The sequence below is a fragment of the Caenorhabditis remanei genome, chromosome IV, assembly GCF_010183535.1.
Source record: "Caenorhabditis remanei strain PX506 chromosome IV, whole genome shotgun sequence".
Lineage (NCBI taxonomy): Eukaryota > Metazoa > Nematoda > Chromadorea > Rhabditida > Rhabditidae > Caenorhabditis > Caenorhabditis remanei.
The window spans coordinates 8,672,828-8,783,793 of NC_071331.1; the positions used below are offsets into that span (position 1 = coordinate 8,672,828).

Consider the following 110,966-nt stretch of genomic DNA (forward strand, 5'->3'; position numbering starts at 1 on the left):
TCCGTCCGATCAACAAGCCAGCCCCAAGGTGATAAAGAACAACTGACATCGAGAGAGCCAGATGGTCATCAGGATGAGTTTTTGTGAAATTTCTTAAAGATTTCTACGCCTTCGGATCCTTCCAGATGACTCAGGAAGTTTTGCTCAAAAGTATTACAAAATCGAGGAAAGTGCAATAGAGAGTTGGGGGAGGGAGGGTGAAATGAATAAGAATAGAAAGTCTATTCCAAAAGACTGGTTCGATTTGAGCTTCTCTCCCCCCTTTTCCTCCAGAGAAAAGATATATTCGAGAGAGCACACAAATCAGAGAGACGCAGACAAAAATACTTCGAGATCAGAGCAGTCGGACGGGACGGCATAGAGGGAGGCTTTACACATTGCACACACACACACTGAACACATTTCTTCCCGACGGGAAAAGAGGGATAGATCCACCCCCGAGTAGAAGATGAAGAGAGATACAATGAGGGAGGGGGAGTTGAAAGGCTCAGAGCTCACGGGGGCACACGGTTGGGGAATGGCAAACAGCAATTATTCGCGCGCAAGATTTGAGAAATTTAGTGATTTTATTGTTAGAATTTTTGTGAGACATTTGCGGAAATAAATTTTTCTGATTCTGATTGAAGATAATTCTTGTCTACAGAAGGATGGCCTGTTTGTGACTGTGTCTCGGATATCTTTGAGTCAAATTTCAATGATTCAAAATACACTCTGTCTAATTGAGAAGTCAAAATGTCCTGATAGCAAAAATCAGATTCATTTCGAATTTCTGAATTATTTCCAGCTTCGTTGAAAATTTAAATATATTTCGTCTACGTACAAAAGAATTTGGTTTGCACAGTTGTTTCTTATTAAAACTAAAAAAGAAGGTTCTGTGAATGAATTGTATGCAAGTAGGCTCAAAGATCTTCATTACTTATCTGATAAGCGTAAAAACTCTCACTTAAATTTTTTTGATTTGAGAATGATGACGAACCAACGTTATTGTCAGTTTCAGAGTCTTGATATTTAGATTACGAATGTTTGAATGCAATCGTCTCGTTCAATTCGTTTAAAAAATTAAAACATCTCAAATCATGACACTTTCCAAAGGGTACAGTTAAAAATAAAGTTTGGCTGAGGATTTTCAAAAAAATATTTGCAGGCTGAAAAAAAATCAAACAATCTCTTAAAAATAAATATTTGGTTGCTATGGAAGAAGGAACAATTTTGCCAATTTCAGAATCTTGATATTAAGATTTCGAAACACAATTATATACTTAGATTAGCGCTGTCTTCGTTTAGTCTTATAAGATTCTTTTTGAAAACGAACAATTCAGAAAAGCCGACATGTTACTGGCTACGCTGGGCCGGGCTAAAATCAAAATTATTCCATCTATATTTTCGCTAAGCGTTTTTGAGCAATTTTACAGTGAAACTTCAAAAAAATCAATAAATTTTGTCGAAAAATAGGTATCCATTTTTGAATCCGACCGTCTTAAATGAATTAGTTCATTATCATTTCAATAAACAAAAAAGCTCTATTTGAAACTTTGTATTTTTTCAGCGAATAATCAGGAATTCAAAAAAAATGGGAGAGGGAAACTTTCTTAAGTAACCTCAAAAGGATTTGGAGGTCGTGTGCTCAAAAATATTAATCAGAATTTTGGGACAAGTATTCCAAAATTTGATGTTTCAAAATCAACTTATTTTTGATGTCAAATTGAGACTTTTCAATTAGCACGTAATGAAAAAATCATGAGAAGCAGAAATTACAAAGTATACATCAGACTCTTTCAGAAATTTCATTTTGAGTACATGAAACAGAAATCTTCCTGGTGATTCCATAAACAGTAACCACTGCAATAAAAATAAATTTTGAAAAACTAAAGTAAATTTAAACCGGACTATTATGATTTCAAAGCACAAAGCACTTATAGTCATTGTGAAACAAAAATAGTTTTATTTTCCTATAAATCTAGCCAGACAATTCAAAATCTGATTCCTTCATGTTTCCAAAACAACAAAAAACGCTAGATACGACAATTACGTTCTTACTACAAACTGAGATTCATTAAAAAAAAAAGAAACAATTTGTTACTGGAACAGAAATGTTTGTTTTTTTTTTTTGAAAAATCGTGATCGAAATGATATTGTTCAAACTGAAATTTGAAAACATTTTATACAAGATATGAAGTAAAATAATTCGGTTCCAGATGTATAATAAAAACCCAATTGATAAAACAGGCAATAGTTCAGAAAACTTCAATGGAAAAAGGGAAACAATATGAAACCATTAATTATGAAATCTTCTGTAACTATTTAAGCAAAATTAGTCTTGCTAATAATTATTCAACTCTGATGTTTGGTTTAAAAGTCTGAAATTTTAGAAATTGGAAAATACTAAACCTTTGAAAACACTTTTTTTCAGTTTCATAAATTTTCTAAATGGAAATCAATGCTTGGTTTTTCCGTTTACAAAAATACTCATGCCAGAAAAATGAGACTCCAAAAATGATTCATTTCCTTTTAGATACTCCCTACCAACCAAAACCAGTTTCCCCTCGTTACAAAGTGTCGTTGAAAAGAGCCGAGAAAAAGAAAAAGGTGGGAGTGAGTAAGATATTTGAACACACAAGTCAACAAATCAGTTTTTACACTTTTAAATTGTTACGAAGAGACCAAGAGGCCATATCTCTCTATGCCAATGGGAACGGATTGGAATAAAACGGAGAGAGAGAGGGGTCTGGCCTCTCTCCGCAGGCAGGCCATCAAGTGTAATATATCATGGCGATTCGTTCGGCCGTTCCTTATTTTTTTCTTAGGAGATGGAAAAAAAGTGATCGGCAGATATGATGGATGCTCGAGTGGGGGTGGATAGGTTTGTTGATCAAGTGGTGAGAAGTGGAAGAAGAAATCGAACACGTCATGGAATTGGGAGAGATAGATGGAATGCCGTGTCACTGAAATTATATAGCATCCACAGTTATTTGAAAGTGAGGAAACGGTAAATTTTATAAGTTTTAAAGAAATTTGAAAATTACTTATGGGGGTATTCAAGTCTTGCAAAAGTGTATTTTAATACATTTTTTCTTATTCACGAGGGTCAAAAAAATGTTGTTTACGAATTCTTAGCGTTGGCCTAACAGTTTTTTTCCTTCTTTTGGTTTTTCGACATGAAATACTATTCTGCTTTTTTCAGTTGAAAGTGACCAACTTTGAGAGGTTATTACGGTATAATTGATTGTTTCACAAAGTTAATTATGTATAAACCATACAGATCAAAGGCAGTGCTTCATTTTTATTGTTGACAACTTTTTTGTTCGAGAGCACTCCCAAGAGAGTTATGAAAATGATCATAACTCTCTTGGGAGTGCTCTCGAACAAAAAAGTTGTCAACAATAAAAATGAAGCACTGCCTTTGATCTGTATGGTTTATACATAATTAACTTTGTGAAACAATCAATTATACCGTAATAACCTCTCAAAGTTGGTCACTTTCAACTGAAAAAAGCAGAATAGTATTTCATGTCGAAAAACCAAAAGAAGGAAAAAAACTGTTAGGCCAACGCTAAGAATTCGTAAACAACATTTTTTTGACCCTCGTGAATAAGAAAAAATGTATTAAAATACACTTTTGCAAGACTTGAATACCCCCATAAGTAATTTTCAAATTTCTTTAAAACTTATAAAATTTACCGTTTCCTCACTTTCAAATAACTGTGGATGCTATATAATTTCAGTGACACGGCATTCCATCTATCTCTCCCAATTCCATGACGTGTTCGATTTCTTCTTCCACTTCTCACCACTTGATCAACAAACCTATCCACCCCCACTCGAGCATCCATCATATCTGCCGATCACTTTTTTTCCATCTCCTAAGAAAAAAATAAGGAACGGCCGAACGAATCGCCATGATATATTACACTTGATGGCCTGCCTGCGGAGAGAGGCCAGACCCCTCTCTCTCTCCGTTTTATTCCAATCCGTTCCCATTGGCATAGAGAGATATGGCCTCTTGGTCTCTTCGTAACAATTTAAAAGTGTAAAAACTGATTTGTTGACTTGTGTGTTCAAATATCTTACTCACTCCCACCTTTTTCTTTTTCTCGGCTCTTTTCAACGACACTTTGTAACGAGGGGAAACTGGTTTTGGTTGGTAGGGAGTATCTAAAAGGAAATGAATCATTTTTGGAGTCTCATTTTTCTGGCATGAGTATTTTTGTAAACGGAAAAACCAAGCATTGATTTCCATTTAGAAAATTTATGAAACTGAAAAAAAGTGTTTTCAAAGGTTTAGTATTTTCCAATTTCTAAAATTTCAGACTTTTAAACCAAACATCAGAGTTGAATAATTATTAGCAAGACTAATTTTGCTTAAATAGTTACAGAAGATTTCATAATTAATGGTTTCATATTGTTTCCCTTTTTCCATTGAAGTTTTCTGAACTATTGCCTGTTTTATCAATTGGGTTTTTATTATACATCTGGAACCGAATTATTTTACTTCATATCTTGTATAAAATGTTTTCAAATTTCAGTTTGAACAATATCATTTCGATCACGATTTTTCAAAAAAAAAAACAAACATTTCTGTTCCAGTAACAAATTGTTTCTTTTTTTTTTAATGAATCTCAGTTTGTAGTAAGAACGTAATTGTCGTATCTAGCGTTTTTTGTTGTTTTGGAAACATGAAGGAATCAGATTTTGAATTGTCTGGCTAGATTTATAGGAAAATAAAACTATTTTTGTTTCACAATGACTATAAGTGCTTTGTGCTTTGAAATCATAATAGTCCGGTTTAAATTTACTTTAGTTTTTCAAAATTTATTTTTATTGCAGTGGTTACTGTTTATGGAATCACCAGGAAGATTTCTGTTTCATGTACTCAAAATGAAATTTCTGAAAGAGTCTGATGTATACTTTGTAATTTCTGCTTCTCATGATTTTTTCATTACGTGCTAATTGAAAAGTCTCAATTTGACATCAAAAATAAGTTGATTTTGAAACATCAAATTTTGGAATACTTGTCCCAAAATTCTGATTAATATTTTTGAGCACACGACCTCCAAATCCTTTTGAGGTTACTTAAGAAAGTTTCCCTCTCCCATTTTTTTTGAATTCCTGATTATTCGCTGAAAAAATACAAAGTTTCAAATAGAGCTTTTTTGTTTATTGAAATGATAATGAACTAATTCATTTAAGACGGTCGGATTCAAAAATGGATACCTATTTTTCGACAAAATTTATTGATTTTTTTGAAGTTTCACTGTAAAATTGCTCAAAAACGCTTAGCGAAAATATAGATGGAATAATTTTGATTTTAGCCCGGCCCAGCGTAGCCAGTAACATGTCGGCTTTTCTGAATTGTTCGTTTTCAAAAAGAATCTTATAAGACTAAACGAAGACAGCGCTAATCTAAGTATATAATTGTGTTTCGAAATCTTAATATCAAGATTCTGAAATTGGCAAAATTGTTCCTTCTTCCATAGCAACCAAATATTTATTTTTAAGAGATTGTTTGATTTTTTTTCAGCCTGCAAATATTTTTTTGAAAATCCTCAGCCAAACTTTATTTTTAACTGTACCCTTTGGAAAGTGTCATGATTTGAGATGTTTTAATTTTTTAAACGAATTGAACGAGACGATTGCATTCAAACATTCGTAATCTAAATATCAAGACTCTGAAACTGACAATAACGTTGGTTCGTCATCATTCTCAAATCAAAAAAATTTAAGTGAGAGTTTTTACGCTTATCAGATAAGTAATGAAGATCTTTGAGCCTACTTGCATACAATTCATTCACAGAACCTTCTTTTTTAGTTTTAATAAGAAACAACTGTGCAAACCAAATTCTTTTGTACGTAGACGAAATATATTTAAATTTTCAACGAAGCTGGAAATAATTCAGAAATTCGAAATGAATCTGATTTTTGCTATCAGGACATTTTGACTTCTCAATTAGACAGAGTGTATTTTGAATCATTGAAATTTGACTCAAAGATATCCGAGACACAGTCACAAACAGGCCATCCTTCTGTAGACAAGAATTATCTTCAATCAGAATCAGAAAAATTTATTTCCGCAAATGTCTCACAAAAATTCTAACAATAAAATCACTAAATTTCTCAAATCTTGCGCGCGAATAATTGCTGTTTGCCATTCCCCAACCGTGTGCCCCCGTGAGCTCTGAGCCTTTCAACTCCCCCTCCCTCATTGTATCTCTCTTCATCTTCTACTCGGGGGTGGATCTATCCCTCTTTTCCCGTCGGGAAGAAATGTGTTCAGTGTGTGTGTGTGCAATGTGTAAAGCCTCCCTCTATGCCGTCCCGTCCGACTGCTCTGATCTCGAAGTATTTTTGTCTGCGTCTCTCTGATTTGTGTGCTCTCTCGAATATATCTTTTCTCTGGAGGAAAAGGGGGGAGAGAAGCTCAAATCGAACCAGTCTTTTGGAATAGACTTTCTATTCTTATTCATTTCACCCTCCCTCCCCCAACTCTCTATTGCACTTTCCTCGATTTTGTAATACTTTTGAGCAAAACTTCCTGAGTCATCTGGAAGGATCCGAAGGCGTAGAAATCTTTAAGAAATTTCACAAAAACTCATCCTGATGACCATCTGGCTCTCTCGATGTCAGTTGTTCTTTATCACCTTGGGGCTGGCTTGTTGATCGGACGGAAAACTCGTCACTATTTCGAAAATCTTCCGGTTTTATTTTGTTGTGAAATTGGGAAGATTCTTGGCTTTTCAGTCAGTACACCAATAGTTGCGAGAAAATGTTCTATTGTTAATTTTGATTAATTCTTTCATGGTGTTCACCAACATTGATTTTTTTAATTGCGGTTTCGTTTTGTTCTGAAATTTTTTTAAACCATGAGATTCTGATACTGTTGGTATCCTTGCGGTAGACACTTATTATTTCAAAACTAATAAGTTGAGTAACGAAACGGACTATAAAGTTGCCCTCGTCACAGAATATAAGTTCTGTTTCGATTCATTAAGAAATTTCGAGAGTTTTGATTCCGTCAATCGTTTAAATTTTCGTATATTCAAATTTCAAAACACCTAATTATTTTAAAGGGTTCAGGAATAGTTCGCTAGAGGTCATGTTTTCAAAAAAAGAAAGAGTGAAAACCAGTATACCGACTTTATTTTGGGGGATGGAAACTAAATATAGAAACATTTTGAGAACGGGATGATCGAGTTCGTTTCCAAAAGTTTATAATATTTTTTTACTGTTTCAATGTCCCATAAATTCTCGAAGCTAATTAGATCTTCAATATTCGATGCAAAAAGACAATGAACAAACATTTTATCATATCCGTTCTCAATCAGGTAATTTAGTTCTCACTTTTTGAGCTCAGAAATTATCCATGACTGGTCTGAGAATCAGATTAATCTGTTTCGTCATTCCATGAAAACTTCCACTAAGAAACCTGTAATTGTTCATCTGCGATGTTATTTTTACATCTGACGATTCCCGTGTCCCTCCAATAAAACTTGAACAAACTTTATCCTTTTCATGTATATGAGAAGATATTTTTTTAACATGACGGGTCAATAATCTTCAATAATCTCAAGGGAATGGTATTCTTGACTACAGTAAAAATCCTTGGAGAAGTTTCCAGCCCCTATCTTACTGTATTGCTTTCAGATCATTAATTTAAAATTTACGAAGACATGAGACCATTATATTTTCTAGAATTGGATTGGTATACTAACTTTTTGAAACCGTTTCATTTTGAAGATTTAAAAAAAAATAGTGGCAAATCCTGTTCAAAACTAAAGAATTTGTCGATTTTTTGGGATTTTCATTACATGTTCGGTCGTTGCCCAAATGTTCTCAATCAGCAAAACCCATAAAAATCGAAGTTTTGAAACATGAAATTTTACTTTGCAAATCTCATCTTGGACAATTTTTTTTCTGTTTTTCTATTTTAATTTTAGCTTAACTTTATTCTCATTGTGATAATAATTCAGTCCAGTTATTTTCCAGTCTCTCAAAACTTCCCCAACTCACTAATCATGACAGAGGAGGAGGATCCATACGCACTTTCTTCTTCTGAATCTGAAGACGAGGGACCAAAGAAACCGATCAAGATCGAAGGAAGAAGTGGCGATTTGAAGCAGTTGGTGAGTGTTCTAGTAACTAAAGGTAAAAAGGAACTTAGGTGTCTCCAATTCAATTTGTTTCATGACTGTTGTGAAACGGTCAAATTGTTTTTCTTGAAAGATTAGAGTTTCAAAGTGAAAAGTGGGAAAAACAACACTTGAATGGGTTTTTTTTCCTCAAAAAACCGCTCTTCTCGCTCAGGTGATCGAGAATGCAAATAAACAAAAAGTGGATGGGATAGGGGTTCAAACGTACTTGAAATGTACCGAGAATGGGGATATTTACGAAAAAAGGACGCTTCGGCAAAGTAAAGTATCAAAATGCGAGTACAGTATATGAAAAAGCAGAAGCAGTTGAAAATTTTCAGTGTGATGATTTTATGACAACTCAACTAGCAATAGTAGAAAGTTGAGTTGGCAATATCAATTTAATCTCGAACGGAATCCTTTTTTTTTTACTAAAATTAGTACTTATCAAAACCTGTTCATATTGTCAGTGACAGTTTTGTGCATCCGTTGATTTTTGAGTTAGAGCAAGCAGTGTACTGGTGAAATAAATAATTATCAAACATAACATAGTTACGAAACTGAAATGTCATGAAATGAAAGCAGGAAGAATTACGTTCCCATTGTTCAAATTTTCTGTCTGCTCAAGTTAAACAAGTTTTGAAACTGTTCAGTTTTGACAGCAAAAATAGTCAAGTTTTTGAATCGTATTGTAATAATGCTCCAACCAACAGTAATAATCTTTGAAATTAAAAATATAAACATTTTGAAACAGCAGATAAAAATTATAATTGCTACGAACTAAATTTTTGGGAAAATTTGGAAAAAATCTGTCAAATTTGTAACTGGTTCGGCTACCTTAGGTTTTTTGATTACTCGAAACTATCCCAGTTTCAGTATGCGATTATTATGTTAAGTCAATAACATTTTTTACTACGAGCACGCTAATTGAAATGTATCGGAGTGAGGATGATACGGAGAAAGCGTACAGTATATGAAAAACTAAAAGCAGTTTAACATTTTTAGAATGTTGATAAAATTTTCAAATAGAAATTTTTCGTCATAGTTGTACGGAATGAGATTTTTCAATTTCCGGAATTCCGTAATCTGGATTCCGAACAACTGTGATTATGTATGAACTGAAAATATTCAATCATGGAAGAAAGTAAGCATTAAAATTTTGGAAATTGTAATACAAAAATCTGTACTCAGCATTTTGACCGGAATAGTGATTAATAACCATTCAGAAAAACATAAAACTTAATATGAAACCGAGAGAATTCAAATCACGCATTATAAACACTAGGACTCAATTTTATGTATGTTAAACCTGAAACCGTAGTATTTTTTTTCAATTAACTTTCTGTTTCTAAGATATGATATTTACAACAAGAAAGTCAATTGACGATACCTTTAACGAAAACTTTTTTTAGCGCGAAGCCCTCAGTGATCAAACTGTAAGTCATTGTCTTGACGCTTGGCATCATGTTTATTTTCCACCCACTTCTATTACCTCCACATCGAAACCGAAACAATCTTAAAATTTCTGTCTGAACCTCTTCTCTTCTTATACATCGCACACCAACCAACTTCTCTACGCTTTTCTTCCATTTCCGCTTCCTTATCACCTACCTACGCAACCAATTCCCATCTATCAATTAACATCAGCTTCAACCAATTCAAATATAATGTTCCTATTTTTCCAGAAATCCGCTTTGTTCGAAAACAAGGGGACCGTGAAGAATGAGGCGAGAGAAGAGGAATTGGCTGCTTTGAAGCAAGGGAACAATGAGTTGAAGAAAATGAAAAAGGTGGGATTTGAAATTTAGAATAAGATTAATGATGAGAATGAAAGTTCTAGGTTTTTAAAGCTTTAAAAAACTGGAAAATTTTTGAGGGATTTTCGGGACGATGCTGAAATTGAAAAGTGTAGTATTTTGGGACAAACAAAGAATTGACGTCTATTGAAGCTGCTAATCTTATCAGTCACATAAAACTGAGAAAGTTTTGCATCTAGATTTAAAAACAGTCTTGCAACGAGCCGGGATGAAATAAAAATTTCTACGGCTCCGCATCAAATTTTTTTCGAATTTTGAGAAAAATTATTATTAAGAACGATTTTTGTAGGTTTCCAAGGTTTTTGAGGAATATATTCTACAATTCAAATCCGAGTCGACCCGAAATTTTGCAAGTCTGTTTAAAATCACTGATCTAATAAAAACGGTTATACACTTATTATATACAATGTAAATAGAGTGAACAAAATAATGATAAACGGATCTCTTTACCAATTATTATCTTCGAATCCCTCGTTTACAGGGTTATTGAAACAGATAATTTTGAAAAAACTTTTAGATAATAGTGAGATTAAAACCAATGAATTATAAAATGAGCATCATTTTCAAATTCGGCGGAATTTCTAACTATGTATTATGAAATAGTATTTATGTACTATGATATGCAACTCAAAATCAAATCTGTTTCACAACCTTATCAAAATTCAGATGAAAAATGTTGAATATTCTCAGCCACATTTTCAAATTTTCAGGACTTCGAGACCGGTGCCGTTCACAATATTGAAAATGAAGACGAGGACGCAAAAATCGCTCGTCTTGAAGAACGACAGAAGTTGACTGAAATTGGACAAGAGAAATTCTCAAAGTTCAAGACAAAGTTTGAAAATATCGACTCGACAATGGAAGAAGACTTGGAGCAGAAGTTGAAAAGAATGCAGAAGGAACAGATTGGAGGACTCGGAAAGGATACATTGGCTTCTGCCAAGGAGAGGTTCGTAATGCAATTTTATGTTCAGAGTACGGGATATTTATCCTTATGAAATTACAAATTACAAGGGTAATTGCATATGCAAGTCTGATGTTTTTCAGATGGTAATCAGAGCTTGACTAATTCTTCGTCTCATATCTTACATCAGAAACAGTCAATACTACAAAAAAAAATTACCATAAAAATTCATCTTACAGATAGGTCAGGTATTGGAGGGGGCGCAGTTTGATATGGTTTTTTTCATTTTAGAAATGCTTGAAAATCTATGATACGAAAAACCCTGTTTTATTTCAATTTAATATTGGGGGTCATCACATAATAGATGTTGCTAAACCCGTTGTATTTGAACGCAAAATGTTATATAGTAGTAAGAAATCTACTGATATTATTTTCCACAATTTGTTGTGATAATTATGGTTCTAATGAAATGGTATATTTCAAGGTAGTTCATTGAAAATCGATTTACTCAAGGAATATCAACATTTTTGGAAACGTTTTTATCCCACAACTACCACAATCCAGTCGTGTAACTTACACACATCATTACAATGAAACAGTAAAATTTTTGTCTGTTTCTAGTTTTTTAGTTCATCTATTTCCATCATTCAGCCCTACTCCACGCACTTCTCGAAAAACAATTATTGCAGAAATTCATGTTTTGAAATTCTTATGATTCACTCCCATAAAACTGAAAGTTTTTCAAATTTTCCCAAAGACAAACATAATTCACCGCCAATCACAACATTTCCTCACTTTTTATTTTCAGATTCGAAAAGGGAGAAAGTGATATCATTGTTGAGAAGACGGCAGTCGATATCGAGAGAAGCGCAGATCTTTCGAAAATGAAGGCGGCATTCCAAGAAGTGAAACAAGAAGAGAAAAAGAACTGTTGTATCTGTGATAAGGTGGTTTATCCAGTGGAGAAGGTGGTTGCCAACAAGAATTTGTATCATGTTCAATGCTTCAAGTGCTGCAAGTGTGCCAAGAAATTGACGTGAGTTTAAAAAAATTATGGCACGGGAAACATCTGGTCTATCAATACTAACTTTTAGTTATGTTATGTAATATTATTATTTGCTGAAACATTTATAATTTTATTAATTTGAATTCAGTTTCATACTTTCATTTTTAGTCAATGTGAAACTTAAAACTTATCAATTGTACGATCCACAATAGCAGTTGTCTTATATTAAGCCCGAGATTAATTTAAATAACTTGTGAGAACTAATATTGATGAGAGTACTCCGAAATAAAAAAAAACGTCCAAAATTTCCAAATCAAATCACATTTCCGATATAGTAACGGGATATGGTAACACTGTGAAATATAACTTGATTTTTTAAGTTAGTCATTTAAATCTTGACCCACCGAAGTCTGTGTGACCACGTTTCCAGTTGACAGGATTTTGAAACAGTTCCGATTTTATTTGAGCAGCTCTTTTTGAAATTCTAACTGTTTCTGACTCGTTATTTCATGATCTCAATTATCGAGAGCTGTTTGAGTCTTGTCAAATCTGTCAAATTTCGGCCCGAATTCGAAAAGGTACCTATTTTTACAAAATGTTATGAGTTTGTTTTCCAATTTCATTTTAAAAATTCCAAATTTGACGCATTACTAGATTTGATTGAACACTGAAGTATAGTCAAAAACCTACTTTTTCGGGAAACATTTCCAAACAATATTGATGTTTAAACCCTGGACGAGTTCCGATTTTGGCCCGTCACGGCCCGTGACAAGTTCGCTTTGCGTCTTGTGGCTCGATGATGTTCAGTTATTCCAGAGACTTGTAGAGACTGGCGTGATTTTTCAAAATTTAATTTTGAGGATACTGCAAATAACTTGCGTTAACTGCAATAGTCAATTAGAAGCATTGCTTGAAAACTGCAACTTCGATATTACTATTATCAGTTTCAGAAAAATTTCTAATAAGCATGACATGTTATTGGAAACTGTTAAATAGTTTTCATTCTATGAGTACCTGAAAGACAGTTTCAGTTATTGAACAAAACTTAGTTTGAGGTGATCGTTCCGATTATTCTCCAGTGTTCCGTATAAATTAATTGCTGAACTTGACACAGTAAAAACTATAAGAACTCTGTTTCAAAACATACTCATTTCCGCATACAGATTCAGAACATCAATATTTTTCCTTTTTTTATCATTTCGCAACTTTCAGACCCACCAACTTCAACTCTCACGAAGGAAAACTCCTCTGCAAAGTTCACATGTTGGAAGTGTTCCATCCGGAAGTCGCCAAAACAATGGACCCAGCGAACACTGAAGGTATACATATTTTATCTTGCCCCCCCCCCTTCGTATGTTTCTCATCTTGTAACCAGATGTCTGGTTGGTCAAGGGAAAAAGAGGGGCTATTTGTTTTGACTGGTGGAGAAAAGTACAAGATTTGGAGGACTTTTCGAAAGGGGGGGGGGGGGGTTTGAGTAAACATAGGAGATATTGTTAAAGAGTGCTAACGACAAGATATATGAATGTATACTTGAATATGTGGAAGAATTTTTTGTGTTGAATGGAACAGTAAAATTTTGAAAATTTATGTTGCTGTTCAATGACTTTCACAATCTGGGGAATTTTTTTCATTAAAAGACTGCACAAAGTTCACGTATGTTAGTATACATGCAATTTTCAAACATATTTTGTACGTTTTTATAAGCACCTCTGTACCGACATAAAAAAAAACTACGTAAGAAATGAAGGGGTACAAAGAAAACGCAATCACTTTTTGTCTTACTTGCAACGGGCCGACACGTACCGTAATTCGCTTGAAACTCAATATTATGAGCTGAAAAGTAAACCAAAATGTAGATCTCGGCGAGTTCTATGTCCGTGACATACTACGGGCCGGATGGCTATTCGTTAATGTTCCGCGAGTCGGGCTAGAATTGCGTTTTTTTTTTAAACTATTTTCGCGTTTTTGGGAAGTTATTCTCGGCCCGCGGCATATTAACGATTAGCCATCTGGCGTGTAGTATGTCGCGGGCATAGAACCCGCCGAGATCTACATTTTGGTATACTTTTCAGCTCATAATATTGAGTTTAAAGCGAATTACGGTCCGTGTCGGCCCGCTGCAAGTAAGACAAAAAGATTTTCGTTATCTTTGTACCTTTTAATTTCTTAAGTAGCACGGTCTCCCAGACTCCGAGTAAGAACTGCAAGGAAATTTTTGATCTACCCTCATGAAACGAAAAATTTGAGAAATTAGCAGGTCTAAAGCGTTATGATTATTATTTTTAGCGTAAAGCTCAAGGTCGGAAGTAAGACAATTTCAGTTTTAGAATTATTCTGACATGAGTGTATTATCCACCTATTCAATGCAAAAAATCCTGGATTCAGATATTATTAGGGCCGAAATGGCAATTTTTCATTTTGATTTCGGAAAAATCTACGGGATTTGTTCATTTCTCAACATTATCCAACGAATGATAACTCAAAAGGTTTTTCAATTTGCTCATTAGTTTTCGAGAAAATAACAAAAAATTGAAAAAAATTCGGAATTTGATCGATTTCTCGAAAACTAATGAGCAAATTGAAAAACCGTCCTACAGAAATGTGTAAAAATCTCCGGAGCACGTTTTGAGTTATCATTCGTTGGATAATGTTGAGAAATGAACAAATCCCGTAGATTTTTCCGAAATCAAAGTGAAAAATTGCCATTTCGGCCCTAATAATATCTGAATCCAGGATTTTTTGCATGGAATAGGTGGATAATACACTCAGAATAATTCTAAAACTGAAATTGTCTTACTTCCGACCTTGAGCTTTACGCTAAAAATAATAATCATAACGCTTTAGACCTGCTAATTTCTCAAATTTTTCGTTTCATGAGGGTAGATCAAAAATTTCCTTGCAGTTCTTACTCGGAGTCTGGGAGACCGTGCGTAGTTCTTCTTTGATGTCGGTACAGAGGTGCTGACAAAAACGTACAAAGTATCCTAATTCAACTTTTTCCGATTTCTTAGAAAATCGGAATAATATTGTGGAGTCAAAGAACACGGTACACAAGAAAACAGTTCGAAACAGTATTGCTACAATTTTTTCCATTTTTTATCACAAAAGTTCTGTTTCAATTAGTTTTCTTAAACGACGGGTTGCGTTTTGATTATTATCCCATTTGAACCTATCAGAAAAACTATTTCGTATTTTTTCCCTTTCTCTCAAATTTTGAAAATTTCCAGAAGACGAGCACGCTGCTTCTGACGAGGAGGAATTTGCCGTTTCCAGCAAACCTAAGCAGCTTCAAGGAGTTGTTAAGTGTGAGTTGTTATCACCAGCCCTGAATTTCCCCCCACTTCCCAATATCCCCAATTGGAAACCGAAAACTTCTTCTTTTCCTTTCTCTTCGAAATTCGGGTCATTTCGTCGGAAGATGATGTTTCGAAAATGTTGTAATCATTTGGTGTGATCATCTCTCATTATTATTATTGTTATGCAAAGCGACAGCTGGAATCAGGTGAAAGGGACAAGGGGAGAAAGGAGATGATTATCTGGGGGGAAGAGGAGGAGGAAATGGAGAAGTAGCGAAATTTATTAGAACTTAGGTGATGGAAGATTGGAACATATACATACTGATCCTAGCGGGAGAAGAAGAAAAATAGATACTTTCAATTTATACCAAAAAATTTGACTTTTCTGAAACAGTATTTAAATTTTCAATGGAACTGGAGTTAGTGAGTGGTCTACCAAAAATTTTCAACAATTGGAATTAGATCGCAACTCAACGCTCCATTCATTGAAGGCACAACTGCGAAACATGAATTTTCATTAAAAATTTAAAAATCTGATACTAAAGAAGATTTATTTTCACAGAGACTAGTGTACTTGTTGTTTGTAGACAACTTATAAGCATTCAAAGAAAATGTAGTGTTTTGAAAAGGGAATAGTTGCAACAAATTCATTCGAAAAAAAACAAAAGTTGGGAGAAGTAGTACTTGGTTTTCTTATACATTCCAAAACATGAATTCGACATCTCATATTTTTGTAATAAATTTAATATTTTTATTGAAGGACAGATTTTCACTGATACAATACAAGAATAGGTGAATAAAAGGAGGTTTAATAATTATGAGGAAGTAAATTTGACTTAAACACAATATAAGAGATTTTGACAAGAAAAACGACGTCATGCAATGAATTCCAGCAATTTAATAATCGGTTAGGTAACTGTAGTAGAGATGATATCATTAGATTCAAGAGTTCCAAAATAAATGAATTCGTTGAAACAGAAAAATGACTCGCAATTAGGCCGAATTAACAAAATACCAGAACATCCATGCTTTAGTATTATGACAAGATGTGCAAGCTAGAGAACAGAACTACTAATTTTTTGTTATGATTTTGAAACTTTGTTGTAACATTGAAACATACTTTTCCACAACCCACACTCCTGTGTACGAACCAAAACTTTATTGAAATTGTTAGCGGCTACTCTCCAAATATTGCACCTACAGTTTTTGGAGTATATTGCTTGAGAGAAACAGTAATTTATTTCTAGAATTCCTCAAAAAAGTTTCAGCTGACTATTTCTCTAAATCGCCGTTTCTTCCTGAGTTTGAACATTTTTTGTACATATGTCAATTTGAAATAATTAGTGTTTCTGAATCATCTCAAAATCGGTCGGTCAACTGTCAATTGATTTCTACGATTTGACGGACAATTACGTTTATTCTCAAATTTTATTTTTAGAAGTAAATCTAAGAATGTATCACTCGGCTCGCTTTGAAATTAGATTTCCTGAAATCGAGACCATGAAAAACTATTACCGTTTCGATAGCAAGATGTTTTTAACTGAGATGGATACGTTCGTAGTATACTCAAAATCATTCTGAAAAATTTGTGAAAGTTTTGAATCAGCGATAATTATTTGTTCTGTTCCAGTTTTGTTTCATTCTTTCACTGCTTCCTGAGAAGATGCTTCTCCTAAGATCTGCATGTAAGCAAATAAATATTCAATTCAGAATCCTTTCTCCCAAAAAAAGAAGCGCTTAGAATTCGTCGTCGTACTCTATTCACACATTTTCCCAATAAACGATCCCAAATGTTTATAATAACAATAATAATAATAATGCATCCCCCCCCCTCGTTTTCTATCCGTCCCGTACAATGTGTATGCCGTATTTCCCCGGCGTTCTCTACGTCTCCACTCCATCCCATACTATCTCCAACTCCGAGAGACCGCCTAATTCCGTTGCGCTCTCACTCCTTGTCCGCGCGCCGTTGGTCGTCCCGCACTGGGCGTTCGGTTCATTTTGAATCGCGGGCAGTTCACACCACATCATACTTATATCATCTATACGATCTATTGACTGCCAACTATCCGTCCCCTTCCTTGGAATTCTGAGAAGAGAGAAGAAACAAATCATATTAGAAAATCTAGAGAAATTATTATTATTCGATTGAGACGAAATGGTTGCAGCTGGCGGTGGTGGTGTTCATGATGAATTGGCACAACTCAAATCGCTGAAAGAGAAGAAGGGAGACTTCGAGTCGTCGTGCAAGGAGGTTGATAACGTCGAGAAGAAGACTCAGGTGGGTGAAATTTTCTTAAAACTGAATTTCTTTTGTTTGAGACAATCCATATATCCAAAGTTGCAAACAAAAGGAAATTACCTCAAAGTTTTCAGTTTCAGTTTCTCTGTAAATTTTCACAAATAAACTTAACACCAATACATACTCTTCGCGCTTTAGCTTTGTTTCGAGTTGTTCAGGATAGTGGTGGATTACATTTTATGTCGATTTACAGCGTAAATTTTGCATTACAATGACATTAAACAATTTCTAGAGATCCGTCCATGAACATTGAATTAGTTGAACACCTACATTTTTCTGGCTCTAACGAAACAGTCGTATTTGCTTTTGAAGTTTCCGATGTCAAATTGGGCTCCACTAGAATTCAAGAAGATGACTTTCTACTTCTCCTTTTTTTTTCGATCATGATGTAAACTTTTGAAAATGTTTTCGGTAGAGCGCAATTATGAGAATTCATTTTTTTTTAGATATTGATCAAATTTGAACAATCTCAAAAAACTACATGCCAACAATGAAACCGTAGAAAAAACACCATTTTATTCAAAAACTGCACATAGCTATCCAAGCAATAACTCATCCAATAATTCCCCTAGTCACACCTTCTTCAATAGAGGGTGACTAACAATGTTTATATTGCATTCAATATATACAAATGACTAATGTTTGACACCACACACACAAACCGCCAGGTGGTCCATGCTATTGTATTACTTTTGACTTCAAAGAGGGCAGGAGGGGGATCGATTTATTTGGAGACATTATTAGAATCCATGAAAGAATTGGTAGTAGACTTCTACTCACATTAAGGAACTATTTGGAAACATAACAATTTTTTAGTAGTTTAGGAACTGTTTTCTGGGCACAATTGTGAAATTCTCCTGAAACATAATTTTAAAAACTTATAGAAACAGTTAAAAAATTACATTTTTCAGGTCGACAAAGATCTCCTCGCAGCTGGAAAAGTGAAGGCCAACGCCGAGAAATTCATCTCCGGAGCAGCTCTTGAGAACAGTGACGACGAGAGTGAAAGTGCTGATCGTGATCCAAATATCATCAGAGGAAGCAAGAAAGCTCAAAAGGTTGAGCTCAACTTTGAGAATGTTGGAGATATTAAAAATAAGTGGAAGGAAGGAAATGTGGAGACTGCTGAAGCCAAGGAGGCTGCCGAGAGGAAGGAGTTGGAGGCGTTGAAGGTAAGAAGATGAGCCTACGAATGAGAAATAGTTTGAGTTTTACTAAAATTTGTAATTAAGACATACTGAAACTGTAAATAACATTTTTCATTTTCAGGGCGGAGTATCAGTGAAGGACCGATTTAAGGAGCGTGACGGGAACGACGAACAAGTTGTGGAGCGTAGCTGGAACAAGGATGAGCTCAGCACTTCGGGTACGTCATTTTTATGAAATTTCAACTCAGAAATCACCACCATCGTCTGCGTCCTATCACTTCACTATTGTACTTTTGTAAACTTTTTTGTCAAGTTGAATCCAAAAATTTGTTTCAAAAATTCAAAAATTTGAAGTGATACGAGACGATGATGGTGATGCGATACGGGCACTTTTGAAGTGTGTACGGAAAACTTATGTGACGACAAAGACTTGGAAACCCAGAGGTTTTGAACTACATATTCAAGATTTCAAATTTTAAAAGTTTCTTATTTACAGCCGCCGCGGAAGCCCGCAAGTCATTCATGGCTGGAAACGCCTATGACGCTGCGAACCCGGTAGAGAAGACAGTGAAAGATCTCGATGACCTGAAATTCGGACAGTTGAAAGGATTCAAAGATAGATTCGAAAAAGGAGAGGAGGGAGTGGAAGTACAAAAGACACAAGTGGATTTGGGAGAAGGTGTACAACTTGGAAGCATCAAGGCTACTTTCGAAAAGGGAGCAGTTGATGAGTCGGAGATGACTGCAGAAGAGAGGGCGGAGCTGAAGAAAAGAGAGATTGAAGCCGAGTTCCAGAGATATAAGTTGGCGAGGAAGAGTGCGAAGGCACAGGAAGAAGCAGAGGGAGCAGGAGAGGGAGGAGCTGGAAATGAGAAGGCGTATAATCCGGCTGATGTGGAAGTTAAGGTAAGTTATGAAATCCGACTACCAACTAAAGAAATAAGACTAATAAAATTTACTAAGTACTTGAAATAGCAACAAATATTTGGTTTCAGATGGCCGGAAAAGCATTCGAAAAGTTCCGTCAAATCGACGCATCTGGAGCATCTCCAGTGCTTCCCAACCAAAAGAAGTCGTCAGAACCAAGTAAATGGGATAAGAAGGATGACAAGCCGACTGCTGAAGTGATTAACAGAAGAAATGTTGAAGATGAGACACCGGAACAAGAGGATCAAGATGCATTTGATGTGAAGAATCTGATGAACAAATTCAAGAATATCGGAGAATCTGGAAATCAAAAGACACAGACTTCTGAGCACAGAGCAGAGTTGGAAGCGTTGAAAACTGCTGCCAAGGACTTCAAGGCCAAGTTTGAGAATAGTGGAGAGGCGGATGCGGATGCAGCTGTTGTTGAGGCGAAGAGGCAGCAGATGGAGGAGGAGTTCGAGGCGTTGAAGAGTGAGTTGTTTTTTTTTAAATGAAATGCTACACTGATGCAACTCAAAGTGTAAAAGTTCAAAAACCTCAAATTTATGAAGTTTCGGAAACGGAAAATTTTTTGAGTTTTTTTCGGGAGTCGTTCGTTTTTCCGGAGTCATTCGCGGCGCTGTCTCAAATTAGAACTACGTCAATCAGAACCAGGTTCGAGTCGTCCAAGATAAAGAGGCAGTGAAAAATCTGTGAAACCTCATGGTGTCGGGGAAACAGAACATTATCAAAAAACCAAAAAGTTTTGGAGTTTCAATTTGGCTTACCGTAAAACTGTATTAGAGCGACACATTTGATAGCAAAATTAAGCTTCGAAAATAGAGCCACAGCCTCTAATAGAATAACAACTGTTCGAAAAATAGAGCGCGGTCGCTCTAATACTGTTTTCACGGTAAGTAGTGTTTTCTACAGTGCTCATCAAGATGGCGCTCAAAACTCAAAACTGTGAATTTTGAAAATGAAAATACTGTTAACAGAAAATATTTGTCTGAATAGTATTGAACTAAAAAATCATGATAAAACCCAAAATAGCAATGAACCTTTAAAGAAAACAATTAATACCGTTTTTGTGAAACCTTAATTGATTCAACTGTTGACTGTTATAGTAACTTTTCGACAAAATACTTTTTCAGAGCGATTTATTGAAACTTGAAACGTTTGTCAGTGAACAAAAAGTATTCTAAGACCGTAAAAATGCGTACATTTTTCTCTACCAAAGTTTTTCCAGGAGAACGAGAAGAAGCCCAAAAACGTCTCGAAGAGGAGCGTATGGCAGAAGCCGCGGCGTCCCAAGGAAACGAAGCACGTGATGAAGATGTGGCAATAAAGGCGGAGCATGCCTCAAAAATGACAGCGAAATGGGAAAAGATTCAACAGAAGGAGGCGAAGAAGGCGGAGAAAGGAAAGATGCCAGAGAAGAAGGCAGGCAATGCGGTATGATTTTTTTGAGGGGTTTTTGGGTAATTTTTTGGTAGCGATCTGAGGGGCCCTTTATTGGTATCGGTGGTGGTCCTCGCATATCCTTATTCTTCACTATTTCAGGCTCAATGATCCTTGGCAATCTATTCCTTATTCCCCATTCATCCCCTCTTTTCCCAGTCTCTCTTTTTTCACCTACCCGTATTTAATTTCTCTCTTTTTTCTGTGTCTGTCCAATTCGCGAATAAATTTTTGTTTTCACAGAAACTGGGATGCAAGGAGTAAGAAGAAATACAAAATTTGCTGTGCCAGGAAACTAACTTCTCTTTTCTTTTTCATTTTTTGAGTCAGTTAACGGTTGCAATTATGCATTACTAAATTTTCCTCTAACACCTCTTCTCCTAACTTTCTGATTCTTTCTTTTTCTAACCACGAATCTCTAAGCCCAACTGACGTGTGTGTGTGTGTTTTCCAACTAATTCCCAACCAATTCCTTATTTCAGAGATTCTCTCTTCCACCACCCGACAAATGCTCTTTGTGCACCAAAAACGTGTATCGGGCAGAGCAATTCCAGTGTTTCGGATTACTGTATCACGTCAACTGTTTTAGATGTGTCGATTGTAAGCAAGCTTTGAGGTGAGTTGTTTTGACCTGTTAGTAGGAAAATTTGTAAACAATTCTAAATACGCTCCTCGGATTAGGTTAGACATCAGGTTCCAGCATACTTGCAAATTTACGGGCCGGTCCGGCAAGGCCCGAAGGCCCGGCTTCAAAAAAAGGTACCTATTTTTTACCAAATTTTTTGATATATTTTGCGTTTTTCATTTTGATTCAACAAACTTGGAAGTTTTTTACCCGACACATCGCAGCTCCAAGATAAAAAAGTTTTCAACTTGTCTCTGAAACAGTATTGTGAATGTCTTCTTGTTGTGGTCCAGTGAAAACAATAAGAAAAGTATTCTTCAGTTTCTTCAATTAAAAAATTAATTACATTTTGTCTGAACGCTTTAAAAAATTAAGTTGAGTGTATTTTGTGTCACTAATTAGTGTTTCAGATATTTGTCATCAGTGGAACAGTTAGTGTCAGAATAATTATGTGCGATGAATCTAATTTTTTGTAACTGTCATAATACCTCTTGGAGCTATCTTACTTTTTTCTACTACTACTTGACGTCGATTCAACATTATCTGTTTCAATTGTTCCATTTCTTCAACAATTTATTTTTAAGTTAGTGGACAGTAGTTAATTTTTAATCCAGTACTAACTCCTCCAATGACTCCAATCCCTTTTGATATTTTCAGAGTTGAAAAAGCGCATCGCTGTCAAAAATCGGGTGATCTCTACTGTCGTGTTCACTTCAAACTGATGGAGGAGAATCAAAATAGAAAAATGATGTCAGCGGAGGAGAATAATAATAATGAAATGGATGGACAAGTGGAGAATCAAGAACAAGAACAAGTCTCCGATATTTAATTGTGATTTAATTACCTATTTAATTACCTTTGCTCAAAATGTCACAATTTCCCTAATTCAGTTGCCATTTTCCCCCTTTCTATGCATTTGTATCAATATAAAACGCAATTTTTCATGTGAAACCCGTAAAACTGAAAATAAAATCACCGAATAGAGAATTCTAGAAAATCATAACGAGTGAGAGAACAAATGAAATGAGAGGTATCAGAGAAGCAGACGCTTTTGGTGCTTCTGTTGGACGCATCGGACGTTTTTCGATTCGATTCGTGTTGATTTTGGGGGTGAATCCGTTGGGATGGTCGAACTGGAAAAAATAATTTTGTTTTTTTCAACGCTTTGATATTTTTGTTTCGAGATTTCAACAAGATTTTTCTACCATAATGTTAATATTGTATGTAAGTGATAGCGGCATAAAGAATTTTACGGCTTCTCCCTGTTATTGTGTTATTGCAATTTTTTCAGATTCGGTGGAGCGCAGATGCAAAAAACTAATATTTTTTACTGCTTCAAATGTCAGTAAATTTTTATCTGGAAATTTTAATTATATTAGTTCGTTTCTTTCCCAAATCTCTTCCAATTAGTTATTTTATCAATTTTCATTGGACCTCTATTTATGTTCAAGTACTGAGGAACAGTTTTTGGAAAAGTCTCGAAATAATAGCAAATGCGCTCTTCCGAAGTTTTAAAAGTTGATATTTTCCTTGCTTTTTATACTATCGTAAAACATTTTAACGGCTCGTCCCATCTTCCCCTGTCTTTTTCCCAATTTTTCAGTTTTGGTGGAGCACAGATGCGAGAAGAAAAACTAATAATTTTTTACTGCTTTGATTATTTTTTGAATATGTTTCCCACTTTCATTCTTGCTCATCAAGTATATCAAACAACTCACATTATTTCCAAAAGTGATTGGATTGAATGTCTCCTCGGAAGTGATTGGAAATGAGTGGGAATCTCGGTTCAGTTCATGGGCATTCACTTCTGAAATCAATTTTATATTGAAATTTATCAGCATTAGTTCACTGTTTCAAAAACCCTATTTATCACAAAATTGAAACAGACCCCGATTTTACGTCAAAGATGTATCTTACCATCAGGTTGAGCGGACCCAGTCGCTGCCATCACATAAAACGGGGTATTCAGATTCCAAATGAGTCCATTCTTATTATCAATTTGTGGCATTATCTGTTGAGTGAACTCGCAAACGAGTCTTGTGTCAACCACTTCTCCAGCCAAATCACTGAATAGTGTGTCGTGTTCATCGTCGTTCAGGAACACGCGGTCGTTTGATTTTCCTGAAAAAAATTATACTGCTTTATTGAAACCATATTATTTATTCAATCTAGTAAAATCTACTACAAACATTACTACTAACCTTTATTATATGAAACATAAACTTCCGGTTCGAATCCAACGAATTCGCCCATGTTGCTGATAACACACTCGCTGACTGAATCGTTTCCCTGAAATTTGAAATAGTTCAAAAGTTGAAACTTTTTAACTGATTTGACCATACTTGTTGCTCAACTACTAATTCAAAAGACTCACCATTGCCTTATCATGAGAGAATGCAACAGCGACGTATTGTTGTTGAACAGGTGGAATGATAGTCTGCAAAAAAGAAAACACAAATAAACAAGTCAAGGTCAAAAATGGATACATACGGCTGCGACCATCTGAACTTTCATCTGATTTTGTCCGATTACTTGGACTGTTACTCCGATTGTACAGTCTAAATTGGGGTTACATCCTCTCGGGCGGAACATACACATCTTTATCGTGCCACAGCCGGTGCTATAAAATTTTTTTTAAGAATGGCAAAATCATTTTTAGATAAATATATTGTGTTTCATTTAGTAAGTGAAACACGAATATTTTTGTGTTGTTGTTGCTGTGTTTTCTGGTAGTTAATTGAGTTGTAAAGTACAATCCTAATAGAAAGTTTCAGCAAACAACATTGTCGTTCCGATTCGTCAGAGGATTCATCTATACAACAAAAAATGAAATTTCTACTGTTTCAGTATTTCCTGATTACTCTATGCAAAACGCCATAATGCTAATACTTTTCTATTAAGAGACGTCTCAATTCAGCTAGGTCCTGTATAGACTATTACAATCTAGTTTTAGTCTTGGCAAGTTATGTAGACTCCCTAACAATTGTTCTTGTTTCGGAGACTGTAATTGGTTATTTATCTTGGTATTTGTCTAACTTGTAGTGGTAATTTTCTAGTGGCTGCTGATGCTTCCATTCACGTAATAGTTCTCAAGATAAACCACAAAAATAGAGTTTCAACTAGGTGTTTAATTCATTCTTAGTGAGCCATATTTGATTGTGATATTGTAAATTGACATCATGTTTTCTGATTTATAACTAGGAAGAGGTTGGCGAAGATTGTTATACATCGGATTGCCTATAAGAGATTCTATTGCAATTATCATGCATAGACGAAACATAAACCTGTATCATTTTCGATTTTCCGATTTTTCTTAACACCAGACAAAAAAAGAAAAATGACTTACGTATCAATATGAACCGCATAATTAACTGCTACTAAAACCAGAAGAAGTGGAATCAGGACAAATGACCCCATTTGAAAATAAACTCTGAAAAAAAACGAAATGGTTGCAGCTGGCGGTGGTAATGTTCATGATGAATTGGCACAACTCAAATCGCTGAAAGAGAAGAAAGGAGACTTCGAGTCGTCGTGCAAAGAGGTTGATAACGTCGAGAAGAAGACTCAGGTGGGTGGAAATTTTTTGAATTTTTTGAGTTTGTCGAAACTAGTTTATAGTTTTTTAAAGTTTTATGGTATTCAAGAAAATGGAAAATTTTACTGTTTCAGTAAATGCTATTAGACTAATTCGCAAAGCTAATTCTGCTTTACGCTTCACTCTTGTTTCTCAATTATTTTTTCCTCAAAAAACTGAATTTCTTTTGAGACATTCCTTATATCCAAAATTTCAAGCAGAAAGAAATTACCTCAAAGTTTTCAGTTTCAGTTTCTCTGTAAATTTTAACAAATAAATTTAAAACCAATGGTCTACGCGCTTTAGCTTTATTTCAAGTTGTTCAGGATAGTGGTGGATTACATTTTATGTCGATTTACAGCGTAAATTTTGCATTACAATGACATTAAACAATTTCTAGAGAACCGTGCATGATCATTGAATTAGTTGAACACCTACATTTTTCTGGCTCTAACGAAACAGTCGTATTTGTTTTTGAAATTTCGGTATCAAATTGGGCTCCGCTAGAATTCAAGAAGATGACTTTCTACTTCTCCTTTTTTTTCGGTCATGATGTAAACTTTTGAAAATGTTTTTGGTAGAGCGTAATTATGAGATATTTTTTTAGAAATCGATCAAATTTGAACAATCTCAAAAAACTATATGCCATCAATGAAACCGTAGAAAAACACCATTCATTTCTATCCAAGCAATAACTCATCCAATAATTCCCCTAGTCATACCTTCTTCAATAGAGGGTGACTAACAATGTTTATATTGCATTCAATATATACAAATGACTAATGTTTGACACCACACACAAACCGCCAGGTGGTCCATGCTATTGTATTACTTTTGACTTCAAAGAGGGCAGGAGGGGGATCGATTTGTTTTGAGACATTGTCACAATGTGAGATAGACGTTGGTAGTAAAATTTGACTCAATTTATGGAACTATTTGGAAAAAGGACACCATTTTTTCAATAGTTTAGCAACTTGTCTGTCGTATGCTACACCGATTGGGAAATATTAATATAAAATGAATTCAAAAACTTATAGAAACAGTTTAAAAAAAATTATATTTTTCAGGTCGATAAAGATCTCCTTTCCGCTGGAAAAGTGAAGGCTAACGCCGAGAAGTTCATCTCCGGAGCAGCTCTTGAGAACAGTGACGACGAGAGTGAAAGTGCTGATCGAGATCCAAATATCATCAGAGGAAGCAAGAAAGCTCAAAAGGTTGAGCTCAACTTTGAGAATGTTGGAGATATTAAGAATAAGTGGAAGGAAGGAAATGTGGAGACAGCTGAAGCGAAGGAGGCTGCCGAGAGGAAAGAGTTGGAGGCTTTGAAGGTAAGAGAACCGGGTTTTGGAGTTGTAAACAGAATGAGAAATTGTTTGAGTTTTACAAAAATTTGTAATTGAGACATACTGAAACTGTAAATAACATTTTTTATTTTCAGGGCGGAGTATCTGTGAAGGACCGATTCAAGGAGCGTGACGGCACTGATGACCAAGTCGTGGAGCGTAGCTGGAACAAGGATGAGCTCAGCACTTCGGGTAGGTCATTTTTATGAATATTCAACTCAGAAATCACCACCATCGTCTGCGTCTTATCACTTCACTATTGTACTTTTGTAAACTTTTTTGTCAAGTTGAAGCCAAAATTCTTTTTCGAAAATTCGAAAATTTGAAGTGGTACGAGACGATGATGGTGATGCAATACGGGCACTTTTGAAGTGTGTACGGAAAACTTATGTGACGACAAAGACTTGGACACCTAGAGGTTTTGAACTACATATTAAAGATTTCAAATTTTAAGAGTTTCATATTTTCAGCCGCCGCGGAAGCCCGCAAGTCATTCATGGCTGGAAACGCCTATGACGCTGCGAACCCGGTGGAGAAGACAGTGAAAGATCTCGATGAGCTGAAATTCGGACAGTTGAAAGGATTCAAAGATAGATTCGAGAAAGGAGAAGAGGGAGTGGAAGTACAAAAGACACAAGTGGATTTTGGAGAATGTGTACAACTTGGAAGCATCAAGGCCACTTTCGAAAAGGGAGCAGTTGATGAGTCGGAGATGACTGCTGAAGAGAGAGCGGAGCTAAAGAAAAGAGAGATTGAAGCCGAGTTCCAGAGATATAAGTTGGCGAGGAAGAGTGCGAAAGCACAGGAAGAAGCAGAGGGAGAAGGAGAGGGAGCAGCTGGAAATGAGAAAGCGTATAATCCGGCTGATGTGGAAGTTAAGGTTTGTTGACATACTATCGAACAAAAAATGGAAAAGAATTTACTATGTACTTGAAACCGAAAAACAATATATTTCCAGATGGCCGGAAAAGCATTCGAAAAGTTCCGTCAAATCGACGCATCTGGAGCATCTCCAGTGCTCCCCAACCAAAAGAAGTCTTCAGAACCAAGTAAATGGGATAAGAAGGATGACAAGCCGACTGCTGAAGTGATTAACAGAAGAAATGTTGAAGATGAGACACCGGAACAAGAGGATCAAGATGCTTTTGATGTGAAGAATCTGATGAACAAATTCAAGAATATCGGAGAATCTGGAAATCAGAAGACACAGACTTCTGAGCACAGAGCAGAGTTGGAAGCGTTGAAAACTGCTGCCAAGGACTTCAAGGCTAAGTTTGAGAATAGTGGAGAGGCGGATGCGGATGCAGCTGTTGTTGAGGCGAAGAGGCAGCAGATGGAGGAGGAGTTCGAGGCGTTGAAGAGTGAGTTGTTTTTTTTTTAATGAAATGCTACACTGATGCAACTCAAAGTGTAAAAGTTCAAAAACCTCAAATTTATGAAGTTTCGGAAACGGAAAATTTTTTGAGTTTTTTTCGGGAGTCGTTCGTTTTTCCGGAGTCATTCGCGGCGCTGTCTCAAATTAGAACTACGTCAATCAGAACCAGGTTCGAGTCGTCCAAGATAAAGAGGCAGTGAAAAATCTGTGAAACCTCATGGTGTCGGGGAAACAGAACATTATCAAAAAACCAAAAAGTTTTGGAGTTTCAATTTGGCTTACCGTAAAACTGTATTAGAGCGACACATTTGATAGCAAAATTAAGCTTCGAAAATAGAGCCACAGCCTCTAATAGAATAACAACTGTTCGAAAAATAGAGCGCGGTCGCTCTAATACTGTTTTCACGGTAAGTAGTGTTTTCTACAGTGCTCATCAAGATGGCGCTCAAAACTCAAAACTGTGAATTTTGAAAATGAAAATACTGTTAACAGAAAATATTTGTCTGAATAGTATTGAACTAAAAAATCATGATAAAACCCAAAATAGCAATGAACCTTTAAAGAAAACAATTAATACCGTTTTTGTGAAACCTTAATTGATTCAACTGTTGACTGTTATAGTAACTTTTCGACAAAATACTTTTTCAGAGCGATTTATTGAAACTTGAAACGTTTGTCAGTGAACAAAAAGTATTCTAAGACCGTAAAAATGCGTACATTTTTCTCTACCAAAGTTTTTCCAGGAGAACGAGAAGAAGCCCAAAAACGTCTCGAAGAGGAGCGTATGGCAGAAGCCGCGGCGTCCCAAGGAAACGAAGCACGTGATGAAGATGTGGCAATAAAGGCGGAGCATGCCTCAAAAATGACAGCGAAATGGGAAAAGATTCAACAGAAGGAGGCGAAGAAGGCGGAGAAAGGAAAGATGCCAGAGAAGAAGGCAGGCAATGCGGTATGATTTTTTTGAGGGGTTTTTGGGTAATGGGCACATTTTTGGGACGGTCTTATTGGTATAGGTGGTGGTTCTCCCATATCCTTATTCTTCACTATTTCAGGCTCAATGATCCTTGGCAATCTATTCCTTATTCCCCATTCATCCCCTCTTTTCCCAGTCTCTCTTTTTTCACCTACCCGTATTTAATTTCTCTCTTTTTTCTGTGTCTGTCCAATTCGCGAATAAATTTTTGTTTTCACAGAAACTGGGATGCAAGGAGTAAGAAGAAATACAAAATTTGCTGTGCCAGGAAACTAACTTCTCTTTTCTTTTTCATTTTTTGAGTCAGTTAACGGTTGCAATTATGCATTACTAAATATTCCTCTAACACCTCTTCTCCTAACTTTCTGATTTTCTCTCTTTTGCTAACCACGAATCCCTAACCCTAACTGACGTGTGTGTGTGTTTTCCAACTAATTCCCAACCAACTCCTTATTTCAGAGATTCTGTCTTCCACCACCCGACAAATGCTCATTGTGCACCAAAAACGTGTATCGGGCAGAGCAATTCCAGTGTTTCGGATTACTGTATCACGTCAACTGTTTCAGATGCGTCGATTGTAAGCAGGCGTTGAGGTAGGTTGATTTTTACCTGTTAGTAGGGAAAATGTAATTAATTTGCTCCTTTGAAAATTATGTTGGACATCAAGTTCGAGTAATCAGGGTTGTTTGGATCAGGTTATTTTTTGAACATAATTTTTTTCTGACACAGTGTCCGCTGTAGCCGATAAACCGCTACTTGCATTGCAGAATTACATAGGAGGCTTTCGGAATTTGTTTTTGAGAAATTTTGCGTTTTTCATTTAGATTCTGCAAAATTTGAAAAAAAATTTACCGGACAGGTAATTTTTCGCACATAATTTTTTTGCAGTGTCAGCTGTAGTTGACAAACAGTTTATAGAATTTATGGGTTACAGGAGCTTCACAAATTTTAGTTTTATGAAACTTTGCAATTTTTTCATTTCGATTCAACCATATTGGATACTTTTTGCCACAAGCATTGCAGCTCTAAGATCGAAAAGTGTTCAACTTGCCAGTGGAACAGAGTTTATGTTATTTTCAGTCCATGTACGGCACATTTCTAATCTCTTCTGATGGAAAAAGTAACCATTTTTCTGTCTGGGCGTTTTCAAGAAAGAAATGTACTGTGAATATTCTCGATATTTAGTGACAATAAATGACAATAAAATGAAACAGTTAGTAGAATAGAAATGTAGACTGTTTCAGTTTGAAAAAATAAATAGGTTGATTCAAAATATGACTGTGATATTTCTTCATTTCGATCCTTTGAAAATATAGTATACCTATAAATCTACAGTATACAGTATTATTCTTCATAATACTACAAAATGGAAATTCTATGTAGGAACTGCATAGTCTACACCTTTTGAAGCTGACTTACTTTTTTCTACTGCTTGTTGACGTCCTTTCAAATTTTGAGTGTTTCAATTTTTCCATTTATTTTATCACTTTTTTTGAATATCAGTAGAAACTAACTACAAATACCTACAATGACTCCAATTACTTCTGATAATTTCAGAGTGGAAAAAGCGCATCGCTGTCAAAAATCGGGTGATCTCTACTGTCGTGTTCACTTCAAACTGATGGAGGAGAATCAAAATAGGAAAATGATGTCAGTGGAGGAGAATAATAATAATGAAATGGATGGACAAGTGGAGAATCAAGAACAAGAGCAAGTCTCCGATATTTAATTGTGATTTAATTACTAATTTAATTACCTTTGCTCAAAATGTCACAATTTCCCTAATTCAGTTGCCATTTTTCCCCCTTTCTATGCATTTTTATCAATATGAAACACAATTTTTCATGTGGAACCCGTAAAACTGAAAATAAAATCACCGAATAGAGAATTCTAGAAAATCATAATAAGTGAGAGAACAAATGAAATGAGAGGTATGAGAGAAGCAGACGCTTTTGGTGCTTCTGTTGGACGCATCGGACGTTTTTCGATTCGATTCGTGTTGATTTTGGGGGTGAATCCGTTGGAGTGGTCGAACTGGAAATATGGATTGTTTCAATATTATAATAAGTTCGCTTTACCAAAATTTTAAATATTGGAGACGGTGTGGCTGCTGGTTTTTTTTCCTCATTTCAAGCTTCGTCAAGGAATTTTAGCGGGTCTTTCTTTTAATCAATTTTTATTGGACATTAAGTTATGCAATCGGTCCAAGGACTCAGGAACGGTGTTTGTAATTTCGCGTTCCAAAATTATGGCAAATGCGCTCTTCCGAAGTTTTAAAAGTTCATAATTTGCAAATGTTTTTTTCATTCTACCGTAAAAAATTTTAAAGGATAGTCCCATATTCCCCTGTCTGTTGCATTTTTTTCAGATTTGGTGGAGCGTAGGTGCAAAAACTAATAATTTTTACTGCTTCACCCAGTTGATAAATTTGCTTACGATTTTTATTCTTGTTAATCTCACGCTACATGTATCAAACAACTCACACTATTTCCAAAAGTGATTGGATTGAATGTCTCCTCGGAAGTGATTGGGAATGAGTGGGAATCTCGGTTCAATTCATGGGCATTCACTTCTGAAATCAGTTTTACATTGAAATAATTGCTCAGCATTAGTTCACTGTTTCAAAAACCCTATTTATCACAAAATTGAAACAGACTCCGTTTTTATGTCGCAGATGTATCTTACCATCAGGCTGAGCGGATCCAGTCGCTGCCATCACATAAAATGGGGTATTCAGATTCCAAATGAGCCCATTCTTATCATCAATTTGTGGCATTATCTGTTGAGTGAACTCGCAAACGAGTCTTGTGTCAACCAATTCTCCAGCCAAATCACTGAATAGTGTGTCGTGTTCATCGTCGTTCAGGAACACGCGGTCGTTTGATTTTCCTGGAAATAATTGTTACTGTTGCATTAATATCATATCAGTTTGTAAATCCTGTTAAATTTAATGGTAGTGCCGTTCTGACCTTTATTATAAGAAACATAAACTTCCGGTTCGTATCCAACGAATTCACCCATGTTGCTGATAACACACTCGCTGACTGAATCGTTTCCCTGAAATTAGAAATAGTTCAAAACTTCAAAATTTTTAATTGATTCGACCGATGGTTCAGTTGAAACCAGTAATTCAAAAGACTCACCATTGCCTTATCATGAGAGAATGCAACAGCGACGTATTGTTGTTGAACAGGTGGAATGATAGTCTGCAAAAAAGAAAACACAAACAAACAAGTCAAGGTCAAAAAATGGATACATACGGCTCCGACCATCTGAACTTTCATCCGATTTTGTCCAAAGTAGGGAATCTGACTAAGCTTCAGTAAAAAAATGTTCAATCTGATGAGAGAAAAAAATAGTAGAACAAACTCAAATAAATGGTTTCGGTAGAGGTTTTACAGTCTCAAGCCAAAAAGTCATGTCCTGTGTTTAGTACAATTAATTCTGAGACCTCGGGTGTCTCAACGAATAAAGAATCGCCGCAGGCGCTGTTACAGCTAGAAGCTAACTAGGAGTACAATGAATAAAAGAGCACTACTCAAGTTGTGATGGTGATTTATGAATAAGGGATTTTGTCGGAAAACTGAGAAAGGTGGTGTAGGGAAGGAGGTTCAGCAGCCGTAGGCTTGCGCCAACCGACTGGTATCCAATATTGAAAACAGAAGAATGAATAAAAGTTTCCAGTTTCAGTATCACTGTGAATTTTGGCATAATTAATTTAACACCAATAGTTGACATGACCTTAACTTAATTTCAAACTGTTCAAGATAGTGTGGGTTACATTTCTTGTCGATTTATCATTCCCCGTTTTTTTTCATTCATGGGAGGTCGGTCTAACATTTGTTAGGAAGACGTAAGGAATCAATCGGGCAATCGACATGCTAGTGGTAGACGGGAGTCGGGACACGTGGATCAACGACTTTTGCGAAGAAATCGTGCAAGGGTTGGAGAAGGTGTTTCGGGAGAACGCGGAGCATTGTAAAGAAGTTCTCAGACATGAAAGGTGGAGAGTGGCAAAGAAAAGAGAGCAAATCAAAAAGAATGTAAGTGAGCAGAAGCAGGAATGGACTGAAAAGCAAGTTCACGCCCAACTTCGAAGAAAGCGGAAACTGAAAAAACTCAAGAAACGACGGAAAGAGCAGAGGAAGAAGGTGATGAAAATCAGACGCCGAACATGGATAGCTTTCCGAATCTTCGTTATGATCTTTCGTAGAGAAATCGTAACTTTGGACATACTGGGGATCGAGTCTAAGACCTACAAGTATGCTATTTCATCTCCAATCTCCCTCGGAAAAACGTTCGTTCCAAGAAATAAGAAAAAGAAAAAGTTGAAATTGTGCTATGGATACAGGAAATCGGGACACGGCTAAATCGAACTCAAACATTTTTTTTTCTATCACGTACCCTTGCGGACGTAAATAAAATAAAATAAAAATTAATTTACAGCGTAAAATATTGCCTACACTGATATTAACTTCATTTTCGAGGCATTGTTAGTTTAGATCAACGTTAATTAAAATTCTGGAAATCTCAAATTTTTCTGGCATTAACGAAACAGTCTCTTTTTTTCACCTACCCGTATTTAATTTCTCTTTTTTTCTGTGTCTGTCCAATTTGCGAATAAATTTTTGTTTTCACAAAACTGGAGTAAGAAGAAATACAAAATTTGCTGTGCCAGGAAACTAACTTCTCTTCCTTTTTTATTTTTTGAATCAATTTTTAGAATGAATCCACTAAATATTCCTCTAACACCTCTTCTCCTAACTTTCTGATTTTCTCTCTTTTGCTAACCACGAATCCCTAACCCTAACTGACGTGTGTGTGTGTTTTCCAACTAATTCCCAACCAACTCCTTATTTCAGAGATTCTGTCTTCCACCACCCGACAAATGCTCATTGTGCACTAAAAACGTGTATCGGGCAGAGCAATTCCAGTGTTTCGGATTACTGTATCACGTCAACTGTTTCAGATGCGTCGATTGCAAGCAGGCGTTGAGGTTGGTTGATTCGACCTGTTAGTAGGAAAATGTGTAATTTATTTGGAAATTCGCTCCTTGAATTAGGTTGGACATCATGTTTCAGTATTTAGGGTTGTGTGAGTCAGGTTATTTCTTGTAACTACGTTATTTCTGTTACAGTGTCAGCTGTAGTCGAGAAACCGCAACTTACTAACTTTAATCAACTTGTACTTTATTAGAAAACATTGTAAATGTGCTTTTTAAATCTTTTTCAAACGTATTACACAGAATAAATTGTAAAAATTAGGTCTAAAATTGATTTCGAGTCACTTAAAAAATGCAACTTTTGCCCTGGAAATGGCTTAAAATGCTTATATCTCAGTTTAGTGAAGCGTTCAGCAAAATTGGATTACATATTCGGAATCAGCGTGTTCAGAAGTACCTTATAGGATATGAGCCAATTTGAAAGGCCGAGTTACGTCTGGAACACTCCCTAGTTAGGTATATGATTCTTGAGTTATATGATTCTTGAGCTTCCGGAATTTTTTTTTGAGAAATTTTGCGATTTCTCATGTTGATTGAATTTCAAACCTGGTAATGTCTACTCCTGTTGAATCGCAGCTCCAAGATAGAAAAGTTTTCAACTGGTCAGTGGAACAGAATTTAAAGTATTTTCAGTCTATGTACAACACAATGAGAAAAGTATTCTTCAGTTTCTTCTAATGGAAAAAGGAATCATTTTTCTGTCTATGCGCTTTCAAGAGAGAATTTCAAATTGAAATTTTTATGTTTTGTAGATTAAACCCGTAATCAGTGTTTCAGATATTCGTCATCACTTTGACAAGAACATGAAACAGTTAGTATGACAGAAAGTGTTCGATTATTTTATTTTTTGTAACTGTCCTAATTTCTGGCCAAAACAGTACTAGCCTGTTTCAGTAAGAAAAAATATATAGATTGATTCAAAATATAATAGTGATACTTCTCAGTTTCAAGCCTGAATAAAAGATTGGTGTTCTACAAAATCGAAATGTTATGTTTGTTCCTTCCGAAGCTACCTTATTTTTTCTGCTGCTTGACATCCTTTCAAACTTTGTGTGTTTCACTCGTCCCATATTTTCAAGAACTTTTATAAGTCAGTAGTCTGACAGTGGAGGAGAACAATAATAATGAAATGGATGGAAGTGGGGAATCAAGAACAAGTGCAAGTCTCCGATATTTAATTGTGATTTAATTACTAATTTAATTAACTTTGCTCAAAATGTCACAATTTCCCTAATTCAGTTGCCATTTTTCTTTTTTCTATGCATTTGTATCAATATAAAACACAATTTTTCATGTGGAACCCGTAAAACTGAAAATAAAATCACCGAATAGAGAATTCTAGAAAATCATAATGAGTGAGAGAACAAATGAGATGAGAGGTATCAGAGAAGCAGACGCTTTTGGTGCTTCTGTTGGACGCATCGGACGTTTTTCGATTCGATTCGTGTTGATTTTGAGGGTGAATCCGTTGGGGTGGTCGAACTGAAAATATGGATTGACTTAGTTGGTTGATATTTTGAGACGATAATTCTGTGTTTCAAAATTATAGCAAGTTCGCACTACCAAAGTTTTAGAAATTGGAGGTGGATCAGTTTAGTTTTTCTCTAATTGTAACTTTCCTTAAGCAATTTCAATGGGTATTTCTTTTAATCAATTTTCACTGGATCTCAACTTATACAATCTGCCCAAGTACTTAGGAACGGTTTTCGGAATTTCGCGTTTCGAAATAATAGCAAATGCGCTCTTCCGAAACTCATAAGTTCTTGATTTCAGGCGCGTGTTTCTTTTGTGCTATCCTAAGACTTTTTACAGCCTCTCCCATCACCGCTGTTTTTGCATCTTTTCAGTTTCGGTGGAGTGCAGATCCAAAACGAATAACTTTTTACTGTTTTGATCGGTTTTTGAAAATGTTTCTCACTTTTATTCTTGATAGTCTATTTGTATAAAACAACTCACATTATTTCCAAAAGTGATTGGATTGAATGTCTCCTCGGAAGTGATTGGAAATGAGTGGGAATCTCGGTTCAGTTCATGGGCATTCACTTCTGAAAAATAAAGAATTGCATTCTTTCAACTCTTTTCCAATTTGTAGCGAACTGGAACTAATCCCCAGTTTCAATAACAACACTTATCACAAAATTGAAACACATCATTTTTAAACATGGAGAGTGTATTGTATCTTACCATCAGGTTGAGCGGACCCAGTCGCTGCCATCACATAAAATGGGGTATTCAGATTCCAAATGAGTCCATTCTTATTATCAATTTGTGGCATTATCTGTTGAGTGAACTCGCAAACGAGTCTTGTGTCAACCACTTCTCCAGCCAAATCACTGAATTGTGTGTCGTGTTCATCGTCGTTCAGGAACACGCGGTCGTTTGATTTTCCTGGAAAAATGTTACTGGTTCATGAATATCATATCTGTTTGTCAATCCAGTAAAACCTACTATCATTAAAGATTTACCTTTATTAAATGAAACATAAACTTCCGGTTCGTATCCAACGAATTCACCAATGTCGCTGATAACACACTCGCTGACTGAATCGTTCCCCTGAAATCAGAAATAGTTCAAAAGTTCAGACCTTTGAACTGATTTGACGAGGCTAATTCAGTCGAAACTACTAATTCAAAAGACTCACCATTGCCTTATCATGAGAGAATGCAACAGCGACGTATTGTTGTTGAACAGGTGGAATGATAGTCTGCAAAAAAGAAAACACAAATAATCAAGTCAAGGCCAAAAAAATGGATACATACGGCTGCGACTAGAGTGTCGCCTTGCAAGGCACCCTGTCCCGCGAGTAGCGAGAGTTCATGCGAGTCCCCGCGAGAATTCGGTCTCGGTTCGTCCCGGTTCGTCTCGCACTCAGTCTCGGTTCGGTTCGGTTTGTCTCGCATTCAGTTCTTCTCGATTCGCAAATTATTCGGAAAGTTCATTTCTCGCAAATTACTCGCAAACAGGGTGCTCCACTGATACTTCAAAACCGATTAAAATCGGTTTTTGGTAAGAAAATCGGTTAAAATATTCGTCGGTTTTTAGAAAAATAAATCGATTTCTCTCCGGGGAAAAATCGGAAGAAATCGATTTTGTTTTGAAAAAAAACCGTTCGGTTTCGGTTTTCATCGGTTTAGAAACCGATTAAAAAACCGATTATTCTTCGATTTTTACCGATTTTTACCGATTTTCATCGGTTTTCTCTGAAAGTTCAAGTTCTACAGTAGTTTGTCACGTTTCTATCATATTTTGCACTGTTCTCAATTTAGATTTTACGTTAAAATTGATAATTTCTCATTTTTGTTCAAATTTTCTATAAAAATAGAAAAAACGTGTGAAGTTATTGAAACGTGACAAACTGCCGTAGAATTTGAACTTTCAGAAAAAACCGATGAAAATCGGCAAAAATCGGTAAAAATCGAAGAATAATCGGTTTTTTAATCGGTTTCTAAACCGATGAAAACCGAAACCGAACGGTTTTTTTCAAAACACAATTGAAGAAAATCGATTTTTTTCGATTTTTGTTCGGTTTCAAACCGGTTTTTGTTTTTGAAAAACCGGTTGAATTTAATCGGTTGAGGAAACGATTTTTACCGGTTGAAAAAAACCGGTTTTTCTTCGATTTTACCGCCGGTGGAGCACCCTGCTCGCAAAGTTCGGAAGACAAAGCGAACTGTTCGCATGTCACACGTTGATCATTTCTACCGTTGATTTTCTGAAAATAAAAATTTGGTAATTAAAATCGTGAACTTTTTCTAATCTCATTTCCATTTTTTTTTTCTAAAATGTTAATTTTATTATTTTGGAAAAGTTCACGATTTTAATTACCAAATTTTTATTTTCAGAAAATCAACGGTAGAATAGATCAACGCGTGACATGCGAATAGTTCGCTTTGTCTTGCGAACTTTGCGAGTAATTTGCGGGAAATGAACTTTCTGAATAATTTGCGAATCGAGACGAACCGAATGCGAGACAAACCGAACCGAACCGAGACAGAGTGCGAGACAAACCGGGACGAACCGAGTCGAGCCGAAACCGGGAAATCGGGAGTTTTGCGAGTTTCGTCTCGCGAGGCGACACTCTAATTTAAGACTTTCACTCAAGAGCGTCGGCGTTCTCTACCTGCTAGACTTCCTAGAAATTTGCACAAATTTTTGATAAGCGAATACAAACCTGCCAAGCACAAACTTTTGAATGAGCTTTATTAATCCTTGAAACAAATGCTGCGACGGTAACCTATGAGAAAACATTTCACAGTTTCATGAAATTGAAAAGATATTTTATTGTCGCAGTGTTTTCTGGTAGTTTTTTGAGTATTTTCCGGTGATTATTGAGTAAAATCTTAATAGAAAGGTTTGACAAACCACATTTGAATTCATCAAGGGATTCTATAACAACAAAATATAAAATTACTACTATTTCAGTATTTCCTGATTAGTGTATGCAAAACACGGAAATGCTGATATGCACTCTGTCCTAACTCTTGAATTTAGGTAGATGTTGTCCAGACTATTACAATCTAGTTTCAGTCTTGACAAGCTATATAGACTCCCTAACAACTGTTCCTGTTTCGGAGACTGTATTTGGTTATTTATCTTGGTATTCAACTAATTCGTAGTGGGAATTGTTTGTCTAATAGTGACTGAGGATTCTTATGGTCACGTAATAATTCCTTAAGAAAAACCACTTAAAATAAAGTAACTGGAACAGTGATTTGTTATTTCAACTAGTTGTTTAGTTCACTCATTGTGAGTCATATTTGATTCTGCTATCGTAAACTCTTGTGAGGCAATAATATCTGATTTATAATGAGAAAAAAGAAAGAATTGGCAATAAGAGATTATATTGCAACGATGCATAGACGAAACTGAAATCTTTTTTTTTTGATTTTTCAATTTGTCTTTTTTTTTTCAAACCAGAATTTCATTTACAAATCATCAGAAAAATGACTTACGTATCAATACGAACGCTGCTACTATAGCCAGAAAAATGGAATCAGGACAAAGTGAAAAAAGGAAAATTTTACTGTTGCAGTAAAAGGAAAAATACTATCAGACTAATTTGCAAAGCTGACTCCTGCGTTTTTCAGTCTTGTTTCTCAATTATTTTTATACTCAAATCAGGACATCAAAAAATCAAAATTCTTTTGAGACATTCTTTAAATCCAATATTGCAAACAGAAAGAACTTTAAGTTTTCAGTTTCAGTATCACTGTAAAGTTTTGCATAATTAATTTAACACCAATAGTCTATCGGGAAAATTTGTACACTAGTCTTTACTCAATAACAAATTGTTCAGGAAAGGGGTGGTTTTCCATTCATGTCGATTTACAGCGTAAATTTTTCTTGAAATCGACAGTAAAACCATTCTCGAGACATCGTTTTGTAGATCAACGTTAATTGAAAAGTTTGAAAACTTACATTTTTCAAGCTTTAACGAAACAGTAACTGATTCACAAAACTTCTGGTTATCCGTGTGACGTGGTTTCGTAGGAATCCACCAAAATCCTTAAGAAGTTGAAATCTTATCTTCTCGTTTTTTTCAGTAATGATGCAAGTTTTCGAAAAAATATTTGTGCAGAAACCGATTAAAACTGAATAATCCCAAAAAATTATGCCGACAATGAAACCGTAATAAAAATAATTCAATTTTAATTCAAAATATCAATACAGCCATCCAAGGGACTCATCCAATAATTTCCTGGTCACACCTTCTTCAATAGAGCTCAGGTATTTTTGGGCCACTTTGCCCACGAAATGGGCCACGTGGCCCACCAAATGGGTAGTATGGCCCACCCTGCGCGGGCCATCATGCCCATATTCTGGGCCACATGGCCCATTTCGTGGGCAAAGTGCCGAAATTCGGTTCAACGCGCAGCATTCAGCTCCCTTTGCTCCTTCCCATTAACCACAATAATTAACAAGATTACACATTTCTAAACTATTCTACTATTTATTTGTCAAATTCAAACACAAAACAATTATTTCAATAATTATGGAAAGTAATAGGATAATACATATAAGCTGAAATTGGTCAAACTAGAAGATGGAACATAGGGATACAGGACAAGGAAATAATTTTTCGTGAAAACTACAAATATACAAATTACAACAAAAAATTCAGAGTAAATGAAAAAAAATTAAAGATAGAAGAAAATGAGCAGCTGGAGAGCGTAGTTGGTGATGATTCTCGTGTTGTTGAAATAATTTTTTGTTCATCTGAAATTTCACCAGAAATAAACAAAGAATAATAAAAAATACTGTCTTACCTGTTAAGTCGAGTTTAGATTTGTTTCATTTTCTGTGCGAAATTAGTAGCATTAGATAAGAGGACGATAAAAATGAAAAAGAAACGAAATAAATAAGAAAAATCGTGGCGAAAAATCAGAGTGTGCAGTAGAGCGCCATTTCTCAACTTGTGCCCACTCCGTGCCCATCCTGTGCCCATCCATCCTCACCAAGCGCCCAACCTGTGCCCACATCCACCAAGTATTTCCTATCTCTCAACCTGTGGCCCAACCTGTGCCCAACTTGCGCCCACTGGGCCATGTGGCCCTTTTTGTGGGCACTGTGCCCTATTCACGGGCCACATGGCCCAATCGGTCGTTTCGTTGCCCAACCCTTGCCCAAAAATACCTGAGAGGGTGACTAACAATGTTTATATTGCATTCAATATATACAAATGACTAATGTTTGACACCACACAAACCGCCAGGTGGTCCATGCTATTGTATTACTTTTGACTTCAAAGGAGGGCAGGGGACCGATTTCTTTTGAGACATTATTAGAATCCATGAAAGAATTGGTAGTACAATTTGACTCAATTCAAGAAACTATTCGGAACCAGATTTTTATTATAAAGTTGATTAATCTTTTCCGAAAAAACTTCTAAACACTGTCTAATATTCTTGAAACATAATTTTAAAAACTTATTGAAACAGTAAACAATTTTATTTTTCAGGTCGGAAAAGATCTACTTGCAGCTGGTGACTTAAAATGCTTATATCTCAGTTCAGTGAAGCGTTCAGCAGAATTCGAATTTTTAAATGTTTTGTTGGACCAAAGACATAATCAGTGTTTCAGATATTCGTCATCACTTTGACAAGAACATGAAACAGTTAGTATGACAGAAAGTGTTCGATGATTTTATTTTTTGTAACTGTCCTAATTTCTGGCCAAAACAGTACTAGCCTGTTTCAGTAAGAAAAAATATATAGATTGATTCAAAATATAACAGTGACACTTCTCAATTTCAAGCCTGTAAAAACAATTAGTATACTACAAAATCCTAATTCTATGTTGGAAATATATAACCTACGCCTTTTAGAGCTGTCTTACTTTTTTCTACTGCTTGACGACATTTCAAACTTTATGTGTTTCACTCGTCCCATGTTTTCAAGATCTTATTTTATAAGTTAGTACGTTTGTCGATTCTAGCGTGGTTGTACGGAATGACATTTTTCGATTTCCGGAATACAGAACCGGAATAAAAATTTTCAAAATCCGGATTCCAGATACTGGGCAACTCTATTTCCATTTAATCCAATACTAATTCTTCCAATGAATCCAACCACTTCCGATATTTTCAGAGTAGAAAAAGCGCATCGCTGTCATAAATCGGGTGACAGTGGAGGAGAATAATAATAATGAAATGGATGGACAAGTGGAGAATCAAGAACAAGAGCAAGTCTCCAATATTTAATTGTGATTTAATTACTTATTTAATTACCTTTGCTCAAAATGCCACAATTTCCCTAATTCAGTTGCCATTATTTCCTTTTTCTATGCATTTGTATCAATATAAAACACAATTTTTCATGTGGAACCCGTAAAACTGAAAATAAAATCACCGAATAGAGAATTCTAGAAAATCATAATGAGTGAGAGAACAAATGAGATGAGAGGTATCAGAGAAGCAGACGCTTTTGGTGCTTCTGTTGGACGCATCGGACGTTTTTCGATTCGATTCGTATTGATTTTGGGAGTGAATCCGTTGGGGTGGTCGAACTGGAAATATGCATTTTCAACGTTTTAATATCGTTTTTAATATATTTGTGTTTCAAGATTACAGCAAGTTTTCTTTACCAAAATTTATAAATTGGAGCAGTTGTCGTTTTAAGTTTTTTCCCTAATTCTGAGCTTCCTCAAGCAATTTCAGCGGGTCTTCCTGTTCATCAATTTTCATTAAACCTTAACGTTATAAAATCTGTCCAAGTACTCGAGAACGGTTTTTGAAATTTCGCGCTTCAAGATTATAGAAAATGCGCTCCTCCAAAATTTTAAAAGTTCATAATTTGCAAAAATTTTTTATTCTGCCGTAAAAAATTTTAAAGGATAGTCCCATATTCACCTGTCTGTTGCATTTTTCAGTTTCTGTGGACCGCAGATGCAAAAAAACTAAAAATTTACTGTTTTGGTCAATTTTTGAATTTGTTTCCCACTTTAATCCTAGTTGCTCTTCCAGTAAACGTATTAAGCAACTCACGTTATTTCCAAAAGTGATTGGATTGAATGTCTCCTCGGAAGTGATTGGGAATGAGTGGGAATCTCGGTTCAATTCATGTGCATTTACCTCTGAAATTTAAAGTTTTGCATTCTTTCGACTTTTTAAAAGATTGATTGGATCAATAACTAATCCCCAGTTTCAACAACTCTATTTATCACATTATTGAAACATATTTCACATTAACATACTAATGCTCATGTTATCAATAGAATATCTTTGGTTTACTTTTTTTTCCGAAATTGAACATAAAATATGTAAATAAAAACCATTTTTCTGAAAAATTTCAGCCAGTGAATTCAAAGAAAGGCGCGACAAAACCGTGCCGCAATGAAGCCAATCAAGCCCCTGATTGTGAGATATTATTGAAGAATATCTACTTCTCTTACCATCAGGTTGAGCGGATCCAGTCGCTGCCATCACATAAAATGGGGTATTCAGATTCCAAATGAGTCCATTCTTATTATCAATTTGTGGCATTATCTGTTGAGTGAACTCGCAAACGAGTCTTGTGTCAACCACTTCTCCAGCCAAATCACTGAATAGTGTGTCGTGTTCATCGTCGTTCAGGAACACGCGGTCGTTTGATTTTCCTGGAAATAATTGTTACTGGTTCATTAGTATCATATCAGTTTGTAAATACAGTAAAACCTACTACCATTAAAAAGTTACCTTTATTATAAGAAACATAAACTTCCGGTTCGTATCCAACGAATTCACCCATGTTGCTGATAACACACTCGCTGACTGAATCGTTTCCCTGAAATTAGAAATAGTTCAAAAGTTCAAACATTTTAACTGATTTGACCATACTTGTTGCTCAACTACTAATTCAAAAGACTCACCATTGCCTTATCATGAGAGAATGCAACAGCGACGTATTGTTGTTGAACAGGTGGAATGATAGTCTGCAAAAAAGAAAACACAAATAAACAAGTCAAGGTCAAAAATGGATACATACGGCTGCGACCATCTGAACTTTCATCTGATTTTGTCCGATTACTTGGACTGTTACTCCGATTGTACAGTCTAAATTGGGGTTACATCCTCTCGGGCGGAACATACACATCTTTATCGTGCCACAGCCGGTGCTATAAAATTTTTTTTAAGAATGGCAAAATCATTTTTAGATAAATATATTGTGTTTCATTTAGTAAGTGAAACACGAATATTTTTGTGTTGTTGTTGCTGTGTTTTCTGGTAGTTAATTGAGTTGTAAAGTACAATCCTAATAGAAAGTTTCAGCAAACAACATTGTCGTTCCGATTCGTCAGAGGATTCATCTATACAACAAAAAATGAAATTTCTACTGTTTCAGTATTTCCTGATTACTCTATGCAAAACGCCATAATCCTGATGTTTTTCTATTAAGAGACGTCCTAATTCAGCTAGATCATGTATAGACTATTACAATCTAGTTTTAATCCTGGAAAGCTATGTAGACTCCCTAACAATTGTTCTTGTTTCGGAGACTGTATTTGGTTATTTTTTTTTTCGAAATAATTCCCCGATAAACTACAAAAATTAGAGTAACTGCAACAGTGATTTGCTATTTCAACTAGTTGTTTAGTTCATTCATTGCGATCCATGTTTGATTATGCAATCGCAAGAAGAACACACAGTGCTTTCTGATTTATAATTAGAAAGAAATTGGTTAGAACTGTCAAAACGACGATAATGCCTAGAAGACGATAATGCCTAGACGAAACTGAAACAATTTTCAACTTTCTAATTTTTCTTAACCCCAGACTTTTATTTCCAACTCATCAAAAACAACTTACGTATCAATATGAATCGCATCATTAACTGCTACTAAAACCAGAAGAAGATGAATCAGGACAAATGACCCCATTTGAAAATAAACTCTGAAAAAAACCACTTTGTGGATTCAAACGTTATAAGAGATAACAAAACCAAAGACTGACGAGAAATAAGAGACCAAAGTGGGAGAAGAAACAACTACAGGAGGAAAAAGGAACTGACCATTTCTCTCTTTCTTCTTCTAAGTCGGGCGGTTCGGATGACTGAGTGGGTGATAAATTGATGGCTATTAGGAAATAGAGGAATTAGGGGAGAAGAGAGAGAAAGGGGGGAGTAGAGAAAAAGAAAATTATAGGGAATAGGAGAATGAGGAAGTTGGAATTACAGATTGATTTGGAATTAAATGGAATGAAATGGAAGTGAGTCATTTTTTGGCGTTAGCTGTTTCTAAATCTAAAAATGTTGATAGTTAAATTCTATAAATTCTCAGATTCGCAGCTTTTAATATTGACCTGAATCTTGTAATAACAACTATCATACTTGCATTGTCTAAAAAAAGTTTCAAGAAACCGTGAATTTTTTCGATACAAAAAAAGTTGAAACTAGCGAATACAGTTTCGGAGTGATTAAATTGCCCAGTTAATTATTTGTCAGTTGTACAAGCACCCAAGTCGTTCAGATTCTTAAAACCAATTTATATGAAATTATGGTCCTACAAGAAGAGTAGCGCAGGCATAATTTTAAAAATAAATTTGACGGTTTCTCCGATGACTTAACTCTAATAACATTTGAGAACGGAACTGAAATGGCCAAATCAAAAATTTTAATTTCGAATGCTTAACATTTCAAAATTTATCAAACGAACTTAACATTAAACTTGGAACAGCAAACAGTTTTGAAATAAAAAACCGAGAAATGTAAGTTTCGTGAAAACACTTTTGACATAATTTATGAAAAATCTGAGTAGCATGTTGGGCCAACGTTTTGAATTTTTACCTTTTCATGGAATTGTTATTTGCGTACACAATTACTGTACTATTAGTGTTTCTAACTCGAAATCGACAGATGTGATAGCGTTATTGCGATTATACAAAACATTAACAGTAAATCAAAATAATGAAAGAGCACAAATACTGTGTAGTTTATCTATATGTATCATGGAATTAATTGTTGTTCTACTAATCAAAGTACCGACGAAAAGACAAAGGAGTTTCCGAATACATGAAATTTGAAACAGCAATAAATGTTGAGTGACCATCATTAAAAAATCTTAACATTTCAAGTATCACTTAATTTCTCTGACGGTGAAATCATTTGTTGGATTCACAAACTCGGCAAATTTTTAAATTTCCATGATGCATCGTAAAATTATTCACCAAGCACAACGCGGATCATATTAACTACCAGAAACGAGCAGAAAGAGTGTTTGAAAATCGCGATTCACTGACAACCATACTTGTCACGGGCCGGGCCGGGCCGGGTCAGAATCAGGAAAAAAGTCGGCCCGTTTTGAAACATTTTTGGAAACATTTTTGAAAATTTGATGTTTTTTTGGAAATTTTGATGGTTTTTTTTTTGGAAATTTTGATGTTTTTTTTTTGGAAATTTTTTGAAAAAAAAAGTTTTCGAATAAAACTTCAAATTGGGTCGGGCCGGGCCGGGCGCACGGGCCGAGCCTAGCCGGCCCGATTTTCGACAAGTATGCTGACAACAAGCGGAATAACGTCGAAATAGAGGATTGAAATATTATGATCAATTTGTAACAGAAAATATCTGCTGGTAAAACTATTATATGGTTGCTTACATTAACTAGACGAAAAAAGTGAAGCAATAAAAACTTGACCTTGGGAGTATTGCGAGCCCTAAAAAAGCTAAGAGAATGATTGAAACATAAAACAGAAATTTAGATTTAGTTTTAAAAAAATGTTCAGTCAAGAGGAACTAATTCGTGAAAATTCAACTTGATTAGTTTCATTCTAATTAGGCTTTTTGGGAAAGATAGACTTTGGTGCACTAAACTTTCAACAAATTTCAAAACTATAAAAATTAATGAAAACAGAAAATTAGACGAAATGATTCAGGGAAAGACCTAGAATTAGGTATTGCAAGCCGATTTTAAAAATCTGCACATTTTGAAACATTTTCCAGAGCCTCCTGTTTCACAGCATTCACTTTCGTATGTTCAAGGAATTGGAGCTACTTCGTATAATAGAATCAACAAAAATAATGCAAAACGTAGTTTTGAAGAAAAAACAAGATAACTCATGTTCTCGTCATCTAACTGAAACCAGTTATTTTCAGTTTCAAATTTTCCAAAGAATATTACAAATATGAAACGGATGTGAAAACAATATACTATAGAAACAGAAAAGTGAAATATTAAGATCAATTTGTAAAAAGAAATAGCTGCTGGTAAAAACTATGTTTCTTCACGTGAGCTAGACGAGAAAAGTAAAACGTACGAGCGATCAAAATTAATTTTAGAAAAAAAAACTAACTAAGAAAATTATGAGAACGTATTAGCAGCCCACGCCTTCTTACAAATGCGCCCCACCGCAAAGAGAGTATCGGGGGGAGACGCAGAGTTTTTTTTCTAGCGCGAAACAGATTTTCACCATTTTTGATCTATTTTTTCATAATTTTCTCTTGGAAAATGGCAAATTTTGAATTAAAACATGTGAAAATAGATCAAAAATGGTGAAAATCTGTTTCGCGCCAGAAACAAACTCTGCGTCTCTCTCTCCGATACTCTCGTTTGCGGTGGGGCGAAGTTGTAACGAAATTGCTCTGCTAATAAAACATGAATTTTTTCGAAAAAATTCCAAAAATGTAGACAAAAATGTTGTGGAATCACCAGCACAATATGTATTAACAACATTTTCAAAAAGCACTGAAACAGTAATTCATAAGCCGAAGTAATTTCTTTACAAATTTCTCGATAGTGTAAATCAATAAAATTTAATTGAGTGAATCAGAAACTTTTCAGCATGACGTTTACAGCGAATACATTCAAAAATTAGGTAATGAGTCTTTGGACCGTTCAAACCAATCTGCAGATTGCTTGGAATATTTCAATATTAATGTACTATTTTATCTCATCAAGAATTTTTTAACTTATTTCAGTATACAGTTCGCAACAATGGGATATGAAATGTCGGCTGATATCAAAAATCTTAGACTGTGAATATCAGAATTTCTTGCCAACACCTGTTTGAAAAATTATTCACTATTAAAAATTGCAGAATCGGGTCTTTCTTGAAGACAGTATTTTAAAATGTCAGTAAAGCTGGAAATTACTTTTTTAGTCGAATCTTCGCCCAAGTATTTCCAGAAGAACAAGGGGGTTATACAAAAATGTTGAAGCAGCAGAAAAGTAGAAAGAACCGGAATTTCGTAAAGAAACTATCGCGATCAGATCGATAAACTTGAATTCGGTGAAACAGTAATAAATTAGTGGAAGCAGAAGCAGAGGTTTGAAATTTTCTAAAAACTGATTCGAAAATTTTTGATCGAAATGGTCTACTAATAAACTAATAATAATTGGAATTATATAAACGATTATTAAAACTGAACATTTTTAGAAACAGCTAGAACTGAAAGAAGTTCGAGTATTGAACACCGGGGAATTTCGGTTGATGACTTGATTCCATTCAAACAAGTTCTCCATTCTCATATCCAGTGTTAATAAACTATAACCGAGAAACTGTAAGTAAATAACTGTTTCAGCACACAGTTATTCTCGGATGCCACACCTACATTTGATGTAGTTATTATTTAAACTAGCAAACAAAAAATGTGAAACATGCTCGACCCCAAAATCAGTTTTTACTATCACAAACGAAAGATGAAACGAAAGAAATTTGTGAAACGTACGTACCAATATTAGTGTTAATGTTGTAACAGGATCAAAAACTGTTGTTGAGAAACAAATTACTATAATTTTACTAGCTTTAGCTTTATTTTAATGTTTCGTGTCAAATTTATGTATAAATTCCTTTGACTGAAAAACTGATAGCAAAAGCGTCGGCAAAAATTGGATAGCGTTATTCCGGAAGCATGAATTTAGCAGGTGTTTTGCAAAAAGTTGGAAAAATGTACACGCAGTGAAACAGAACATATTCATCCCATTTCTAAACTTTTCTTTGTGAAACTTGCTGCCTTGATTTTTAAAATCTTACTACCTCACAGCATTATTTTTCGGATATTTGAAGAATTAAAAATGTTATATTCAGAGACGTATCAAAGTTGGAGCAATAACTAACTATAGTAAGAAGAATCAAAGTCTCATTAAAATATTACAAATGTGAAACTGTAAAGAAGAATATATTCCAGTTTCAGAGTGGGCATGTCTCTTGTCTTATGATTGATTACTCGATTGTGGACATCATTTTTTACGAAAAATTGTTCTAATTTCGTCTATGTAGAGTTTCAAAGCGACTACCGATATATCAAAAATAGGTGAAACATGTTGAAATCTTGTACGAGAAATGGAATACGAGAATTCCATTGCGTTCCGCCAATTAATCAAATAGAAAAAAAACAACAATAGAAGCCGTTCATGTGTGAAAGTACAATTAGATTCGTTTCTTTCAAATTAGGCTTTTGGGGAGACATTCAGAACACTAAACGGTTAAAAAACCTTCAAACTATAACAATTGGTGAAAACAGAAAATTAAACAAAAGGCAAATACATAGGAGCTGGCATTGCAAGACAATCCAACGATTTCAAAATCTGCACTTTGTGAAACAGCTAGTAGATTTTTAGTACGTTTATGTCTAATTCCCTTGTGAACCTTGTCGCTATGATTTTCGAGAGCCTCCTGTTTCACAACATTCACTTTGCATGTTCACGGAATTGGAGCTACTTTGTTGTTCCCATGGTTAAAAAAATGCAAAACGTATTTTTAAAGAAGAAAACGAAATAACTCATGTTCTCATGATCCATGTATGCGTTCTAATATTGTCAATTTCAAATTCTTCTAAAAAATATTACAAACATGAAACAGTAGTGGAAACAACATACTTGTTTCATAAAATACAATTTTCTTGTCTTAAGATTCCTCGATAGTACAAGTCAGAGCTGTGCGGAAGTGAAATTTTCAAAAAAGGAAGTCGGAAGAAGGAAGAAGGAATTCCGCATAGCTCTGGCACAAGTGACATCTCGAGTAATGAAAATATTGAGTAATGAACTTTGGTAACCGTTTCAGATCTCATATTTTGGAATAGGTTTCTAAGTGACTACTAATGACGTAAAATTTGTGTACAAAAAAAATGGTGAAAGTATTACGAGAACTCTATGACGTTCCTTCAACTAATCAATTAGACAAGAAAAATAGAAACCGATCATATGTGAAAGTCGATAATTTAGTTTTCTAGTTGGTAATTAGGATTTTTGGGAATTGGTGAAAAAAAAACTGTACGGTTTCATTAAAGGAGTTTGTATGATTTGACATTCTTAAAAACCAGTACATATGAGAAACAACGAGCCCAAAAATAATATCAAATGGTCCAGTTCATGGAGCGACTAGCAAGGGATTGTACCTTAAATCTAGTCACCATTTAAGGTTAAAATAAAAAAAGGCGGAGTCTAAGTAATGTACGATATAAGCAGGGTTGCCGCAATTTTAATACAAAAATAGAAGCTAGCAAATATAGTTTATCAGAGGAACATGATGGTCCAACGTTTTGAGATTCTTACCTTTTCATGAAATTGTTATTTACGTACACAAATACTGAGATGCGGTTTTTACATCTTTTTTATCCGAAATCGACATATTTCATTATTGAAAACACAAAACCGAACGGTAAATCAAAATAATGAAACAGCAGTAATACTGTATATTTTCCAAAACTTCTTGTTTCACAACATTCACTTTCGGATGTTCACGATATTGGAGCTACTAGAAGCATCTAAGATACCTCTTGTATTCGATCTAATATTGTCAATTTCAAATTCCTCCAAAAAATATTACAAACATGAAACGGTAGTGGAGACAATATATGTTTCACAAAGTGCAAGTTTCTTGTCTTAAGATTACTCGATAGTAACCTTGACGTCACGAATTTCTGAACTGAAAACAGTCTAAAATTGAGTGACGTATAGATTAATGAACTTTGGTAACCGTTTCAGATGTCTCATATTCTTGGATTGGTTTCTATGTGACTACTAGGGAAACGGAAACATTACGTACACAAGAAAAATGATGAAAGCGTACGAGATGTCCTTCAACTAATCAATTAGAAAAGAAAAATAGAAACCGATCAAGTGTGAAAGTTTGATTCGATTAGTTTTTGTTCCTAGTTTTGTTCCTAGTTGGAGTCATTTTTTGAGGTTAAAGTAAAAAAAGGGGAGGAGTCTACGAAATGTATGATGTAAGTAGAGTGGAAAAGTGATAAGACGGCATAAATTGGAAGAAATGACGGTTGAAGGACGAAGGAAGACGATATATTAAGAATTACTAAGGAAAACTAAAGTAAGAATTATTTTGATTTTCAACGATAATGAATTTAATAATGCATGAGGAATAAAAGCATAAATCATAAGTTTTAGGTTGGTATTTGTCAGAGCCTAGTAACCAATGAACAGTTGCTCAGAATTCACAAAAAAACGTTTGTACGCGATGATAAAATTTCTGTTTCATGAATATATTTTTCGATGGTATCTGGTTTTGCATTAATGTGATTACTGTGTATAAGCTTTTAGTACAAAATGCTATAAAAACTAATGTGTTTTCGAATCACGTAATATCACTCAATAGAAAAGTGTAAACTATTTACGGATGGAGTGAAACAGTAAGTTCGAGTTGAATGCTTTTCTGAACACTATTGATGTTTAGTTTATGAATCCGATCGCAGTAGTGAACAGTAATGAACTACTAGTGAAGAAGACGGCGTGATGAAACATTTCAATTTTTCCAACTTCTATTGGAAATATGGAAAAAAGGAACATCGGTTTTACGAATTTGAGAAGTTTAAGGTAAATATCATCGTTCATCAAATTATAAACTTATATATCTATTAGAGTGTCGTATCGCGAGACGATTCCAGCTGATTCCAGCATATTCTCGCAATCGTCTCGTTTCGTTCTGTCTCGTTTTGTCCAGCATATAGTTCAGCATATTCTCGTTCAGCATAGTTCAGCAAAGTTCAGTTCAGCAAAAGTTCAGTTACAGCATATTCCAGCACGTTTCATTTATTTTTCATTCCCGCATAATTTCATGCTGGACATTGCGAGAATCTCGCGAGACGAACGTGAATTATTTTTCCGTGAGAAGAATAGAAAAATCTATGCTAAATTGTTATTTCCGTGATCTTTCATTGTGAATCAAGTACAGTGTTCTTTCATTTTGAACTTTTTTCCAAGGTCACGGAAAAATAAATGAAACGTGCTGGAATATGCTGTAACTGAACTTTTGCTGAACTGAACTTTGCTGAACTATGCTGAACTTTATGCTGGACAAAACGAGACAGAACGAAACGAGACGATGCTGGATTCAGCTGGAATTCTCGCAAAGTGCTGTAACTGATTCTCGCGAGACGACTAATCTCTAATATCTATTCAAAACCAATATAAAACAGTACATTTTTTCAAATATCACTGTTTCTTGAAGCCGATTACTGCAGATTGTTGTCAGAATTTGTCAGTTATTTTATTTTCTTGAATACAGTTACTTTTTTTAAGAATTCAGTAAATATGTATATAAATTTAATAATTTCTGAAGATGTAAGATGATGGAAACTATGGAACTACGCAAGATATTGGTGTCCCGAATTGGTAATAGTGGAGAAACTGTACTTTTCTAATCAAAAAGACTGGTACATACATACAGTGCGTAACACAAGTATAAGGCCACCCTTGAAATTCAGTCTATGGACTCAACGAAACATTTCTGGTTAAAACTGCTAACGGAATCGAAATCCTCGTCCAAAAATACCCCTAGGAAAAGATTTTTTTGGCATGACCTCCAAAACTAGGACGGTGACGTGGCCAAATGTGAAAAAAGCGCACTTTCAAGCGTAACATAAGTATAAGGCCACCCCCGGAGTTGAGCCAAATATTAAAGTGCTGGCTTGCTGGAACCTGAATTATCTGACAATCAGACAAATAGTGAGACGTCAATCAGTCGGATAACTATCAAACTGAAAAATTTTCAAAATAGTATCAAAAAACGGATTTTTTTATAAACTGACATGTATAAAACTATTACTACATATTAGTTACAAGTAAACTTCATGACGTTCTGAAACGTGCGAAAAAACGTACATTCCATCTCAAATTGTCACTGAATTCAAAATTTTAAGATAGTAAACATATGAAACAGTAAAATCTGCTCAAAGTTCCTGTCAAGAAATGTTAAAATTGTTTCAGACAACAAGTTTCAGTAGATTAGTTGCAGATAATTTAGGTAATATTTAAAAAATACTAAAAATGTTCATTTTGAGTTCAGAAATTGAGTTTTTATTGTTTGTCATTTGCTGCGATGTTTTCGATGACCATTCAATAAAAATTACTCCAACGTTAATGTCTATTGTGAAACAGTTATATATTTGGGGTAATATTGGAAAACATACACAGATATCGAATTCGAAAAACTTCAGTGAAGCGTTACTCATAGAACAAATATTCTTCAAAATTCAGGAAACAACAAGAGTAGATTCTGTTAGAATTGTTCATTTTTCTATTATATATTTACATCAACCCATATCAATAGGGATGTCAATCGATAGCTAACGTCTTCAAAATTTCTTTTTCTTGTCATGCTTCTTTGAAAACAAAAGGAAATCAGATATTTTATGAAGTTCGATATTCTAATTTGTAGGATGAAACTGGACAAATTTCAGGATTGGAATTTTTTTAAATTGAGGTTTTAATAACTACAGTGTCCCTTTTTCGAATCAGCATAGGTATAGAACTTGAGAAAATCAGAGTTCGAACAGGTCGCTGATGAAAACAGTCAGATTCAGAGAAAAAAAGAGAACAATGAAATTTACTGTAGAATACATCACAAGTATTTATATATCTAGAATTTGACTAACATTTGACATCTGGAGTCATCCTGGTAAATTTTCAGTGAGATGTAGGTTTTCCTAAATTTTTTCGCGTCAGATTAGAATTCGAAGTGGAAATTATTCAAATGCATTTGTTGAAACGGGAAAGAAATGATCAGTTGAAAAGTTTTCTTTATCCAATTTTTTTCCATTTTTCAAATCCAATTTCCTGTATTATAAGATGGCAAAGTGAAACCCGGAAACAGATGCGGTGTCATATTTTGCCTATCAACCTTCTATTGAGAACAAGAAACTGATACATCTATCAAAAACTGATTAAGACGCACTCTCTGACTCGTTCGATCACCCGTAGGCACACGAAAAAAGTTGATCATCTCCGATTTGCCTATAATTTTGATCAAAGATAGTATCAAGTGTCCTCAGCAAATTGGGGTACTTTTTGGCCGGGTCCGTCACCTGGGTACCTAGGAAAATCAAAAAATCGATATTTTTCGAAAATTTTTCCTAAAGTAGTTAGGTATGAAATCTCAACGGGAAGTTATTGTAGACACTATTTTAAGCATTTTTTGTGTTTAGAAGAAAATTCCAGCTCAACACCTTCATAGTGAAAATTTTCAAAATATATGAAACCAGTCGGTTCACGTCGCCTAACGGCGACTGAACCTCCTTCTCAACATCACCCTTCTAAGTGTTACAGCGCCTGCGGCGCTTCTCACATGGTTCAAACAATCGGGGTATCAGGATTCTCTTTTTCTTCTAGTTCTATAATTTTTCTTCAATTGTTGGTAGTTTTTATTAGCTGAGCAACCCGTTCTAGAGAGAACAATTAAAACACCCCTACTTTCCCGATAAGATTTCGATAAATTACTTTAGAAGAACAGGAACTTGGTAACTCTAATTTCCCCTCATCAAAAGGCAGGTGATCCTCTAAATATTAAGTTTTAACTTTTAACTGATCGGCGGCGATGCCGCCTCTCTCCTCTGAGTATGGCAAACTAAAACCATGTTTAGAAAAATCCTTATTCTAGAATTTGTTTCTTTTTTGAAGGTAACCGAGCTACGACAAAGTTCATTATTCAGAAATCACCATCTCTTCTTGAGTAGTGTTATTTCATTCTCTATACTCCTAGTCGTTTATTTCATCTAGGAGACATCCAAGTCTCAGAATTAATTGTACTAAATACAGGAAATGTGTTTTTTTTTGCCTTTTACCAAAAGAGAATTTCCTATTCACATCTTCAAAGGATACGTTTAAAATATGCTTTTGAAGTTTTTGACTTATCGGCGGCGATGCCGCCTCCCTCCCCCAAAACCTTTCAATATATTTTTTCATATATGTACACGGAAATCTTCTCTTAGTTTAATTTATCCAAAACGTTCTCCTTCCTAAATTTCGGACTGTTCGGCGGCGATGCCGCCTCTCTTCTCTAGAATACTTCGAAACTAAAACTATTTTACATATTTCTAAATTCAACAGTTGAAGAAGCCCCCTTATTCAGTCTATTTTGATTTCAATCCTCCTCATTCGTACCTGAAAGTGCTTCACGAAAAATTCTTTTAATTCTTAAAAAAAAACACTTTTTGAGTTTTTAAACGATCGGTGGCAATGCTGCATGACTTCCCCAAGAAGCTTTGGACAAAAGGCTTATTGTTAACTACTATCAAGTTTCTGACTCGGTGTTTGTAGGATTGAAATTTTTAAACACCGTCAATGTTGGAACTCATTCATCCATTATGACAGATTTTTTTTCCTTTTGTTCTACAAAATCTCTGCTATAACAAAATATTTCCAACTTTCATATACTGGCTATGTTCTTATCAAAACAAAAAACCAAAAAACATTTCCGACCTGGCGGTAACGAACTCACCACCCGACGCGTGAGAGTCATCTGCGTAGACCGCTACACCAAACACGCGCGGCCGAGGCGCTTTCGAGAATGCAGTGAAGAAACAACCGAGCCAGTAGTATGACACTGATTTGTTGAACGTTCTACCACCCTGTCGGGACACATCTTTCTCAACGCTTTTTACTGTTGAAATCGGTATCGTTTCCAGATGACGTCAAATTTGATATTTTAGAAAAAAGAAAAGTTCGGGCATCATCTAAGCGAAATTTCCTATCTATCCATCCAGGTTTCATTAAAATCGGTCCAGTACGGAGGGAGTTATGACGTGCAACACATAAACGGACACACGGAATCTGTTGAATATTATTAGTAAAGATTTCGGGGTTTTTTTCATAAAATCGTTTTTATCTTGGCCGTGACCAGAGAAGACGGGGTTTTTTATTTGAAAATCGGAATCTACATAAAATTTGGTGTCGGAAACATATTGTCCCTACTTGTAACCCTTTCTCCAAAGGACGGTTTTTTGGGGAAGTATGAGAAAAACTGCCATTTCAATTTTCGAGCTCTTCCGAGAAATCATTTTTGATGTTTCAAAACAATGTTTTTTTAGGTTTTTTTATTCAGTCATGTCATTTTATTTCAATCCCGACCCAGTTTTTGATCTGAACACAAAAAAATCTTCGAAAAAATTGAATTTTTTAAACTTTTGAAATTTTTTCTTGAATTGAATCATTTGAACTGAAAAATTTATCTTCTGACTTCCACAAAAAGGTCAGACAATTGAACATGTTTGAGTCTCATTTTTTAAATTTTTTTTTCGAAAATCTTGCTAAATTACTCAATTTTTGCAGTTTTCTTACTTTTCCTGTCATATTCAACACAATTCTCTGCCAAATAACGGTGCAAGTATGAAGTACCTTTGCATCAACTACCGTAGTTGAACATTTCCCTCAATTTCTTCTAGAAAGGGTAAATTGCAGATGGCCCCATAATGAAAATCAGTTGTTTCATAATCATAAATTATGCTCCAATCATGTTCTTTTAATTTTATAGTGCTATCCTCCATATTTCAGTTCAAATGATTCAATTCAAGAAAAAATTTCAAAAGTTTAAAAAATTCAATTTTTTCGAAGATTTTTTTGTGTTCAGATCAAAAACTGAGTCGGGATTGAAATAAAATGACATGAATGAATAAAAAAACCTAAAAACCATTGTTTTGAAACATCAAAAATGATTTCTCGGAAGAGCTCGAAAATTGAAATGGCAATTTTTCTCATACTTCCCCAAAAAACCGTCCTTTGGAGAAAGGGTTACAAGTAGGGACAATATGTTTCCGACACCAAATTTTATGTAGATTCCGATTTTCAAATAAAAAACCCCGTCTTCTCGGGTCACGGCCAAGATAAAAACGATTTTATGAAAAAAACCCCGAAATTTCATATATTTTGAAAATTTTCACAATGAAGGTGTTGAGCTGGAATTTTCTTCAGAAAAAATGCTTAAAATAGTGTCTACAATAACTTCCCGTTGAGATTTCATACCTAACTACTTTAGGAAAAATTTTCGAAAAATATCGATTTTTTGATTTTCCTAGGTACCCAGGTGACGGACCCGGCCAAAAAGTACCCCAATTTGCTGAGGGCACTTGATACTATCTTTGATCAAAATTATAGGCAAATCGGAGATGATCAACTTTTTTCGTGTGCCTATGGTCAGTTGATCGATGCTCGATCGACTCGGAGAGTGCGTCTTAAACTGATAACTGATACCAACATACTATAAAATATCTTCGAATTTGGAAAAATCATGAAACAGAGAATGAAGAAACTAACGAATGCCATGAGGTCATATTTATTGAAACTACTGACACAAGCAATTTTCTGTTTCAAATCACTAATATTCGTTTGTTGGTTCAAACCATTTTTGCTAAACGTATAATACTCTGACCATTTTTATGCTTACAATCTTGTATCAATCTCAAAAATGACGCAAGAATTGGGTAGTGAAAATAAAATAAAAGCATTAAGAAACTAAACTTCTTTCAAGTTGTTGAATACTTCATTGGGAGGAATACTATAGAAATCACTTCTAAGTATTTCTAAACTGTTATTCATTTTAATGCCCATTCTTAATGCCCGTAGTGAAACAGTTAACTTGAATCTAATACCAAAAACAATCACTTTGCAAGAAATTAGTTTTTTTGACGTCTACAAACAAGCTTCTTCTAATATTCTTCATGTTTCTAGGAACTGATATATGAATCAAACATTTTTTTTTTCAGTCTGTCATAATTCTGAGGTCCAAAAATAGTATGTTCTAATCATTGTTCACAAAGACAGACACGAATCGGAAATTATATCAAGTATGGTACATTGGTTAGATGAATCGGAAAAATGATGCCTTCTTCGTAGTGGAATTAGATGGTATTCCCTTCTTTAATGGTCTAACGTGAAACAGTTGACAATATTTAATCACTTCAAAATTAACATATATTTCATGTTTCGAACAACCTATATGTGTAGTCAACTTTCAAAGTTTTCCATGGATCGGGAGTTGTATTCTAAACTTCTTGTCGCTTTCCCGCTGGAAGTGAGAAATATAGGCTGAAGGATTCTAATCGAAATATTGTTTCGGTTTCAAATAGAAGCTAAGTTTTAATGCCTTGAAAACAATAATGATAATAGAAAAACTTCGTACTCAAATAGTTTTGTTCGAGAAATGAGCAGAAACGCCGATACTGACACCCTACAAGAATCTGTTTTTCTATGGTTCCTGAGAAAAATAGTATATATGCGTTGTTTTACGCTCTGCATTTATTAGAAGCTGTTCTAGAGTTGATTGATTAATTGAATTATATAATTTGGTTTCCTGAAACTGAAAAAGCCCAGGTTTTCATTTTCCGATTTTGGTACACATGTTCATACATATATTAGATGGCATTCCCTTCTTTAATGGTCTAACGTGAAACAGTTGAAAATATTGAATCACTTCAAAATTAACATAGATTTCATGTTTCGAACAACCTATACCTGGAGTCAACTTTCAAAATGTTCAGTAGGCGAACCATCGCTGAACTCTAAATTCTATGAGACTTCCCGGAAGTGAGAAATATGCATAAACGGAACCCTTTTTATCAAAGAATTGTTTCGGTTTCAAATAGAAATTGAGTTTTGATGACTTGAAAACAATAATAATAAAGAGATACTATAAAAAATTCGTACTCAAATAGTTTTGTTTGATAAATGAGCAGAAACGCCGATACTGACACCCTACAGCAATCAGTTTTTCTATGATGAAAAATAGAAAATAGGCGCTGTTTTACGTTTTGCATTTATCAGAAACTATTCTACTACCGATTACTGAATGATTTATAGTTTTATTGGTTTGCTGAAACTGAAAAGCACGGGTTTTCATTGTCTTTTCGTTGTGAGCCCAATTTTATCAGGATAAACTGATAAGTTAGTTTGAACAAGACAGGTGAATACAGGAGACAGTTAACCGATTTCGGTATGCATTATCATGCATACAGTCTACTAGAGTAACCTTCTTTAGTGAAAAACTAGCAGCACTTACTGCGTCTTATGGAAATAATAATAGGAAATAATTAAGACATACTAATAAATTTCAAAACTGAAATCTCAATGAAACGTTGTCAATGAAACTGACAAGGGATGTTATCTTCTTCCTACTAATGGAATAGTTCTGTGTGTGTGTCCGTCCAACACTTCTCCCTGAATAACTTTTTTCTCTCTGGACCGTTTCAAAAGATGTTCGGGGTATACCCATGAACCTCCGAGCGCTTCATTTTTTTGGACCCCAGGTACCAGATTACTGTAGGATTACTGTAGCTACCGTAACCCAAAAAAATGAAAAAGGGTTCCAAACAGAACAACGGAAGACCAGACTGGGGTGGTAACAACTTTGACCCCTCAGTGTGACACCCAAAAAAAAATAGGGCCGGTTACTGTAGGATTACGGTAGTTACAGAGTTTTGAACATTTACAGTTGAACCTGAATATGTTGGAAGGTTCAAATCCCCACTGATCGAGTATGGTGGTAAATTTGTTAACTCTATAGTCCCGTACTTTTTCTTAAGAGACTTTGCAGATTTTCCACTGCCATACCCCTGAAAGGGTACTGTAGCTACAGTAACCCAAAAATCGGAAAAGCAGGTTAAAACTGAAAATATGGGTCATACTTTGGTAGAGACACCCTTGGCACCCTAAGACAATACTCTAAAAAAATTTGAGCCGGTTTGACCGCAGCTTCCAGTAATTTCCAAAATGTTCCAGAAAGTTCTAGACACTTCTAAGAAATTCCAGTTACATCTGGAAAGTTCTAGAAAGTTTTAGAAATTAAAAGAACCGTCCAGAAAGTTAAAGACTTTTCCAGAGCCTTCCAAAAGATTCCAGAAGGCTCGGAAGTTTCTAGAGGAATTCAAATATTCCAGAAACTTCTAGAAACTTCTAGAATTTTTTTTTGAATTTCAGCGGGAATTCAAATATTCCAGAAACTTCTAGAAACTTCTAGAAAATTTTTTTGAATTTCAGCGGGAATTCAAATATTCCAGAAACTTCTAGAAACTTCTAGAAAATTTTTTTGAATTTCAGCGGGAATTCAAATATTCCAGAAACTTCTAGAAACTTCTAGAAAAACTTTTGAATTTCAGCGGGAATTCAAATATTCCAGAAACTTCTAGAAACTTCTAGAAAATTTTTTTGAATTTCAGCGGGAACTCAAATATTCCAGAAACTTCTAGAAACTTCTAGAAAAACTTTTGAATTTCAGCGGGAATTCAAATATTCCAGAAACTTCTAGAAACTTCTAGAAAAACTTTTGAATTTCAGCGGGAATTCAAATATTCCAGAAACTTCTAGAAACTCCTAGAAAATTTTTTTGAATTTCGGCTGAAATTCAAATATTCTGGAATCTTCTAGAAACTTCTAGAAAAACTTTTGAATTTCAGCGGGAATTCAAATATTCCAGAAACTTCTAGAAACTCCTAGAAATTTTTTTTGAATTTCGGCGGAAATTCAAACATTCCAGAACCGTCTAGAAACTTCTAGAAAAAACTTTTGAATTTCAGCGGGAATTCAAATATTCCAGAAACTTCTAGAAACTTCTAGAAAAACTTTTGAATTTCAGCGGGAATTCAAATATTCTGGAATCTTCTAGAAACTTCTAGAAAAACTTTTGAATTTCAGCGGGAATTCAAATATTCCAGAACCTTCTAGAAACTTCTAGAAAAACTTTTGAATTTCGGCGGGAATTCAAATATTCTGGAATCTTCTAGAAACTTCTAGAAAAACTTTTGAATTTCTCCTGGAATTCAAACGGTTTATGGAACGTATGAATGTTTTTTAGGACGCTTAAACAATAGAAAGAACGTCTAAGTGGTTCAAGGGACATTTCTTTTCTCAAAGGGCATCTAAACTGGAATAGAGCCAAAAGATCTTATTCGAAAAACAGAATATAGAGAAACAACCAACGAAGCTGATTAGAAGAGTAATCCTTTTAAAGAAATGTCCAGAAATGTTCCTTCTTCTCCTGGCGGAGAGCAAAATGCTGAAGTAAAAGTGCACCTAATCAGAAAATCGTATTCTCAGAAAAACATTATGTAGAGTGATAAATGAAACATTTATCTGAGGGGTCTGAGGGGCGAAGCCGCAATCTCAGTGCATGCACATGAATAGACGTACTAAAATCGTCTCACTTTTGAGTTTCCAGCAGCGTCGCTGCAACTTTTTTTTAAGTACGCCAAAGAGATTTCTTTACACGAGTTAGTTTCAGTGCTTTGACCACGGCTAAATGGATGAAATCCAGTTGGGCTGCTGTTAAACAGCCAGAAAATTTGTGGAAGAGCCGCGATCAACATTAAGAAGATGTACCGTACTTTATGTTAAGCGGCTAAGCGGCGCACTCAAAAAGAAATCATGAAGCAACAGTCCACAAAGTTGAAAGGAAGAGTCAAACCTTTCGAGGAACCATCCTAAATGTCCATGTTATGAGAAGTTCCGGTTTTGCATTGCTGTAGTGTCGGAGAAAGTAATAAACGTAGTAAAAGTGTTATATATTCACGAGGAGTTCTTTGGTTTAATGAAAACACTTTTTTTGGTATTTTCTTAAAGTTTAAATAAAATGTCAGAGAAATTTTTTCGGCGGCATCCTCAACTAAAATGAAATAGAGGGAGAGTGAATCATATGAACACTACATTCATCTGAAAAACTTATTTGGATCCAGAAAAAGATTTCCAGCAGTTCCTACTCACAGCTTTCAAGCCAACTGAGTCCAGCGAAAATCGAGGCGTAGCCGCGAATTTTCTGCTGGTTACTGACTATGACTATGCCTGACAGTTATTCAAGAACGTAGAACTTTTATGGGAAAATTATATTTATCCTTACCAATACTCACATTCATTACTCAATAAGTGAAACTGTACCCAACAAAATTATGACAAGATCGAAAAAAGTTTCCAGTTTCTAGCAATTGATATGCCATACAAAAAGTGTTGACTTATCGATTGACATATCGATTTCGAACTAAAGTTTTGAAAGAATTTTAAACGGTTTCAGAAATTAAAAAAAATAGGAACTCCAATATCTCGAAAATAATATGTAGTACGTGGGCTAAAATGAATAATAACTAAAATGAATACGTATCAAATAGGTTTTTCGCATTCTAAAGTGGTTGGTAGAACAGGAGATAAATTATGGTTTCTGGGTGAGAAAAGTGATAAACATTCTCAATTATTGAGCGTTGAGAAAGATTGCTCACTGAAACTGTGAAGCACTATTTGTATTTTTTCGTGGTGGGACCAATCTCGCGTCAATCATCTGCACGCTCTCATAAATCTACAGGATAACTAGTTCATTTTCAAATACAGTAACCTTTTTGAAGCAGATGAGAATGTAAAAAGTTGAAAACGAGAGTGAAACTTGTGAAACGCGAGTTTACTGTTCTAGAATTAAAATAAGTTTAATGAAAAAGTAAAAAAAATGATAATCTGAAGTTATTTAGGATAAAATTATATAATGTTTCTAATAACTGATATGATGAACCGAAATTGACAAATTAGTGATCACAATGAATTAAGGACAGCTTCTTTAAAATGTCTATGAAATTATGTCTATGAAATTAGCTGAATAAGGGTTTCATAAAACGCTTTAATGGCGAATTTGCTCATAAGTAAATAGTGAAAGATTGGAATTGTGATTTTTTTAAAGACCTTTGACTTATAACTGAAGATTATGTCTGGTTGGGTATTCTAATGTTGACTGGGAAACGGGAGAAAAATAGTAAGTCCTGTTTCGAGCACTGCAGTTATTGAGAAGGATTTGAAGAGTAAATGATTCGATCAGTGCTTCACATGAATCTTGATAATTTATAATGCAAACGATCTTGTTTAAAGGTGCATATCAAGCAGTTCTTTCGCGGCGTGACCATTTTACTGCCAATCAGCTGTATGCGCATCAGGACCGATAGAATTTTAAGATCGGTACTTTATCTTCTTGACATTTTGATGAAACAGTGAGTTTGTGGCAGAGAAATAGTTAGGTAGCAGTGAGATTTTTAATTTTTATTTTCCAGCGAAAAAAATGCTTCTATTGAAATGTATCAGAAGTTTGTGTTTTTATACCACGATTCGTTCGTGTTAGGGACCTCTTGTACAGCTGAAAACACTAGAGAAATCTCATCATATCCACTATGCCTTCCTTCTTCTTGGCTATTGATAATCACTTTTAGTGAAGCCAATCCCAAAAACCTCATGAACGATAAGAAGATGATAGAACAATTCATATCAGATCAGAATAGTTCTGTAGAAGAAATTATAGTCTCAAACAAACGAATCAACTGAAGTTTTCAATTTTTGTACATATTTAAAATAAGATCGGTACAGGAATTACTGTAACAAGTACCGTACTTATCGAGATGTATTTAAAAGGTAAACTAATAATGCAGGCCATGTCAGACGATACTGATTAAAGGTGAATTTCCGAGTTTTCGTGTCGAGACCAATAGATGAACGGTTAGCGTCTTTAAGCATGGCCAATAGAGATTCAAGATCATAGAGTTAGCATCCCATTCAACAGGTGTAACCTTTCAACTAAGTTGATTTCGTAATTGAAATGTTGATGAAACAGTGCGTGAAGAAACTGATAAAGATTACGGGTGTCCAGTAATACTATTATTTCTAGTTGGAATACTAGACAGATCAATCATAGTACTTACAATCACCATTCTCAAAACAAAAAATTTCAGTGAAACAGTATCCGAAGGTGTTGAATTTGAATGGAATGTTGATGAGTAGAAGTGGAAAATTTCTTTGTATCTAACAGCCCTAATCTGACCTCACTACCGTCTTTTTCAGCTTCGACAGTCGATAAAATTAGGTATTTTACGAAGCCAAGAATGTCGTAAATAATTTTTTTAATTGTTTAACGTGAACTTTAAAAAATGTAATTTCAGAGTGAACTGTTTCAAGCACTGCATTTATTGAGAATGGTTGGAGAGTAAATGATTTTAAAATGCACCTCTGAATTATTTGATCATTCTTATTATCGAGACTCAAAAACGCTGGCGGTCTTGTTAAAGACATATTACCCAAATACTGGCAATCTTAAAAGCAGTCTTTCAAAATTCCGGCCCGGATTAGAACTTTTTAACTTTTTTAACTACAATTTTTTGCGAAAATTTAATTTGTGAAAGTTTTCCATTTGTTTTCCTATATATGTTCCTCCCATTTCAGCGCTGATGAGAATTTTTATTTTGCACAGAAAAATTAGAACCACAACAACAATTACCATACTTCAACTCATGCTTGATTTTGGAAAGTGAATGAAACAGTGTACAAAGAAAGGGACGAATAGTATGATAACTTTAATTCGAGAAAGTAGAGACTCGGAGAGGTAAGAGATGGACAAAGCACTCAAACTTATCACTCAACAAGAAAAGTTTAGTGAAACAGTAGAGACCGTTCTGATTAGTGGGACATTTTTACGAGGATAGGAAAATATAACGTGTTCTCTGTAAGACTCGAGCAACGCGTGCCATAGGTACAGGTTCTCATATAATGATGTGCTATGGGTCTTTGGTAACCCATATGCAAAATTTTGGTGCCCACCTACCGGTCCCTGGGTTACTGTAGGTGCTCAAAGGTGCAAAACTTAAATTTTTTCTTTTAAGTCGTAGAAGCCCAATTTTTTTAGTGTAGTTCATAGACGTTTATAATAATTTTTTCACAAAGTTTCAAAACATTTCAAAAAAATTTTGTCGAGTTATTCGCAAAAAAACCAATTTTCTGGAGCATTTTTTCTGTATTTTTAAAAATTTCGGTTCTTAAAACAAAAATCCCCCTCGGCAAACTCTATTTAAAACAAAAGTCATTCGATGAGTTTACAAATAAAACATATTTGAATAAATTTTAAGTCTTCGCAGAAGTCGAAAAGAGCCCATGTAAAGTACTGAAATTTTCAAAACAAAATATAAGTTAATTTTCTTTATGAAAATGAATAGAGCACAATTATCTGAACATTTTTTGTGTTGCACTTCTTTCAATAACTCTATTACATCCTGCTAAAATTTTGAGTTTTTGTCAAAAAAATTTTTTTTTTCAACATTTTTTGAAAAGCAGTTTTTTGCTTTACTGCTATCTTGTGAATAGACCCATAAGTCCCTAAAATGCATAATGGGACGTTTTGAAAGATATAAGTGCATTTCATTCAACGAGATACCTTTTTTCGAAAGTTGCCATTTTCTGATTTCACGAGTACTGTCAATTTTCATGTTATGAGCCGTATCTCTCCCGGTTTCAGTTTTGATAGATTGGTCCAATTAGCTTTTTTGTAGCCAACTTTATCACTATTTCACCACAATCAAAATTTAATGAAATCCTATAAAATAAACAAAGTTACAATGTCTCAAAGTGACTTCACCAAAAAATCGCTCCAAACGTGAAAAGTGTATGCAACTTTCTGGAAACAGTGTTGTTACTCCTAAAACATATTGTTAAGTTTTAGTCTTTTTAGGATTTATCTTATGATAAAATATCGTCGACGATCTTGCGTTTCACTCTGGGTCATTACCTTGATACAAAAAAGGAGGTCCCTCTTCTTAACAAAAAAGGAAAAACGACTCCCAGCTAACACATTAGTCTCAGAGTGAACAAAAACACATATTTAAAGCAATTTCCTAGATTTTGACTCAATAAAACTATCATCATCATTGAAGCTTGACATTTAAAAAATTTGAAAAAAAAAATTTTTTTTGACAAAAACTCAAAATTTTAGCAGGATGTAATAGAGTTATTGAAAGAAGTGCAACACAAAAAATGTTCAGATAATTGTGCTCTATTCATTTTCATAAAGAAAATTAACTTATATTTTGTTTTGAAAATTTCAGTACTTTACATGGGCTCTTTTCGACTTCTGCGAAGACTTAAAATTTATTCAAATATGTTTTATTTGTAAACTCATCGAATGACTTTTGTTTTAAATAGAGTTTGCCGAGGGGGATTTTTGTTTTAAGAACCGAAATTTTTAAAAATACAGAAAAAATGCTCCAGAAAATTGGTTTTTTGCGAATAACTCGACAAAATTTTTTTGAAATGTTTTGAAACTTTGTGAAAAAATTATTATAAACGTCTATGAACTACACTAAAAAAATTGGGCTTCTACGACTTAAAAGAAAAAATTTAAGTTTTGCACCTTTGAGCACCTACAGTAACCCAGGGACCGGTAGGTGGGCACCAAAATTTTGCATATGGGTTACCAAAGACCCATAGTATATGCACACAAACTGGGTAAACACTATCATACCTGTGGGCTCTACGCCCCTACATACAGAGGTGATGCTCGAGTCTTACGGAGAATAGGTTATATATCATGTTTCGAGAAAATGATATTTTGAAGCAAAATTTTGGTTTTTAGTGTTTGGATGTCAATTACAGTTTTAAATGGTTAATAAAAATTAGAAATGGAAATCTCTGTTCGAAGATAAATTTTTGATTTCGAAATGGTGAACTAACACAAATATCGATAGGATTAGTTCAAGTAAAGCGCTTTTAAAGAATATGAAACCGCCTTTACTGAAAATGCAACAAATCAATTTCTAGTTTGTGGTTCTAATATTGGTGGAGAAACAGAAGAAAATAATTAGTGGTGTGCTGTTTCAAGAACGGCACTTATTGGAAACAGTATATCGTGGGACTGATCCAGTCAATACCGTATAAAATGTATTAGAGCGACATGTCGGTCTATTTTTCAACCGCTTCTCACATCAGAAAAGTTTTTTAATTTCAGAAACTCATTAAAGTTAAACGGGAAAAAAACTTTTTTGAAAGTTCTATTTGTTGATCTAGAGGTTACTATTCACGCTAATTCTAAGCAGAACCAAAAAAATACACTGGAATAATCATATTCTTGAATCCTGAGTATAGATGGGTGTCGTTCTATTAGAGGTGTCGCTCTAATACAGTTTTTACGGTATCTTTTTTTTTCAATGACATTCACACCTAATTGAAACTCCGATCTTAAAATGCTAATGAAACAGAGTACACGGAAATTGATGAATGGCACATATAGTTGGTGACAGAGTTTAGCGGAATGCGGTTTTTGAAATGGCGGAAGGCGGAAAGCGGAAAGCGAAAAGCGAAATTCCACGCAACCCTGGTTGATTACTTTATTTCAAGATCTTGAAGATTCGATACTTCAAACGTTCAAACTTACTATCCCATAACTAAAATAAGTTCAATGAAACAGTGACAAATTTGATAGTCTGCTAATATTTTACATGTTTCTAGTAACTGATATATCCAATCGAACCTGATAATTTCATTGCGTTCGCTCAAAGAATACTGTCGATGTCGTTACTTGTCGTCAGAATGTCGTTAAGATCAGTAAAAGTATGAAAAATCAGTTTCTTTCTCATGTTTAGTTCTCTAATGTTAATTAGAGTGACGTGTTGACACGGATTTCGGAAATTTTTGTTCCGGAAATCGGAAAAAAATATATCAATGCGTGTCACGAAAACCGGAAAAGTTGCAAATTATTTCCGAAAAAACCGGCATGACATGACTTTCATTTCATTTCGAAAACCGAAAAAAAATTTTTTCGGTTTTCGAAAAAAAAAATTTTCGAAAACCGAAAATTTTTCGGTTTTCGGTTTTTCGAAAATCGTGTCATTCCGACGTTTCGGTTTCCGACACGTTTCGAAAAAAAGTCAACGGTTTTTCCGAAACGGGTTGGCCTAGAAAACTCCGCGTGTGTACTTCACGAGGACAATTTTTGTACTTCACGAGGACAATTTATTTGTTGGGAATTTTTCATTAATTTTTTCCAATTTTACACTTTTTTTTCTAAAATTTTTCGAATTTTCTGTAACATTATACAATTCTCAGAAAAAAAAGAAGAAAATTTGCGAATAATTGATTTATTTTTACAAGTAATTAATGTTTTTAAAGTATTTTTTCATCAATTATTCGTAAATTTTTTTCTGTTTTTTTTCTGAAAATGGTATAATGTTACAGAAAATTCGAAAAATTTTAGAAAAAAAAGTGTAAAATTGGAAAAAATTAATGAAAAATTCCCAACAAATAAATTGTCCTCGTGAAGTACAAAAATTGTCCTCGTGAAGTACACACGCGGAGTTTTCTAGGCCAACCCGTTTCGGAAAAACCGTTGACTTTTTTTCGAAACGTGTCGGAAACCGAAACGTCGGAATGACACGATTTTCGAAAAACCGAAAACCGAAAAATTTTCGGTTTTCGAAAATTTTTTTTTTCGAAAACCGAAAAAATTTTTTTTCGGTTTTCGAAATGAAATGAAAGTCATGTCATGCCGGTTTTTTCGGAAATAATTTGCAACTTTTCCGGTTTTCGTGATTTTTTTTCGAAAATTTCGGCATAAAAAATTTAGGTTTTCATCGAAAATTTCGGCCAACACTGTTTTCGACACGTCACTCTAAATGTTAATGAAGAAACCGGAACGAAAAATTGGAGTGTACTGTTTCAAACAGTGCATTAGTTCGAAACAATTAACGTGTGAATGATCTCAGATCTTTCTACATTGTAGGTTCTTTGTGGAAATGTTAGGGTATATGAGAGAAAATTTTTTGCATTTTAGGGAAAAAATTCGATTTAAAAAGTACTGTTTCAATGGAAAAGTATCAGAAGTTTGTTATTTTTCAGATATTGCCACTTAGTGATATTTTCGAAATTCATAAAGTTGTTAGTTATCATATTTCTTATGATCTTAAAACTCTTAAAATTTTGAAGAAACAGTGAGTGATGGGGTCGGTGGCCGAGGAAATGTTAGGCCATATAGCGGAAAATTTTGTTGCATTTTAGGGAAAAATTGGGTCCAAAAAGTACTGTTTCAATAGGAAAGTATCTGAAGTTGGTCGCGAAAAGTGCAGTGAAACGGAGCTTTTCTCAAAAACTAGAAATTTTACTTATGTATGACGTCACCAAAAATCATCAGAAAACCTCAAATTGCCTAAAATTACCAATTACTCCAAAAAAAAACACTTTGTTTGAGAAAAATGAAGTTCTTTCTTCAATTCACTGAATTGAATTCAGAAAACGTGTCGAATCAAGAACGTCTCCTACCTCCCTCGTGACCCTTTCCTCAAGTACAGTAACCTTGAGAAAACCACTAAACAGTTGAAAAATGAAGAAAATTGGAGGAGGAAGAAATGCTAATGGCTACCTGCTGTTTGAAGGGAGAAACAGTCAAAAAAGAAGAAAAAGTGTAAATAGAATCGAATTAAAACCGAATTGACGAAAAAGAAGGAGACGTCAACTTGACGTCTTCTTTTTTGTCTGAAATTGACTGGAAATGTCCGGTTTTCAAGTGTTGAGAGGGGGAGGAAGGAACTAATTCTACTAATTTTTGACGAAAAAATTGTGGGAGAAAAATGGGAAAAAATATAAAAGAAAAGGGAGAAATAAGAGAAAAGAACAAGGTCAATGTGATCTGAAGCGAGAAAAAAACGACTATGATAAAACCGGGTCGGCCACGCCCAAGATGATCTGTGATCTGAAAAATCTTGTAAAAAAGAAAAATTAAATTACATAAAAACGAATCAATTTCGATTCATTACCTAAACCAAAAATACACAAATCAATATCTCTCGAGCGAAAAAAAAGTCAGCAAAAAATCGGTTGAAATACAATAAAAACGGGGATTTTCAATTAAATCTCTATGCATGTAACGAACGACTAAAGGAATCTGAGAAGGGACGGGGGGAAATCGAAATAAGGATAAATATAAGTGGGGGATGGGGATGGGGAGTTTTAGTGAATTGAAGAAATGAATGATTAGACAGAGTTGATGGCCTTTCCGCAGTAGGCTGCAAGATTCGCTTCTCTGAAGGCTTCCGAGAGGGTCTGAAAATTGAGATTTTAGGTTTTGAAGATTGGGAGTTTTGAGAATTTTGAAACCGGAATACCCTTGAACTGGACGTTTTGAAACCCAGACATTCCGTAACCGAAAAATTTTGGAACCTAGCGATTAAAAACCGGGAAAATGAGAAAAATATTCAAAATCGGGTTTGGTCATAGTTGTCTAGGCCCAGCAGGCTTCAAAAAATGACAGTTTTTCCAATTTTTTTTTTTCGAACTTTTTTTAATTTTTGACTATTTTTCAGAATTTCTTCTAATTCTGAATGATAGTCGAAAATTTGACTTTTTCGCGAAACAATTCAAAAATTTTGACTTCCGCGTCAATTTACCAGGACCGGGTCTTGACAACTATGGTTTTAGTCTATTTCTGACACTTCTTAATCATGTTTTTAAATTTAAAAAGTCTCGAATGCCTCCTTTCAAAATGTTTTGGTTTCAAACTGTCTGGTTCCAGAATCTGGGGGTTTCGTAGAGGTAAAATGACATTGTTCATCTGAAAATCCGATAAGAAGAACAAGAATCGTTGAAAATCGCCAAAAATGCTGTTTTCAATTCGATATTTTGCTGAAAAATGTGGTTTTTCAGCTATCTGGCGCACCTCGGACGTGTTTTTCAATCGGCTTGGAGAAGTTTTGGTTTCGATTTTTCCATAACTTTTTTTCAATTTCAGAGCAATTTTTTCAATGAATTGTGCGTAAAAATCACGTTTTCGGCGTCTTTTCAGAAATTAATTTTTTAATAAAAAATTACTTTTCCTAAGTTTTCATTGAAAAATATTAGATTTTAGTCATTTTTGTTTTGCAAAATGCTGAATTCTAGCTGTTTTCAGCTCCGATTCCAATTTTCAAATTCTGAGCCGAATCACTTTTTGAAATTAATTTTTCCAGAAACATTTGATTTTCAATTGCAATTTCTGAAAAATCGCATTTTCAGTACAAAAAACCATTAATTTTTTGATTTTCCAACTAATTTTCGTTCAAAAAAACCAATCTTTTTTTCACGTAATTTCCCAAATTCTTTCAACAATAAACTTTCATCGAAAACAACTTCTCCTAACTAATTTTCTACCAATTTATCAAACTATTCGTCCAATTTTCTGTCTCTCTTTCTACTAAAATCAATGTTTTCCGGTTTCATGAACACTATTTTCATCGTTATCTTATCATTTTTCTCTTCTCGTAACACACCCAAATTGCATCGAACGATTCGTGAGTGTTGAAAAGAGAGAAGAAGAGAAAATGAACTGTTCGTCATTTGATTTGATTTACTTTTCTCTCTCTCTCTTTTCGAGTGGAAAATGATAAAAATGATAGAAATTATCAGAAGATGTGATTTTTGAGACACTAATCTCTCCCCTTTTCAGTTGATGTCAATGATCGTTTGTCTACGATAATTTATAGACATCAGGGTTGATATTATTCGATTAGAAATCGTGGGTTTCTTGGGACTTTTAGTCACCGGAATCAATCAGAAAACTGAAAAAAAAATAACAGTCTGAGTGGATTCTCGAGAAGAAAAACAGGGAGAAATTGAGGGAACTGGAGTGGAAACGGTCGAAAAGTTCACTCCGTTCAATTAACGGTAAATCGAACAGCCTAGTTCGGAAAAATCGAATTTCAGCACTTTTCATAACAGATTCAGTGCGATTTTGACAAAAAATAAAACAGGAAAGGATTCTAAATGGGTTTAAGCATACCGGACCGGAGCTTGGAAAATTTTTCAAAGGCGCAGTACGGCCGGAAAGCCCGGGTTCAAAAATGGACCAATTTTTTGAAATTTTTGTTGAAATTTATCCAAATTTTCATCGAAAATGTGAAAATTTCTAATGATTTTTCAGAATTTCTTCTAATTTTGACTGAATGTCGAAAAAATTGACTTTTTTTGCGGAAAAAAAAAATCAAAAAAATTGATTTTTGACACTGGTTTCCATTAAATCTAAGGAGAAATTTTGGAAACTAATAGACTTATATGATTCTGATGACTTTTCAGCATTATTTTCAGATTTTTTTGGCTGAAATCCATAAGAAACAGAGCGAAAGGATAGTTCTCTGAAAATACGCCTTAGAACCGATTCTGTCAATTTTGAGACCCTTTTCAGCTCGAAATTGATCAAAAAGTGACTTCAAAGATACGGTTTCACTGTTACCGGTCTATATTTAGCTAATTTTTTGAAAAATTGTTAGATTTTTGTAAGAATCGATCAAAATTGGTTTAGAAAAGTGTCCCAAAGGCTATTTCCATAAATTGTCTCGAAATCGCTGGAATATATTCGACGATTTACACAAAAAAAAGAGAAAATTTACCGATTTTAAACTAATTTCCGGTTCAGTTTTCCTATTTTATCACAAAAAGACAAAAGAATCGTCTAGGTCCTACAAATTTTGCTAGATTCTCAATAGAAAAATGGCTGAAAATCGTCATTTCCAGCTGTTTCAGCTCATTTCTGAACCGATTCATTGTTTTCTACGTACTGGATGTGGATGGCAAACTCTGGCGACGTCTTCAGCAGATGCTCCGTATTCCATAGCCAATGTGGCCTCAGCGATCATTTCTCCGGCGTTCTGAAAGCAAAATTTCAACATTTTACGAGAGAAATGGCTAAAAATGCCGATTTGAGCTCAAAAATCGCTCAAAAAATTTGAAAAATTGGCTGAAAAAGGAAGAGCTGAGCTGAAAAATCTCTACTTACTGGTCCAATGATATGAACACCGAGCATACGATCGGTCTGTTTATCAGCAAGAACCTTCACGAATCCCTCTTGATCGTTGTTGGTCTTGGCGCGGGAGTTGGCGACGAATGGGAATTTTCCGATCTTGTAGGCGACTCCCTGAATAGGAAAATTATTGATTTTTGACAGGTTTTGAGGGGAAAATCAGAGGAGAACCCAGATTTTTGGCTCCGGGACGATCCGCAACGAGACATTTCGCAGACACAGCCTCAAATTTTCCGTTTTTCAGTGATAACTTGACTTTTTCAGATAATTAATTGTTCGTGAAGTCAAAAGTCATTTTTTTGGGGTTTTCCAAAAAAAAATTATTTTTGAAAAAAATGAAAACTGTTTTTCTCATAGAACTAACAGTACAACCAAAGTTGGAAGAATCAGAAAATGACCAAAATCGTTATTTCTACGAGAAAAAAAACTGTTTTCAGCTTTTTCAAAAAATTGGTTTTTTTGGAGAAAATTTCTTGTGTTTACCTTCATGAAAACCACAAAAAAAATTATTTTTGACTTCTCAAACAGTTAATTATCTGAAAAAGTCAAGTTATCACTGAAAAAAACGGAAAAATTGAGGCTGGGAAATGCCCTGAAGCCGGTTTTGAGGTGAAAATCAGCGAAAAACCAGATTTTTCGCTAGATTTCCATCAATTTCCATCAATTCTACCTCCTGCTTCAACTGCTCCTCGGCCTTTCCAACCCAAGCGACTTCTGGATGAGTGTAGACAACAGATGGAATACAGTTGTAATCAATATGAACTGGACCACCGGCGATTCCCTCAACACAAAGAATTCCTTCGTCTTCTGCCTTGTGAGCGAGCATTGGTCCCTCGATGACGTCTCCGATGGCGAAAATCGATGGAATTTTGGTTTGGAAACGTTCGTTGACTGGGATGCGTCCCTTGTTATCTGTGTCGATTTGGACGTTTGAGAGACCGAGTCCTTCGGTGTATGGACGACGTCCGACCGAGACGAGGAGTGTGTCGCATTCGAGCTGGAAATGGACGGAATTGGAGAATGAAGGGAGGGTTAATTCGACTTAAAATGGCTGCTAAATGTGATTTTTAACAGAAAAGTTCATTCGATGGTGATCAAAGCATCCAAGCAGAGCACATAAAAGTCAAAACTGTTTTCATGGGCTCATTTAGGCTCAAAATGATTTCCAAATCGATTATCAAGTAAAAAATCGGATTTCGCAGCACTTTTACTGTGAAAAATAAAGTTTCATTAAAACTGAAACGCGGCAGGGAGTTGTGGGCGGAGCTCAGACTGCAAGCGGCGCGTATAAAATTCCGGCTGATTTTGGAAAGGAGCGACAGCGAACTTTCCCAAAAAATCGTATTTCAATCGTCGTTTTCAACGGTTTTGCTGGAAAATGGCATGTTTAATCAATCAAAATACGATTTTTTCTTAAAATTCTGTGTTGAACTTTAAAAAATAATCGGAAATTTCATTCAGGCCACTTGCAGTTTAAGCTCCGCCCACAACTCCTTGCCGCGCTTGCGTTTCAGCCAGCGATTATTTTTTGGAAATCCTTGTCAAAACTTCATTTTTTCACAGGAAACAGGAATTTTAATGAAAAAAAATCATTCGATTCTGGTAAATGCTTCCTAACTTTGAAATTTCAGATCATAACAGTCAAAAGTGGTTTTTTGTGGCTTCTGCGCACTAAAAACGATTTCAAAATCGATTATCAGGTCAAAAATCGGATTTTTCAGCATTTTTTCACAAGAATGACTTGTAAAAAGCTTTGACTCGGATGTTTTCACCTACTTTACACTAAAAACCACACAGAGAGCTGCTTTTTGAGAGAATTCAGAGCGAATTCTGATATTTTGGTTGTAAATTTCCTATTTTTCAGGAAATAAAAACTGAGAAAATCTACCTGACTCTGGTAATGAGCCAAAAAAATCAGTGATATCAGATTTAGTCAGAAAATGCATTTCGGGGGAGAAAAATGCATTTCAGGAGCGAAAAACTGGCTCTCAAGTGAAAAAATGTGTCAAAATTGCGAATTTTGTGTCCTCCCTGTCAAAATTTATATTTCGAGACTTTTTATCTTCAAAACTGCCAGAAACGCCGGACATTTTATCGAGCTTTGGCTGTTTTTGACATGAAAACGCTCAAAATCAGCGTTTATGATGAAATTTCTCATAAAATTCTGAAAAAGTGGCTGAAATTCTCGTTCTTTTGAATCAAGATCCAATTGAAAATCTGTAAAACTCATCGCTTTCTCGGAGAACTTATCCCTTACCGTCTGCTTCTTTCCATCCTTGGCTCCCTCAACCTCCACCGAGATATTGTTTCCATTCTTAGTGGCAGTCAACACTTTAGTATTCAACAAGAACTTGAATCCTTGCTTCGTCAAAGTTCTCTGGAACGTCTTCGACACTTCTCCATCAATTCCCATTCCTCCGACATGTCCCAAGAACTCAACAGCTGTCACTTCGGCTCCAAGTCTTTGCCAGACGGATCCCAATTCCAATCCGATAACTCCAGCTCCGATAACAACCATCTTCTTAGGCACTTGACCGAGAGAAAGTGCCCCAGTCGAGGAGACAATCTGTTTCTCGTCAATAGTGATTCCTGGGAATGGAGTGACTTCAGATCCAGAAGCGATCAAGATGTTACGGGCGTTGATGGTCTCAACGGAACCGTCGCTTTTCTTCGCTTGAACTGTGTTTGGTCCGACGATTGTTCCGAATCCTTCGACGTGTCCGACCTTGTTCGCCTTGAAAAGTTGCTTGATTCCACCGGTCAATTGCTTGACGGAAGTGGACTTGGCCTCCATGAGTTTTGGCAAGTTGAGAGTGGCGGTGCAGTCGATTCCTGGAAAAAGGGGAGAGTTTTGAGGGGGGAGAAAAGTGAAAATGTGCAGTTTTTAAGAGTTTTTTAGAGTTTTTCGTGGAAAATCTAGGTAGTTTATGGGGCTATTCAGATCCGGAAAAAAAGTTTCCGTTTTTCTCCGTTTTTTCTGATGAATGAATAGCCCCATTAGTATTCATAGCTCAGAGGTTTTTGGGGCGGACAATGAAAAAAAGCTCAATTTTTTGGAGCTTTCGCTGGAAAACATCACAATTTTGATACCGGTAGCTCAAACTCTATAGAAAGGTGGCAATTTTCGTGTTCAAAACATTTTTGCGCGCTGAAAACGTTCAAATAGAGTACATCTCACTCTAAGAGGTGTTGAGGCAAATAATATCGTTCAAAAAAAAACAGAAAAATGTGACTATTAGGCAGAAAAGGCTATTTTTTGGGATTTCAACATATTTTTCTAGTTTTTTTGTTGAATATGTAAATTTTCAAGCTAATCTTTTATATTTTTTGACAAAATTCCTTCCCAAGAAAAGTGATGCTGAAAAACTAGACCAAAACACAAACAGAGGGTCATTTATTTCAAATTATGCAATGTTTTTCGTTGATTCTTGAGAAATTTTATGGATTTCTCGACGTCGGTAGCACTATGAGAGCGCAGACACCAGAATCTTTCGTGGGATTTCAAAATTTTCGCAGCACTTTTTCATCGATTTCAGCGAAAAAGCAAGGAAAAACAACAAAAACTGCATTTTTAACGTTTCCAGATAAAATTGAATCTGATTTTTTGATATTTTCATCCCAAAACGATGAAATAAGGTATCACAACAGTCTATCTGGTATAGAATCACCTATAGTTAGGGAACTTAATCAAAACATCCGGAGCAAGCTATTTTCTTGCAATTGTAGTCTATAATTAGGAATTTTCCCTTTGAAAATCCAATTTTTCTGGTAAAAAATGAAGATTTTCATCGAAAAAGCCATTCTCCCGCACCTCTGTTTGCGAAATCGTGTTGAGCCATGTGCAACAAATGAGAGTTATTCAAGAGAGCCTTCGATGGAATACATCCAACATTGAGACAAGTTCCTCCGAGTGTTGGGCTCTTCTCAACACAAACTGTCTTCATTCCGAGTTGGGCGGCCTTGATGGCGGCGACGTAGCCTCCTGGTCCTCCTCCGATGACGACAAGATCGGCATCTGTGAGAAAAAATTGAAAGTTTCCATGAAAAAAAATAATTTTTGGCATTTTTCTACTAAAACCGCCCGTATCTTAACAATTTATCGATTCTCACCTTGTGTATTGCTGTAATTTCTGGCCAACACCTGGAAGAATTGCCGCTTGGCGAATGGAAGTTGGCTCGTTCTGGAGAGCGACATATTACCTGGAAAATAGCAGAAATTTAGCTTAAAAACCCTAAAATCCGATAATTTCTCAAAGAAATCATAATTTTCCACGTCATAATGATGCAAAAAATATGACAATTCGTGGGAAATTGACGTTTTTCAATGAAAAAAAAAAGAAAAAGCTCAAAAAATAAAATAAAATCATCCCGTAAAAAATTCCGACGGTGCGGCTCTTCTGTGCGAGACGCGAAGGGTTGCAAAAGTCCATGCGCCTTTAAACAGCAACGACACTCCGTTATCCCGCAATAATGAGGCGCGTGTTGTTTAGCGAATCGTTAGCGGTAGTTTAAATAATAGTTTTTTTTATTAAACAAAGTTTTTTGCTGGTTTTCGGTGCTTTTATATGAATTTTCAACCGAATTTTTTGATTAAAAATATAAAAAAGTAAAATTCATTTATGTTTCAGGAAATAAACCAACAAAAAGTCATTTTTAAAGCCAAACTCCATCAATAGTCCATCAATAAAACCCAATTGTCCGTCACCTTTCTCCACAAAGTCAGGAATCTCGGACCACTGCTCCCGTTTAACAATCTTGTGGTGAGTATCTAACCTTCTAGAACATACGCTGAGAAATTATTCGAATTTCTCTGAAATTTTTGGTTGAAATGATGAAATCGCGCTTTATTGAAAAAAGAAAGTTCGCTAGAGCGCACTTACCATCCCAACGGTTTTCATGTTCAAGAGTAAGAAACTTGTAGTTTGTAGTTCATAATGTTTTTCTGTTTCTCATTTCAGTTTTTTTGAACAAAAAACATCGACGATTCGTTAGGGTCGTGTAAAACGAATCTGCTGTTCTAATTTCTTTTTTTTCCGAGGCGGCTAAAAATTTGAGGAAGGCTAGGTTAGCTGATGGAAAATTCTCCTGATTAGACGCAAAGTATTCACAAAATATTTATAAAAATGATGAAACCGAAAAATTTTCGGTTTTCAGGTTTTTTAAAATTTAGATCTAGGCTTTTTGAGATTAAGAGATTAGGTTGAAATTAGACGAAACACATGTTTTCCGTTTCATATTTCTCATAAAGTATTTGTTTTTTGTTACAATCCCGGTTGAGTCCTTAGGTAAGTCCGTTAATGCCATTCCATCATAATATCTGGTTGAGCTCCAGTTTTGGAACTAAGTTTCAGAAAATTTCCATTTCCTTAAATGCCAGGAATCACTTTTTTTTTAAAGTCAGACAACATATTACTTTAACAAAATTTTCGTGAACTTTACGACAGTTCAAAAACAGTAGGTAGGATTAGTTATATTGGGATCAAAACCGCCCTCTGGAGAATTACTTCTGTATTCTTTTCTCAGTTTTCAATTCTCCCCAGAAGTCCTAAAGACTGACATCGGTTTAATAAGTTTGTTGTTCTAAATGGGACATCTTAATTAACGTAATTAACATGACAACATCCAATTTTAGGTTCACTGAAAAGTCACAAGAAAATAATTTCTTTTGAATCATTATTTCTTATGAATAATCCCTATAAATCCTCGGCGTCAGTCGTTTTTTATAAACTCGAAACATTTCTGAATGTTGGTACAATCTTGGCAAGTTGTTTCATTTTATTTTGAAAATATTCAGCATTGAAAACCATAAATTATTGCATCCCGATTACTTCTCATTCATAATTGTTTTGCAAAGCAGCAATAATTACAGCAGGAAACTATTGGAAACTTTTTGGAATTCTTCGGAACAGTATCAATATATATAAATGAGTGGGACCAAATCTTTAACTCAATGTTTACCTGAACGATGGTTTGAAAATTTTTCTGTTTCAGAAAATAGTGAAGTTTGGAAAAATATATCAAACTTTCATTGGTCCACGGGTCTCCTTTCCGATTATTTTTGCAAGCATTTTTGTATTTTTTGAAAACAATGAGTTGGCTACTTTGTGTAACGAGATCGTGATAGCAAGTTTCTGTACTGTAGAAAATCATTTGGTAAAATTTTTCGAGCCCTTTTAAGGTGATCACATAATAAGAGTTGAATGATATTATTTTTCAATAAATCATTCAATTTCTCAGATTTCAGAAACTCAAGTTGTTGTTGAAAATTACTTTTCCAATAAAAATCATTGTTAAATATACTTTTTTTATTTGGTTTTTGAACGTTTTTGCATTCTTTACCATTACCGGCTAAAATTCTTTGCTTATTTTTGTGAATCCCTGAACATTAATTCGAACTTTTTCATAACCAGTCATAAAACGCTCAACTAAATTCCTGACTTGTCCATTCCTCTGGACTCAATTATGTGTGCTTTCAAATTTTATAATTGCCGAATTCTCTCTGTTTTTTCGCTACCAATTCGTTATCGGTTTCACTAGCCTGTACAAGAAACAGTTGTAAATGATGGTGTAGTTCGTCCGGTGGTAGTGTCATTCCCAAGTTCATAGTCATATCGTATATGTTTAGGGCTACTCCGACATTCCGTTTCAAAAGCTTGCAACCGGCAGCATCAGACCATGAATTCTATTTCCCCAGGGGCATTACTATACAAAGTTTCGAACTCACCTGTTTTATCATTTCCTGTCACCGTTCAATGTGATTTTTTTTTGCTGACTTTATGCATAACTTTAACTTGAAATTTGAGTAACCATGAAGTAGCAAATTAGAATATTCGGAACTTTTGTCAATTCTTTGGAACAGTAACTCACATAATATTCGGTTTCACTGTTTATTTCCAATACCGCATTGTAGACTCACCAAAGTAATCCGTTTTTTTTACAAAGGTTAGTGTCCACTGATTCCATTTTTAATTTTGACAAAAGATATAGCTCTACGCATTAAAATGATGCTTCTACTCAGGAAATTTATTAGATATCTGAAACATGGATATTTCACTCAGGCTGCACTGAACTCTTCCTGAGGTGCAATTTCACTTGGAATCGGAGACAACTTTTTGTGTGAAGACGTTATACTGACCACCGTCTTCTACGGAATCCAACTTATGTTTATCTGACAATCGACAATTCTGCGCATTTCTAGAAGGAAAATCCCCATAGTTATCTGTACCACTGTTGATACGGCTTGAAAGTTGATTCATATCAATTCCTCTATCATTTTCAAAGAAAACTCGTGTGGCACATATCGAAAGTATGTAAGTACAACATTCAACACGTACATTTCATAAGAATTGTGAAACCTATTTTTTTCTGAAAGGTAATTGGCACCAGTAATTAGGTCACTACTAATTCTGTTTCAATAGTGTATCTTCATTCAAAAAGTTTAAAATAAGTTTATTAGGGATACGATAGAAAAAAAACTATTGTACAAATCAGAGTGGAACTCCATAATTATCTCATTAAAGGGGGACACCGGTATTCCGAAAATTGAGATTTTTTGATATGAATCGACTCAGAATTTTGTGGAAAAAAGAAAAGTCTCTTGGAGCCAGGTCCAAAAATTAGTCTAAAACGATTTCAACATTTTTTCACGTGCACGGCGAGAGAATTTTACGTTGAAATATAATGAAAAATTCCATGCGAGAGGCCTTTTTTTGACACTTTGAGGCCTTATAACTCGTTTTAGACTAATTTTTGGACCTGGCTCCAAGAGACATTTCTTTTTTCCACAAAATTCTGAGTCGATCCATATCAAAAAATCTTTATTTTTTGAAAACCGGTGTCCCCCTTTAAAACCTCCACAGTGAGTTTTGACTTTTTTGAAGTTTCATTATTTAACATCCTTTGATTCGAGCTCTACTTATCCCCTCACAGACTATAGTTCACAAACTTTTTTATTTCGATCTAGCAGACTATCTCTCTTGTCCATTATTGTAAAAATTCACTTAATTTATCATAATCTTATATTTTGCTATCAAATATATATTCCAAGTCTTAAAATTTACCAGGCTTCTGAAACTTGGATATTTTTTGAGTTCGTTGATATTCATTAGTTGTTTAAGCAAATTATTACTTGGTAAATTAAAAACCACAATTCTCGTAAATTAATTTCGAAACGGTGATTTATACAGTAGCGAGCATAAGTGAGCACCCCTTCATACTTTTATGTGTAACTCTGCTGAATCGTGTCTGTTTTGCAAAAACTTTTTTTTGAAAGGTAGCCAAAGTATTCAGCATTAGGAAAATATGTTTTTTGAAAATTTTCCATAACTGATTTTTTCGATAATCGATTTTTCCTGATCTTGATTTGAAAATCCGAAAAAAAACTTTTTATTTTTCTCTTGGAGCTATTGAGTTTTTTTTTTCAAAATGTTGGAAAATAATCATATAAACAAAAAATTATGTTGAATCGGTTTCTTAAACTCTGACCATCGTGCTAGAGCTCCAGAAGTCAAAAGTAATGGTCACGGGAAAATCCTCATAACTCATCAAAAAATGCTCGAAATTTGTCGAAACATGTACCAAAAGACGTGTCTTGAGTTTTTCTACAAATCATCATTAAAAAGTCTTAATTTTTTAAAAATAACTTTTCTATTTTTTTTCACTAAAAAATGATTTTATTCCCATTTTTTCTCCATTTCCCGATATTTTCTGACTATAAAACGAGCATACTTTTCAAAAACTGGATAGAAAATGCTTTATCACATATAATAAAACACATATCTGTATTATTTGATCGTTTTATAGTCAGAAAATATCGGGAAATGGAGAAAAATGGGAATAAAATCATTTTTAGTGAAAAAAAATAGAAAAATTATTTTTTCAAAAATTAAAACTTTTTGATGATGGTTTGTAGAAAAAACTCAAAACACGTCTTTTGGTACATGTTTCGACAAATTTCGAGCATTTTTTGGAGCTCTAGCACGATGGTCAGAGTTTAAGAAACCGATTCAACATAATTTTTTGTTTATATGATTATTTTCCAACATTTTGAAACAAAAAACTCAATAGCTCCAAGAGAAAAATAAAAAGTTTTTTTTCGGATTTTCAAATCAAGATCAGGAAAAATCGATTATCGAAAAAATCAGTTATGGAAATTTTTCAAAAAACATATTTCTCTATTGCTGAATACTTTGGCTACCTTTCAAAAAAAAGTTTTTGCAAAACAGACACGATTCAGCAGAGTTACACATAAAAGTATGAAGGGGTGCTCACTTATGCTCGCTACTGTATATCTACTGACCCTATAACGAAGACATTCTGAATATGTTTAATAGTAAGCCACCAGGAACAACAAGAAAACAATTAAAGAGTAATGAAATATGCCTGTAACGGTAACTAGTTACTAAAAGTCGATAAGCAATTTCACCATTTCAATGTAGTTATTTCAGTTGATTATTGGAAGACGATGAGTTCCCGGTTCTATGAATATACCTGACATATTTTTCTTTTGAAGTTTGATAGCTTGATTTTTAAAAGATTGTCTGACACATTCCCTGGAACAATTTCATTAGCAAAATCTAGGCTTCTCAAAAAACTAGTGAAGGCTCATAGCTATGTGTGCCGTCAACAGATCTTCAGTTCACGTAAATATAATTCCTGTTATTTCACAAGATTAGAATGTTTTGGAATAGAAATCAACTTCTGCAATTTGTTCCTGCAGCGAGTTTGAAAAAATTTTCAATTTTCTACTAAATATAATCTAACGATATCAAAGCTAACACCAAACAACTAAAAATGGGTGTCTTGCTGTTTCGCGTTGTTTTTAACTTGAATAGCATCTAAAAATTTCCATTTCCTAACAGTTCAAACTGAAAACTTTAGAATAATATATTTCTAGGCAAAAAAATAATTTCTTAAATTTCTTGTTAGAACCATACTTGCCACGGGCCGGGCCGGACTTGAGTGACTTTTTTCCGAAAAACATGTTTTTTTCAGCAGTAATATTTGAAAAAGTGGTTTTTGGGGCGTTTTATGAAAAAATTCGATAGATTTAATGAATTTAATTAGTTCTGCAGTGAACTTAGTGATAAAAACACTTGAAAACTATTTTTGAGGTGCAAAAATTTTAAACAATTTTCCACCCGGGCCGGCAAAATTTTCCCTCGGCCCGGCCCGCCTGGTCGGTCCGTCAAATGACAAGTATGGTTAGAACGGAAGAAAAAGTAACTCTCGTGCCGACGGATGTTGGTTAATTAGCTGTGAAAAAATTTTAAAATTAATGATACAATCCAGAAAAAAACTGTTTCACTAGCTTCTGAAATATAAGTGTTTTTCTAAGAACCCATTTAGCGTTTATTTCAAACCGTGTCAATGATAGCTTCAGTTATAAAGCGTCGAAGAATTTCAAGGCAAATAACCAACAGTGTATGAAATTTAGTGCGAATTTTTCTGTTTCACATAGTTCATGAACGAGATTCGTGAATCAGGAAGTCACTATTGGTCGTATAATCTGTTCCTATTCTAAAATTCGGCTTGTTTCCCATCGGAAATAAGCCTGTTCTGTTGTTCACAGGTTTCTACTGTTTCTACTTGTCAGTAACTTTTATTCGACGTCTTCATGTTGTTTTGTGGTAAAAAAAACCATATAATGTTTTGTTGAATTTCGAACTAGAACTGTATTAAATGGACATTAAAAGCACTCAAAACAGTTTTTGAGAAAAAAATCTCTTTCCAAAACAGTGTTAAAATGTTGCACAAAATCCATCGATACTATGTTGCCTACATGTTTAGCAGCAAGGAAACAAATTTTTCATTGCATATTGTTTTTTATGTGTACTCACTCTTTTCGGATAATTTTCTGAGAAAAATTTGAATTGAGGCATTTCACGCGGTTTCAAACCAAAATTAAATTAAAGATATCTGTTACACTTAGTTTTGTCAAGGAAAAATATACGTTTTGAGCGCAGCTATAACTTTTAAGAATACATGTGACGTTGAATATCTGGGAATCAGAAAACTACTCTTTTTCATTGGAAGCATTTATCCCAGTAGCGATTTCGGATAATGCACTACTGAAGAGTATAAGTTTATATAAAAAACGTTTCATTGAAAAAGGTTTGTTGAAAAGTAATCGTAGACAGTTTTGGAACTTTTTCTCATGAGATTTTCTCGTTCGAAAACATAGACGTCAAAACTTTACCAGTGTAAATACGACAAGCATTCAAAAAAATGTAGTGTAGACCCACTGAAAAATGGAATTCTTGAGGAAATATACCGTAAAAACTCTATTTGAGTTGCCCTTCTATTTGAATTGCCCCTCTAATAGTGTTGCCCTCCGACGGACGCTTTGAACAATAGAGTTGCACCCCCTAATTGAATTGCCCCTCTAATAGAGTTGCCCCTCTAATAGAGGTGCCCCTGTCAGTACGCAAACACCGCGGTGACGAATCACTTGATGTCGATGAAATTTAAATTGATTAATCTCATTTCAATCCAATCTTGTTAAATTTGTTGTTTTCTTTTTAATTTTTAGTTTTTTTGTTAATTGAAGTTATAAAAATTACGCCTTAAAATTAAAATTTTATCTTAAAAAAACATTTTGAACAATAGAGTTGCACCCTCTATTTGAATTGCCCCTCTAATAGAGTTGCACTCCGACGGACGCTTTGAACAATAGAGTTGCATGCAACTCAAATAGAGTTTTTACGGTATTTGCCAATAAATTATTTTGTAAAATGGTTTTAATGACCTGATAAAACTTAAGGTAGTTATTTGAAACGGGAATTAATAAAGTGTTTCGAATAATTTTTAACTAGACCAACAATCACTTTTCTTAATTACTTAATTGTACAATCGCACAATGACGTACTCTGTTTCCTCACTTTTTCTTTTTTGCACTGTTTCACTACTATATTAAGACCATCAAATATTCAATAGTTTGATAATTTAATGCAATTTAGCACGCAAAAATTATGTAGTTGTATATCCAATTCAGAGTGTTACACGCATCATACTTGTCAAATCACGGGCCGGCCCGCGGGCCGGCCCGGGCCGGGCCGGGCCGGGCCGGGCCGGGCCTGCTGAAAATTTCAGGGCCCGGAACCAAAAAATTATTTTTGAAAAATAGAATTGAAAGTCTTGGAAATTAAATTTTTTCTTCGGTCTATACTAAATCAAGGTCGGGGGATTCGATTAGACTACTTTCAGAAGCCTCCAGCAAGTTCTTGATCCTGATTCTGATCATCGGCTGATCATCACAGAGACTTTGAGAGGCTCAAAGTTTATAGTGACAAAATAACTTATTCTGACAATTTCCGTTTGCACTTGTTGTCTTTTTATAATTTCTAATCAATAATATGTTTGCCATAAAGTAGTAAACGAAAAAACAATGGGAAAACGACGAAAATTTTTTTTTTCAATATTTTGACGGGCCGAACGGGCCGGGCCGGGTCGGAAGATTTTTTTAGCGGGCCCGGCCCGGCCCGGCCCGGCCCGGCCCGTGACAAGTATGACACGCATAATTTGAAAGTGTTACTTAGTGTTTCTTACCAATGATACTCTTTAACATTTTTTTTTCTTACCAATGATACTGAAAACAATAAATTGCTTTATAGAATCGATTTCAATAAAAACTTTCAAATATATAACCATCATCTAAATTTCTCTCAGCCGGAGTGAAAAATGTGCACGATTTTTTCTCAATTTTTTTGAAATTTTCATCAAAAAGTAGTTAAGATTCTCAAATATTCTCGTACGCTTCAATTTTTATCGATGTTCCAAAAAAAAGAAAATATTAACAAGATTTAAAATCCAGGTTGAACTAATTTCAAAATGAAGCTTCGGGATAACAGGTTATTACACAGTCAAAACTTATTTCCCACTTTACAGATACGAGTAACAGCAAATGAATTTTTATGCTTGTTGTTTCACGGTATATATATATTTATAGAGAGAAATTAAACTAAAGATATTGGTTTCCGAAATTCCGTTCTTTTCTCAAACGTGGAATACCGTCTAAATGTTGGGAAAAATGCTGGTCAATTTGAAACTCATAATTTGATTCCTATTAGAGTGTCGTCTCGCGAGAATCAGTTACAGCACTTTGCGAGAATTTCAGCTGAATCCAGCATATTCTCGTCTCGTTCTGTCTCGTTTTGTCCAGCATAAATTTCAGCATATTCTCGTTCAGCATAGTTCAGCAAAGTTCAGTTCAGCAAAAGTTCAGTTACAGCATATTCCAGCACGTTTCATTTATTTTTCATTCCCGCATAATTTTACGCTGGACATTGCGAGAATCTCGCGAGACAAACGTGGTCATTCTTTTGTATAAATAATATAATTTTGACGTTTCTACTCATTTTTTCATGCAAATTTTTACGAAATGAATGTTGAAAATAAAGCAAAATTGACATTGTTAGAACCGTGACCTTCGAAAAAAGTTCAAAATGAAGGAACACTGTACTTGATTCACAATGAAAGATCACGGAAATAACAATTTAGCATAATTTTTCTATTTTTCTCACATAAAAATAATTCACGTTCGTCTCGCGAGATTCTCGCAATGTCCAGCAAGAAATCATGCGGGAATGAAAAATAAATGAAAAATAGATGAAACTTTTGCTGAACTGAACTTTGCTGAACTATGCTGAACGAGAATATGCTGAACTTTATGCTGGACAAAACGAGACAAAACGAGACGAGACGATTGCGAGAATATGCTGGAATCAGCTGGAATCGTCTCGCGATACGACACTCTAATTCCTATACAAAAAATATAAATTCAATTCACTTGAGATGAATACGATTTATATCTATATCACCCCATAACGATGAAGTTCTAAGAGTTACACGTTGAACAACAAGAAAACAACTAAAAAGCTATAAAATCTGTTTGTAACGGTAACTAGTTGATAATATAACGTCAAATCTTGTAGGAAAACAACATTTTCTGGAAGTTTCCAGTTTCAAATAACTATTAAGATTTTTCATCTGCCTTTTGAATTACTTGGTAGTATAGTTCCGGTAAAACACCATGTCGACCTGACATTTCAAGTTAAAAAAAAGTTACTTTCCTGCCTCGGAATCTAATCCCTGAGAGCAACAACAAAACATTTTGAAAACTGCAACTTACTGTTTCATCCAAAAGATATACACTTTAACTATTAGCAGCCCATCCTTTCTTACAACTGCGATCCACTTCAAACGAGAGAGTATCGGCGAGAGACGCAGAGTTTTGTTGTGGCGCGAAACAGATTTTCTACATTTTTGATCTATTTTTCATAATTTTCTCTTGGAAGTTGGCAAAAAAGATTATAAAAACTTGTGAAAATAGGTCAAAAATGGTGAAAATCTGTTTCGCGCCAGAAAATACTCTGCGTCTCTCGCCGATACTCTCTCGTTTGAGGTGGGGCGCGGTTGTAACTTAAATGCTCGGCTAATATGACGGGTATAATTATTTTGCGCAAATAGTATAATCATATGCTGCTATCTAACAATTTTGGAGAATAAAAATTATTTTGATGTATTAGCGGCTCACGCCTTCTTACAACTGCGCACCACCGCAAACGAGAGAGTATCGGCTAGAGACGCAGAGTTTTTACTGGCGCGAAACAGATTTTCACTATTTTTGATCTAATAAATTTTCACATGTTCTAAAAATTTTTTTGCCAATTTCCGAAAGAAACCTATGAAAAATAGATCAAAAATAGTGAAAATCTGTTTCGCGCCAGAAAAACTCTGCGTCTCTAGCCGATACTCTCTCGTTTGCGATGGAGCGCACTTGTAAGAAAAATGTTCTGCTAATATCTTATTTCTAAAAAGATAACGTTGTAATCTAGCGTTTCTATACGAATTGCAGTTTCAAACAACTATAAAATGTTTTCCGTCTCTCAACTTCAGTTGCTGTGTTTAAACAAAAAATCAAAAATAAAAACAATTTATTCAGATCCATAAAGTCAACGAAATGCCATTTATTTGAGCCAAACTCCATCAACAGTGACCAGTTGTCCGTCTCGTTTCTCCACGGTATCAGGCATCTTGAACCAATGTTCTCCTTCAACAATCTTGTGGTGAGTATCGAGCCACGAAGCACTTGCACCGAAGAATGGTCCGAATTTCTCTGAAAATTTTCCTTTTAATGATGTTCACTAGAGCGCATTTACCATCGCAAGCCAATGGGCAGCTAGGGAAAGTAGTCTTGACGAAAACCTTATTCTGTTCACAAGCCCACCACGTGGCAACTCCATTTTCACGGCGACATGAGGCAGCCTGGAATGGAGCGGACCAGCAGTTCATGAGATCTTGACCGTATCTGAATAATTGAGTTTCTGGAAAATGCGCTCTACAGATAAAACGTACTTGCAACCGTTGGTAGCGTCATTGGCGGTGTTAGTGATATAGGTTTGGACGCATCCTTGGAGAATGTTCTGTCGAGTGTTGAGAACACGTTGTGGGCAGGTGAGACCTTCGTGTTCGAGGGCTGAAATTTTATAGTTTGTAGTTAAGCTGCACATTTTTTTCTGTTACTAATTAGTCTTATTTTTCGAAAGAAAAAATCGCCGGTTATTGAACACAATGAGGAACCTTGCAACTTATTTTTTCCATCTGTTTTTCACAAAACAATATTCTCCTCCCGCCCTTACTTACTATTAATTCCTGGGCCACAATTGAAGGACGAGTATTGTCGGTAGGTGGCTTCCACGGCGTAAGCCTATAATTATACCATCATTTTCTCCCTGTTTTTTTGCCTGTTCGAACACAATTTTTCTTGTTTTTTACTTACATTGTTAATGTCTGTTTTCTTGATCAAATTCGAAATATCAAGACATCCACGGTTTCCGTGCATGCAGAGATTGAAGGTCTCGAGGCTGCTGAAAATTGGGAAATTTTTGATTTGACTGAGATTGGTTCATTAAGCTTAAAACAATCTTCAAAACATTTCTGGAAATGTTGAAACGTAGAATTTTAGGGATTTTCTAATTCTAGAAGCATTAATAATTTTTCCGTTTCTTGTTTGTAATAAACTGAAGACCATTAGAATTAATTTAGTGAGAAATGTTCAGCTCGAACTATTATCTATTCATACGTATTCGTATATTGACTAAAACACCGCAAAATGAGAATCTATTGCAGTCTCAATTGCAGTCTCAAACTTTTCATAAACTTTTGTGACTGTTTTGAAACAGTAAGATAATTTCTTCGCGTTGTGAGTAAACCCGAAAGACCGCGCTGTAGAAAACGGTGAAAAAATTGCGAGAATTATTTGATGGTATACCCCACAAGTTAATTGAAGTTAGCGAAACCGTCAATGAAAAAGCATAGCTTGTTACGAAAAGCAAATCAGGGAACAACTTTTACCATTTCAAAGTAATGACTTTATGCAGAAGCCAAAAGAGAAAAAAAATCTAGAAATTCAATAATCAGACTGGGCACAGAAAAACTATGTTCTATTGCACACGGCCTCAGCTTGTTATCAACATGAAATCAATGTGCAACTTTTACCATTTCAAGGTGACGACTTTACGCAGAAGCCAAAATGGAGAAAGTTTTAGAATTTTGAAGTTGAGTTCTCGTATTATTCACATAAATCTTTGTAGGCAGTATATTTAAAATTCGTAGATGCCCGAAGTGGATATTCTCAGGCTATAGTCGGGATGTATTGTTTTATCTTGTCGGGAAAAGCCTTATTAGAATTCGATAATTTTTCATCTTATTCACTCGGTGGTGAAACATCGAAATTTTTGAAGACGGTGGCTAAAATGCTTGAAAGTTTTAAGTTTTCTTCGTGCAGTTAATCATCTATACGATCGCGACCTCCACTACGATATGGTTCACAATTTTTTGTCTCTAACAGAATTCACTATTTTTCCGATCCTTGGTGTCCACTGATTTCAATGTAACTTTGTAAAAAATACATTCAGAGACGTATTGAGATTTTAGTGAATCTCACGAAATTCCCATCTTATCTGAAACAGTACTCACTTGCAAACAGTCAACATATCAGCAGTCTGTCCTGGATTTCTTCCGAACATGTACAAGAAATAGTTGTACATGATGGTGTAGTCCTTGAATAGCTGAGCAGATACGGTGTCATTCAATCCCAAGTTCATGGCCATGTTGTATTGACACGCTTGGAATTTCGCGTCGACGCATGACAAGTCTTGAGCGTAGCTGAAAGTGGAGGCGAGAAGAAGGCAGGCTGGAATTGGGAAAGAATTTAAATTTGAAAGAGAGACACATTAGTCGTTTGATATTGAATTGGTTCTGATGTTTAGAAACCGGGGAAGTTATTTTTGCAGTTTCAGAACATTTCTAAAGTGAGCATTGAAATTTGGGTTTCATTAAACAGACATAATTTGGACTTTATAGGATACAAGGTTTGTTCCGACATTTTGACAATAAACGCTGGCAGCTTCAAAAAATTCTGCAAGCATAACTGTTATAATTTTATTAGTTGAAGCTCAACTTATTCGTCAAGCTTAATGCGGAAATCATAATTTTTTTTTAATTTTTCGAAAAAGCTTACGGAAATGCATATTCCAATAAAATGATCCCTGTTGTCAGTGATAAACCTTCTTTTATACCAAACTAATCCCGCTTTGAAACATTGATATATGTTGAACTTTCAAACAGAAAATGGTTTGTAAGGTAAGATTGCATTCTAGAAATTCTCAAATTCACGCACAAACTTCTCGATGAGATTTCAATACGTCGACACAAATTCGTCGCAAATGCCTTTAATTTGAATTTGTTTTCCGCGAGATTCTGGGAGGCGCTGCGGTCGCGTCGCGAGCGCCACTGATATCTCTGTTAATCCTCATTTTTATGAAAAATAACTGAGCAAACAGGTACCTGTGCACCTATTTATTGTATTTAAGAGAAAGTTATATGAAAATTTAAACTACAGGAGCCCGAAAATTGATTTTGGCACGGTGCCAGAAGTCTACTGTAACCCTAAGATTCGCGTTTATCAGTAGAGAGCGTCAAATGAAAGCGATTTCGGACAACCCTGCTTGACGAGATGCTTTTTCCCGACTAGTTCAGTTCTAAGTAGTCACTTCGACAACGGATTGCTAGCAACCAAGTACATAATGGATACTCGTGCAAAAATAATGTACTACTTGAAACTGAAAATTTTGAACCGCTGTTAGTGTTAATTCTTACTATTTCAAGTTTTTCTCAAGTTTCATAACTACTGATAAAAATTTATTTTTCTAAAACTATTCCAATCAGTAGTCTGAAATAAGTGTCAAAGTGCTATAGCTTTTTGAAACAAAAACATGATTTGCTTCTGTTTCATTGAAAAAATATGGTTTCAAAAATAATTAAGGTTACATTCGAATTTCTAATTGTTCAACTCAATATCAAAATTTTCTGTTGGAAAAATGGTTTTTCCAAAATGGAAAAAATAGATTTTATGAAAACGTTCAATGATAAAGACTCAATTGGGCTTCTGTAACACACCTTCCTTCAGAACAAATGATTATGCTGAAACAGCTTTTTGAAAACTAATTGAACACACTTTAATATTTCTCAAGAATACGCAGTTTCACACACCCCATATTCTTTTCATAGAGAGCTTTTTTTCAGTTATAGAGCTGTGGAATGAGCTTTGAACAAAAAACATTTTCGAAGTTGACTCGCATGTGGAAGTGTTTTTAAAAACTTATAGAACTAGAGTTAGTTAGTTGAAACATAATTATTATAAATTGCCTCAAATACTTAGTAGGCAGCTTGTTTAGCTCATACAATTACTACCGACATCTTTCTTAGGTCTCGTAGGATTTTGCGGTTGTACGTTGTTATTATGATTTTCCAAATCTGACAGATTTGATGATCTAAAGTTAAGCTTACAAATAGCTGTGAGCAGTTGTAACGGTATTTAAAAGTCTTTTTTTTCCATTAACCCGTTTTTGCCGTGATCAGCTCAAATGCATCCTTTCGGGGACATGGTTTGTAACGGGAGTGTTAGAAAAGGATCTTTGAATATATGAACAGGAATTTTTTAAATTGAATACACTGATTTTCTATGAAAAGATGAAGAAAATTCTGTTTCAAATAACTTGTAAAAAAGTGTATTTACATAGGATTTTGTTAAGTTTTGTACAAAAACGATCTTCGAAAGATTAACATTTTGTGAACTGACATTTTAAGGTTCTACATATCGGGAATTTAACTTAGGAAGCTCAATCCATTATTGAAAATATAGCGCTCAAAATCGGAAAAGCATGAGGCACCCCTAGAAATTCTCACAATTTTCAGCTCGATTACACTCAAAACACTTTTTCTCAGAAAAAAGAGACAATTCAACGAAGGATCCAAGATCATTATTAGTATTCCACAAACCATATATAGGAAACAGAAGATACATTTTGGTATTCACTATTTCTTCAGACATGAGTATGGAGAATAAATTCTGAACGAACTGATTACTCTAGCTTTTGTTTGGGGTTCACTAGCCTAATCTTATCCAGAATTTATTGACAAATAAAGATTTTTCAGCATAATGACCCGTCTTTGAAACAGAAAATTTAGAGTATGCGAATTAGAAAAAAGTTTGGGAACATTTTGACCCGCGGTTCGAAACTGTTTTCAAAATAAGGAGACGAATACAGAATTTTGTAGAACAACTGCCAAATGTTCACTGTTTTTCAAAGTGAGTATAAACACTACTTTTTTTTCTATGTAGTATTCGCAGTAATTTAGGACTTCCCTATCTCCTCAACAAAAAAATTCAAACTCACCGAGTACAGCTAAACCTTTCGTCATCGTGAAAACAGTTCTAGCCCAGTAACAAACCCAGAACTGACTGAAAACTGACACAATTTCGTGTCGTCGTGGCACTTACACACACCATCTCGTTTTATCAGACTCTCATAAAAATCGTTATCACTGAGTTTTGAGTGTCGGCATGCGACGAGAGCCAACACAAATGGCATTAAAAAGTGGCATACTTTTGGAGGTGACGACCGTTTTTAAGTTAGGGAGGAGTGGGGAAAAGATAGGTGTGGTTATGTGTGTTTTTGAAAGAAATTGAGAAGCGTGACTGAACATTTTGAAATTGGGGGGGAGAGGTGAACAAAGCAGAGATTTTTAATTTAATGTTATTATAGCAAAGCCCCTGTTTCTAATAAGTGATAAACTTGTAGCAGTTGAAACAACTTATTCGTTTTTCAAATTCGTAGGTGGTTTCCAACATTAATTGGTATTCTATTTTTTCACTTGCTAAATATTAGCGCCGCAGGGTTCTAACAACTGCGCCCCACCGAAGTCTCCTAAAATGTCTCTATTTCTCTGCATCTCTCAATTTCCCATCTTATTTCCCTCAGTTTCAGTAGAGAGAGCAGTTGTCAGAACGCTGTGGTGCTAATATCTGTGTAGGAAAATCAAAAATCATCGAGTTGTAAGAAGCGCTGCGGATGTGCGTTTACGTTATCCACCTCAGATGTTAAAAAAAGCTAGTCAGTAAAACTGGAGCTCTGTTTCTAATAAGTCTTATTAATGTAACAGTTATAAGATTTTCAGTGTACATCTCGCAAACTTTCAAGAAACAGATTCAATTTATTCAATGTTTCTGTGACTTGTAAACTGAAATGACACTTGGAAGAGCTTTTAAAACGGTGTTCCATTCTTCTGGAGCATTGAAAATCATAGAATTGTAAAAACGCCTTCGCCTACGCCTGCCCCAATGCTTCGAAGATAAAATCAATTTTTTTTTAAGTGTGTGAAACCGAAAAAATGCAACATCTTTCGCCAAAGGTAATAAAAATGAAAAATATTTAGAGAATAATGGAAGTTACCTGAAACATTTTATAATTTTCGCTCTGCTGCTGCATCTAACGGAATGAATAATTCACTCCCATTTTTAAAAGTCTTGAAAACCAAAGGAAACGGTGAAAATTAGGATTTTTACTTATGCGAGAAAGCAGTGGTAGTCGTTTTTTTTTCTGTGATCCGTAGTCGTAAAATTTATTTGACTTGTGTGAAGTTCCTTTTTCTTCAATCACTTTCCCATAATTACCATTTCAAGCAAAGTGACACTGTTCCAATTTGTTGTGTGTTTGTTATAGTTTCAGTGTTTCTTGACTCATCGCATTTTTATCTTTTCTTGTATTGGCATGACTTATAGATCGAATTTGATAACAAAACAGCTAAAAACTATGGTCTTCCTAAAATCTGCGTGAAACAGTAAAAATTGCAACTTGTGCTGAAAAATGAGACAATACCACTGAAAGTTTATTATTTTTATTTTTTATACTGCTATTAACATGAGACTATGATAACGGAAAAACTGCAGTTCATCTAACGATGAAACAGGAGATCATTTGTATAATTTATGTGTAATAGTTATGGATCTATTAGCAAAAAAGAATAAACTTTTCAGCTCTTCCCATGTTTCCTACTTCCTACTCTAACAATATTCCTCATCATTGAACTACAAAAAGCGAGAAAACACCAGAAAACTTTTTTTCTAGTAGTAAAAATAGTTTTTTGCTTTTTTGCTGACTTATGAATAGGTACTTTGAGCAACTCAGCGCACTACACGACTTTGTCAAATTCCAATAAAATGTCCTCTTCGAAACATAAACTTTTTGTTTCACTTTAGATTTTGGGAATTTATTAATACGGTCTTTTTGATGATTTCAACATGACCTTTGAACACCCAGTTGAAAAAGGGAGTCTTCAAGATGTATCATGTGAAAATTTTCCAGCTCCTCCATTCCTTCTTATACTCTCTGACCCACATGAACTGTTTTTGCAAAAGTATCAGCAGATGTATTTTTGTCTCAATTTCGACCGAATTTTGATTTGTTTTCGAAAGGTAGAAAACAACCTACTGAAACATGATTCACCCATTTGTTTCTGTGAGCAAGTTTTCCGGTACACTACTTGACCCACATGAACTCTGCTTTCAAAAACTACTAGCAGGTGGTTCTTTGTGTCAAACATTTGCCGTCAATGATCAACTCCAAAAGGGAGTTTCCAGCTGTCTAATGCTTTTTCACATCCATAAGTTAGTTATGTTGATGTATACAGTCTCCATTGTTTTTTGAGTAAGATTTTTTTCTAAAAACCAATCGTTAGCAGCATGGACGCTCGTTGAATGTTGGTCGGAAGAAACAGTAGAAGTTGTACATTTCAGCAACTGATTAATGGTTTTTCCAATATTGATGAGAAACACTGCAACTGATATACAGTACCGCTCAAAAGCTTTCGTTGTTTTCAGTGCAGAATTACCAGGTTTGATAGTGCATTTCGGTGTCACCTGATTGTCAGAAGAATTTTATTTTGCATGGGTTAGACAGAGCAAAAACATCACATCATTTTTGTAGTTGACCCCTTTTTTGTAGAGACACTATCTTGAAAGTTACAGGTTCTCGAAGTGAAAAGTTCCAAAACTTCGCACAAAAAAAAAACTCGTCGGACGATCAGGTGATACCAAAAATTCACTATCAAACCTGGTATTTATCTTACTGAAAACAGCCAGAGTTGATATCCTTTTGAGCGGTACTGTAAGTGTTCTGGAAAAATAATACCACTCATCCAGTTGTACTCCTCAATAACTCGTATTATATTGTGGGACTATTATCAATAATACATATGGCATGTTTCGCAGTGATGTTAATTGTCTCGGGGAGAAAATTTGTCTCAATTGATAATGCTGACGTTGATTATCTTCAACAACGAGCGCAACTAACTAATTCTCTACAGTCCCGTGTAAGGAATAATAAGAAAAACGTTCCACAAAGACGGTTTGCGTTTTTTCAGGCTAGGGTTCTACAATTTGTGATCAGTGAACTGAAAAATGATTTACTCTAGAATTGTTGTGGTACGTTGAAGAAACGGAGAATGTCTAACTAAAAAGTTTCTCGGTTTCCAAAAGAACACCATGAATGGGATGAATGTTGTCTAGTTCATTGAACTTTTTGTTTTTCAGAAATTTATATGAAAACTTTTTGAAACATGACTTACCCGATTTTTCCTGCTAACAATTTCCTTGTTTTACATCTACACAAACTCTGCTTCAAATATACCTGCTAATATTTTTTTCACATATGTTATACATGTTGATTGTCTAAAATATCATTCAACTTTTCCGACCACATTTATTGTAAATGTGGTCGGAAATCCATCGGAAGCTGAAATCGCGCTTGCTGAATGTTGGTTGGAAGAAACAGTAGAAGTTGAACTTTTTATACTTTTCGGTTTCATAGAATAGTGTTTGAAACAAATATTGCAGTTTCATAAAAATGTTAAGAGTTTGATTAAAATCGATCTGAGGTCCTTCTAAAGTTTTGAAAACGTGAATTTTTCATCGTTCCTATTAATCAGATCCCTCGTATTATATTTCGAGACAATTAACATTGACACATATTCCATGTTTCACATTGCTGTTAATTGGCCCGGGCATAAATTTATCTCAATTGATCGAATGTGGAACAATAAACACAACTAACAACTAATTCATAAACTGTCGTGCGAGAAAAAATAAGAAAAACATACCAAAATAATGGTTCGCTATTTTTTAGTCTAGGGTTCGGAACCATTTATGAGAAATGGATTGAAAAATAAATTATTCTAGATTTTTTTACTCCATAGAAACGGAAAATGTCTAACTAAAAAGCTTCTGGGTTCCCAAATGGGCTCCAATTGTTTGAGGCTGGTTATATATGTATCAAGAAATATATTAAGCTTCTTCAATTGTTGTTTCATTTCAGAAATGTACATGAAACCTTTTTGAAACACGACTTACCCAATTTTTTCTGCTTACAATTTTCTCGTTGTATACCTACACAAACCCCGTTTTTAAAAATGCCAGCAGGTGGATTATTGTGTCAAACACGTGTCGTCAATGATCAACTCCAAATCCAAATTTCCAGTGTTGTTTCTCATGCATTAAGCATGCTGGATGTCAACTGAGAGTGTGTATTCCCTTGCTTCGAAAGCTTTTCCAAGTTATGATAATGGGACAAGAATCGATTTGTACAATGTCTTGATTGCTTTTGAGTGAGTGCTAGGAAATATTGTGACAATTCTCTGCATAGATGAAGATTATCAGTAATACGAATTCCCTCTGAACCATAATTAGTAACAGAAACTGTAAAAAATTGTAAAAACTATTTCAGAAATGCCACCCATCCAGCTATCATTGTTAACATAATTGTATCTATACTAGGCGTAGCCACCACTTCTATCCATATCTATATTTTATCTAGGAAATCTATGCTGAAATCCTCCGTGACATCGATAATGATTGGGGTCGGTGTATGTGATTTCATGGCTTTACTATCATCGATTGTATCCAATATTTTCTATTTGCTGATAGAGAAAAATGAGAAACCGTGGTAAGTCACAAATTGTAGACCATCATATCCAATCCGATTTCTAGCGACCCTCCCCTACCCTTACCATCATTTTATGCCTATTGGATAGCAGTAGTTATCTATGATTTATTCCGTCGCTCCTCCACTTGGCTCAGCGTGCTTATGGCTCTTATTCGTTGGGTTGTTATGAAATTTGGGACACGAAGAACTTTCAGAAAAGTCACTCTGGTTTCCTTTGGGGCTTGTGTGGTGCTAGGCACTGTTTTAGCGGGTTTACCAATATCTGGCCTATATTATTTCCGGTATGATATTATGAAAGTGAAGGATTGGGTGCCGTGGGAAAAGTGAGACTCGGATTTATTTTACTGTTTCTGATAAGAAATATTTGTTCAGCTGTACTGGTGTCCCAGTAATGGAAGGTTATATTGTCTACACCCTGGTTCAGTCAACTTTATATACTGTAAATAATGGAATTATCGGGAAAATTTTTCAATTGATCAATGGAGTTGTGTCAAAGGTTAGTGGGAGGGGAACGGAAAGCTAGGTGGTTATTCTTTATAAAAATTAGTTTTGAAAAAAGACGATACAGCATGATGAACGCTTTGTAATCTTCTAGATGAATCAGTGATTTTTTTGTGTTTCACTTGGTATTTTTACCTATTGAAATTAGAAAGTTTTAATATGCATACTCTCTGCATAAAAGTGTCAGCTATTCTTGTGCGTGTTGGTGGACGAGTATGTCGTTAGCTAGTTAAAACAAAGATTAAGGCAATTGTCTGATGAGCCGGGTTCAGTGTCGTTTTGACTAATCTTAACAGATTCTTATGTATGCGCTGGCCTGAATGACATTTCGAAACAGTTCAGTATTTTGTCAACGTTGGTGAAATGTCAGTAAACTATTGTCGTGTTTCACAAAGTTCATAAAATCTGCCATATTTTTTCTGTTTCTGATACTGACGTGTGCACTGTCTCCCAGACTCCGAGAAAGAACTGCAAGGAAATTCTTGATCTACCCTCATGAAACGAAACATTTGAGAAATTAGCAAGCCTAAAACGTTATTACTTTAATTTTTAGCGTGAAGCTTAAGGTTAGAAATAAGAAAATTTCAGTTTTAGAATTATTCTGAGAGCATTATCCACCCATTCAATCCAAAAATCCTGGTTTCAGATATTATTTTAGGTCGAAAAGGCAATTTTTCATTTTGATTTTGGAAATATCTACGGGATTTGTTCATTTTTCAATATTATCCAACGAATGATAGCTCAAATCGTGCTCCGGAGTATTTTACACATTTCTGTAGGACGGTTTTCAATTTGCTCATTTGTTTTTGAGAAATCGATCAAATTCCGAATTTCTTTCAATTTTTTGTTATTTTCTCGAAAACTAATAAGCAAATTGAAAAACCGTCCTACAGAAATGTGTACAAATCTCCGGAGCACGTTTTGAGCTATCATTCGTTGGGTAATGTTGAGAAATGAACAAATCCCGTAGATATTTCCAAAATCAAAATGAAAAATTGCGATTTCGACCTGAAAAAATATATAAAACCATGATTTTTTGGATTGAATGGGTTGATAATGCTTTCTGAATAATTCTAAAACTTGAATTTTATCATTCCTGACTTGGAGCTTTACTCTAAAAATCAAAAAAATAAATTAGTAGACCTGCTAATTTCTCAAAATTTTCGTTTCGTGACGGGAGATCAAATACTTCCTTGAATTTGCTTTTATCAGCTATTTCAAAAGTCCAACTTTTTCTCCAAAGCTTACTAGTTCGGTTTTCATAATACCAGGTACACCTCCGGAAACTCTGTTTGGATTTCTGATGTTAACTTTAAATTTCTTTCATTTTGTCTTTAGAGACTTTAGAGAGGGCAGTTTTTGAACGACTCATTTTCACAAGTTACTGTTTCAGGACATTTTTAAATTCTGGTACTAGCAAGTAGCCAGTAATCTCCGTTCTGTCCATTCTCAATAAAAGGAAAATTTTAATTCTCTTTTTCCATTATGTTGACCAGAAAAAAGTTGCGATTCACTAAATTTTTCTGTTTAGCAAAGTCATTAATAATATCGACATACCCTAATTTTGTATCATTGATGATGCAGAAACATTTCTTAAAAACAGCATCAGCATTTGGTTTCTGTTTTTTACATTACACATGCCAATTTTTACTCTCTCTGGTAGGGTTTTCAGATTTATAAAATACGCTTTTCTGACAAATAGTATACAATTCTAATGATAGCAGATGTCTTTATCTTTCAGAATAAATGTTTGCGTTGAAACACGATATGATAATAACGTTAGTGTTTGCATGCACATTTTCACGAATTTCTGTTTCAGTAAACTTTTTAAGACTTATAGATCGTCAGTAGTCGATTCCGCGCAAATTTTCTCCATGGCAGAGAATTGAATTTTTTTTGAGCCAGCATATAATTTCATAACCCTAAATAACAGGAAATTCTTGAAGAAAAACACAATTTCAACACCTTTCAGCTTCTTCCCTGTGTCCTTCTTCCCACTCTAACTATATTTCTTATTATTGAACTACAAAAGGCGAAGAAAAATCAGAGAATTTTGAATTCCTCCAATAACAACTTGACCACTACTGTCACTGAAAGAACCACTGGATTAGTTGTGTTCATGACAGTATCTTCATTTATAATTGAACTACCTGGTGGTATTATACGAGTCCTTCAATTCTTTTATACTGATTTGGGGTATTGGTAAGGTCAAATTCAACTTTTTGAAAAAATATTTCGAATGAATTGATGTTCAGGAGGCTTGCAACATCTGTAGGTCAAATACTCAATGCTATGTTTTCATTAAATTCTGCACTTCATGGAATTATTTTTTATCTAATGTCGACGCAATATCAGAAGAGTGTTAGCAGGGTTTTTAGGAGAAAGGTTAATTTGGTAATCGGTTCTTATCGCATGCATTTCGTTTTCAGCCTCCGAGGATAATAGTGGCTCATAGCAGTTTGCACTTGACATGAAAGAAATCAACGGTTTTGATTATTTGGAATTGATTATTTCTCACCAATAGAAAAAGAACATCAACTCTGAAAAACTATTTAATTTTATACAATGATTCTGAATCTGTAAACTTCCTAAAAATCATTCTGCTTTGGAACTATTTGTAAACTAGAATTACTTTCAAGTTGATTAATTCCTTAGTAGAATGTGTACCCAGAAAAATAGTATCCAGAGAAACTGTATCCAGACACTCTGGAACATGAAAAGAATAAAGAAAAAATAACATAAATTGAGTTCATTCAGCAATATTTATTACTTTTATATTCTGTTTTACAATTACCTGAAATTATTTCAATTTCTCGGTTCTGTGATTAAACAACAATAGAGAGAGACTTCTGTTTCACCACTTCTCTTAAAAAAAACAACTATTTCAATTTCTTTAGTGGAATTTTAAAAATTTTACAACAAATTAAACAACTAAGTTTTCCTTTAGTTGAATAATTGATTACTAGTGTAGTAAAAATCTCCATCTACATCAATCTATTTCAATTTCTTTTTGTGAAGCACTCAATTTCTTTCTTTTTTTTTCTTTTGTTTTCTAAAAATTATATTGTTCATGAATTAATATTTTTTCGCTATATCAAAAGTATGTTTGCACAATTTTTAGAAAGAAGGTTGTAGAAGCCGATGAATTTTTGAAGAAACAAAAACATTTTTTATCACCAGAGGATAACAGTGACTCACATCAGTTTGCATTTTATATGAAAAGCCTTCAATGAATTCCATTTTTTTAAACGGCATGTCGTTATGATACAGTTTTTTCGGTAATCTGTAGGACATACTTCTGGAACTAAAAAAGTTTTCCTGTTACTGAATACATATTTTTGCATTATACATGCTGATCAATTTTTTTAGATCTTATTTAATACTTAATAAAAAAATGAAACTGAGTTCATTCAACCGTATATAATACCATAACTAAATATTATGTTTCTCAATTATCTGAAGATTGTTTCAATTTTTTGGTTAAACGTTTTTTTTTCGAGATTTTCAATCTCACTAGAGTTCACCCGACATTCAAAAACTTACAGTTTCAATGACTAGTTATATTTAACGAGAACATCAACAAATAATACAGCGACTCTTCTATAGTGCAACATAAATTTCTTACTACCTCTATGCAAATTCGTTGAAAAAAAATTCGTTATTTTATCATTCTGATAAAGAGTATCTGAGAATGTACGATGAATCAACTTGGTTTGTAAACGACAAGTGTGAAACAGCAAAATTTTGGCACACTTTTGATGCAATGTTCTGTTTCGTGCTTCAATGGTCTATAACAGAAAGAATTTGATGTAATTCTCTTTTGTTGTAGCCGTTTATCTAATGAGTTTCACATACATATGAATTGACGATCTCCAATTCATATGTTATGGTAGACAATACCTCTATGGCAATGAAGATTTACCATTTTGGTTCCACTTCCATTTGGTCAAACAATGTTTTTAAACCACGCACTAACTTTTTCATTTTTTTTGTTTCAAGTAACCTTTCCATATTGTTACAAAAAAGAATATAACTTTATGACAACTTTGTGAAACTCAATTCTAATCTGAATTTTTTTAAACGTGGCTTTCATTTCTATCAGATTTTCTGTTTCGTTAATCGCTGAAAATGTATTTCATTAACTTTTCAAACATTCACGAAATCTAATTATTTTTTCCCGAAAATCAAAACGGATCAGATGATTACTTTATGCTGCTGTGTGTGGGTTTTCCGGTATGTATATTTTGAATTCGAAATAGTTCTGCCTCAGCGGAATGTTTCACTTTTCTGCACATGTTTTATGAACTGAAGGTCCATATCTTTAATTGAACCTATGTCGTCTGTTTCATACTTGTCACGGGCCGGGCCGGGCCGAAATCAGGAAAAATCTCGGCCCGGCCCGCTCGGCCCGTTTTGAAACATTTTTTCAAAACATTTTGAGTTTTTGAATTTTTTTTGGAAATTTTTTGAAAAAAGTATAGTTTTCGAATAAACATTTAAAATTGAATCAAAATGTGAATATGTAATGATAATTTAAGCATTCTTACTGTTTTTTTTCGAAAAATTTCAAAAAAAAATTGGTAAAAATGGGTACCCATTTTTGAATCCGGGCCGACCGGGCCGGGCCGGGCCGAGAGAAATTTCGGCCCGGCCCGGCCCGGCCCGTGGCGGCCCGGCCCGATTTTTGACAAGTATGGTCTGTTTGTAACGGATTTAATTTTAAATGCAAACTGCTACCTCTTATATTTGCGATTCAAAACTGTTCCAAAACGATTCGTTTTTTTCAAAACTGAATACATACATATGTAGTACTGATAATGTTTGACTTTTTTCATAGAGATGTTTTGAAACGGTGACACAAATCGTTCAAACTAAAGAAAAAAGTTCAGTTTTTCAGTTTCAGAGGATATTTATAAAATCAATAATTGCCTTCACTATGATATGATATCGTGAATCAGACTTCAATGCTTCGAATGTTGTAAATTTTGTAAAACTATCCGAAATCTGCGTCCATCTTGAAATTGTGATTCCTTGGCACTTCATTTCTTTTCGTGTTTCAACAACCAAGGAAATTAATTTTAATTTTTGCGGAACGATCACCTTGCACGTTATGAGACTGGTGACTACTGAGAAAACCGACAGTGGAAATCGGAATTTAGGGAACTAGGTTGTGGAAGTCCTGTGAGCAGTATGCAGCAGTTTGTAGTCTGTCCAAGTACGATTTCCACAATTCTTTTTTTTACTTTGTAACAAAAAGTGAACATTGAATGACTAATTTTAGTTTAGACTATCTTGGCATCCTGTAACGGACTATTTCTTTTAATTACTATTTTTATTTCGAAACTTCAGATTCAAAAATGTTTTAAGAGTGGCTGGATACTTTCCAGATACTATAATAATTAATTTGTTTTACCCATGTTTGTTTCAAATATGGTAAAAAGACAGGCACTGAAATAAGTTTTGTATTTTTTATATGGAAACATTTGACAATTGCGATATTAAGAGGCACTATCTGTAAGAGTGAGAATGTTTGTGTTTGATCTTGGCACAGTTGCAAAAAGTTGTTTCAATCCGAACTCTTTTCACAGCATATGTACCTCTATGGTAGTGATTTATAAAAAATATGTCACCAGTCCCCTATGACGTCATCATAGGAAAATATGCCCAATAATTGACTTTTCAACCAAAAATTCACAAAAATTTCAGTTTTTCAGATAACTCTGCGAAACTTTCGGTATATGTTAGGAGTGTTTTTGACTACCCCTACACAAATTTCCAGCCCTCCAGACACTCCAGAAACCGTTTAATTAAATTTCATTTTCATGTTTTTTCAACTTTTCTCAAAAAATCCCTCTAGAAGCCATAAAATTTCAAATCGTATTCATATTCCCCGCAAACTGTTCTATTAAATCCAATTAAAATCATAAAAAAGTAGGTGGACCATTTTGAGATATTTCGATTTTTTCAAAAATCACATAAGGGTCCCCCCTTATGGAAAAAAATTTTTCACGAAAAATTCGAAAAAAAAATTGTTCCGAAAACAATCAGAATATCGATTACACACATGAAATAAACCAATTCCACGGTTTTACACCTCAGAAATTGGTTTGAACCGATTTCGTTTTTTTCTTCATCAAAATTTTTTCCCATTTTTTGACGTTTTCGTCAATAATTTGTACAGAAGCCATAAAATTTCAACTGATGTACTAAATTCCCGCAATATTTAACATACGATCCAATTAAAACCATCAAAAAACAAGTGGACCATTTTGAGATATTTTCATTTATTTTGAAAATCACATAAGGGTCCCCCCCCATGGAAAGAAAATTTTATCGAAAAAATAAGTCGACATTATTTTTTATGCAAAAACGTTCAAAACATTTTACAAATGGTTTTCTAATATTTCATTAAAGCTCTGAACGTTTTTGCATAAAAATAATGTCGACTTATTTTTTCGATAAAATTTTCTTTCCATGGGGGGGACCCTTATGTGATTTTCGAAATAAATGAAAATATCTCAAAATGGTCCACTTGTTTTTTGATGGTTTTAATTGGATCGTATGTTAAATATTGCGGGAATTTAGTACATCAGTTGAAATTTTATGGCTTCTGTACAAATTATTGACGAAAACGTCAAAAAATGGGAAAAAATTTTGATGAAGAAAAATTCGAAATCGGTTCAAACCAATTTCTGAGGTGTAAAACCGTGGAATTGGTTTATTTCATGTGTGTAATCGATATTCTGATTGTTTTCGGAACAATTTTTTTTTTCGAATTTTTCGTGAAAAATTTTTTTCCATAAGGGGGGACCCTTATGTGATTTTTGAAAAAATCGAAATATCTCAAAATGGTCCACCTACTTTTTTATGATTTTAATTGGATTTAATAGAACAGTTTGCGGGGAATATGAATACGATTTGAAATTTTATGGCTTCTAGAGGGATTTTTTGAGAAAAGTTGAAAAAACATGAAAATGAAATTTAATTAAACGGTTTCTGGGGTGTCTGGAGGGCTGGAAATTTGTGTAGGGGTAGTCAAAAACACTCCTAACATATACCGAAAGTTTCGCAGAGTTATCTGAAAAACTGAAATTTTTGTGAATTTTTGGTTGAAAAGTCAATTATTGGGCATATTTTCCTATGATGACGTCATAGGGGACTGGTGACATATTTTTTATAAATCACTACCATAGAGGTACATATGCTGTGAAAAGAGTTCGGATTGAAACAACTTTTTGCAACTGTGCCAAGAGGAATCCTCATCTTACAGACAACGCCTCTTAAAAAAAAGAATTGCTTATGTGTTTGAATATTTTCGCTAACATCACCTAACCGTTTCAGTGTGTCTTCAAAAATGAAAAAAATTGCATGGAAGTCAGTACTGAGGTAACCGTGAGGGTCTCTTAAATTACTGGTAACGTATTCAGCAGTGTTGACCGGAATTCCGCCTTCTGCCATTTTACCGCCTAGAGGATGTCAGATGTGGCTTGAGAAATTTGTTTGCGTACTCGGATTCCCTAACTTTTTTTGAAGTTTTTTGCAACGAAACTATCATTTTTACAAAAAAACTATCATTTAACACAAATTTAACCATTTTTAGACCATTTTTTCAGAAAAATAATGACAAAATTCACAACTAAAAACGACTTTTTATCCCCGGTATCGTAATCTAGAAAAAATAAAATTAAAAAAACGCTGTAAGTTTGTTTTGATTTTATCCGTTACAAACGGACGACATAGGTTCAATTAAAGATATGGACCTTCAGTTCATAAAACATGTGCAGAATAGTGAAACATTCCGCTGAGGCAGAACTATTCCGAATTCAAAATATACATACTGAAAAACCCATGGAAATCTCACATTAGAAATCTAATTTGAACATAAGAGATCTACAAAAATTGCAGTTTCAAGATTCCCACTTTACTTATAGTTGACCAATTATGGCAGTACAAGAGGTATTCCGTCAAAAACCACCAAAATTCCGCCAAAATTCCGTCGAAAATTACAAAATTTTAGTAAACTTTTCAACGGAAGAAGGAACAAGGAAGAAGGAAATAAAATTTTTGAAAAGGAAGTGGGAAGAAGGAAGAAGGAAGTGAAAAAAGGCCCGGAAGAAGGAAGAAGGAAGTTGAAGGAAGGAATTCCGCACAGCTCTGGTGTGTATACCAAACGTACTTTTGTTGTTCAATCTATGTACAGGCGGTCAATGTTTTGAAACCACTATAAAATGTTGATCAATAACTCATTATAACAAATTTTGATAATTAGTAAAATCTAGTTTAAGCTTTGAACTACATAACCTACAGCCTAGTATGATACACGCTCAAAATACCGTAAAACCTGTATTACAACGGCATGTTGTTGTATTTTTCAACTGCCTCATAGAGCAGTCTCGGTGGTTTTCAAGACTTTTGAAAGTTCACTAAAAACTTTTCTAGGTGTTTTGTTTTCTATTGTAACTGCTATTCCAATCACGATGATTCTAATCAGAATCACGGAAATGCCCAGGGGAATACTAATGGTCGATTTTAAGCATGTGGAAGGTGCCGTTATAATACAGTTTTTACGGTATAAAGAACTGATTTTTCACGGTTCCGTGCATGTTACTTTTACTGTTTCAAGAGCATGTTTTGATTCCTGCAACATCTTCTTTTTTGATTCCTGCAACAATACTGCATCGTGCTATGGCGCTGTTCCTGTTCATGTTCTTTCCATCCTCCTTCCCTCTCTCTATTCCCCGCATCCCTGTCTCTCTCTCCCCAAACCATCACATATTTGCTCTTCCTTTCAACTATGACTCACCCATTTTTCTGACACCTATTCCCATTTTTTTCTTTTCATTTTTCGCCCTTTCTTCTCCCACACAAAGCACAAAAACCATGCGATGTTTTTTTCTCGTAGGCGGTAGAGACAAGATTCCGAATTCTTTTTTTTCGCGTGCTTTTTTGTGTCTTCGTGACGATAGTAGGAAGATGAGGTGTGAAGGAATGACGTGAATTCGTTTAGCAATTCCGTAAGTTTCATTCCTTATCAATTGTTAGGGAGAGGGGAGGTTATCAGTGATAGAAACCTTAAGTATATATATATATGTATGGACTTCTTAAGGTAAGACTTTTTCGTTTTGTTGAGAGAAAAGTGAAAGTGATCTTTATTTCCTTTTTTGTACGGTTTCTGATAGTAGTTTTTAGAAATTTGGAAAAATTGATCTTAATTCCACTAAACCATTTTTCAAACAACTTCTTAATGAAAATTGTAACGCTTCTAGATCAGAAATACTCAATTTTCTTGGCAATTCAAATTTAATCGTTCGTTTTCAAGGTCAATTAAACATATTAATGTAGCTGATTTTTCATATTAGAAATACTCATTTGGTGTTTTTTTCAGTACCGATTGTTTTTAACCCAGAAAACTTTAGAAACTGTATGACAACATTAATAACCAACTTTGAAACACATTTAGAACTGGAAAGTTTTTAAAATCGAATTTGGCGTTCAAAATTTTTCAAAGCATGTAATTTCAATTTCGTTCTGAGCAAAACAAATGACTTTTTGTTATTTATTTCAGTTTCGTGAAACTGTTGAAGCATTTTAGTAGTATACATATTGATGTACTTTCGTTGCGTGCTTCTAAAATGTTTTCTGATTTCGTTACTACTGCCACCCTACTGGAGTCAGTCAGTCTACCAGAAAAGTCGCACAGTTTGAGAAAATTTTACGGTTTTCTCAGTTCTTCTCTAAGAAAACCCTAATAATTTATTCCCAATGATTGAACACTAAAAATAGAAACGTCTCCAAGCATCCGAGAATTCATTATTTTTGTTGTCTCGAACAGCGAAAACAGAGGAAGTCATTCTCCGATTAGCTATTACAATTTTTCAAAACGTTTTCATTGCCACTGGAAACAGATGATTCATTGGCCAGATGCATTTTTTTCGGTTTCAACCTGTTCTCTTAAATTCACTTTAACTGGTATTCATGATTTTTGTATAAAGCAACACGTTCTCCACTTCTAAGACAAATGTGACACTAGAATTTTTCCAAAAAAAGGAAAACCAAGGTTTTCTCAAGATAACATGATTTTCGTTACGTCTTTTCGAGAGATTTTTTTCTAGTATGGAAAAAGTGTTCACTACATTTAGAAAATACGGAATCAGTAACTCGAATGATTACCTTTTTGAAGTTTCCTGTTTCATAAAGTTGTTGAAACAGATTTAAATTACTCTTGCCTAATTTCAATATTGAAGATAAAATTAATTCTCACATTTTAAATCTCGAAACCAGTATATTTTCTCTCATCAACTACACTGCTTCAATATTCGTCACCCAAACTTATTGAACTTTTCTGATTTATTGCAGTTACATGTATTCGATGAAACAGTCCAAGTCGGTATTTAGTGATTTCAGTGTTTCAATTAATTTTCCGGTATATAATTGTAACTACTTTTATTCGAAATATTGAAAATTCAATAAGTCAATTATTTTCAAACATGTAAAATCAGTAAAATGGTGAAGGATTACTGTTTTTTCGCATCAGGAAATGTTAAATTTTTTCGAGTTCTGCAGTTTTAATGTATCATACTCATTTATCCCATACTTGTCAAGGGCCGGGCTTTTTTTTTCAAAACTTCAGGCCCGGCCCGTCAGGCCCGTCTTTTTGGAGAGAATTTTTAAAAAATTTTCAATTTTTTTTCAATTTTTTTTCCAAATTTGATTAAAGGTGTACTAAGATGAACTCAGACTTTTCTCATGGAATAATATGAGTGTTTTTTTGTCAATTTTTCCGCATGAAAAATTGAAAATTTGTCTCAAAAATCCCATATCGCTGACAAGACGGGCCTGACGGGCCGGGCCCGGCCCGTCATTTGACAAGTATGATTTATCCGACTACTGTTTCTAGATCGAGAAATATACGTAACTCAATTCCACATTTGATGGGTTCCACCGTTGATCTTTGAATATTGTTTCAAATAGGAAAACAAGACTTTACAATTCTTGTGGTTTTGAGAAAGTAAATCTAGAATGAACTAATCTATTTGAACGCATCATCACTTATTCGAAAAAGGCATAAACGTTATTTTAACATAACATATCGATGTTTTTCAGTTTTAGGAAACTGTTAAAACAACTGTTTTTTATTCCTCTCCGTTTCGATGCGTCTATTTTTATTGTAACGATTGTATTACTGAGAACCGTAGAAAATATACTGCTTTAGTTATGTATTTCACTCACTGACCGTGAATCGGAGTTGCGCGGAATTCCGACTTCCGACTTCCGGGCGTTTTTTCACTTCCGACTTCCGGCTTCCGACTTCCGTTTTCAAAATTTTACTTCCGACTTCCGGTTTAGAAATTTTACTTCCGACTTCCGTTTTAGAAAAAATTACTTTAGCGCAGGGGGGGGGGGCAGGGCCTCTATGGTTGGTTGATCAACTCTAGCGTCAAATTTTTACGAACCCAACAGCAAAACATGCGAAAACATTATTTACGGACTTTTTGATAAATTTTCATTAAAAATTCGATCAGGATTCAACCGTTAAGTATAACAATGATTACTTCGAGACTTACGAAACTGCTGATTATGCAATATAATCTTTTTAGCTGAAAAAAACCACGACAATTAGTTAATTTTGGTGTAAGCTCGTTTCAGTGTTCCATCAATCTGAAAAATTCTTATAAATTTGAATCAAAACCAAAATATTTATTCAGTTACATATGTTATGTATAATTAAAATAGAGTGAATCTGATGTTTGGGTTAACATTGACTTTTTCCACATTTTCCACACTTCACATAATCACGTCTTGTCGGAAACTTTTCCCCACAGTTTCTATAGATATTCTATAGATATAGATAAATTATAGATTCTATAGATGTGCATAGGCCTACAGTTTTTATTGGGGATGTGTTATTTGCTTCTTGTGACAAAATTACCAAAATTGTCATATCTGTTCGATACGGTAACACTAGGTTCCAGCTCCAAAAGAACAATGTTTCATTGCCTTTTGAAGATTTGGAAAGGGCTTTCCTGGTAATGGATTACATCGATTCTACTTTATATTTGGTTGTTTGATATATTATCTTTTTATCAAATTGCACAAATTTTTGTTCTGTTCCAAGAAATTGTTGAAACGGGTGATGTAGTTTTGCTATACTCCGGACCAACGAGAATGAATAAAAATGTTTCAAGGTTCAGATAATTGGAGGAACAAACACTTCTGATGATTGCTTTTTTCCGTATAGAATTTGAATTTATTTATCTTTGGTAATTCATAATTTTAACGGTGTTATTTTTGAAATTACGTTATCAAAGTTTTTGGACTTTTGTGCTGTTTCATGAAAATGTTGAAACATGTTGTTGTGGCTCTCGTATAATTCTTTCTATTCTGCTAGGTCTCGTTTCTGAACTCCACGGTCAGTTTAGACCATTCCCTAGTTTGAACCCAGAATGTAGATTTCGAAACCCGACAAATCTTAAAAACACTCAAAGGTAACTAGTTAAACCAGAGAATATTTCCGGTTTCGACTAAGAGGTATAATAATGACCCAAGTGAATATTTCAGTAAAGCGATGTTCTTTCCACGTTTAGAATATTACTTTTTTACGAATGACCTAACTTCACTGAAAATCTTGTTCATTTTTTCAATTTTTTTTGAATTATCTACAAATCTGTAGTCTACGCTTCCCTCTAACTTTCTGTCTTTTGCGCCTACAAACTGCAAAAAAACCGCTTCCAAACTATGTTTAATCCAATTAGTTCTTTATGTGTGATGTGTCTTCTGCATCCTTGACTATGTAGTCTCCATTTTCCACACTTCACATAATCACTTGAATTACGTTCTGATTCCTCCTTCCTCTAAGGGGAGACCCCCCCCCCCCCCTTTGAATAAGTTTGTATGGTGGTATGGACAGTCGGGTGGGAGAGGAGGAAGACCCTAAACACAACAACAAATTCTTCTCTCTCACCCGCTGGTCTCTTCTCGTCGAAAACATCGAACCGTTTTTTGGTGTGTCTGCGTCTCCGTGGAATTCCACACTCTCTCTTCTACACTGTTTTTCTCTGTTTCTATCTCCCTTTCTCGTATTCAACTATTCTCAACATTATCATGTATATGTCTATCTGTTTCCCCTCATTCTTTAGAAACTGTCTCTTCTTTTTCTCGTCAATCAATTTTATCGATATGTATGCATTTTTTCGTTGTATTTTTCTTTTTGTTGCTGTGATGACTGATGTGTAGAAATAGGTAGATGACACGTGTATGATGATGATGAAAAATTAGATTATGTTTCAAATAAGTTTTGAGAGAAAAAAATAATTTTCCTTTTAATGGGTCTGCATTTCTTGTTTTTGTTAAAAAAACATTTTTAAAGAATTTCTATTTGAGAGACTCTAAACCATATTTATTTTTTGAGCAGCTTATTTCAAATCATAAAACTTGGGTGGTCAGAACTCAAACTTTATTTTAAAATACTATATTCAAAACATTTCCTGTTTCATGGTTACATCCAGAATCCCGATGATTCATACTTTGTGGTTGCACCATCTTTGATGTAGTTTTCTTTCAAATTTCATATTTTTCACGGTTTCAAGACAGTATTTTGGAGAATTTTAGAGAATTTCAGTTAATCCAATTTTTTCTCAATGCGATGTTAGTTTATCAGTTTTTTCTTAGTAGTTGCTATTGATTAGATTTTTCTGAAAAGATTTTCAGTTTCAAGATATTCATTTCAGTTCCAGTAGTTTTGTTATGAGTAGTACAGTTCGGTTGTTGGATTAATGAATAAAGCGAAATCTGAGAATATAGGGATTGACTGTTTCAAAAGATCTGACTATTTATCGGCAACGACTATTTTTTTTCTTACAATAACGAACTCCCGAAGTTTTAAAAAACTTTTCAGTTTCATCTTTATGATTTTTTTGAGGTTGTTGATCGTGATATAATTGAAACCTGGGTTTATCATAATTTTATAAATAATTAAATATGTTTTTGTAGTGGTTTGGTTATCCATCTTAGCGGATTTAAAACATTTCGAGTTTTGAT

The 110,966-nt window shown here is 34.6% G+C and overlaps 7 protein-coding genes across 7 annotated transcripts; 1 reads left to right on the top strand and 6 right to left on the bottom strand.

Moving 5' to 3' along the window:
- Positions 1 to 8,009: 8,009 nt before the first annotated feature.
- Positions 8,010 to 22,420, top strand: GCK72_012965 (uncharacterized protein; the record flags this gene model as incomplete). The annotated part of the gene is made up of 15 exons (XM_053729537.1): positions 8,010 to 8,117; positions 9,536 to 9,559; positions 9,809 to 9,913; positions 10,651 to 10,889; positions 11,653 to 11,880; positions 13,063 to 13,169; positions 15,081 to 15,158; positions 17,318 to 17,430; positions 18,363 to 18,623; positions 18,721 to 18,817; positions 19,096 to 19,505; positions 19,595 to 19,997; positions 20,755 to 20,960; positions 21,449 to 21,582; positions 22,249 to 22,420. 15 exons carry the CDS (start codon positions 8,010 to 8,012, stop codon positions 22,418 to 22,420), a joined length of 2,685 nt encoding a protein of 894 aa, XP_053584309.1.
- Positions 22,421 to 22,580: 160 nt separating this feature from the next.
- Positions 22,581 to 24,189, bottom strand: GCK72_012966 (uncharacterized protein; the record flags this gene model as incomplete). Its single annotated transcript, XM_053729538.1, has 6 exons — positions 22,581 to 22,724; positions 23,310 to 23,398; positions 23,509 to 23,712; positions 23,793 to 23,880; positions 23,966 to 24,028; positions 24,082 to 24,189. 6 exons carry the CDS (start codon positions 24,187 to 24,189, stop codon positions 22,581 to 22,583), a joined length of 696 nt encoding a protein of 231 aa, XP_053584310.1.
- Positions 24,190 to 30,746: 6,557 nt separating this feature from the next.
- GCK72_012967 (uncharacterized protein) lies at positions 30,747 to 32,128 on the bottom strand (the record flags this gene model as incomplete). The annotated part of the gene is made up of 6 exons (XM_053729539.1): positions 30,747 to 30,890; positions 31,340 to 31,428; positions 31,542 to 31,745; positions 31,826 to 31,913; positions 32,000 to 32,062; positions 32,117 to 32,128. The coding sequence occupies 6 exons, from the start codon at positions 32,126 to 32,128 to the stop codon at positions 30,747 to 30,749; spliced, it is 600 nt and encodes a 199-aa protein (XP_053584311.1).
- Positions 32,129 to 35,196: 3,068 nt separating this feature from the next.
- On the bottom strand, positions 35,197 to 36,758 carry GCK72_012968 (uncharacterized protein; the record flags this gene model as incomplete). The annotated part of the gene is made up of 6 exons (XM_053729540.1): positions 35,197 to 35,340; positions 35,815 to 35,903; positions 36,043 to 36,246; positions 36,324 to 36,411; positions 36,500 to 36,562; positions 36,618 to 36,758. The coding sequence occupies 6 exons, from the start codon at positions 36,756 to 36,758 to the stop codon at positions 35,197 to 35,199; spliced, it is 729 nt and encodes a 242-aa protein (XP_053584312.1).
- Positions 36,759 to 41,718: 4,960 nt separating this feature from the next.
- On the bottom strand, positions 41,719 to 43,427 carry GCK72_012969 (uncharacterized protein; the record flags this gene model as incomplete). The annotated part of the gene is made up of 6 exons (XM_053729541.1): positions 41,719 to 41,862; positions 42,341 to 42,429; positions 42,748 to 42,951; positions 43,031 to 43,118; positions 43,204 to 43,266; positions 43,320 to 43,427. The coding sequence occupies 6 exons, from the start codon at positions 43,425 to 43,427 to the stop codon at positions 41,719 to 41,721; spliced, it is 696 nt and encodes a 231-aa protein (XP_053584313.1).
- Positions 43,428 to 69,290: 25,863 nt separating this feature from the next.
- GCK72_012970 (uncharacterized protein) lies at positions 69,291 to 76,282 on the bottom strand (the record flags this gene model as incomplete). The annotated part of the gene is made up of 7 exons (XM_053729542.1): positions 69,291 to 69,359; positions 71,846 to 71,935; positions 72,064 to 72,201; positions 72,758 to 73,084; positions 74,345 to 74,919; positions 75,899 to 76,102; positions 76,198 to 76,282. The coding sequence occupies 7 exons, from the start codon at positions 76,280 to 76,282 to the stop codon at positions 69,291 to 69,293; spliced, it is 1,488 nt and encodes a 495-aa protein (XP_053584314.1).
- Positions 76,283 to 87,053: 10,771 nt separating this feature from the next.
- On the bottom strand, positions 87,054 to 92,021 carry GCK72_012971 (uncharacterized protein; the record flags this gene model as incomplete). Its single annotated transcript, XM_053729543.1, has 7 exons — positions 87,054 to 87,202; positions 87,246 to 87,394; positions 87,442 to 87,562; positions 87,730 to 87,793; positions 87,866 to 87,953; positions 89,065 to 89,281; positions 91,931 to 92,021. 7 exons carry the CDS (start codon positions 92,019 to 92,021, stop codon positions 87,054 to 87,056), a joined length of 879 nt encoding a protein of 292 aa, XP_053584315.1.
- Between the last annotated feature and the right edge of the window lie 18,945 nt (positions 92,022 to 110,966).